Here is a 144,179-nt window from a genome sequence, read left to right on the forward strand (position 1 = left end):
CGTCTGTTTGGATAGAAGATCAAACAAAGAACAAGTTTGCTTACGATAGAAGCAAAAGCATTAGTAATATTTTATTACGATTATTTATTGTGTTTGGTAATGTTTTGGTTACAAATGTGTGTTCAATCTTAGGTGGTCTGCACCTAACCCTATTTTTCCCATAGGGCCTGTTATCATGATTTTGCATTGCACGAGGGTTTCTAGGAACACAACTATTGTGCTATACGAGGAATGAATGTAATGTGAATCATGTGCTTGATGCAATTTACACAGTTCATTATATTTGGGCATATTTTAGACACACATACTTGCATCTCATTTTCAACAGACTTCAGTCTTTCCCTCTTTTTAGTTTTGATATTAAGGAACGTAGAAAACCCGAGTTGCACAAGTACAAGGTAGAAAATTTACCAGAACTTGTGCTCTGGCTCCTATGTTGGGATATTTTCTTCTTAATTAAAATCCAAAAGGATTTGATTGAAATATCAGAGCATTTTAATCGCAACGTATGGTCATTGCAAATTTGTATTAATTCCTCTTCTTCTTTAAGGCTCAACTCCATTTTATTAATCAATTCAACAAATGGATTTCGTATCCAGTCAAAACTGTTGATAGATATATCAGGAAATAATGACATCTGTTCTTCTAGTGATGTTAAGTGTTCAGAAATTAACTTTATATTTTTATTGCAGCTGTCTTTGAAAACATTTCCATGTTGGCTTCGTTTACTTTAAATTTTCCAGTCTTTAAATGTGGCAATTTTATCAGATTTTAATAAATTATCATCTCTTCCTTGCATACTGGAATTTACATTATTCAATTATATCTGTTATATAAGTGAATTTTATACACTAAAAATAATTTTTCAACAATTGACAAAATTCATGCTTGTTTTCTTGTTCAAAAAAAAGTGAATAGTTCTACTCTTAATCCGTAACCACGAATCAATACTCGTCCTTTGGACAGCCACCCGACATCAGTAGGAAGAAGGTTCTAATGCACAGATCCAAGTTCTTCACAGTTTTGCAAACAACCGTGATTTGAGAGGCCTGCTCTTAATATAATTAACCATCTTAATTTATTTCATTCAGGACAGTCAGTAATTCTTCTCCTAGTGTTTTTGCGATTAAAGCTTGTCGATGTAAAAAAAAACAATGAGTAGACATATTCTTATTTTGTTTTTTGGCTAGTGATAGAAAACCCTTTAATGACCCAACCATGGACAGTGCCCCATCTGTGCATATTCCCACGATACATCTATATATTTTAAATATTCATTCAAAACATCTTTACCTGTCATGGTTTATTCTAATTCCCTGCAACATAAAAATTGTTCTATTATTTTATCATTTTCAATAATACAAATGCCAGTAGTTGGGCTTTATCTCCAATATCTGTAGATTCGTCTACTTGTAAACCCTGCTATTTGCGGTATCTGTATTCGCGGTTGTTGATTTAATATAAAACGAACCTTAAAAAAAAAAAAAAAAACACGTGAATTTTAAAGCACCACGAACATTTTCTGCCGTAGAAAGAAACATAGGAGTTGCCAAAATCATCTTTCCCAGTCAAAACAGCGCTCAGTGGGTGGGGGGGAGAGGGGTGACAAAATCACGAGTGTGGATGTTCCCACTAATCCTTGTTCAGTATGTGTTAATGTGCTTGTCATGGACGGTTTTGTCGTTTTCTTTTAATTGATATGCTTATAAATTGAATAAATTTATCAATTGATATGCTTACAACAGTGAAAAATCTATCGTTTTGCAATGTGTTAGCGTAAACACTTTTTCGAGTGTGTTAACAGTTAAAGAAAGTGACTTTATTGTGGACAAGTTCTTATCTAACCCCTACAAAAATTTGGCTACAAATAACAAGGGAATTGTGAAAAGATCAAAGGTGGTGATGACATTAGCGGGTAAAAATTGAGTTATTAGACAAAATTTCTAATGGTGAAAGTTTCTCGTCAGTGGCAAAACAAAATCGAGTCAAGAGTACGATTGATCAAGAAATCGTAAGAAAAAATCCGCTGTAGTGTCCGTGAAAATGCACTAATTGCTTCAAAAATTTGCTCCATAACTCGTGATGTTAATTTAAAAAAATTGGAAAAGCTTTAAATCTGTAGATAGAAGACCAAACTCTAAATAAAATTCCGTTAATTTCACTCATCATTCATGAAAAGGCAAAGCACCTTTATCAATACTTTAGCGAAACTGGTGATAGCACTGGCGGGAAAGTTTTTTTTTTAGCTAGCAAAGGTGCTGATTTGAAAGATTTGTTTGAAATTTCTAATAAATATTACATTTAATATTAAATTGTTTATTTTTATTTCGATGCCTTATGCTTATTTCATACTTTGGAACGGAACCCTTTTATTACTATGGGAGCCATAACTCAGTATTCGCGGCATTTCTCAGGAACGTAATCCCTGCGAATAGTGGGGGTTTACTGTACGGCAGTTCCCACTTGAGTTTTTTTTCCAAGTATCAACAAAATCAAAAATATGAACATTAATTGCAAAAAATGAATATTAAACGTTCATAAATACTGCATTCCAAACCACGTGCATAGCTATACAACAGTGTACCCTGCTTTATGATATTAATCAGTTCCAGAGACATCATAGTATCGTTAAAATATCGTAATGTGAACCCAATAATACGTTTTTTGGTAATTCATTTCAAGATCTCAGAAGTTGAAATTTTCGCTGTATAACTAAGCTATTTATCTCTCTAAAATGTCATTTTTAAGGTCATGAGCGTGACCTTAAGGCCATATAAAAGGCCGTGAGCATGGTTTGTAAATTGTATTAGTTACCAATTCAAATCATTAAAATGCACTACACGTTCATCGTTATCATATGTTCCGTTATAAGAATCAATTTTAAACGCCTTTGTGATATTTTTCTTAAGCACATTTCTGGAGGTCACGACCATAAAAAAATTTGCACTTTCTGGTTTATTGAGCTTTTCTGCTACTACAAGCAATTATAAACGGATAGCAAACTATCTTCTTGCATTTGCGAAAATACTGATAGCTGAATTGTGTGGTTTTTTTTACATTATGGTGAAATGTGTTTCCCTTTTGTTGAAATCTGCAATCGTATAAAAAACAAATTTTCAGCATATTCTCTTTATTCATTTTTTTTAAAGCTTCGTAAACTTGTTAACTCCATGCAAATCGTATTAGCTGCAATTTGTGTGTGCCGTTAAAAAATGCTTATGCACGCAATCGTGAAACATAATTAAAAGAGAAGATTATCTTGGAAACAAACGCCTCTTGAAAAATTTCTGAAGACAACTTGTGCAACAAACCAACGAGTGCTGAGCCAATAATGAGTGATCAACGAGTGTGCATTTAGTCGATGATGAAGAATAAACATTCTTTAACATCTGCAAGTCGTAAATAATTTCTCTATTATTATAATTTGCTCGATTTTACAGGCTACATTTTCATATTCTATAAATCAATCATTGTTCAAACAAACTAATTAGATAACTAATTTCATTGTTGAGAACATAACTCCTATTTTTAACCTTATGTGGGAAATTCCTGCTTTACGAGCACATGCTATTATCTGACACATCGCAAATATGTCTGCGAATCTTATCATCAGACAAAGGAATTTTCTTTAATTCTTCTTCTATCCCAAACATTGTTTTACAAATTACTGCACAGGCAGGGAGAATTTGTTTCTCTGCAATAGTATGTGGTTTCATTTCTTTGGCTGTTGTTTCTGCCACTAAATAACTGGCTTCTTGTGCTCGCTCAGCAACTTTAAATTTTTTTTATAAAACTAGCACTTTGTTTTTCTTGTGATGTTTTGTAGTGAAATGTGGTAATTTGCTTAGATTCATAGCATCATCGACTAATATTACTCCACAAATAATACACATACGATTAGGTGCAAAACTATCACGCCATGTAAACACTATTTCTAAGTAACTGTCTTGATACAAGTTTTTTTTCTTTTTTATAGTTGAACTTGTGCTTGCTTCAGTTTTTCTGCTGCTCTGTGAAGTATCTTCGTTGTATGCCACTATTTCTTGATTCAAATGTTCATTACTATCTTCATTTTTTCTCTTTTTAATAATAAAGTTTTCCATGGCAACTGTTTTAAAGTATTTGAAATAGCAATATTAACTAAAAAACTTTAACGTGCTCGACTATATGCACAACTAGGCACACTGATACGGCAAAGGAGGAATGCAAGCTAAGGGATAAAATTCCGCTAAGCGAGTAAGTTCACAGCGGCGCTGTGCTGTTTCAAATAGTGTATGCGATGAATAGCCCAGCTGTTCAGTATATGCAGATGTATGTGCATAAACACTGCAATGTGGTCAGCAATTATTTCATCATGACTTCTAATTTACAGTTGCATGAAAATCGACCTTTTGTAGCAACGGCCACGATGTAAGCTGATGCTAAATTTGACGTTGTAGCACCCCTATAAAGAGTAAGCGGCACATACTTTGAGAACCACTGCCCTAGGCATATCAACCTAGGACAATGGGTGGGAAAAGTAGTGGCATCTGCTTTGTTCCTGTCCGTTTGTCGAAATATCAGAGTCACAACTTGTCAATTGTTGGTTTCCCATTGTTTTGCTTGCTGCCATGTTGGAGGGTGTACACCATTCTGGAGTTTTACCTTGATATATATTCGACCTTGAGAATGCCATGCACTATAAATGCACAGGTTGTTTCCCAATTAGATATCGGCCAGTGCGTTGCGGCAGGTGTGTCTTTTATGTAGAAAAGATTTGACTCACTCCGTATACCTCTACATTTTACGTAGAAAAGCATGGGCGAGCAGGGGGGCAAAAATATTCAATTTCCAAATATTCCTCTCTTCTGGCTTGAATAAAGCAATTTGCTTGTTTCTTTTATATGTTAATGCTGTTTGGAAATTTCAATATAGCTTCATCATAACAGAGCTATGATGCTCAATACATTCTATGTTGATTTCAACATTTGTAGAATTCTATGTATCATACCGAGGTAAATTTTCTCTTATTCTTCTACAAATAATATAGCTTTTCAAACCAGTGAAACTGAAGAGTCACTACTCTTCGATATGTTTAAGAATGTGATGTGTAAATTTCTTACAGCAACAATTTTTAAATCCTGCTTCCATTTTGGAAGTAGATTACCAAAATAGACAAATCAGAACGATGATTCTCATTTAGCCATTAGCATCTCCACTGCCAAAGGTTTGGAGAGTCTAAAAACAAGAGAAGAGAAATAATTTATCTTTGTATAATTTATCTTAGCTCTTATAAATGCTAAGGAAGCACCAATTTCATCAATCAGTAGAGCATCATTTTAAAATTTGAATTTTTCTGTGGACAAGTTTTAGTACTTCTTGGTATTATTAAAAATAAAGAAATACATGTTTTGCAGTGCCAGTTCTGTCAATTTCAGGGTAAGAACCTACCAGAAGCTATTATGAAAGAAGTAATGTATAGTGGTCCTTGGTTGGAGAACTGAATGAACAAGTTTGAAATAAATTATTTCAAACTTACTTATGCATTCAGTTTCAAATTATTTATAGTCCTATTTGAAATTATTTCAAATGGGACTATTTTATAAAGCACAAATAGAAAAACTTTTTGGAAGTTGGGATGTAATCATCAAAAATCAGTATTTTCTAAAATAAAAAAAAAGACCAGGGTCAATCTTCACAGAGAAAAATATGGGGAAAATAAAAACACCTCAGGACTGAAGTAAATTAAACATCTATCCAAACAGTTTTAATTTATAAAAACTACCTGATAAACAAATTTGAATTACTCAGAGTTGTAATCATGGCTGGCAGAATGACTACAGCCCATGCCAAGCTTTAGAATTAAATACATACTGGAAATTTCACTAAAACAGGAAACTTTTTTTTTATTATTAACACCTTTCATGAGGTGCAGAATTATACTTTATTTCAGGACAAAATATAGACATCCACAACCCTGACTCGATAAAGCTTAAATTAATGTACAATGTGTAGGGTCTTTTTTTTTTTTAAATTATACACTGATATGTACAAGATGCAAATTAAAAGTTTCCGAATAAATTGCATTAAAAAAACCTATTTCACACACACAAGAGGTTCTGTAGTATATTACATTAACGGAAGCAACTTTTGGATATTAGTGCTAATTTTACAAAGCACTGGAGAGGAAATGAAAAGTTTGCATCAAATTACAAGTAATCAATTCATGTATAGTATATGCAAGTTATCTACTTACAAAAATATTTATTTAATGAATAGATAAAAATATATCCTCTTAAACTGCTTAGTATTTCAGAATGTATACATTTCTAATAAACGTATATAAAAAAACAACAGTGCAAACAAAATCTTATCACAGCCACATTACGTTCATTAGATATCAGAGTACAATTATGTTCCCTTGTACATCAAAATTATTAGTAAGTGCAACTTTTATTTTGCACATAGCAGATCAGTTTCTCTCTAAGAAATATTTTGTCACTGGGCTCTAAAAAGCCTATTACAAAGGATACTCAAATTTCAGCACGGAAATTCTGAGATTTCCAGCCTTTTCTAAAAGATGAAATTACACATCAGAACTTCACTTTAGTAATTTTATTAAACATGGCTAAATTCTGCACAACACACAAATGACAAGTGTATGCTTGAGAAACTATGTTACTTATACTGAAATAATGAATTATGACGAAAGCTATCAATTTAATAGACAACAAGTGTAAAAAAATATATATTTACTGCCAGTTTCTTTTAACTCAGTATCAACATGAACAAAGCAAGCAATGGCGATTGTCTCAGCACACTAGCTTTAAAACAGTGCATAAATGTATACAGGGTGTCTCAAAAATATTGGCACAAACGTTTAGGGGACGTAGGTAACATCTAAAGGAATGTGAATCGCTTAGGAAGCCATAACCGGAAACGTCACCATAAGTCTGTACATGGCGCTGTTCATCAGTTTGCGAGAGGGAAAATTTCTGGTTTACTCATTCAAGCAGTAGTCGCCGCACGAAGAGCATGCATCGATATATGAACTGTGAGCTGGCAGACATGCACCTAGTGTATGGATTAGCAGAGGGCCCACACGGTGTGCACCCCCATGCGGCACAACATCGCCTCGCAATAAATGTGTGGGCAGGTATGGTTGGTGACTGCTTAGTCGGCCCATACCTGTTATCATCCCACATGAACTCCGCTAAATATCGGATCTTTTGTGAACAAGTTCTACCAGGGTAACTTGACGATGTTCCAGCAAATGTGAGACGCAACATTTGGTTTCAACATGATGGGGCACCTGCCCATTATGGAAGGCGTGTTCGTGACCATTCGAACAAGCGTTTTGGGCGTCGATGGATTGGCAGTGGTGGACCCGTTGCCTGGTCCCCACGCTCACCTGATTTATCGAGCCTTGATTTCTTTCTGTGGGGGGGCCTCAAATCTATTGTGTATGAATCGCATGTGGAGACGGAAATGGATCTCGTGGCAAGATTTGTCTGCGCTGCTGCTACTGTCAAACTCCAGGTGTGTTCAACCATGTCCGCCAATCCATGCTGCGCCGGTGTCACACATGCATCGCGTCTCATTATGGAACCTTCGAGCATCTGTTGTAACATCACGAAATGCATCCATCTCTTACTCCATTGTTAATATTATGTCAAATAAATGTTTGCCACTAATTACTGTCTTGTGTCATTTCTGCTTCTTGTGCCTCTGCTACTACTTTCCCGTGACGTTTCCGGTTATGGGTTCCTATGCAATTCACATTCTTTTAGATGTTAGCTACCTCCCCTAAACGTTTGTACCAATATTTTTGAGACACCCTGTATATGAAATTTATAATCTGTGGACTTCTGTACCTAAAACTAAGCAATAACAACCTAAAGGTTAAAAACAAGACTTCCTCAAGCATCCCTTCATTTTATGCCTATTGGTATTCCCAATGGTGACAGTTATATAATGAGTTATATTTTACTGTTGATACCAACAAACACAATAAACCCAATGAAGCATGCATCATTTCTGAAAAGGTACTGTATCCAAGCTAGAGTGTCCAAATTTTAGTCTCAAAATTTAAATGCAAAGTGCATTTAAGATTTATCAGCTGTCAAAACATTTAGATTTATAAAATAAATATAAATCCATTAACTATGGCACAGAATTATTATATATACATAACATTAAAATTTTATTTACAGCAGCAACTGGGCCATATATTTTTTAACTTGCTAAGTAAAACTTTTAATTACTAAGCAAAATCTCAGTAATATATGGAAGCTATACAGGTAGGCAAACAAACATGATTCAAGCATTGACTTGTGCTACAGGAGATAATGCATCTGCAACTTGTTTCTGAAACTGGACTGGCGTCAGGTGCTGAGTTCTGTACTGAAGAGGGAAAAAAATTTGCTTAAATTAAAAAAAAAAAAAGCTGCACTGCCATCATCTTATGAGGTAATGTCAGAGAGATAGAGACAAATTAATCGGCAAATGGAAATTTATAGATTAACAAATTTTACAATTACTTTGGAGGGAAAAAAAAAAAATTATAAACTGTAATTTGTATATTAAAATAATTGAATATTAAAGGTTAAGCACAAAACAATCAAAACTCATTGAACAATCTGACCAATTTTCTTGAAATTAAAATTCCAAGCCATCAAATTTAACAGCTGTTTTATGATTTTAAAATCAAATGCATCCTTATATTTTATAATTACTGAAGGGGGAAGGAGATCCAATAAGCAAAGACCATATTTTTGTATTTTTACCTTTTCATTATCTTTTTTGCAAAAATGCACAATATAAAATTAGTCCAATTTGTGTTATCATTCACGATGCTGTGTATCAGTTGTTACTGGCAACTTTATTATCACAAATAACATTAATCATATAACCATTACATTAAATGTCTCCCTTTCACTCTGCACTTCCCAAATGGCTATCTTATTTATCACCCATTAACATTTTATTAGCTAAAGCAGCTTACATAGAAAGTAATTTTTAATTTTGCCTTCATATACAAAATAACGAAAATCCTCAATTTAACAGATATACGAAGTAAGGCCTATCCACTAAATCTTAACTGCCTGCTAAACTCTAAAGAAATGCACACAGTTGTTGAACTCGCCAAGATGTTATGAAGTGCTGTACTATTTAAAAAAAAAAAAAAAAAAAATTTTTTACTGGACTTATTGTGTGGAGCAGAAGAGCTTGGAAATTTTGATGTGTTGTAGGCAGTAAAAATTTTGCCTAAAGCTTATTTTTTCAAATACCCTCATTGCAGGTTCAGATGGTTCCCAACTGATTGGTTGGTTGCCGTTGGATTTTAGGCACATCAGTGACTTAGACCATATTTTGCCATTGCGTATGATGTCTGTACTTAGTGTTACTTCACAGGATGATTTGCATGTTGTGCAGGCTAAAAGTCCTGAGTAACTTGCAGGGTAAGCCCTATTCCCTCTGTCTGAGATCAGACAACTACAGCCGATTGGAAAGATGTCAGAAATTCTTCCAGTCAATGGGAATTGAAGCCAGACCTCTCCAAACAAGTGGCAAATCCACTATATTGTCATGAAGGACCTACCAACTAACGTTTCACATACTTGGCAGGCAGATGGTAAGGAAAATCCTGGCTCTGTGCTTTATTTTAAAAATATTTTAACTGATAGCAAATGTCATCAGACTGGGGTACTTACATCACTGGGTACTATAGAGATAAAGCACCTGGTTCGGTGAGGGTTAATTCATGCAACTTCAACATGTATCTCAAGCAATATATGCATCTCCCACTCAAGAAATTTCTGTATTTTTATATACAACTTGCTATTCTCACAATTATTCCTTTGACAATGACCACCCTCAACTCTTTCCTGTCAAAATTTATGGGCTGTTTTTCACATAATCCACCTTTCTCGTTCTAATAATTAGTTTCTTTAGAATCATAAAAATTGTTTTTTTTTTAAAGATTTATATACAGTCCTTCCCCTTTCAATGTTTAAAAAGCTGAAGTAAATGTAAAGCAGAACCTTCAGGAGGATTTCTACAATATTCTAACCTTCCATTTCCCTAACCACTATAAAAAAAAAAAAAAAACACACGTACTTCCCCCCTTCCGTCTTCATTCCCTTCTGACCAACTTCCCACCACCTTTAATTAATATTACTCTTCCTTTCTTTAAGAGTATGGAATCAAACAATGGGGATAATCGTGCAGTCAGATATGAAGTTCTGAGCGGTGCAGACAGGCTGCCAGGATAGCTCATAAGGTTTTGTCAATGATTTACAGCAGCAGTTCTCAAACTTTTTCATCAGAAAGCCAATGCTGATGAAAATACAACGATAGAAATTGTGGGTGGGCCTATATCAAGGTTAATGCTGTGATATTACTACTATCATTGCATGAAAGAATGGTTTAAAAGAGAAGGGTCTGCATGTGCATCTAGTTATAGTGACTGTAATAGTTGGGATTTGCACAGTATCTACTGATCGACTAATTTTCTGTGAACCTATGTTATTGTGAAAGTATTCAGCTCCTCCACTCCTTTTAAAAATATTTCCCCTAGGGGACATTTATCAGAACCTCCTAATTATAGTTGTTTATGCATTAAAATAAAAATTTCTTTTGAGAAAAATTTATTTTTGAAAACTTAAATGGCATTCATAAAGAATATAAACCATATTAAAATACAATCACATGGTATGAGCCAGTAGATAAAAACCGGATCTTAATGATTATAAATGATAATAGCTATAACCATGCACAACATTTCGGCTGACACTTATTTTCCTCTTCTGTAGTACAAACACTGTCAGAATTGGATAACAATGCATCTTGTTTTACATTTATCATTATTATTCCATCAGCATCTTCATTCTATTTGACTTCCACTTTCCCAATGCAATAAAACCTGGTTAATTCAAAGTATCATACAATTTCAGAACATTGTCAGTATTATTCAAGAAAAATTTTTATTCAGTAAACACTGCAAATTTTTGTAATTCTTACTTAAAATATTATTAATTTATTATAATTATATTGTTATAAAAATATTATATATATATATATATTGCTTCAAGTAATAATAGAGGGAAAGAGGAGTAGAAACTTTCATGGCTGAAAAAAAATCTCCAACTGGACCAGCAGATCAGCTGAGGATCTTTCATCTTGCCCAAGACAAAGAAGTAGTGTGGTGATTGCCAACCTCCAATAGGAGATGGCATTAAAAGAAGAAATTATTATTAATAATTATTAATAAAACAATCTATTCAATATGAGAAGGATAACAAGATTGCCAAGTTTATTTTTTGCTGCCATAATACTCATGCAGTTCATCAATATATACAAGCTGAACATTAAAACAAGTTGGGTTTTTTTTTTTTTTTTAAAGGAGCATTAGCAACTAAGGCCATATTGCTCCGGGATATGCTGAATTCAAATCTGCAAAATATAGTGCAGTCTCTAACCAGTATGCTCACAAACCTTAAAAATTTGTTAATTTTATATGATGGCATTTTATACACCATTCTGACCAATTCCAGGAGTTTGATTTTCTCAGTCCACCCCGACATATGATGCTGTTCTCCTGCAACAACTGCCGTATCTCTCTCTCTTTTCAAAAAGACTGCACTTGGTTTTTTTTTTTTGTTGGAAATATGAGCTAGCATTATCCAGTATAAAGTTTAGCATTATCTATGAAAAAGTGTATTCTAATACGCTTTTTCCCTAGCAGGATAACATGACAGAATGATAATATGGTCTAACTATCACCAGTGGTTGAGTTTAATACCGACAATCCTAAGAAAAACTGCTAATCTAGTTCATGTGTGATTGTAGATCTGCACAGGCAACTCTAAGTTATCCAGTTATACCTTCATCATACTCTCATGAACCAAAATATTGTGACTACCAGTCTCCACAAGTGGTGCATCCTACAACTAGGAATGACATCACCGAGTAACACAGCATATATGGTGATCGCATTTGTAACACCAGGCAGTTCATCAGTATGAAAGCTGTGCAATGGGGAAAAGAACCTGACAGAGTTTGAACAGGGAATGATCTGCAGCAGTAGGAAGGCAGGGGCCAGCATCTCAGCAACTGCAGACATTGTCAGCTGTTCAAGGGCTACTGTAGTGAAGGTGTGGTGAGAATTGTCCGAAGAGGGATACAAAACCACCCAACATGCCAAGATAAGGAGACCACCATGTCGACAGTCTAAGTGAATGGTGGTTAGCACATGCTGTCCAGGACAACGGTGGTTGTCATGGACAACGGTGGTTTACAATCCTCCAATTAATGGTAGAATACAACTAGAGTGCACAGGAAACATTTCTGAACACTCCATGTGGATGGGTGCATTTCTGGTGGCAAGCAGATGAACAGCTACTAGACTGCACATTTGGATAAAAACAGGTCGGTGGTGGTATTATTATCATAGGTCATTGATTTGGGGGATTTTTTCATGGACATCATCAGGCCTCATCACTGCCAGATCATATCTCAGCATTGTTTTGGGCCAAGTTTTGCCCTACGTGGTGACTGTGCATCCAGATGGCATGGGACTCCTTCAACAAGGCAATACCCAATGTTACAAGGCTCACACTGTGCAGGAATGGTTTGAGGATCATGTCCAAGCATTTTGTATGCTCCCCTGGCCCTTCCCTCCTGATATCAACCCCATTGAACATTTGTGGGATGTGGTGTAACACAGCATTTGCCAACACACACACACACACCAGTGCCCTAGTCCATTATTGAACTTTGGAATGTGCTTCTGTCCAGCTGGTCCAGGATACCTCAGGACACCTTCCACGGTTTTGTGCAGTCTGTCATACTGGTTTCAAGTTGTTATCATGACGAAAGGTGAACCAACACAATATTAGGTAGGCAGTCATAATGTTTTGGCATATGAGTGTATATTCAGCCCCTGTTAACTAACCCAGTGGGTGCAGATTTCAAGTGGAACCCCTCTTCTTGCCTTAACAAGGCTCATTAAGAGCAATTTTTGATCTGTTTAAAAATTGCTTATTGCTGTTTAAAAATTGCTCAGGTCATATTCACAAGATTTTCTCAAGAACCGAGTTTGGCTTAGAAAGGGCAAAAGATTAACTGAAATTTTAATGAATAAAAGTTAAAATAAAATGCTAAAGATATGTTAAATAACTTACTGGAATCCGTTTTGATTTTGGACTACATTCAGGAGAAGAACCATCCCAAGGTGAATCATTATCATAATTGTCTTGGGGATCATATAATGATACACGCCTTTTTAACACAGCTGTAATAACAGCTAGAGGATCACTGTTAGCGTCAGTGGATGGAAGTGGTGGTCTTTTCAGAGGAGTTCCGCCAGGAGATCTGAGATAAAATGAAATACAGTAAGTAAAGAGTAACAAAATAATAAACCATAATGTTATAACAGTTTTTCTTAATATTGAAAAGTTATATACAGTTAGCAAAGTCAAAAGATATTTAAGAAAAACTAGTAAAATAATTAAAAATACAGGTATTTATGTCATATATAAATAGGATCAAAAATTTCAGGACTGAATTTTTATTAAAAAATTTTTTTTACATCAGTTACATTAAAAAAACAAAACAACCACCTTCCTCAAGTACATGCCATAGCTGCCATAACTTGTCGAGGTTCACTATAGCCACACAGCACCAGTATAGTATACTATGCAACTATAGTGCACTATGCCAATTTACAGAAATTTACTAGCACAGTGATCACATTGCTCAGAAAATTCAAAACTAACCTAATTCAGCTAATCTTGCTTCACAAACATATTCTCTTAAGAAAAGAACTTTCAACTAACCTTTTAACAACAAAAAACTATAATACACAACAAACAGCTAGTCAGTAAATGCAATAGTAGCTAAACTTCACTCAAGTCATTCCTACCATCAATCACCACCTTGAAATATTTGGCTGTGTTCTGTGCAAGTGGAAATGTTCTATAACCATGAATTTTTCAGTGAAAGAACAGAGAGTAGTTAAAATTTCTGTTCACAAAAGACGAGAACGCCTATACATCCATTGGGAGCTATTCACAGTGCTGGGTGCATTTTTTCATGACATGATTTGCAAGTGGGTTTGTGAATTTAAACATCATTCAAGATAAACCACAGCCTAGCAGATCTTACTCATCAGTAACACCTGGAAGCATCATCTGTGCCAAAAAAGATATTTTCTATAGGACAGCTGACTACTGAAACCAGAAGCAAAGAGCTAAATATAAAATTTCATGAAAATTAAATTAAATTAAAAAAATAATGAATAACTTAAAATCTTTTTAAAAGGCACAATTATGAAATGTATATAAATCTCTCCACTGGAAGTCAAGTTATTACATGTGGGCAGACAGATGGACAGACAAAACAAAGACAATAGACTCATTATGTACATATGCTAATGCACCTAATAAAAAGGTCATTTCTGAATTGCACCTCATATTAAGGATTCTGCACATTCAAAACTAGAAAAGGATAAATAAAAAGATCACTTCCAATTACACAGTAGTACAGTATTAAACATAGCAAAATGATGCAAATTAAAGTAGACTAAATTAAATGGATAAACAAAGAAAAAAAAAAAATTTATTGACCCTTAATGCTGAGAAACCTAAATACAGAATGTTCAACACTCTACACTAAACTACTGAATGTTACTATAAAGACAAACACAATGGACTACTGTAGGAAACTGTAGGAACATTAATTACCATGAAAATAATGCAGCAAATTAATGCTACAAATACAGTTACACTATACATCCCCAGCAGTGTAAACTACACTACTCCCCCACTCAAGGAGGTACACGTGCTGACACCCAACAAAGGAAGACTGCCGCTTCCACAGTAAATGAAATTAAAAAATAGAGACAGGGAACTCACACGCATCACCTCTCAGGAAATGATGCAAATTAAAGTAGACTAAATTAAATGGATAAACAAAGAAAAAAAAAAAATTTATTGACCCTTAATGCTGAGAAACCTAAATACAGAATGTTCAACACTCTACACTAAACTACTGAATGTTACTATAAAGACAAACACAATGGACTACTGTAGGAAACTGTAGGAACATTAATTACCATGAAAATAATGCAGCAAATTAATGCTACAAATACAGTTACACTATACATCCCCAGCAGTGTAAACTACACTACTCCCCCACTCAAGGAGGTACACGTGCTGACACCCAACAAAGGAAGACTGCCGCTTCCACAGTAAATGAAATTAAAAAATAGAGACAGGGAACTCACACGCATCACCTCTCAGGAAACCAACACTTATGGTTATTTGATATGTCTGCTGTCCAGCCAAAGGCCAATCTGTATTTGGATCATGTGTACATAATCCAAATTCTCATCTGTATTTTTAAACTTTATTTATTGTAGAAGTGGCACTCTCTCCCTGGCAGGTAACTACCTATCACCACCTTGGGTAGGTAGTCATTCATTTGCATAATGAAAAATAAACTAAAGTCAACAATGTAACCATGACATGACTACCCACCCTCTATGGTTGAAATAAATGAACATAACAAATAGAATGCAAATATAGACAACAAACCAGTCAAATAAGAGGTCTAAATTAGATGCAAATTGCAAGTTAACATTAAACTAAATTATAATATATAGAATTAACAGAAATAAAGTGTGATAAAGTCAAAGAAAATCAAAAGAGAATAAATTAAAATGGAGGGGAAAAAAAAAAAGTTGGTCAAGAGCATTCAAGCTAAAGAGGAAAGAGTGGGACAGTTGTTGAGAAAAGGAGACAACCAAATTTGTCTTTATAGGTTATTTCGATACAGGCACAACACTGTCTGCTGCTTTATCTGTAGTCCACCTTGATTTTCTGTCCAACCCTTCCCTCTTTAGTATGAATGCTCGTGACTTGCTTTCTTCATCATGTTTTAATTTATTTTCATTTAATTTTCCTTAATGACTTTATCACAATTAATTTATTTATTCTAATATTACGAGGGGCATTCAATATTTCAATGATTCATCATGTTCCTACATATTTCAACTTGAATCATACTAATTTTGATCCCGCTATGCTTTTAGATTGTGCTGCTCTAACAGAAAGAGGGAAGACACCTGTATCAAATTATGGATTTGCTGAAATTGGAGCATCGTTCAGTCCAAGTTTCTCACCAAAGAAGGAAATGAGGAAAAGGCCATTCATGAAAGGATGGTGGCTGTGTATGGTAACAGTGCAGCTCAGAGTACCAGGTGAAATTCTGGTCAAAACAATTCAAGTTGGGTAGAGAGTCCACCGAAGAGAAACCAATGTGAAGGAAGGCCTGTGACAGTGACCACTTCAGAAATGTGCAAAGCTGTGGAAATCTTGTGCTGAATGACATATTTAAAGGTGTTCCAAATCTCTAGGGAATATGACATGTCTGAAGGAATAGTTATAACCATCTTCCATGAAGATTTGGGGATGGTTAATGTCAGTGCAATGTGGGCCCTGCCAGAAATGTGGGGATTTCAAGTATGGTGTTTTGAGGAGAATTTAGAGCTTTATGGAAGAGATCCTGATATTGTCATTTCCAGAATTGTTACAGGTGATGAAGCATGGGTTCTTCAAGTGCAAAGTGTGTTAGTTGTCCAACAGCACCAGGGGTTTCCCCCAACTCGGCCTTGTATACTCTGTGTAGCACAGAACTCTACGAAGGCTAGAGATTTAAAAAGTGTGTGGGGAAGTAGATGTGTAGTGTTGTTTTTCTGACCATTCAGCTGTTGGGACCCACTGTTACCGCACTTGGCACCGGGGAGGCAGGTCAAGTACCCAATAGATTTTTTGTACAGTCAGTCCTTGTATAGCATGATAGTTGTATTCCTAGAAACCCTCGTGCAATATAAATAACAGGCCCAATGGGAAAAATAAGGTTAGGTGCCACCCAAGATTGAACAAACATTTGTAACCAAAACATTATCAAACACAATAAATAATCGTAATAAAATACTTACATATTTTATTATGACTATTACACAATAAAATATTGCTAATGCTTTTGCTTCTATCATAAGCAAACTTGTTCTTTGTTTGATTTTCTATCCAAACAGATGACAGCTGTTCCATCTCTTCCAATTCTTTGTTTCTTGATCTAATGGATTTTATTACACTTTGAGCTGTTCTTGCTATAAAAGTTGTTTTTATTTTCTCTGCATTGTTTCTAATTCTCAGCGTTGCCTCATTTAGGCCTGTAGCACGTGCAATATCACATGGTCTTTCATATCGCTCAAAGTGTTTCACAATTTCATATTTTTTCTCTATCGACAGAGGCGGACTGGCCATAAGCCTTAGCGGGGAAACCCTGGTGGGCCGGAGCCCAGTGTGATTGGCGCCTCTATAGCCAGGTGGGAAGGAGCAGCAGTGCGTAGCACACGCTTCTCGATTAGACCAGGGTTCGAGCCCGTCACCACAAAATGCAGAAGATGTGGAAAGGTCAGGGAATGACCACTGCATATTCCCGGGGCAATATGGCCTCAGTTGCTAATGCTCCTAAAAACCAAATAACAACAACAGCCAGTGTGATTCTGGCTATAAACGCTAGTATGAGGCCACTACAAATTTTCCCGAGTAAGAATTTGACTCAGTCCACCTGTCTATCATATCGATATTGCTTTCCTTTTCCTCTCTGAATCTGTAGTGTCTTCACCAGGATGCTTACTTTTCACACCTTTTAAATATTTTACTCATTTTTAGAGAATAAAGCACAATTACAAAATGAGGAGGCATGCTTTACACATAAACAAAAGCCGTGCACATGTAGCAACTAAATAAACAACGCTGTAAAGGCAGACACACACACTATTGACATCTCACTAGCTCACATTTTACTAAAGCACATTTCTGGGGATTACTACCATAAAACAGTAAAAACAATTTCCAGTTGCATTCCTGCTAGTGGAATCTGTTATAAACGGGTAGTAAACTCTAATTGCATTTGCAATAATACCGATACTGGAATTGTGGGTTTTTACGTTATTATGGTGAAATGTTTCCCCTTCACTGATATAAAAAATATAAATACATTTTCAGAATATTCTCTTCATTCCTATTGCGTTGCGTTCAGTTGGGGCGATTCGCACTCTACTGCTATTCTTGTAAATCATCGTGAATTCACTTGTGCACGAATCATCGAATTGTGCATAAGTGAATTTGGTTCGTGTTATACACGATATCTTTCCGCTATTTATAAATTGTATATGATCGAATCCGCGTAGCGTAAACACGTGTTATACGAGGACTGACTGTACTCTGGCAGGCCCTGTCACCTAGTTTCCGAAAATTCCAGTGGCAAGAGCCTATGTGGGAGGGGGGGGGGAAAGAAAGGAGGTTAACGCTAGAATATAAAAGGTCGAGAGAGATTTAAGCAAGCGCAGTTTAAATTTGGATGTTATTAATTCATAAATTGTGTGGGGTGTACACTGCGAGTTAGACAGAGTAGGGGGCAAACTGAAGGCTGGGAGGGAAGACAGAGGTATGGGGACGATAGAGAAGGCTACCCCAGAAAGTCAGTGAGGCAGGCCTATGCCTCACCAGGTGGAAGAAGATGGTTTGATTGCCAATGTGGCTTGTGGCAGAGAAGCTGCCGGTGTCTCCAATGTCTGGGTTTGGAGTCAGGTCCTGGTTGATCTTGCCTACCTATTCAGTTGCAGATATCAGTCCGATGGAACTTGGATGAGGTTGGCAGTTGAGCTACTGGAGAGGGTTCATCACTGGAATCCTGAGACCAAGCAAGAATCAATGCAATGGAAACATAAGGGTTCTCCCCTATCCAAAAAATTTTGGACACAACCTTCAGCTGGCAAGAATATGGCCACCATTTTTTGTACATTCACTACCTGGAACACAAGCAGACAGTTACTGGGGAGTCAACCATACTGGACAATCTCAGGGATCTCATAGAGGAAAAACACTGTGGAAAACTTTCCAGATGTGTGCTGCTGCTTCAGGACAACACACCAGTGCACACGTCACATGCTATTGCTGCTGCTTTGAGAGACTGACTTTACAGAGCTTACTTATCCACCTTACAGCCTGGATCTGGGGCCCCAGTGACTATTTCCTGTTTCGACACCTCAAGAAAAATGTAAGTGGACATTGCTTTGCTGATGATAATGAACTGCAGTCTGCTGTTTCTGCATTCATTGATGGACAGGACAAAGAATTTTATTTGTCTGGTATTTTCTCATTGCCAACAAAATTAAGTTTGGGGGGGGGGGGGGGGGGTTTACATCGAAAAATAAAAACAGATTTTTGTCTCTATCTCATAGGTCTCTACCTACCTATGTTATTCATAGGTAGGTAGATAATTTATTGAATGGCCCTCGTATTACAATTTAGTTTAAGGTTAATTTTCATTTGGTGTAAACCTGTTGATTGGCTTGGTAGATGTTCAAATTTAAAGTCTGTTACATTCAGTTTTGTTTGTTATTTTTCATTTTGTACTGAGATCATATAGACACACTCACTGACCTTTGGCTGAAGAATAGTGAATGACTGAAATATGATCCTTTTCAGAGTTCACAAGTGCTGTGCTCTGTCTGGTGGTGGTTGTAGGCTCCTGTCTATTTTTTTTAATTTCATTTATTATGGAAATGGAACTCTTCCTTTGGTAGGTGGTGAGTGTGTGCACTTCCTTGGGCAGCTAGTGGTGCATTTGCACTCCTGGGGGTAAGTGTTGCTTTCTCATTTTTAAAATTTTATTTTGAATATTAAGGCACTTGGTACTCAGAGACTTCAACCTCGCCAAGTATGACCTTAATTCTAGCATTAATTTAATGTGTGGTAATTAGTGTTTTTTTCTTTCCCAAACAACAAACTACTGCATGTTTTGGATGTAGGTTTCTCGGCTAAATGAAAAAACAAAACAATGCTGCTTTCAAAGTGTGGAGTTAAGTGTTATTCATTATTTTCACTCACCATATGAAAATGATGCAAAGCTTATGTAGCATCTGCCACAAAAATAAACATCAACTTCAAACCATTTCTTAAAGCCAGAAATTCAACACACACACACACACACACACACACACACACACACACACACACACACACACACACACACACACACACACACACACACTCTTGCAATTGAACTAAAAAGATACTCCACCATAAATAGAATTATGTATTTTCACCCAGATAATCATTTCAGTATATAGTGACAACTCAACAGTGAGTAACCAGACAGTGAAAGACCTGACAACCCATTACTGAAATAATTGCATAATATGAGGAATGCTAAACAGTGCCCATAGTTTAAAACTGAGCTAAATTTATAATTTACCAAGGCAACTTACAGTGACTTGTTTTGCAATATAGATCAGTGTAGCTTGGTAGCAAAATTGGTTTGCTCTTTGTTATGTATACAACATAGGATTTTGCTTAAATTTACTCAAGTTTTAAGCTGCTGATACCACTTAATTATCTCTCGTATATTGCAGAAATATTTCATTACTATGTTGTGATCTTTCATGGACTATACTGGATTGCCCACTGACGAGGTGAAAATATGCACCAAAATGGTCATCTGGGTAAATTGATACTTCTCTTCAGGGAGCAACAGAGTTTTTATCTGAGGTGCAAGTGCAATGCCAAGGAAACCTTTTGCAAACTTTGTTTGCAATATGAGATCAATGCATTTTGTAGCAAGCTTGATCTGGTTTTGCTATGTACCCAACTAGGGCATCTTCCAAATCATGTACAGTAACCTTCAAAATCTGAACAGCTTGGTCTTGAGGCTGTAACAGGCATTCTCTCAGATATGACAAGCTGGGCTTGCTATCTAGGAGTCGCAAACACTATTTAACTGTTATTCACGTAAAATTTGTGTCAAGTGGACTGAATTTTGGGAAAATCCAGTCGTTCCGCAACAACCAAATCCTCTCCTTGCACTTTCACAATGGTGGAACTTTTAGTAACCCTGGGTTACTAAAAGTACATACAGGTCCTGAAATATAGCACCTAATATACTGGAGGTGACCAGCCAGGTCAAAGTGTGGCATCCACAACACAGAGGAATGCCACCCCTCTGTGTTACTAGGCAATACTAGGTGGTAGATGACTCATTAATTGGTGCAATATGACCACTATGCTTATTGGAGGCTTGACATGGTGAAGCCCACATTTGTTCCCCTAGAGCAAAGCTCTGGCAATTCTTTCATCATGCAGTATGACTGATATCGTTTGGGGTTATGATGGGCATCACGGCGAGATACAATCTTCCTTACATTATGAGGGTACAGTTCTAAAATGGTGTGTGTGTGTGTGTGTGTGTGCAGGCTGGCTGGCAGCTAGATAGTCCACAGAACCAAACCTACTGGTAACTCTCTAGGAGGCTTCCAGATGAGCTAGTGTATAATCTTGCTAAGTCTCTTCTTCCAGATAATGACTGGAGGAAGCCAGAGTACTGTGTATGTCAGGACACGTTATATCAAGAAGCTTTGCAGATAAGGTGTTTAAAAGATGTAAAAGACTTTTGGGTAGAAATCACTAGTTTATTAGTTTAGTGTGGTTTTGGTTTTCACCTTGTTCTGGAATGGGTACGAGTTTTCTTTTTCTAACCGATCTTTTGAATCTCTGTTCCTTGTTGAACAGGCTGGAATTAGGTTATTTTACTTAGGATTAAAGATAGACATAACGAACTGATAGTTTTGTTAATGGTTTCGACTTGGTTTGAAGACAAAGTATGAGTGAACATATTTGGGTTGCCTTGATATAGGTCAACCGATAGAACTGATTAGGACTGGGAAATATTGAAATGATTGCCTTAATTTCACACACAATTTGTGGTTACTCGAAGTTCTTGAAAGACTGACTATATAACACAGCTGTTGGGTTGTCTATAGGAGGTTACCATGTAAGCGAAGAGGTAATTTTGTATGGTAATTTGCAAATGAAGTTAGTACAGTTATGATGCTGTTGTGTCAAGGAGTTTAATGGTAAATAAATTGTGTTGGTATTCTGGTGGATCTGTGTTAAGTTGGCAGTAGATGTTGGATATAGACCAAGGTTGCATAATGGTTCTACATCCAAATGCATGTAATTTTGTATATAGTTATTCTTTAATTAAAGCTAAGATGTAAAGGAGTGCAAATTTTAATTAATTAGTATTTAGCTATACAAAAGAAGAATTTTTGGATAAGCTTCCTAATTCAGATGAGCTATTTAACTTTGATGTATAATTTGTATGTTACTGTTGTGTCAAGGAGTTTAATGGTAAGGGAATTAGATCGTAGGTATAGCTTAGCTTAATTTTTCAGCACTCACCTCATAGTAATCCGCTTAGTTGGTGGAAAGTTTTACCACATACATAGTGGTTATGAGATTCTAATAACTTATGGGGATTATAAATTTAAAAACTAAGTTATGGGCTTTAAAAATTTTCCTAAGAAAGGAAAGTGCACCTTCCATTCTATGGTTGTCTAATTAAAATAAATTAAATGAAGAGAGATAAAAGCTAATAGTCGTGCACGAGCAACTTTCGAAATCGTCTTCAGTTAGCTATAGTGGGGAGGAAAGAGCGTGCTAGTGTTATATACGGGTTGAGTTCCCAAAATGCATTTCAGTGCACGTGGAAACTTAATACGTGCTAAATTCCAAATAGGGGAGAAGTTGGTGGGAATCTTTTTGTTTAATACGTTGAGTGATGTGTGGTGCTTAAACCACTCAATGACGAGGGCTTCGTTTTGAAGGATTTTATAGCTGGAATTTAATTTAACTACTGTAATGGCTGAATCGATGAGTGGGTTATGATTACAAGATTGAACATGTTGTGTTAGTTCTGTACTTGCTAAATTAGATTTGAAGCTATTAAAGTGGTAGTATGCACGCGTGTTAGAAATTTTTGATGTCCCAAATTTTGCTGTTGTACTGCCTATGTAACATGCTTGGCAATCTGATTGGCATCTAATCAAATATATAATGTTGTTATAATCTTGTGTCCCATACTCGTGTGTTGTCTTGTATGGATTGAATTTGGAACTTAATTTGTTATAAGATTTGAATATTAATTTGATATCTGTATTCTAAAAAATCTGTTGAAGTCTTCTAGCATATTGTTGATGGTATGGGAAGGCGATAAGGGATTTATGTATCTTATTCATGTGGTTATTGATTTTGCTTGGGTTATTAGTGTTATTATGGACTTTGGTGATGGTTTATTTTATTAGTTGTAATGGGTATTTTCTGTCGATGAATTTTTTGAGGAGGTATTGCAATTCTACAGATAGGTCTGTTTGTGTGCGACTATATTGGATAGCATTGTATATCTGATTGCATAGAACTGTTTTTTTGATGTATAGAGGATGGTGTGAGTGGTAATGTAAGAATTTACCTGTATGTGTGTTCTTTCTGTATATTTTGGTGCCTAAAGATGTACCTATTTTGTATATAGTGAGGTTTAGAAAATTAATTTTATTATCAGTTTTTACTTCGAAGGTAAGTTTAAGTCTTTCATGTGTTGTATTAAATGTATTCAGTAAAGTATCGATGGTGGTTCTCTTGCCTATTAAGAGGACATCATCTGCGTATCTCATATATAGTTTAATCCCTGGGGGAAAGGATTGGAGTATTTTTTCTTCAGTAGAAGTGAGATAGATTTCGGATAAAGGGGCAGAGATGCTGAGGCCCATGGGAAGGCCGAAAATTTGTTCGTAGATGTTATTTTGGAATTTAAATTGTTTGGCATCAAGTAACACTGACGAGAGTTCTAAAATGTCATTAATGTTTAAGCTGGCATGTTTTGTCAAAGTGTCGTCTTTAATTAATAGTTCTTTAAGAGCCAGTAACATGGTTTCGATGTGTACGTTTGCATATAGGGATATTCTCGCGTCCTTCAACGTCGTCTCCCTATATACAAATGTACACATCGAAAAGCTCATGCGCAGCTATTAGCTTTTATCTCTCTCTTCATTTAATTTATTTTAATTAGACAACCATAGAATGGAAGGTGCACTTTCCTTTCTTAGGAAAATTTTTAAAGCCCATAACTTAGTTTTTAAATTTATAATCCCCTTAAGTTATTAAAATCTCATAACCACTATGTATGTGGTAAAACTTTCCACCAACTAAGTCGATTACTATGAGGTGAGTGCTGAAAAATTAAGCTAAGCTATACCTACGATCTAGTCATTACATCACAGCACATAAGGACTCCTTAAAATATCAATGGTAAGGGAATTGTGTTGGTATTATGGTGGTCTGCATTAAGATGGATCTAGACCAAGGTTACATGATGGTTCTACATCCAAACGCAAAAGTGTAATTTTATTGTTGTATATAGTTATTCTTGAATTGAAGTTAAGATGTGAATGACTGCAAAATTTAAAAGATTTGGTATATAGTCATACAAAAGAAGGTTTTTTTTTTTTTTTTTTTTTTTTTTTTTTGGTTAAGCTCCCCGATTCAGATGAGCTATTTAACTTTTATGTTTAAGTATGTGTCGAAATTGCTGTTTTAGCTCCATATAGTGCTGGCCATTCCAGTGTGGTTCATATCTGGTTGGAAGGAGGATATTTGGATTTGCTCTGGTCTGGCCTCTGTATATAAGATATATAATGTATAAGATAAATTTTTGGGTAATTTCCAGAGTGGTGATCATGCCCAAATTGTGATGTAAATAGTGTTTAGGTTGTGGAGACAGGACTGTTATTTGCTAGTCACTCTGCTGCTGCTGCTTTTTTTTTTTTTTCATGGGAAATCTCCTTCCCCCACTGTCTGTCCTCTTTCCTCCCACTCCCTTTCTCACACTTCTTCTAGTTCCCTTTCTCCATTCATTCAATCTTGGTTGCCTGGCTACCAAGATTGAATGATTGGGATGGCCAGGTTCCATGTGGCCACCCCAAGCCACATGGAACCTGGCTGCCTCCTTGTGGCTTGGGATGGGAGTCAGGGGGCAGGGGACCAGGTGTTCCATGCCCCCTGGCTGCGAAATGCCAGGTGCCGGCACTCAACACCTTTACAACGTTGGGTCCCATTAGGGGCCCAACGGCTAAATGACCAGGAGAACAACGATACACGACACTCCAGTCATTCTCCAGTCCAACTTTCCTAACAGTGAGGAAATTTTCCTTGGTGATTTTAATGTTCACAACACTAACTGGCTTCTGTTTTCCAGTCACATGGACCCAGCTGGTCAAGATGCTTTTGTATTTACTAATGATTCCACTGAGACTGTTCATTTTCCTGCTAAAATAACAGGCAATCAAAACCACACAGCCAACAGTCTTGATCTTCTCTAGGCACCTCAGATCACAACTTGGCAAAGATCTTTTCTTCTCTAATGGAGCCTTTCTCTTGTAACCATCCTTGACCTTGTGTTGTTTGGCATTACAAGAATATAAAAATGGGATGATCAGCAATATTTGTATTCTTCTTTTCCTTGGTTGGATTATTGTTTTAAGTCTTCTGATGTCAATATTTGCTCAAATTGTGTCAGTGAAATTATTCTTGTAGGGATGAAATCCTTTATTACACATTTCACCCCTAAAAATCTTATCCTCTATCTAAACCTTGGTTTTCCAATAAATATGCTAAGGCTGTTCAAGATAAGAATGCTGCATATTGCAATTGGCTTGCATTTAAATCTCCAGGTTCATTTTCTGCCTAAACCAAAGCTTGTATCAATTGTAAAGCAGTTATTAATAAGTCCAAAGTAGATTTTGAACAGATAAGAGTAGAAAACTTATTTCTTGTCCAAATGGTAGTCAAGCATTCTGGTCTCTTGATAAACTATTGGTTGCTACTTTTGTCCATCTCTACGCCAATCTGTCTAAACCTGATGGTTCTATTGCCACCTAAGCTAAAAAAGAAGCCAACATGCTGCTAGCATCCTACTTTTCTTCTAACTCTTGTATTGACAATTTTGGTAAACCACCTCCCACTATTCCCAGTACAATCCATTCAATACCTCCTGTGGTGTTCTGCCAAAAGGACATCAGGATTTTGATCAATCTTGGTGCTAAGAAAGCTCCAGGTCCTGATAGCATTTTACCACTTGTTCTCAAAACCTGTGCTCTTGAACTTACTCCTATTCTGAGTTGCCTTTTTTTCTCTTTCTTATTCCAAAGGCATTTTCCCTTCTGCTTCAAAATTTGCTCATATCCAGTCAGTTCCAAGAAAGGGTGACAAATCCCTCCCATCCAATTATCATCCCATTGCACTTCACATTCTAAAGTAATGAGGAAATCCTGTGGCAATTAACTGCCAACTCTTAAACTATCTAGAAACCTTCCATCTAATCAATGATCACCAGTATGGATTCTGTCACTGTTGATCCACTGGCTTATATTACCCATCTATGGACAAATTCAATGGAAAAGCTTAGTGAAACTCAAGCAGTTGCTCTTGACATTTCAAAAGCTTTCGATCGTGTCAGGTATAAGGGTCTTCTAAATAAGCTTCCACCTTACGGTTTGCCAAATTTTTGCAATTGGGTATCCAGTTTTTTCTCTGACCACTCAATGAAGGTGATAGTAGATGGCTCTCTAGCTTCTAACTTCACTTATGCTGGTGTTTTCCAAGATTCAGTTCCTTATTCCACTCTTTTCATCTTGTACATTAATCATCTTCTTTCATTGACTGAAAATCCTATCCATAGTTCTGCTGAGAGCACACTGCAGTTTGAGAAACCTTGCCCAGCACAAACAGCTTCAACTTCTCAAATATCCTCTACCAATTCCTTAAATGCTGATCTCTCAGTAATTCTCCAGTGGGGGTAAAGATAACTTAGTTAATTTCAATCCTTCTAAAACTCAATCCGGTCTGATATCTTGCAAAAAAGTATTCTTCTGCTCCTATGCCTATCTTCGATGATGCTCAGATGTTTAGACGAGGTCATATTTCTATTAGGGATTACCCTGACTTCTGATCTCTCTAGTGGCATAAGCACATCACATATATTGCTTCCTCTGCATCTAAAAAACTAGGTTTTTCTCTTTTGCTCTTGGCATTACTTTTCTTCTAAACTCACTACTTACTCTGTACAAATCTCAAATCTGCCCTACCATGGAATACTGTTTCCACATCTTGAGTGGTGCCACCAAAACCTCTTTCTCTGGCTTCCAGACTCCATTCAAAAGAGGCAGTTATTAATTACTTTTTTTCCTAACAAAGTCTCTCCTCTCTTTTCTCCATTTACTCCATTCTTTACACTTTTTTTTTTTCTGTTTTTGCTGCATGCCTTTTCTATCCATGGACACTGTTCTTCTGAATTGGCTTCTATAATTTCCACCAGTAAGCATCCATTTACTGTCCAACTTCAAACTCACAGAACCAACTTTTTGGTTCTGTGAGTTTGAAGATTACCTTGAAAATTACAATCTATAGAAATTCAAGTCTAATGTCAACAAGTGTAGTAGTAGTGGCATGTGATGCAAGAAAGCAAGTGTATGAGCTTATGCAGCATTAGCCCAAAAAAAAAAACACACCATTACCTCCAAATGCCTGTCCAGTTCCTCCTTAAATTGATTTAACCTATCAACTTCCACAACGACAGATGGAAGTTTGTTCTAGCAATTAACCACCCGCTGGTCAGCCGATCCAAGGATACAGATGCTGGAACTAGTAGCAGCAGCACATGGGGAGTAGTAAGGCAATTGGATGTCCCATATTCCACTGTGTGGAAAATTCTTTGGAAACTAAATCCACTATTATCCATACAAGATCAGTCGCCAGCAGCAGGATGCAAACAGGTGATCCTGAAAAATGAATGGTATTTGCTCTAACGTTTTTGGCCTGAATGGAATTGGATGATGCCTGGCCATGGAACATTCTTTGGGGAGATGAGGCCCATTTTATCTTGATGGGACTGTCAAGACTTAAAACTGCCGAATATGGGATTCAGAAGCACCACATGCTATTTAGCAAATTCCATTGCACTTGCTGAAAATCACGTCTGGTATGGTGCAACTTCAAATTTCTAGGGCCATACTTTTTCGAGGAATTGCACCCAGCAGGAGCAGCCACCTGTTCCGTTACAGCACAAAGATATCATCACGTGCTGAGCAGTTTCATTATTCCTCAAATGCAGCAAAGAGGATGCCTGGATGAGACAATTTTTATGCAAGATGGGGCACCTCGTCATATCGCATGACCAGTACAGCAGCTTCTCTGGCTCACTTTACTGCAGGAAGAGTCAGTCATTTGTTTCCCATTGCATGACCACCACGTTCATCTGACCTTACACCATGTGATTTTTGGCTGTGGGGTCACTTCAAGGCCAACGTAACGTAGCAGATGCGAAACATTACTCCACAGATGTTTCATTCTGCAGTCACATTGTGCATCAAATGCAATTTCTGGTCCAGAACAATGGTAATCACATTGAAAACCAACTCCACAATCAGCGACATCATCGACCATCAGGAGTAAACTGAGTGAGTTTCGAGCTGCGAAACCATTTTTCTCTGGTAGTTTAGTTCAGTTTCTTTCTGTTTTTTTGCAAAGAGCGCAAATAAAAATTTGCAATTTCATTAAGGTTGGTCTTATTTATTTGTTGGCACTTTGTCATGTCTTTCCTCTTGTACAGCACCATATTATTCCCTATTAGCAGATTTTGGAACTCTTTTTTTCACAGGATCCTTCTCCACATGCCTTGAATAGTTTACTTACTAATTTTGGTGGCATCCACTTATTATTTAGAGCTCTGAACAGGGATACTTTAATTAATTATGGCCACCTTGTACTATAGGTTCTAATAACTTGGGTGTGTAAGGTTTTTGTTAAAAAAAAAAAAAAAAAAAAAACCAACTTGCTGTCAGATCCCATGTAAATAAATGGAATTCAGACTTATCAGCAGAGCTAGTCTCCCACTGTAAGGCTATCCCTCTACTCATATCTACTATTTTTGCCATCTTTGTACCCTTTTAAGTAGGTATCTTTTCCACCACAATGAAGTTTGACCACTGATTTTGTGCAGCTGGATAATTTTTTTCTCTACTGGCAAAATTCCTATATATTAAAAGAACTCCTTGTTCTGTGCTAGCATCCTTACTGCTGAGAGAGAACATATGTCTCTACTGTTATCTTGAGACTTTTTCTTCAACTATGTTGAGTGCTCTTTCCCCAGATGACAATTTAACTTGAAATTATTGTTGTCCAGATAGAGAACCTTGCATTTACAATATTTAAAATTTAAATGCCATATTTTTTGAGAGTGATATAATTTATCTAAACATCGTAGCAATAAATTCTTGTTATTGCTGTTAATGGCCCTGTTCACCTTAGTAGCTACAACAATTGATCTCAAAATTTGCAGTGTCATCATCACCAATAGCACTAATGAAAGTAAAGGGTACAGAGCTTCAGGGAACTCCACTCACAATAAAGGTACATTTAAATCTTTGCCCACTTATAACCAGCTTGTCTCCTAAACTTATCCCCGATGTCACTTCTCCAACTTGTGCATAAGATGTTCACGTGGGATTATGTCAAAATTCTTTGAATCTAGTTTTGTTACGATTATCTCAAAATACCTTACAAGAATGACAGACAAGATCTTCCAATGTTGTGACTCCCTTCTAATGTTATTCCTATTGTGGTGACCTTACAGTGTCCCCTTACCTACTATAAAAGTCAGACTGCAGGTCTAGTTACCTAGCTATCACTAATATAACCATCTTTGGTGGAAGACCTCACATACGGAACTTCACTTGACCCCAAGGATATCCTGGTTATTATAGCTTGGTGTTTCTGATGTCCTTAGCTACTTCTTTCAAATGAAAGAAATTTATTTTAAAACTTGACAATTTCTCCTCCAGAGTTTTTTTTCCCCCACTATGAATTCATTCAATTCCAAATAACTGTTAGCTACACTATAAACAGTATTGACACACACCAGGTAAAAAGGTAAAGTGCAGCCTTTAACAACCCATTGCAGGATAGAAGCCTCCTCAACAATTCATGCTGAGGGAAATGGACCATAATCTGCCATGCTGGTCCAGTGCGGGTTGGCAGATTGACCATATTCACCAGTCAGGGGCTTAAACCCCGGTCTACTCAAAGAGCATGTGCTACTGCACTCCCGCTTCTGACCACTCCGCTACGGAGGCAGGGAATAATTTAATTTTCTAAATAGTAAAATAAAGTCCACCTATAAAGAAACAATAAGAAAAGAAGGAATTTTATTATTAGATGCCAAGTGCAAAGAACCTGTTAAAATTGCCAGACATCTGCTTAGGGCTACCAGTATTGATTCTGCTACTCCCCCTCAGAACAAAGATCCTTGTGACTAGTAGTGGTTACAATTACTATCATTCCATACCACATGGAAAAGCCTTCTCAGTGGAAGGAACTTGTGGACTTTTACAAACCATGGTTGAGTTAGGCTTCATCTTGGATGAAGTTTGCATGGCATCACTCTCCTAGTTTTTCATCCCACAAAACACATATTTTAAGTTATAATATACTGATGTCTCATGACCATAGTTGCCTTGGCACAAATTCAAAACAAAGACCAACCCTGGGTTACTGATTTGTGTTCCTCTCCCTTTGTGTTCATACACACAATAAATTCTTTACTTATTTTGTTTATTATTGCTAGGTAGGGCCTATTGTATACCTTGTGATGATGCTTATTTTACCACAGTGCAACAAAGTTTCTTAATTACTCAGCTGCTTGATTAAACTTGTTTCTTTAATTATTTTGTACTGTTTCTTTTGCCTCTGTCAATTTAGTTCATGGTAGATGTCCATTTTTACAAGTTTATTCGGGTTAGGTTTGGAAAATTAAGGTGACCACAGCTTTGTTTTCATGGTGAAACTTAATGCGCTGTTGCAAGGGTGTAGTTTCATTAGCAATCTCTCACTCTCTCTCACCCCCCCCAAAGTATCAACACAAATTATCATACATGTAGAGATTTTCTTGAAACTATACAAGGATATGCTGCCACCTATTATTTATGTTTGGAAATAACAGTAGCACTTTTATATTCACAATAGCTTCAAAAATTTGCATAGGTGGGAACAATCTTTTAAGAAGATTTCAGATGACACAGAGTTACATGTTGACACAGAGTTATTTGTTTGTTACACGTTGATTACACAAGCTGAAATTTAAGAAATTCTCTGGAATTTCCAGAAGGTGATAAAACTAAATTAAGTAATACATATGTGAATGTATAAGATATTATTGCATTAGAGAAAAAAATAAAATAAAATAATGATAAGTTTTTATCATTTGGTTTTTAAATGAAATGTATTTTATTTTTGATAATCACACTCTACTCTTCAACTATAAAGTAAAAATTAAAAAAAATTATATTAAAATTATGAAGTTTAATTTTCGCAAACTTCTTAATTCCTTGAAAAAACTTGGTTCAGGTGACTTGCATACCATCTCAAAAACATTTGTGAAAATGTTTAAATGTGCAAGCTACTAAGTAGTATTGATCTTCTGATAGGTAATCTAAGTTGCCGTAGTGGGTATGCCTCAGTGAGATGTCAAGAACTCTCAGAATGCTGATATCTCTGTAAATGTCTATCCCATGTGATTTGTTATGCTCCACTATTAATAAAATGTGTTTGACGATAACTCCAATTTCAGGATCTGGTTAAAACATTTCCACATACTTTCAATTATATAAATTTCATTGCAAAAATAAAATACAGCCATTGTTTTTACCTTTGAACTCTCTTTAATTTCACGTTTTTCATTCCTTTCAAGATTTCTGTTAAGTCAGGCATTGAATGAGGCAAATTAGATCTATTATTAGATTTTTTTTCCACGTCTTTATCAGTTTTATTCTGAAACGGAAAAGTAACATTATATTAAAAAGCACAAAAGTAGGTTATCAATGAGTAGGCTACTGGCCCACTTACTATAACTGATAATAATGTTATCGGATTTATAAAAAAAAAAAAAAAAAAAAACACACTTAAGTCTACATCATAAGTAATGCTAGTTAACACTTAAGTACTTAATAGAAAAAAACCAAAAAAAACAACAAAATAATAATAAAAAAAGGATGACTATAACATCACTATTTGATAAATAGCTTTTTCCAATAATCAAAGTTACAAAAAATTGTTTAACTAGCATTCTACCAAACAAAGATGAATTTCTATCACAAAAATCCTAGCTCAAATATAGTTGAGAAGTGATCAAAAAAGATGAGGCCAATTAAATTAAAGATATTTTATTGGGCATCTGACAGTTATTTTGACATAATCCCATCTAGTTCAACAGACCTGTCCCATCTTTCCACCAATTTTCTAAATACTTCAGAGAAAGTTGTTGTTTGTGAGACTATTGAAGATACTTTTTAAATAGTCTCGCAAATTAGTGTGTCCAATAAAAAAAAATGGAAACCTTTTAGTTCATCCTTTAGTAATCATGGATATAACCTCAATGCACAAGCACACTGTGGGTGCATGTTGGTTCACACAGGTGTGAACCTACGTAAGTGGAGGTCGAGGTGTGACGCCCGCACAACATGGAGGAATGCCACCCCTCTGTGTTACCAGGCAATACTAGGTGGTAGATGACTCTCATCAACCGGTGCAATACCACCACTTTGCTTAATGGAGTGGTGGAACCCATGTTTAGTCTCCAGAGCTAAGTTCCGGTCAACCCTTCCCCATCTCTTCCATCATGCAGTATGACTGATGACTTTTGAGGTTATGATGAACATCATGGCGAGATCCAATCTTCCATACATTTCAAGGGTACAGCTCTAAAACAGAAACAGTGGACCGAACCTATTAGTAACTCTTAGGAGGCTTCCGGATCAGCTAGTGTATAATCTTGCTACCTCTACTCTGCCAGATAGTGACTGGAGGGAGTCAGAGTAGTGTGTATGGGGGGGGGAGCATTGTTGAGGCCACATTATGTCGAGGTTCTGGGTATATTCTTACCATGTGTACGCCATATCCAAAAATCCCATTACTTCATATAGTATGTCCCCCCCCACACCTTTTCTGATTATTGAATACACTACAAATTATCAAACTAATAGAGTAAGCTTATCTGCGAAAAGATCTAAACCTCCCAAACACTTCCTAGTTCATTTCACAAATATACGTGGTCTCAATTCTAATCTCAACGATGTCCATTTCCATTTGCAGTCTGCCAAACCCCATGTACTTTTTCTGACAGAATCTCAGTTATCGGTTGATTCAACTACTGCTCATCTCAGTTGCCGAAATTATTCACTGTACGACTCCTTTTGCCTCAAAGGTGGTACTTGTGCATATGTCCGTTCCAATATTCCCTGTCAAAGACTTGGTAATTTGGAATCTCCTCTTTTCGATCTTCTCTGGCTTAAAATCTCTCTACCTCATTGTGTCAAATTCATCTGTTGTTTCTACCATTCTTCCAACTCCACTAATCACTTGGAGCTCTTTGACTTCCTCTCTTTGCAACTTGACTTTCTCCAGTCCAACTTTCCTAACAGTGAGGTAATTTTCCTCGTAATTTTAATGTTTACAACTCCAGCTGGCTTCCGTTTTCTAGTCAACCGACCCAGCTAGTCGAGATGCTGAGGCTTTTGCAATTACAAATGACCTTGCACAGATTGTTCACTTACCTACAAGAATACCAGACAATCCTAACCATACAGCCAACACACTTGATCTTTTTCTCAAAAAAACCCCCTTCTAAGTACACGGTCGAAGTGAGTGGCCCTTTAGGCACCTCAGATCACAACTTGGTGATTGTCTCTTCTCCAATGGAGCCTTTATCTCATGGCTATACCCAACCTCTTATTGTTTGGCATTACAAGAATGAAAAATAGGATGACCTGCGAGATTTATTTTATTTTTTTCCTTGGTCGGAATTCTGTTTCAAAACTTCTGATGTCAACATTTGCTCAGATCGTGTCATCACTGAAATTATTCTTGTAGGAATGGAATCCTTTATTCCGCACTCCACTTTAAAATCTCGTCCTTTATTTAAACCTTGGTTTTCCAATAAATGTGCTAAGGCTGTTCAAGAGAAGAACGTTGCATATCGTAATTGACTTGTTTCCAATTCTTCAGTTTCATTTTCTGCTACACCAAAGCTCGCAACAATTGTAAAGCAGTTATTAACCAGTCCAAACTAGAGTTTGAACAGGCTAAGAGTAGAAAACTTGCTTCTTGCCCTAATGGTAGTCCAGCATTCTGATCTCTTGCCAAAGCTATTGGCCGCAACTTTTGCCCACCTCTGCTCCAACCTGTCAAAACCAGATGGTTCTATTGTCACTTCAGCCAAGGATAAAGTTTACCCCCCATTTTTCTTTTAACTCGTGTATTGATGATCTTGGTAAAACACCTCCCACCATTCCTAACACGCTCCATTCAATGCCTCCTGTGGTCTTCCATCAAAAGGATGTCAGAAGGATTCTGACGAATCTTGATGCTAAGAAAGCTCCAGGTCCTGATGGTATTTCTCCACTTGTTCTCAAAACCTGTGCTCCTGAACTTACTCCTGTTCTTTGCCGCCTTTTTTCACTTTCTTATTCCAAAGGTGTTTTTTCTTCTGCTTGGAAATTTGCTCATATCCAGCCAGTTCCTAAAAAGGGTGACAAATTCTTCCCATCCAATTATCATCCCATTGCAATTACTTCTACTCTTTCTAAAGTAATGGAGAAATCAATTAACTGCCAACTCTTAAACTACCTAGAAACTTTCTGTCTGATCAACAATCTCCAGTATGGATTCTGCCAGTGTCGATCCACTGGTGATATTCTGGCTTATGTTACCCATTTATGGACAAATTCAATGGAAAAGTTCGGTGAAACACAAGCAGTTGCTCTTGACACCTCAAAGGCTTTCAATCGTGTTTGAATCCAGTTTTATCTCTGATCGCTCACTGAGGGTGATGGTAGATGGCTCTCTGTCTTCTAACTTCTCCACCAATACTGGTCCCCCAAGGTTCAGTTCTTTCCCCCATTCTTTTCCTCTTATATATTAAGGACCTTCCATTGACTGGAAATCCTGTTCATAGTTTTGCTGATGATAGCACATTGCATTCCACTTTCCATTTTGAGAAACCTTGCCCTGCTCAATCAGCTTCAACTTCTCGAAAATCTGCTACCAATTCCTTAAATGCCGATCTTCAGGTAATTCTCCAGTGGAGCTAAGACAACTTAGTTGATTTCAATCCTTCTAAAACTCAGTCTTGTTTTATATCTCACAAAAAGGATTCTTCTGCTCCTGTGCTTACCTTTGGTGAAACTCAGATTTCTAGGCAAAATGATATATCTCTTTTGGGATTACCCTGACTTCTAATCTCTCTTGGCACAAGCACATTACAAATACTGCTTCCTCTGCATCTAAAAAACTTGGTTTTCTCTTTCGCTCTTGGCATTACTTTTCTTCCAAACAGCTGTTCACTCTGTACAAATCGCAAATCTGCCCTACCATGGAATATTGTTCCCACATTTAGGGGCAGTGCCCCCAAAACCTCTCTCAGGCTTCTACATTCCATTCAGAAGAGAGCAGCTAGGTTAATCTATGACTCCTCTCTAACAGAGTCTCTCCACTAGCTGTCTTATAGACATTCTGTTCCTGCTGCATGCCTTTTCTACAGATACTTCCATGGGCAATGTTCTTCTGAATTGGCTTCTATAATTCCTGCTCTCTCTCTCTTTCAAAACAGTCCGAACAAGTGCCGCCACCAGCCAACATCCATTTACTGTCCAACTTCAAACTCACAGAACCAACTTTTCATCTTCCTCGTTTATTCATTCAACTGCCGTTTTCTGGAACAACCTTCCTTCATATATATTTCCTGAAAATTACAGTCTACAGAAGTTATAAAGTCTAATGTCAACAAATATCTTTCATCTTCTCAATCTCCAACCCAAGCATGGTATTAAGTACTATAGGTTCTAATACCTCTCGTGTTTGGGGTTTTCATTAAAAAAAAAAAAAAAAAAAAAAAAGCTTAGAATGTATTAAGTCAAAAGGGACAAGATCTGAACTATAGGGCGGATGGGTTCTCCTTGACAGTAACAATGGTTTCACCACTTGTCGCTCATTTGGAGAGGTCTGGGTTTGAGTTCTGTTGACGACTGGAGGAATTTCTAAAGTTCTCTTCAATCGAGGGTTGTAGTTAGCCAATCTAAGACACAGGGAGTAGAGTTCCCCCTTGAGTTACTTCAGGTTTATTAGCATGCATCACAAACAGATTGGCCCATGAACATTCACTTCTATAGGCACAATACACAGATACATATGGGTTACTCCCAATGACCATTAAATATTAATAAAATATAGGGAGGATGGATGAGAATCTTTGTGCACAATGTTTTTTTTAAAAAAACAGATGTTAATCTGTTTATTATCTATATATATAATTCTTGTATCACATTACCGACTGCATTAATCAGAATAGTGAGCTGTAGTTTGAAAGAATTGTAGGTGTATAACTACCCATTATAATTTTCTGTGATATTTACCCAAATGGAGGAGGGGGGCTGCTCTTCCTCTTCTGTTTCCTATTCTTTTCCATTTATTATTACTTAGTATTTCTATAACACCATTCCACATTATTACTTTTCACAATTTCTTAATTTTTTAAGCTCAATTTTAATTTCTGGCAGAGCTTACACCATCTTCAATTCACCTCATGGTATTTGTAGCTTTTTTATTTTCATATTGTAAAATAATTTAATTAATACATTGAAAGTTGAGGGCCAATGCATACTGCATTATACATAATACAGTGTGTTAAGTGTAACCATCGTGTGCTATAATCATTTCATAAATAACTAAATAATGCAAGGAAAAATATAATTGCTTGAACAAAAAAAGATGAACTTTAGAAATAAAAAGGCATTACTTACCTAAATTTCAATTCACCAACTTTATTAACATAACTTTGCCCATTAACTTTAACAATGCTTGGTCAGCTCATCAGAGTAGTGTGTGTGTGTGTGTGTGTGCGCGCGCTGGGGGAAGAGAAACTGAATGTGGCATTGAAGAAGGAAGCACGCAGTTAATCACAGTTGAGAAACTGTCTAATCTCTTATTGGAAGTGCATAGATAAGTGATTAAAGGGCACAGCAGCTAGTATTACTGGTGCAATTTTTCTAAATTATAATTGGAACAGTAAGTGGCAACCTTGTTTGATCTGTGGAAATTAAATGGGCTTTGTCAGTTTATTCTATCAGTGGTGGGAGAATGACTTGGCCTCAAGCTGCAGGTACAGAAGGCCAAATTGCACAGTTAAAAAAAAAAAAAAATGCATTCAGAAATAAAATTCCAGCAGAAATTTAAGGTGAGAGTTTAATAATTCTTATGTGCTATATATAAGCAATATCTCACTTATTTGTCAATCATTTTTCATCTCTAAAACTGAAGGGGGAAACTAATGTGAGCACACACACAAGAAATGTCACATTACCATAAAACATGGCTACAATTAATGGGGGGAGATTAAATTAATCAACCATTAATCTCTTGTAAAAGAGAAAAATTCTGAAGCTTTAATAAAAACAAGGATTTACTTAGACTTGATTTTAAGGAAGAATACATTTGTTTGGCTAGCTCAAATGTCTTGTGGATGGAATTTGTCAAATAATTTTCTTTGCAGTCCACATTATATAGAAAGATGGAACTCACCACAGTCCAGATCATATTCATCACAAAAATTAATGAAAGTAGTAAGTATTATAAATAATATTTTTATTTTCTTTTATTACAGAACACGAAGAAAGGTGCATTCAGTATTCAAGGATCATCTATTGTAATTTCAATTGGTGACCCCCTGTCTTAATCTTCAGGCCTGATGATAAAATTCAAAGTCTAATCCAAAAACATTACCAGTTGTTAGGTGACTCTATTGAATGGAAGTTTAACTTGCTAGCACTTAGACCAAAAATTAAACCAAGTTAGTTTACACATGGAATATGCAGAGTAGCAACTAGTTTCATTAGTAGCATTAATGTTCTGTGTCATGATTTTGCAATGGTGTAATGATTGATTATCAAATTTTGCTTTAAACTGGGAAAATCTGCAAAAGAAATGTACGAAATATTAAAAATTGTTTATGGTGATGAAATGTTAAGTCTCACCAGTGTGTTTGAATGGTATAAGTGGTTTAAAGATGGATGTTAGGATTTCATGATGACCCAAGAAGTGGGCATCTGTCAACCTCTCAAAACAAGGACAGTTTCAAAAGTTTTGCAAATTGTAGCAAAAGATCACACTTGACCCCCCCCCCCTCAGAATGATGGCTGATGAGCTGGATATGAATAAGGAGACTATCTGTAAAATTCTGCATGAAGATTTTGTGAAAAGAAAAAGGTCTATGCAAAATTAGTGCTACACAGATGAGCAGAAGCAATGAAGAGAGTCATCATCATCATGCAAAGACTTCAACAAGTGTTGTCAAGACAATTCGAATTTCCTTGATTTAATTGTCACTGGAGATGTGTTGGGTGTTTCGGTACGTCCCAATATGATGTGACAGAGCATGAAGTGGACTTAAAAATCATCACCAAGGCCCAAAAAGTTTTGTTTCCAGAAGACCAGGGTCAAGACATGCCGATCACGATTCACAAGGAATTTGTATCTGGAGGGGAGGGAGTCAATGCTGTGTTCTATGTACAAGTGCTCCAATCTAGCACCGGTGGATTTCCTCTTTCCCAAGGTGAAAAAAGAAAGATTTAAGGATGTTGAAGGCAATGAAAAATAACTGCCAAACTGAATTTCTTTGAATGCCTGTGCTGATTCTTTCCAGAAACTTTTAGAATGGTGTAACAAGTGCATTCAATCAGGTGGTTGAATAAAATAAAACTAAGTGAAGTAATAAAATAAAATTAAGTGAAATAAAACTAAGTAAAAATAAGTGAAGGAATCCAAAAATAAACCATTTTTGGACTCCTTCACTTTGTATTCTTTTTTATTGTGCCATTCTGGAAACTTTATTGCCACACAATAAAGGGAGAAAAGAAGTTTACACATCAGAGATTAATATGGTGTAGACTTCCTTCAGCCTGCACATGGTCTTTATAGACATATATACAATTTATTAAACCAAACACTAACCTGCCAAATTTTGTGACAAGGAACACTGTTCTGTTGAACAATGCAGGATCCAGAATTGCATCAGTGTTGGAAGAGGTTATCAGAGAAGTCAAAATAGCACTTTTTTTTTTTTTGCATTCAGGCCAACTGCACATGACACCACTACATCCATTATCCTTCATGATGAAAGATTTTGTGCATAGTAACCTGTTTGGCAAGATCCTTGTCAATACAACACTATATATCATTATGCATACTGACTACTGCTCCCATACCTCTTGGAAGATTTTAAGCAAATCCATGTGCAATATTTGTGACATAGTCAGAAATACTGCACTGTTCAAATATGTTGTCAAAGTATGGTGACCTCCCTGATTGACATTTTAAGCATGGTGTAGCCAACTACCTCCCATTTGTGCATGTGGTGTACCAGGTGGAGTCTTCTCTGAAAAGATAAAAAGCTCAAATTTCAGTTTTATACTGAGTACTACCACATGGTTTTCACTAACTGTTTACATTCAAATTTGCTGACAGTCTACATACAACACAAATTTGTGTTGTATGTAGACTGTCAGCATGTAGACTGTAAATGACATCTCTACCTTTTGCAACTTCATACATACCATACTGCCCTGAACAAAATTAGCATGACTAACAATTTGACAACACATTCTTATTTTCTAGTAATTCAACAGTTTTGGAAATATGGTATGTGTGAAAACTTTGTCAGAACGAGCTATCCGAAATTTAATTCTGGTTATGTTGTTAATGATTATATTAATTAATTTATTTAAAATGGTGATTAAGAGTTTCGAATGAGCTTACATTTTTTACCACTTGTAACTGACATGTGAATGAGTATGTTTATTATACTGTTTTAATTGTCTTTATTGGTTTACTTATTGATTTATAAATTAATGTTTTTGTCTTTCACATGTTTATTTACTCTTATTCATAAATAATTTTAAAACTAATTTGTGTAGAGTCAAGTTCTTATAGTGAACAGGATTTTAATAACAGTTTCTTCCACTATATTACAAATTCTGGATAATATACTGCTTGCACTTTGTGTGAACTACATTCAGTGATCACTGAATTGTGACCACCTACCTAATACTGTGCTGGGCCACTGCTTTGCATGGATAATAGCTGCTATTTGCCTAAGCACTGACTCCACTAGATGTCTGAAGATGTCCATACAATCTGCAGCTATACTGCCTCCAAGGTTTTCTAGTGTCAGAATACATGATGATTGCATGTCCATACAACAGGCTTCCATAGCCGAGTAGTCAGGAGTGGGAGTGTAGTAGCACACGCTCTTTGAGTAGACCGGGGTTCAAGCCCCTGACTACTGAATACGATCGATCTGCCAACCAGCACTGGACCAGCGTGGCAGATTATGGTCCATTTCCCGCAGCATGAATTGTTGAGGAGGCTTCCATCCTGCAATGGGTTGATAATGGCTGCAATTTACCTTTTTTTTTTTTTTAACACCTTACTTCCTGTTCCAAAACATTCATTTTTTTTTTTTTTTTTTTATGAAAACCCCAAACACGAAAGGTATCAAAACCTATAGTACTTAGTACCGTGCATGGGTTGAAGCAGAAGTATGGGAGTGGGGGGGGGGATGCCGGAAACTTTGCTATAGAGACTAAACATGAGTTTCACCACTTCAAGCCTCCAATAAGCGCAAAGTGGTGGTATTTCACCAGTTGATGAAAGTCATCTACCACCTACTATTGATTGAGATCAGGTGAATTTGGAGGCCAATTGATATGGGTGATATCTTTACTGTGTTCCTCAAACCACTCATGGATGGTGTGGGCCCAATGACACAGTGCATTATCGTCTTGGTTGGTTTTTTTTTTTTTTTAATGGCACAAAGCATTATAGTCTTGGAAGATTGTGTTTCTGCCTTGGAAAAAAAATGTAACAAGACTGGGTACACATGGTTTCCAAAGAGCTGCTGGTAGACTTTGCCAGTAAAACAGTGGTCCATACACCAGATGTCCTAGTTCTTCTTAGCAAAAGATGCATCCACATTAAGCAATCACTGCCACTTACCTGGATAAAGGGCACAATGCATGATGGGGGCACAGATTCATGTTGCTTGTGCCATACACAAAGGTGCATGTCAGCGAGTTGAACCAGGTATTTGGACTCATCAGACCAGCACACTTATTTCCAGTCATTCAGTGTCCAAACAGCATACTGTTGACACCACAGCATTTGCTGTTGATGATCAGCAGTGAGGAGGGTGTCTCTTGGATAGTCTGCTGCGGAACCCCATACATCTGAGTATGTGGCACATTGTCATTTGGGACATTGTCCTTGCATTCCCCATATTGCATTGCTGTGTTAACTGTTGCTCAGTGACCTGTAATTGAGCCCATTCAATGTGCTGCACCCTTTGCTCACCACAAACATACACCTTATGTAATCCTTTACAGTTCTGTTGGCAAGAGGTGGATTGACCCATTCGACACCATTCTTTGTACACCTTAACCACAACATGGAAGCACTTGATGCAAGAGCTCCCACAATCATGTCCTTTTTGAAACTCCATGATATTTTTATCATGTCCCACAACTACTACTTTATCACTTTGACTTGCATGGCCAGATGCAAATTACCTGCGCTGGCATACAAAAATAAATAAAAAAATAAGAAAAAAACTGGTATTCAATAAGTTCCAGTTTCCCCCACCTTGCATTTTTAGCTATCAATGCCTTTACCAATTTATCAAATTTTATCACAATTCTGATACAATTAAGCAATTTGTTCCTTTTGCCTTCTCACCTAACACAGTCAATTTTAAATTTTCAGTTTTAATGATGCAATCTTAATATGCTATTACTATAATGTAGTAACAACAGTCATCATGAAAGAGGTAATGGTCCCTCTGGTGAGTTGACGTGCATGTGGTGGCCCCTGTGTGATGGATGTGGTGGAAATGGATGGCTGATTGATTAAAGTTGGGTTGGTGCAAGGAGAGAAATGCGGATGGTGGGATGAGTGGGGGGGCTGATGGAGTGGGAGTAGTGGAGCCCGAGTTCTATGAGGGCAAGGGTGTGGTGGTGCAGGTGGGAAGTGGATTCTCCTGCATTCTCGGATTGCCCTGGTAATTTCGGAGAGGAGGGAGCAGAGGACAGCGCAAGATATGAGTTGTGGTTCGGGTGGGCCCGGGATCGCGGGACCATGGGCTGAGTTTGCATGTCACCTTGGCATGGACTTGGGTACATGAAGTGTTGTTGTGGAATGGGATGAAATAACAAAATGGAATGAGGTGGATGATACACTGTGGTTTGCAGGCCGGTGGGTGCAGGTTTTCTGGGCCGCGGGTCACCGGGGGGGGGGGGAAACGTGTCCTGTGTGCATGCCTCCGTATCTGTGATTATGTTGAAACGGTGGGTTCAGGAAATAAATTTTTGAAATTAATTATATTTATCGCCTTCCTGAAGTGATATTTCAGGTAAGCTATAGGGAAATTATTATTTATCAACTTATTGTACAATGCTATTATGTTTGCTGCACAGGTTGTATTTTCATTGCAAATAGAAGCAATCCTCAGGCATGGCATAAAATGATATTAGCATGCACTGATATCAATACCAGTTTGTAAGGCTGACTACATTGAAATTAAATGCATCTCTTTTATTATATACGTTTACAATAGATGTGCAAAAATTTGCCTTTAGCCAGCAGGTGATTAATTACTGGAACAAACTTCCATCTGTCATTGTGGAAGTTGATAGCTTAAATAAATTTAAGGAGGAACTGGACAAGCATTTAGAGGGAATTGTTTTGTAATTTTTTTTTTTTGGCTGATGCTGCATAAGCTCATACACTTGCTTTCTTGCATCACATGCCACTACTACTACTAATCTGCATAAACCCCATTAACATTTGAAAAATGTTAAACTCCCAGTGCTAGTGAAGCTCCAAATACCTTCAATAAACAGGGATCACCATACTATAGCTAATGTTAATCACCAGCAGTTCTGCACAACACATTGCAACCTTTATATTACCTACAAGGACAACAAACCAATTTTTCAAGCGGGTATAATGTACAAATTGCAAAACACTCAAAAACAAGCATATCCCTGTTTATGAAAATGCAGGCACATACACAGAGCCAATAATAACAATAAAAGAATATGATTTCTCAGATGGTCCTATCCTCTCCCTTCCAGCTGACTAAGATGTTTTTGAATAGACATCTGAACCAAAGCTAACAAAGAGATCCCAGATCAAAGATGACACTCTGAATTCCAGTATAGCTTAGATCTTAAGGTTCCTTGATTTTATTTTACCTTCATTGCTGTGCAAAAGAGGAGTGGGAGCAGGGAGTGTGGAACCACAAAAATCAGAATCAAAACAGTTAAAATTAAGGAAATTGCTTTCCTAGTAAGTGAACAGTGTTACTTTTAATTTGATATCTTACTTTCTTAATCTGTCCTTTAATTGATTCCCACGATGGCTGAAATATTGTTGCAGGTGGAGGTGGTGGGGGTGGTGGTGGTATTGATGATCCAGGAGGAAGAGGAGGAGGAGGAGGAGGAATATTTGATACTAATGCAGGAACAAAGTAATTATTGCTGTTGCTAATACCTACAGAGAGAGAGAGCAATGTTAATATCTTTTATAAAGAAACAAAAAACAGAAGTAATAATATTCAAACATAGAAGCATTAATTCCTTTATCTTAAGTCTATCAAAGAAAGAATATTTTAAATAAAGCACTAAAATTGCATATCATAAAATTCAAAACTAGATTCATTAACAAAATAGCAGCACTAGAATATTCTAGTACTGCTATTTTAAATTAGCTTTTTGATTATGTCCTTAAAACTGCTCAAAGCAAAATATAGTTCATAAAGGTTTTGATCTCATTGCAAATGAATTTGAAGCTGATGTTCTAAAACATCAACAGAATATAGCTGTGGACCAAGAAGTGAAGGGCTAGAACACTAAAGGTAGGGATATCAGAATGGTCAAATGTACAGTGTGATAATTTTGCATTTTAAAAGGCACCAGACCAGAGGAAATTTCATCAACTTTTGAATGTACAGGCCAAATGTCATGTCACAGAAACAGATTTGGTGCAATGCTTTTGCTAATGTTAGATTTTACACCAAGTGATGTGCAGCACATTGTTGTTTTCTGTCTATAGGTACTTGCTATCAATTTCTTCTGTGTTGGAATGGATTCCTTAGTGTCATAATGAAAGAAATGCTGAAACATGTGATAACTGGGAAAACTGATGCATACTGAAGTCATTCATACAGGAGCACTCACTTGTAACCTCCCTCTCTCTTTGAAACATCCTTATACTTGAAACAAACGTAAATAAAGTTGGAGATATAACCACCCCTCCCCTTTGACTGATGCAACATAAAGCATGTTTTGTTCCATATTTTATTTGCTGATGCTTTCAAGGCAATGTTAGGTATGTCGAGGAGAACACTGACTAATATATTAACAGCAGCTGCTGGCAGCGATGAAAGTAATCCTTGCAGTGTTTCTATTGGAATGAGCAGCAGCCTGGAAAACAAGATGTGTGGGATTTCAGAGACTGCTAGGAGTCATCATGGAACAAGTACACACATGGGCTGTGTTAGGGTAGCTAAGAGGAAGAAGGTGAATGTATACTTATGCATACACCAATGCTAGGAGTTTGGTAAATAAATTTGATGGATTTGAGGTGCTGATCAAGGCATCAAAAGCAGATTTAAGGAATGCAGAATTGGAATTTGGGGAGTACAATGTGTACAGGAAGGATAGACAGAATAGTAAGGGAGGAGGGATTATGCTCTTAGTTAAGAAACAAAATCTAAGGAAGTGCACCCAAACATGGGTGGACAGTGTAGTGTTGATTCAGTTTGGTGTAACGTAAGCACTGGGAAAGCAAAATTGAGAGGAGTGTGTTATAGGCCTAGTGACTGATGAGTATAATGACCACCTATACAGAGAAATAGTGGGTCAGTAAACCAGATTGTCTTTTAATGGGGGATTTTAATTTCCCAGATACTGACTGTAACTTGTGGGTTGCAGTCAAGGTTTGATTTGATTTGATTTGAGTTTTATTGGCGCATAAGCAGCTGAGGCTATAATGCGCCAAATACCGGTCATATGTAAAAAAGCAGTCAAGGATTTTGTGGATGTAATGGATGATTGTTTTCTACAGCAGCATATTCTGGAGGCAACTAGACAGTAATACTCTTGATCTAATTATCAGTAGTGACTCTTCATGCATTAAGAATCTGCAGATAAAGAAACCACGAGGTAGCAGTGATCACATCATGGTGATGTGGGATTTACTCAAAGAGGTAATTGCCAATTCTTCAAATAGGCCTCTGGGGTTGGGAATGTTCATGTTCACAATGACTGCACGATCCTACACCAACCGTTATGAACTTTTATTAAATAAAATGAAATAAATTGGAGTTGTTAAGATAATAATAATAAAGTGTAATAAAATAAATAAAATGAGTAGTACAATTACACTGGATAAAACTGATAAAATAAGATAACTGTCTGTACAATAAAAATGAAATAAAACAATGTAGATAAAATACCGAAGCTTTCCAAGGCGTCTGCCTCCTTTTTCAACAGTTAGACAGGAGAACTGTTTAAAAGGGAGGCAGATGCCTCAGAAAGCTTCGGTATTTTATCTACATTGTTTTATTTCATTTTTATTGTACAGACAGTTATCTTATTTTATCAGTTTTATCCAGTGTAATTGTACTATTCATTTTACTTATTTTATTATTATTATCTTAACAATTCCAATTTATTTGCTTTTTTTTAAACTACCTGATAAAAATATGAAAATGATAGTTTATTTTACTGAGTCCATAGAGTACTGTTTATAAAAAAGAAAGAAAATAAATGAGAGATATTCAATAAGGACTATGCTAAAAGAACTTAAAATGTTTGCGATTTGAAGGCACCTCACGTGACTACTTAAGGTTAAAGTAATGCAATCTATTTGTTAATTGACAAGTCTTAGACACTTTGTTCCAGTATTCTGATTTTGTCATAGATGCATTAACCTGCTAGTCTTTAACATGAATAGACAAAAGACATTTATTTAGTTTCATCATCATCATCATCATCATCAGCCATTTTCAATCCACTGCAGGATGAAGGCCTCTCCAGCAACTTTCCAGTTCCGTCTGTTTTGAGCACTGGCCATCCATTTACTACTCAAAAACTCATGAATTTCATCTATCCACCTCCGCCTTTGTCTTCCAGGTTTTCTTCTAGCTCCTCTTGGGTACCATTCTGTTATTTTCTTAGTCCATCTGTCATCATGTCTTCGAGCTATGTGTCCTGCCCAAGACCATTTTAGTTCTTTAGTTTTGATAAGAATGTCCTTTACTTGAGTTTGCTGCCTAATCCATGTGTTTCTCTTCTTATCTAACAGTCTGATTCCCAATATAATTCGTTCCATTCTTCGCTGTGTAGTTCTTAGCTTCTCTTCCATTCTTTTGGTGAGTGCCCAAGTTTCACTTCCATAAGTCATGGTGGGGAGTATACATTGATTCATTATTTTAAGTTTCAGACAAACTGGGATATTGCTCTTCAGTATGTGACTATATTTCCTGAATGCTATCAATCCAAAATTTATTCTTCTCTTGACTTCCAGCCATTTATCATTTATATGACTCCTCCACCTTTTCAATTACTGCTCCTTCAATCATTATTTCCCTTTCAGTGGCATACTTGTTCATCATTACTTTTGTTTTAGCCATATTCATCTTTAGTCCAAAATCCTTACTAACTGTGCATAACTGATTAAGATTTTCCTCTAATTCTTTGGGATCGTGGCTTATGACCACAATGTCATCTGCAAATCGTAAATGGTTTAGGTACTCTCCGTTCACATTGACTCCTTTCTGCGACCAGTCTAATCTTCTGAAAGCTTCCTCAAGGGCAGCAGTAAACAGCTTCGGAGATATTGTGTCTCCTTGTCGAACTCCTTTCTCGATTTTAAATTTGCTACTGTCTTTGTCTAGTCTAATAAAGGATGTAGCACTCTCATATATTTTCTTCAAAATCATAATATATGGAGTATCTATGCCTTGTCTTTCCAGTGCCCGAAACATTGCCTTATGCTGTATGGAGTCAAATGCCTTTTCATAATCCACAAATGCCAGGCATAATGGTGTTTTATATTCATTTGCTTTCTCCATTAGCTGTGATATTACGTGAAGGTGATCCATAGTTGAGAATCCTGTCCTAAAGCCAGCTTGCTCTTTCGGTTGATTCTCATCAAGTATTCTTTCTAATCTGTTAGTAATGACCCTTGTGAACAACTTGTAGATATGGGATAACAAGCTAATTGGTCTATAATTTCCAATTTCTGATTTATCTCCTTTCTTATGCAGCAAAACTATGATTGCATTATTCCACTGCTTAGGCATCACACCTTTTCTAATGCACTTTGTGAAGAGCCTTGCCAATTTTTGTGTTATGTCTCTTCCTCCCAATTTTAACAACTCTACAGTAACTTCATCTTCCCCCGGGGCTTTCCGATTCTTCATTTTCTTCAATGCATGTTCTACCTCATCAGGAAGAATATCGGGTATGTCGTATGTGTTGCTACTTTGCAATCCATCTTCCCCACTGCTGGTATCATTCCCTCGCTGCTTGTATAATTCCCTATAGTAGTCTTCTGCTATTTGAATTATGCCTTCTCTGCTGTTTATAATTACACCATCGCTATTCTTCAGTTTCAGTATCATTTGTCTTTCTGTATTACTGCTCATGGCTGCTGATTTAAATCCTTTGTTTTCCCTTAATGCTTGTTCTACTTTTCTTGTATTTAGTTTAAGGCATTATTATTGTTAATTTTTTTTAGTAAACTTAACTTCTTGAAATGAGTATTGTTAAATAATATTGTGGGTGCTTTATTAATTTAACTGTCAGGATAAAAGTTCTATTCCAGTGTGATTATCATTATAAATGATTACTTTTGTGTCCAGATTTATATTTCCAAGAATATCTTAAAACACATTGAAAAACTGTTAGGCCTTTATTATCTATTCCTATTTTAGGAATAGATAGATTTCTGTAGAGATTTCTCTCCAAAAATTCCAAAAGGAAAACCTAGTACCAGAAGCATTAAAAATTAACAACAGATTTACTCACCCTCTTTGGCAGATACAATTGATGCTATTTGTTGTCTCAGTTTCACTAACTCTTGCTCTAGCTGAAGAATTCTTTTCTGAGTTTCTGTATCTGGTATTGGCTCAATGATCTGCTTACTCCAGTTTGTGTGTGCAGAGACAGTTCTTGGTCCATGTAAGTTCTGAACCGGTGAAAAATTAAATTCTTCTTTGGGATTCAAACCCAATTTCTCTGTCCAGTACACTTTGTGACATTCTTTGCGTTTCCTCAGATGCCCTCCATCAACAGCCCTATAATTTTCAAAAAAAAAATTATTAATTTCCATTTAAAATAAAACAAATATTCCAAAAACTCAGTTTAGTTTTTTTTTTTTTTTTTTTCCAGGATCAATCACCAAAAGTAAATAAACTCTTAAATATACCATACAGCGATTTTCTTTTGTAAAGTACCCTTTACTTCCTGCATTTACAGTATCCCACTAACCACCTTTCAGAGCTTTGTTCACAGAACAAAAAGATCCAGGCTGTAATCCTTGTTTGAGGAAGTACATCACCATACAGTAACACAATGCTGGCTTTCAATTTGCCTGGACCATTGGCATTTGTCTCCTGCAAATGTATTGTTTCTTGTTTGTGCTGTTACGTGGCAGAAATCTGAATAATCATCTGGGAGTTCATTCATCACACAATTGACACATTAATGGCACATTGTGCTTGTCCAGTTAATGGCAGGTTGCTTGTTTCACTGTTCCTCCATAAACACGAGAAAAAAAAAAAATATATATATATATTTTGCCTTAAGTCATTCCTATAGTTAGAAACCAAATTACTGATTTGAACAGCTGACAACAAAGATAGAGTGGGGCTTGTGGGTGGATCACTATCACAGGCAGTATAATTTATTTATCAGTTAGATGACTGCTTCTTATATCAAGATACTAGATTCCACATGAAAACAATATTCTTAATCACATTTTTAATAAGGAACCATTAACAGGTAGGGATCATTACATATTAATGCTAGAACTTATCTAAAGAGAATGATTCTCAAAGGTAAAAATTTAAGATATGTGATGTAACCCAATGTAATGTAATCAGGAAAATGATGCTGAAAGGGTGGTGCACTTCTAATAACATAATCATTGTTAGAATAATTATTTTCACAATGGTTGAGTACAGAGCTTATTTCATTTATCCATTAGTCATTAAGCAAGCAATTTCTGTTACACTTAATAACTAATGATTAAATGAAGTAAGCTCTACATTGGTGTTCAAAGAAAGCACCACCCCTTAAAATTGTAATTATTGTCCAAATAATGTAAGTAGAGCTGGAAAAGGAATTAGAAAATGTGAATTGGAATATCATCGGTTTGGCTGAAAAAAGAAGAAATGGATCACTTATAAGTTTATCATGTGGATATCTGCTGTACACCAATGGAAACAGTGAAAGGAGTGAAGGTGGAGGGAGTTTGCTTTCTGGTCCATAAAGATATAAAAACATTTTGGAATTCAAAAGTACATCAAGGGTGTCAAGACTACTACTCAGGATTTCTAAGAGGTAGGTATAAGCTAAAGGTTATAATGATTTATGCACCAATATCAAGACATGATGATGAAGAGGTTGAAGAAACGTACACTGAAATAGTCTTCTAGGGGCTTTTTTTTTTTTTTTTTTTTTTTTTTTTTAAGGAGTATTAGCAACTAGGGCCATATTGCTCCGGAGATATGCGGTGGTCATTCCCTGACCTTTCCGCATCCTCTGTATTTGGTGGTCACTGGCTAAAACCCCAGTCTAATCAAGAAGCATGTGTTACACACACTGCTGCTCCTGCCCACCTGGCTATAGAGGCACCAAGAGTCTTCTAGATGAGAAGAAAACCCACTACACTATCATTATGGGGGACCTTCGATGCTAAGTTTGGAAAGAGACAAAACAGCACAGAAACGGGAGCTATAGGAAATTTTGGAATCAGAAAAAGAAATGAACGACTTATTGAATTTGCAGAATCTCAAGGATTGTCACAATGAACACTTTTTCAAGAAAAGGGTGAACAGAAAGTGGACACGAAAGAGCCCAAACATTAACAACTAATGAAATAGACTTCATGATGTTACCATCCTGAACAAGGTAAATGTTGGAAGTGATCACAGAATGGTAAGATGCACACTTTATATAGATGTAAGAAAAGAAAAGAAAAAACTGACTAGTAAATAATGCGAAGGTCTTTGAGATAACAGAAGAGGAGAAAATGGTTCTGCTGATAGGAAAAAAGGAACTGGAAGCAAACTAGTCTCCACACCAAAACAGGACTGTGTTTTGAAGCGCTTATGCCTTAAAAACCATAAAGCTTCGTCTGAAATGAAAAGAGAATGGGAAGAACGTACAGGAGTGGTATCAAGTACAGTAACAGTCAGAAGACACCTCTTCAAAAATGGACTTGTAGCCAGTTATCCTAAGAAGAAGTGCCTCCATGCACAAAAAATGAAAAAGGCCAGATTAATTTGGTGTAAGGAGCATGTCAAATGAACTTCCGAGCAGTGGAAGTCAATTATTTTCTCGATTGAGAAGAGATTCAACCTCCATAGCTCTGATGGGAGACAAACGATTCACCATAGACGTGGTGAAGAATACCATCCAGACTGTATTGTCTACAGTGAAATTTCTGTGGCATTATTACAGATCAATTTGCAGCTGTTATAGACTTCAGTACTTTTTATTGCTCTATAACTTTTCCATATAATATTTTTCCTGCTCAAGTAATCTGGCAACTTCATTATTCGTCCAACTTGGAATCCTCCTTGTGGAGTATTTCTTTAATAGTATATACGCAATCATGGCTTCAGTGATTAATTTTTTAAAGATATATACACCATAATTCAATTGTATTCACTCTGTGAGATATCTATTTAATAGAGGCCACATAGCACCTCAAGCAGTCGTAATTTCCTTACTCCTTTACCTTCTCTCTCTCTCTCTCTCTCGTCCACCTCTATGATCACTTCTTGCTACTGGTTCCTGTACTGTGAGCCCTATTATGTCATCTGTTTTCATGAGTGATGAACAGGTCTAGAATATTCTTTTCCCTAGTACTTTCCCTAACATATTGATACAAATAACAAATCTTTTCTAGGCTTGAACTCCAAACATTGTTATTGTTAAAGTAAGACTGTCAGAGTGTTCGAGTACAGAGCATTAAATGCAATAGAAATTGCTTAGTATCCAAAATAAATCATTAAAATTTAACCTCAGGAAAACACCAGATTTTAAAAGAAGAAAAGAAGTATTATTTATCTCAGTCTTGCTTGTGATATGCTACCTATTATACAGTCAAAGTCTTCAGGCACCCCACATTAACAGTTCTCTTTTCTTCTTCATCTACAACAGAGGAAGAGAACATTGAAGCCATTCTGGATTTTTTAATACATTTGCTCAAACCATATTTAATTATGTGAGCAAAATTGAATGATCTTGTTACAGTTGTTTGTTTGGTTTTTTTTTTTTTTTTTTTTTAGGAGCATTAGCAACTAAGGCCATATTGCTCCGGGATATGCGGTGGTCATTCCTTGACCTTTCCGCATCCTCCGTATTTGGTGGTGATGGGCTTGAACTCCGGTCTAATCAAGAAGCGTGTGCTGCGCACTGCTGCTCCTTCCCACCTGGCTACGGAGGCGCCTTCTTGTTACAGAGCTGGGTTTTTGTTAAAGTTAAATTCCTTTGTTATTGCAATTATGTTATGAAAATCACTGTTGGGATAGCAGAGACATCGTGTCACACAGATATAAGGAATGCAGAACTGGAATTTGGCGAGTACAATGTATACAGAAAGGATAGACAGGCTAGGAAGGGAGGTGTTATGCTGTTAATTAAGAAAAACAAAATCAAAAGAAGTGCATCCAGTTGATATAGATGAACAGTGCACTGTTGAGTCAGTTTAGTGTGACATAAGCACTGTGAAAGCAAAAATAAAAGTAGGAGTGTGTTATATCCCCCCCCCCAGGGGCTCACATCTGGTGAGTATGGGCTTGGCACACCCGGGGTCCTGAGCTGGATATCATCATTCTTCTCTTTCTTGGTGATTTCCTTCTCTCTCTCTCTCTCTCTCTCTGGGTCCTAGGGTAAATTAATTTTTTTTGGCTGGTGCAGTATAAGCCTCAGGCTTCCTTGCACCATATGGCTATTAATAATAATAATAGGCATAATGACTCGAATGAGTACAATGAACAATTGTACAGAGAAATAGAGTGGGCTAGTAAATCAGAATGTCTTATAATGGAGGATTTTAACTTCCCAGATATTGACTGGAACTTGTGGGTTGGTCACTCACACACTAGTAAGACTTTTGTGGATTTATTGGATGATTGTTTTCTGCAGCAGCATGTTCGAGAGACAACCAGAGGGTAATACTCTTGATCTGGTTATCAGCAGTGATCATTCGTGTATTAAAAATTTGCATATAGGTGGCAGTGATCAAGTGTACTGATGTGGGATTTACTTAAAGATATAATTACTATCAGGGGTAAATAAAAGGGTTTTTGCTTCCGTAAAGTGGTCTCAGACAGTTTTTAAATTCTGTACAGTGGGATCAACTGACGATGTTACCAACAGTAAATTCTAAGTGGGAAGCATTCAAGGAATTAATCGTGGATGCTACTAAAAGTTTCATACCTATTAAGAAATATTGTTCAAGGTTCAGGCCTAAATGGTTATCAAATGAACTAATGAGACTCGTGACAGAGAAGAAAAATGCATCGGATGCATATAAATTATCAAGCGACTCAGAAGCCTATGGCAGATATAAGCTAGTCTGCAATTGGGTCACAAAGGAGGTTAGACAGGCGAAGGCAGATTACAAGAAATCTTTGGCAAAAGATGCTAAGAAAAACAGCAAGGATTTCTTTAGTTATATAAACTCTAAAAGGAAGGGGATGAATCTGATTGGTCCATTTGATATCGATGGTTCCACTGTTGATGATCCTGCTCAGATAACAAACAAACTGAATGAGTATTTTGCATCTATATTCACACATGAGGAGTTAAGGTTTGAAAATGACAGAAGGTTATCAAATTGTAGCAGGGTGCTTAATGATTTTGTAATAACTGAGAGCAAAGTGGAGGAGAAATTGTTGAAGTTAAACATAAGAAAGGCACCTGGGGTGGATGGGATCTATCCAGTTTAATTCAGACACAGCATGGGTTTGTTAAGGGAAAGTCTTGTCTGAGAAATTTGATAGGATATTATATTGTGGTTACAAAGGAACTGGATGCAAAAAATAATTTTGATATCATATATTTGGATTTCAGGAAAGCTTTTGACACTGTTGAGCATGGAAAACTATTGTACAAATTAGAGCAGAATGGTATTAAGGGTAAGTTGCTACAATGGATAAAAGGATGGTGAGTGGGAGAAGACAGAGGGTGGTAATTAAAGGGTGCTGCTCTTCATGGACTAATGTTATTGGTGGAGTCCCACAGAGTTCGGCATTGGGTCCTCTGTTGTTTTGTATATTTATCAATGATATTGATGAAGGTATATCAGGCTTAGTGTCGAAGTTTGCAGATGACACAAAGGTTGGCAGGGTTATTAATGACAGTAAAGGCAGTGTGCTACTGCAACAGGATCTAGATAATTTCGGCAGATGGGCTAAGAAGTGGCAACTGAAGTTTAACCTTGACAAATGCAAAGTACTACATACGGGTAGAAGTAACTCCAGAAAAACGTACCAACTGTCCAGTACTACACTTAAGGTGGCAGAAAATGAAAAAGACCTGGGAGTAATTGTGCAGTCAGATATGAAGTTTTCTGAGCAATGCAGACAGGCTGCAAGAGCATGTCATGGGTTTTGTCAATGATATATAGGAATTTTGCTAGCAGGGAAAAGGAGGTGATTGTCCCTCTGTATAAGGCAATGGTCAGGCCACGCCTTGAGTACTGCGTACAGGTCTGGAGGCCTCATTTTAGGATGGATGTAGATTTACTTGAGTGTGTACAGAAAAGGGCAACAAGACTGGTGAGGGGAATGAAGGGATCCTCTTACCAAGAGAGGCTTAAGTTCTGCAAATTGCAGTGTCTGGAGACTAGGCACCTGTGCGGTGATCTGATTGAGGTGTATAAGGCCTTGAATGGGTTGAGCACGCTGAATTCTGATGGGATCCTTCCACTTGTTCAGATTACGAACCTAATGGAGCATAAATTCAAATTAAGAAAGGACAGATGTAGAACAGATGTGCAGAAATTTGCCTTTAGCCAGAAGGTGGTTAATTGCTGGAACAAACTTCCATCTGTCGTTGTGGAAGTTGATAGGTTGAATAAATTTAAGGAGGAACTGGACAGGCATTTGGAAGGAATGGCGAGTTTTTTTTTTTTTTTTTTTTTTGGCTGATGCTGCATAAGCTCATACACTTGCTTTCTTGCATCACATGCCACTATTACTACTACTACTATTTGTTATGAACACAGAACAGGGGAAGGGAGACTGTTAACATGTCTAAATTAAGGTCTGAAGGCAATCCTAATTCACAGTGGAAAATACTGCAATCCATCTATGTTGCTCATGGAAGTTAAAGAATAGTTAACATTAGTTAAAGAATCACATAGGACACTTCAGTACTTTTGAAGTGCATAAAATGTGAATAATATCAAGAGTATTTGTTCTGAGTTGAAAATTATATGCATGATGGCCATGCAGCCAGGTTGCATAAAATTTTGCTACTTTCTTTGTGAATAGTTGTGACAGGGAATGCCACAGAGGGTGAAAGGAACTCCTGTACATCAAAACTTTGTGAACCCAAAAAACATGTTTCTAGCAATACCCATAAACTAGGTCTCATCAAAAATTTTGTGAAAGAAATGGACTGTACTGGATATGGTTTCCATTATGCTAAATCAAAGTTTATATATCAGCAATGTCAAAATAAAAGAGAGAATATTTATAGAATCTCAAATAAGAGCCCATGAATAATATCATTTGATATCAACTCCAAATGGAGGGGACCCTGCATAGAATGCCTTTAAAAAGGTGCTGTGCATGATTTTCTTGGAAACAGAACAGAGCACATAATTACAAAGAAGACACATAATTACATAATCACCTAACCACAACGTCAACAGCCGATAAGAGATTGGAACTGCAATTTGTCATTAAAAAAAAAAAAAAAAAAAATCTTGGATTTCTTCTTTGTAAATAACTCTTTGGTATGCTCAGAAGTCATTAAGATTTCTTTTCTGTTTCCTTTGTGCAAATTAGACTCTTGCTGGGGTTCCTACAGAATTAATCAATCACACACAAACAAACAGTTTATATAAAACTTTCACACAATCGAGTTTTGAATCAAACATATCACTTTTTGTGCTATTTAAAGTGCAGGAAAGTTTTTTTTTTTTTTTTTATTTTGTGTACCATAATCCAATTCTTCTAATAGTAGCAATAATTCTGGCACTGGCAATTGCCAAATTAGTAGCATTTGCATACTAACCATTTCATCATGTATACTGGTTTTTAAATTTTTGGATAAAATTTTTAAAACAGATTACACAGGATAACTTCCATAACATGCCTTCAAACCAGCTGTGTCTATTTTAATGACATTTTAGTGCCCATTAACACGTTTACTACAGACTCATAAGCATTCAATGGTACCTCGAGTGCTGTGCTGCAATGCATACAGGTGGTAATCCTTCAGCGGTCAATACGAGTGGTGTAAAAGTAAAGGCACTTGAAATTAACTGCTTAATTCTGTCAGCATGCTGACTGAACTCTGGAATATTAACATCAATGGTTTGTTTTTGTTTATAGCTTTATATAGGGTTAGGGTAGGGTTAGTTAATGTATACCGAATAAACTCTCAATAAAATTGAGCGTTGTTTTGATTTACAGCTCAGTTTAAAAGTAAGTGTTCACTTTTAGCTATGAATTTTCAGAATGTCATTTCACAACATTTTGAAAGTTATGGCACACTGAACAGGCTCTCAAATATAGGCAACAGCAAACATGTTAATAGTTAAAGAAATTAATTTTTAATATATTTTTATATATGAAGCCTACTCTACTGAATGATTAATCACATATTATGTCCAACTTATTTATAAATGCCAAATGTATGATATTTCATATCAGGCTTAAACAATATGTGATGCTTATAACGAATATAAATCCTTCCAAAACATCAAACTTCTCTAGACAAATGTTATGAAGTACTCCTGCATAGAACACTACTTTATGTTCTGGTTTTTTTTATATATATGGGGAGATACAGTGGTGCTTATAATTGAAATTAATAGCAACTTATTGCAATAGATTACAGCTATTTATTTTGTATCAAAAAAAAAAAAAAACCACCTATCTATAGGAATTGCCTAGTTTCATACTGAGGGGGGGGGGAAGTTAAATTTTGTTGCACGATATTATCAAGAGACTCAATTACGAAAGTATAAATTAAATCTGTAATTGATTTACTCAGAATACGACATGTTAATGGCAGATTTTGGAAGCGTCTACTGACAAAGAGGGCGAGGAACAATAGATTTTTTTGATATTTGAACACTAGAATAGACTGAGCTGTAATACATGTTGGCAACCACAGGATAACTTTTATAATAGTAATGACCCAAAATATACAGCTGATGAACTATATAAATTTTTTCATCAATCTTTATATGTGAGCATTCTATAGGGCTGCTAAGGTTACTTCGTACTGGAAACTAGATGATTGTGTGACAACTGAAAATGGATCCATTTGAGCAAATTGCTATGTTTAAATGTTTAAAATAAAATGAGAAGCTCATAGGATTTATCCAATGACACAAATATAAAATACTTCTATCATACCTATGATATAATATGAAGATGAAGCATTGTAGCCATTATTAATTAAAATGAAAGGTTTTTAAGTTCTCACCTCAACAAAACAGAAGGATTTTTAGTGTCTTCAACAAGTGATGCAACATCTGCTAAACCATTAAGTGGCTTACAGTAGTCATTTCTACATTCCAATGTAGTTAGCTTTTCAGAATTAACTGAATTTATCTATTAAAAATAAATAAAAAAAAATTATTTATATATATATTTATATATATATAGCTGTACAATACTAAGAATAAATATTTAATAAATATAAACAAGTACCCATAATCAAAATAAGTGATGATAGGTATATCAGTGTGTTTACAACAAATTAAATCCATTATATTAAGGATTTTGAGTCACTGTATTCTTTGAGGGGAAAGCATGTCTTTAAAGAATGTGAATTCTAAAGTTGTACTGGATTTTGAGAAGGTATTGAAAAATAGAAGTGTATTTGATGTTTGATTCTGGTTTATTTCAATATAATTATGCTTTTATTTCAAGTACAGCAGTTTCCTGTTTGTTTATTTGTTATTTGGTTTCAGGAGCATTAGAGCAGTTTCCTCTGGACAATTAAGGAATATTTTTAATTCACTGAAGGATAATAATGTGATTGGGCCAGATATGATTTCCTTGTTTTCAGTGAAAATTACAGAGGGGGGGGGGGGAGAAATCACTGAATTATGACTACCCCTATGAAAACTGAATGCAACCCATTGACTAAGTGAGGTACGAGAGTGCGGAGTTAGTTGACCTGTGTAGCATAGATAAGGGGTCAGTGGTTCAATAGGTAGTAAAATTTCGAACGTGATGGGTAAAAGGAAGGATTTGTCAGATTTTTATGATAAAGAACAGATTGTGGATGCTTGACGAGCTGGTGCCTCAATTTCCCAAAGAGCTGAACTGATGGGGTGTTCAAGAGCCACCATAGTTAGTGTACTAGGACTGGCATCAAAATGGTCAAACAACAACCTGACGGCAAAACTGCAAATGTCAGTAAAGTGTTGATGTTAGAGGTGAGTGCCAGGTCCGATGAGGGCCAACCAGGAACAATATCTGGAATGACCATGTCACATGCTCTCATGTATGGGCTATACCAGCAGACAACCCTACGACATCCTCTCCTAACCAAGGTTCATCGGTGTAAAAGACCCTCCTGGTGCAAAGAGCATGCAAGTTGGACATTAGAAGACTGGAAGAAGGCGTGCTGGTCGGATAAGTCACGTTATTTACTCTACACTGTCGATGGTCATGTACAGATTTGGTGTCAACAACATGAGGCTCTTCATCCATCATGCATGGTATCCAAAGTGCAGGCTGGCGGAGGCAGTTGTATGGTGTGAGGCATGTTTCACTGGCAGGAACCTGGACCCCTGGTGCATGTGGAACAACGTATCAGTGGTCTCTGCTATCATCAACTGCTTACTGACTGTGTACACCCCGCTATGTTACACTTTTTCCCGAATGGCGACAGTGTCTTCCAAGATGAAAATGCACTGAGCCATTGGGCACTTGTGCAGGAATGGTCTGAGGAACACAGTTCCAACTTCCAGCATATCTACTGGCCTCCAAACTCCCCCGATATCAATCCCATAGAGCACTTGTGGGACACTATGGAAAAGCATATCAGGTGTCTGGATACACCAATCACCTCCATACCTGCATTACACACAGCTTGGTTGGCCAACCTCCCGAACGCTTCCAACATCTTGTTGAATTAACGCCATGTCGGATAGCTGCTGTACTGAGGGCAAAAGGAAGACCTACGAAGTTTTAGGTAGGTGGTCATAATTCAGTGATAACTCAGTGTGTGTGTGTGTGTGTGTGTGTGTGTGTGTGTGTGTGTGTGTGTATATATAGTGCCAATAAGTTAAAAACAGTGAAAATAAAAATAGACTAAATATGTCAAATGTACCAAAGCAGCAGCAAAGGATGCAGATGTATATAAACCGATGAGCCAAAACATTATGACCGCCTACCTAATATGATGTTGGTCCTCCACGTGCAGCCAAAACAGCTCGTGCCCAGCGAGGCATGGATGTTACAGGATTTCTAAATGTGTCTTGTGGTATCTGGTACCAACACATAACCAGCAGATCCTTTAACTCCAGTCTCGAACAATCCGGACGGTGTAGCGTGGCGTATTATCCTGCTGAAAGACTGCACCACCAAAGGGGAAGACCGTTGCCATGAAACAGTGTACCTGGTCAGTAATGATGTTTAGGTAGGTGGTAGACAGAGTGCATGGCACATGGATGACTAGACCCAGGGTATACCAGCAGAATACTGCCAGCACTGACTTGCTTTCGTCCCACAGTGCATCCAGGTGCCTTCACTTCCCCAGGTAAACGACGCACACATATAGGGCCATCCACATGGTGCAACAGGAAACGTGATTAATCAGACCAGACGACCTTCCAATCACTCAAGGTCCAGTTTCGATGCTTGCATGCCAATTATAGGTGCCATCGCTGGTGAACCATGGTTGGCACGGGCACTCTGAGCAGCCTGTGGCTACGCAGCCCTATTTTCAGCAGGGTTCAATGTACTGTGTGTTGTGACACATTACTCCCGTCACCAGCTAGTTGCGCCACAGTCATCCTTCTGTTGCCATGTACCATTCGGGAGAGACTTCGCTCACCTCGAGCGTCGCTGAGCCGTGGTTGTCCAACACCTTGCCAGCGGTTTGTGGGTGTTCTCTCCTCAGACCACTTTCGGTAGGTACTAACCACGGCTGACTGTGAGCATCCCACCAGCCGTGCCATTTCGGATATGCTCTGACCCAGTCATCTGGCCATTACAATCTGGCCTTTGTCAAACTCGCTTAAGTCCATTGCCTTTGCCATTTGAAGAACAAGAGTAACACTGATTAACGAAGCTCAGTATCAGGTGTTTTTATACAGTGTCCAAACCCGTGCCATAGTTCACCTGCAGTTGCTTCGTTATTTGCATAACGACTCGCTGGTCATAATGTTTTGGTTCATCTGTGTATATGCATATTATAATAATATAAAGTGTAAGTATGAGTTACACTGAAAGTGAAAGCCAAAAAGAATAATAGCCAAAACGTAAAAGAAATATTTTAAAAGGAAGTGACCTATAAAATAAAGAAATTAATTAAATTGACATGTGTAAAAAAAAATAACGGTAACTGGCATCAGATAATGGGGGATAAATTTAGCGATAGTTCATAAAAGGGGAAATAGAACAAAAATACAATTAAATCCGATGTCAGCGAAAATAACAGTTGATACATGATGAGGTTTTTCATCATGGGACTACACCTGGACCATGTATCAACGGACTGCATTTCCATACTTGCCCAAAGCTGTGTAAGAGTAGAAATTTGAAAAAATAATCGAAAAAGAAAAAGCAAAATAACTCCTACAGTGTATGGACAGGGTAGTCAATACGCAGTGTTTATAATGAAAGCTATGGTAAATTTAATAAAAAAAAAGGTGAAAACCACTGCTTTAGGCACTCAAACTTTCATGCTAAGGTTTAAATAATTAACTAATTTAGAACATAAAATAAAATTTCAGAGCACTCACCATAATAAACACTCTTGGTGCAGGTGTGATAGGCAAAAATGAACCCAGACGTCTCACTATACTTTTTCTTTGTCCTTTTACTGACATCTAAAAGCAATTTAATTGATATCAATTTCGGGTATTAATTATAAGACAAACTAATATAAGAGTAATAATAGCATGAATGATGTAACATATACCAAACATGGAATCTACCAAATGTAGAAGATGAGCAGGGCATGATGAACACTGCTAACAAAAATCAGATTTATTTTTGGATTAACCATGAAAATTTAAACCGAAAACATAATCATGTGATTAAATTAAAGAAACCTAACACCAATCGACGTCAGATGGATTAATGAGGCTTGTGGCAGAGAAGAAAAATGCATTGGATGCATATAAATTATCAGGCGACACAGAAGCCTACGGCATATATAAGCTAATCAAGTCACAAAGGAGGTTAGGTAGGCAAAGGCAGATGAGAAATCTTTGGCAAAGGATGCAAAGAAAAACAGCAAAGATTTCTTTACTCATGTAAACTCTAGAAGGAAGGGGATGAATCAGATTGGTCTACTTAACATAAACAGTTCGACTAGTGATGATCCTGCTCAAGTAGCTGATAAACTGAATGAGTATTTTGCATCTACATTCACACATGAGGAGTTATTCAAGGAGAGGAATGCCAGAAGTTTATCAAACTCTAACAGAGAGTTATATGATTTTGTAATAACTGAGAGCAAAGTGGAGGAGAAATTGTTGAAGTTAAACATAAAAAGGCACCTGGGGTGGATGGAATCTATCCATTTATATTTAAGGAGGCAGCGAGGGAAGTTAGCAAACCCTTAGCCATAATTATGAGAGCATCTTTATATTCAGAGGAGGTTCCCATGGACTGGAGATGTGAAAATGTATCCCCAATTCACAAAGAGGGTTCAAAGGTGACACAAATAATTATAGACATGTTAGTTAAACTTCTGTTCAGTGGAAAAAAAAAAAAGTCACTGATTAAAGAGATGATATAGGATCACCTAGACAAGACTGCAGTAATATTTCAGACACAGCATGGGTTTGTTAAGGGGAAGTCTTCTCTGACCAATTTGATTGGATACTATGATGTGGTCACAAAGGAACTGGATGCAAAAAAATTTTAATATTTGGATTTCAGGAAAGCTTTTGATACTGTTGCACATGGAAGACTGCCGTACAAATTGGAGAGGTATGGCATTGAGGGCAAGCTGCTGCAATGGATAAAGGGATGGTTGAATGGGAGACTGCAGAGAGTGGTAATAAATGGACACTGCTCTATGTGGACTAATGTTATTAGTGGAGTCCCACAGGGTTTGGTGCTGGGCCCATTGTTGTTTTGTGTATTTATCAATGATATCGATGAAGGTATATCAGGCTTAATGTCCATGTCTGCAGATGATACAAAGGTTGGTTGGGTTGTTAATGACTCTAAAGACAGTATGCTACTGCAACAGGACCTAGAAGAGTTAGGCAGATGGGCTGAGAAGTGGCAACTGAAGTTTAACATTGACAAATGCAGTGCTGCATATGGGTAGCAGTAACCCAAGAGAAACATACATTTACACAATTTGTGAGTAAAAAAAGAAATTCATATATTAAATGTTTTAATGCAATATTGCTAGCTTTAGAGAGTCTGTGCATGCTTTGCATGTATTTTTATGCAAGACTCACGAACGTGGTTTTGCTTGTGAAGAGGTGCAGGAGGTGCAGCTAAAAAAAAGAGGTAAATTTTTTTAAAATCATTTATTATTTTAAATACCACAATTTTAATATTCATCCCTTTCAAAGTACTCTCCAGCCGTACCAATATAGCACTCCATCCACAATTTCCAGGATCTAAAACAGTAGCAGAAGTCTTCGGAAGATACCACCTTTAATTGCTACACAGTTTTCTTCTGAATGTCTGCTAACTTCTCAAATTGTTTCCCTTTTAATTTTTGGGAACCGAAAAAAAATCTCACAGCACCAGATCTGGCAAATAAGGCAGGTGCTTCAACGCTGTGATCTTGTTTTTCATTAAAAACAATCTCACTGCGAACCATTCATGCACACGCCTGTCTCATGTCCAACTGCTCTCAAAATTATTCTTACTGTTTCTTTGTCAATGTGTAACAATTCTGATTGAGAGTTGCTTCCATTATGTAACTCTAAGATTATAATTCAACATTATGTAACTTGCCATGATACTGGCAAGTTACAGAATGTTGAATCATCCAATGATCAGATTTATTTCATAACAGGATGAGAAGGGTAAGGACTTAGATTGTAGGGCAGTTACTGCAGTTGGAAAGTCTGTGAAGATTATAATCTGGGATGTAGGAAAACTGTTCATATGATCAAAGAGTAATTTAATTGCACATAATTCAACTGTATGCACTGCATTCAACTGGGAGTGATGTAGACATGGTAAATGCAGGAAAGATGGCTGCTGCTGCACCTACAGCAATAACAGTTTTAGATCTATCACTATATATCTGGATATGGTGGGAATTTGCTCATGTGCTGTATGATATTCGTATTTGCTATAGAATGCTTTTCCCATTTAGAAAAGATTATTACAAGAGGGTGAATACAGTGACAGCAAAGGATCTGATTCAGGAGTCTCGTGGAGACCACTGTTTAAGTGTACATTCCAATGTTGAGTTAGTTCCTGCAGCCTTATTCCAGCAGGTTTATTTTCTTTTGGCTTGCTGTTATAAATCATTTCCCACTGCTGGTTGAAGAGACATGACTATACATGATCAGTTGGTAAGTTCTATATTTTTGACGGCATAATGTAGGAGTAGTATTTTTCTCCTTTGAGGAAGCAGCATTCATCTGCTTCCATACACAAACTTTGAATGGGGGATGTTTGGAAGGCACTAATGGCTATCTGTAAGGCACAACGATGGATTCGGTTGAGCCACTCCTTCTAGCAGAGTAGAATACAAGGACACCTTAGTCCAGGTGAGAGCTGATGAGAGTGCAATAAAAGTGAAGTAGGGTGTAATGGCCAAGATTACTTTACACATATTCATCTTTTTTTCTTTGACACACAAAAAAAAGTTTGGATATTTATTCTGTTTTAGAAAATTGAACTATTTATCAAGTATTAGGCCGAGTCCTCTATTGTCCAAGGTGCATTTTATTACAAAAAAATTGTACAGCAATAGTTTTCAGAGGGACACAAGGTAGTAAGCACACAGATATGTTTTCAACAATACTGGGAATGTTTTATGTCATTTATTCTGATGGCAAAGCGCATGGTACTGAAAAGCTGGGAGTGGATATTTTGATAACAGACCAGACAAGTATGGCATTGCAGGAAACTTGTATTAGAAATAAATGTCCTCATAGGACATTTACTTCCTCTAAAACAAAGTTGTGTGCATGCATATGTGCAGATCTTGAGACAAAGCACCATGGCTAAAGGCATTTCAGATATCAAGACACACCAACAATGAGAATTTTTATTATTTTTTTTATTGAAAGTTCCAAAACTTTGACCACGAGGTCCAAGGAGAATCTGTTTTCCTTTCTGAATTTTGATATGGTCATTCCATACTGATTTTTGCTCATGAAAGTGCAATTCCAGATATCATTTAAGGCATTTGAAATGCACCTGTTGTGGTGCATTTTCTTCAAGGTTTTTTGCCAAGATAGCTGGTAAGAGAAATGGGTCAGTATGCAGGCATGTTTTGTTCTTTCACGGTTTGGACAAAGCCATCACAACTGTTGTAAATGGCTGGTTATAAGGTATCAAGTGATTTGTGTTAAAGTTAATTTTATGTCTCTCTTCTATTTCTTTGGAAGATGATATCCTGTCCATTCCAAATGAGGATTGAAATACAGCTTACAGAATTAAAGTTTTATCTTTTGTTCTTTATGAATTGCTTCAATTTAAATAAAGATATAAAAGAAGTGCCACCTGAAAGAAATTCTGCACCTATGACATTTGCAATGTCACATAGGTAGAAACAGCAGGTTCTAAACACTAAAACAATTCAAGCTTTGGTCATTCCTAATATTTAAGCGAATTTCATTTTATTATAAGTTTTTAGAATCCTGGTTTGAGTTATTTTCTCAATCACCAAGATTATTTACATTTTATGTATAGATGTTTACCAATCTTTTCTTATAACAATAATCTCATTTTAACATAGTACATAGGTAGCAAAAAGTAGTTGCAAAGTGTGTGTGTGTGTGTGTGTGTGTGTATATATATATATATATATATATATATATATATATAAAGCCATACCTTTGTAACAAGATACTGAAAAAATGTCTGTGCATTCATCATTTGAATTACTATGAACCAGAAGATTTGCACACCAAAAACAGTTTCGCAGATGATCTCAATCAATTGCTCTGGCATACTGATCTTTACTAGAGGAAAGGGAGAAAGAGAAAGAAATCATTCAAGTTGTTTAAATTTAAACTATTTTGATTAGTTTATTCATTTTGATCACTGATTATGGTATTTTAGTAAATAGTAAACAGATACAATGATCTATTAAAAACCATTAGATCAAGCTGAATAGTATATTTAAGCATTTTTCATACAACAAAACATTTTTGTTAAATTATATCTTCCATGACCTTTGACACAGAATATTTCTTACTGTGTGGAAGAGGACATATTATTCATTTATGGCTATTAGTTTGTGTATTGATTTCTTAATATTGCTTTCACCTGTTCTTCAACTTTTGTCAAACTTTAAAATCAAAGTGAAATATTTTAGAACTTTATCTTAGATCATTCCAGTATGAGGGTATATCAGAGCACATTCTATAGTTACCAGGAGAATAACCCAGTTGACGTAATCCCAAAATCACAGCAAATAATATCATTACTTAATTTGCTATCCTCTTGAGAAACCCAAAACCTATAATTAATACCCCTTTTGTATACAGACAGAATGCGCAGTGACATATGGAATTGTTCAACTTGGTATTAATATTACCGCTTGTCACTGCACCTGAACATGATACAGGAGGTCCCCGTTATCCAAGTCCCCACAATTCCAAGGATTTGAAAATTGAAGAATTAAAGCTTTTTCCCTCGAGAAAATTGATCAAGCACTTGAATATTTTTTTTGCGAGAACAATCTTCTTCATGATCGTGCAACAAATGTTAAACGTGAAGACATAACTAAATGCTATGACACAATTTTATCTGGAAAAAAAAAAAAAAAAACACGAGCAACTCTGGATTCATTCTTTATTCATACAACCAAAAAAATAGTGTAACTTCAATGAACTTTACTTAACCTTAACTACATTGTGTAACATATAATAAAAATGTCTAATAAAATAATTCTCATTTTTCAATTCCTTCATCCATTTTTTACTATGTAAAAGTATATAATAAACATTATTATATAATATCGGTGTAGATACACCATATCTACTCATCTTTTACAATGAGTTGCCCATGTATTGCACTACCTTGAATAAGTAACGCTTCACTTGCAATACCAGGGTACCTGCCCACCCACCGATGAAAAGCCAACTAGCTTTGAAACAGTGCTGCCTGTGTGGTGGTGCCCACCGAGAATAAGTAACAATAGTCTTCTCTATTAGCGAAGCATTACTTATTCGAGGTAGTGAAATTCATGGGCAACTTGTTGTGAAGGATGAGCATAATATGAGATACAGATGAAATGATGCTTTTCACACTACTATCATAGTTTTTCTTTAATAGTTGGCTATGACGTGTGTACACCCATATTATATAGATATAGAATCTTAAACTCTTAAAATATTATGCCTAATTGCATTAGTTTTATTTAAATAATAAACATTACGAAAATTAGTTTTTTCTGACCATCCCTGAAGTCTATCTAGTAGGCCACTCTGAAGAAGCTCTGCTATATACAGTGTGTCTCAAAAATATTGGTACAAACGTTTAGGGGAGGTAAGTAACATCTAAAGGAATGTGAATCGCATAGGAACCCATAATCGGAATCACGGAAAAATAGTAGCAGAGGCACAAGAAGCAGAAATGACACAAGTCAGTAATTAGTGGCAAACATTGATTTGACATAATATTAACAATGGAGTACGAGATGGATGCATTTCATGATGTTACAACAGATGCTCGAAGGTTCCACCATGAGACATGATGCATGCGTGACACCGACGCAGAATGGATTGGCGGACATGGTCGAACACACCTGGAGTTTGACAGTAGCAGCAGCGCAGACAAATCTCACCACGAGATCCATTTCCGTCTCCACAGGCAATTCATACACAATAGATTTGAGGCCCCCCCCCACAGAAAGAAATCAAGGCTCGATAAATCAGGTGAGCGTGGGGGCCAGGCAATGGGTCCACCACGGCCAATCCATCGACGCCCAAAACGCCTGTTCAAATGGTCACGAACACACCTTCCATAATGGGCAGGTGCCCCATCATGTTGAAACCAAATGTTGCGTCTCACATTTGCTAGAACATTGTCAAGTAACCCTGGTAGAACTTGTTCAAGAAAGATCCGATATTTAGTGGAGTCCATGAGGGATGGTAACAGGTATGGGCCGACTAAGCAGTCACCAACCATACCTGCCCACACATTTATTGCGAAGCAATGTTGTGCCGCATGGGGGGGGGCGCACCGTGCGGGTTGTCGTGAGCACACACATGAGCATTGTGCTGATTGAATAATCAGCACAATGCTCATGTGTGTGAGCATTGTGCTGATTATGAATTTTCCAGATTGAATTTTCCAGCCAAAACATAGGCTGGAAAATTCAAGTCTTGAAAACTTTCTTGGAGAAACCACTACGCAAAAGCCACACGTGCAGGATGATCTTGAGGGAGCAGTAACTGAACCCTTTGGAGATGAAAGGGGTGTAAGGAATCATCAGGCCAGACACGCTGTACACTGCAACAAGACACTCCTAAGGCAGAGGCAACGGCATGTGTGCTGGTAGTAGGATTATTTTGGACTGTATTCAACACACTTTCTTCCATGGCGGGAGTTTGCCGAACGTGGTCTGCCCGCACTACAAACGGTGATCTGGTACATGTCTGTCTGGGAAGCATTCTCCATAAATTCGTTGAGTGGCTCGTCCATTGCCCTCTGCTAATCCAATGATCCTGCCTACAAATGCAGGGGGAGGGGAATTATCGGACCTGAGTTGTCACTGGAAATGAGGTATGCTAGCTGTTTATATTAAATCTTTGCCTCACCTTATTTAGGGATATATAAAGGCTCGTATATACTTCAATGTCATGCTCCAAGGCTAACAGGAATCATAAAAAATGTTAAATGAAATCAAATTACTTAAAGGTAAAGTAGATCACTTTGGTACTCAGGAGTGGTCTGTGGCAGAGGGGGGGGGGGGAGGGGATGTCAAACAAATCAGCTGCTCACAATCAGGAATCCAAGTCCCCACAGAAAAGGCGCCTCCGTAGCCAAGTGGGAAGGAGCAGCAGCAGTGCGTAGCACATGCTTCTTGATTAGACTGGGGTTCGAGCCCATCACCACCAAATACGAGGATGCGGAAAGGTCAGGGAATGACCACCGCATATCCCAGAGCAATATGGCCTTAGTTGCTAATGCTCCTAAAAAAAAAAAAAACCCACAGAAAAAATGGTAACGAGCCTATTGACGCTGTTCACCCCGGGGACTCGTGCTTGCTCTTGGCACCCCTGTAATGTTAGACAACACAAGTTAGTTAATGTGTATAGTGCATCTGATTTTCTGTGATTAATGGAAGTAAATTGGTTCTCCTTATCAATTAATTACTGATATAACTAAAGAATACTTAAAAAACTCTATAGTTATATTCTTAAACGTAGCTTTTCAGGTAATGCCACAACAAATATTTTAAACCAAATATAAAATTTCATGAAAATCTGTCCACTGGAAGGTGAATTGTTACTTGTGGATGGACAGACATGGCAAAGACAATAGGTATTTATGCAAATGCACCCAACAAGACTAGAAACTGTCGAGAGAGAGAGAGAGACTCCACAGGAGGGATCAAATTGTAGTTGTGTGGTTAGGACTGTCTGACAGAAAAAAAAAAAAAAAAAAAGGAGCCATTTGTTAATATTAATTTAGCACAATTAAATTACTCTTCTGAAAACAATAAAAACCAAAAAATTGGGGGCTTGGAGAGTTAGTCTCCAGCCATTCTCCTCCATACTTTCTGGATCCTGCATTGTTCACATATAACCAAATCCCTCCGGCTGCCAAGAATATTATTATATATTATTATAATACATAATATTATTATTATATAATAATATACTCAAATATTATTATATATTATAATAATAATGTTATAGTATCTGCCATGCAATTTGTTCAGAGAGAAATTACATGTCAGAGACCTGTTGCAATAGCAGGTCATGGGGATTTCAATGATATACAGGAATTTTGCTAGCAGGGAAAAGGAAGCGATTATCCTTTTGTATAAGGCAAGGTCAGGCCATTGCCTTGAATATGTACAGGTCTGGAGGCCTCATTTTAGGAAGGATGTAGATTTGCTTGAGCATGTATAGAGAAGGGCAACAAGATTGGTGAGGGGAATGAAGAGATCCTCTTGCCAAGAGAAGCTTAAGTTCTGCAAATTGCAGCAGCTGGAGACTAGGCATCTGCGAGGTGATCTGATTGAGGTGTATAAGGCCTAGAATGGATTGAGCACGCTGAATTCTGATGTGATTCTTCTACTTGCTCAGATTATGAATCTAAGGGGGCATAAACTCAAACTGAGGAAATTTGCTTTTAGTCAGCAGGTGGTTAATTGCTGGAACAAATTTCCATCTGTCGTTGTGGAAGTTGATACCTTAAATAAATTCAAGGAGGAACTGGACAAACTTTTAGAGGGAATGGTTGTGCGAATTTTTTTTTTATATATATACAGGGTGTTTCAAAAGTGATGGTCAATAATATAATTTTTAGCATTAGCATTAGTAGAGGCATATGATGCAAGAAAGCAAGCTTATGCAGCATCAGCCAGAAAAAAAAAAAAAAAAAAAAAACCTTCCACTTCACCCCCCGTTCGTTCGAAATACCTGTCCAGCCGAGTCTTAAATTTATTTAGACTATCAACTTCCACAACAAGGGATGGAAGTCTGTTCCACCAACCAACTACCCACAAGCTAAAGGCAAATTTCCACACATCTATTCTACAACTGTCTTTCCTCAATTTGAATTTATGCCCTCTCAGGTGATTATTCTGAGCAAGAGGCAGAATCCCATCAGCATTGAGCATGCTCAAACCATTCAAGGCTTTATACACCTCTATCAGATCACCTCGCCGGTGCCTAGTATCCAGACACTGTAATTTGCAAAACTTAAGCCTTTCTTCATAAGAGCAACCATTTGTTCCATTCACTAATCTTGTTGCCCTTCTCTGTACTCGTTCCAGCAGCTCTACATCCTTCTTGAAATGAGGCCTCCAGACCTGTATACAGTACTCAAGGTGTGGCCTGATCATTGCCTTATATAAGGGAATAATCACCTCAATTTAAAGGTGAACTGTACAGACTACAATATGCAAAAAAAGCTTAGTAAACACCGGTCCTTAAGTGAATCGTTTGAGACATTGCACATTTCTAGTTGGGATCCACCACTGACTTGTTTGTTTAGGTTATGCTTATTCTCTCCCTTTTCCCTCTCTCAATGCTCTGAGATGTAGTGGGCATACAAGTACTTGTCAAAGGACAGTCAACATGAAAAGCAGTTACATCATGAAGATGTATGTGTACATGCACTACATGTATGGTAAAGCCAATGGCAGTGCACTTGACGCTGCACATTTGTAGCAAGAAGCATTTCCCTACGAAGGCAGAACAACAGGCACACATCCATCGGGGTACGTCAACGTTTTAAAGAACATGGGTGCTTCGCACATAGAGTATGAGCAGGTAGGCTCGGAAGCATAACACCTGACGCTGAGGAAAGGGTGTTAGAACAAAATCCAGGAATTTTGACAAGGAGGGTTGCTCTGCAAGAGAGTGTACTGAGTCATAGCAGTGTGTGGCAAATTTTACATTGCCAATTACTGTAACCCTACCATATCCAGAGTGAACTTCTGCCAGTGGATGCAACAACAGTGTGTCCTGAACCAACAATTTTTAAACATTTTGTTCACTGACAAAGCTGGGTTTACTCGTGATGGTATTTTTAATTTTGATAACTGTCATGTTTGGTCCGACGAAAATCCAAATGCAATTCACGAGTCGCGATATCAGCAACATTTCTCGTTGAATATCTGGGCAGGATTATTAGGAGACCGTCAAATTGGACCACACTTTCTGCCAATTAAGCTAACAGAAGAGCGGTACCCTCAGTTCCTGCAGAATGTTCTTCCAGACCTTGATAATGATAACGTTCCACTTCAGCAATGCAAGAACATGGTTTCTGAATGATGGTGCACCGGCACATTTTGCTCAGTTGTGACTTAGTATCTAACTAGAAGGTATGGTTAAAGGTGGATAGGTAGAGGTGGGCCTGTAATGTGGCCTCCAAAATCACAAGACTTAAATCATATGGATTTTTGTATCTGGGGTCATGTAAAAAGCTCTGTGTACACTTCTGACACAGTTGAGGAATTGCAGCGTTGGGTTTAAGGAGCCTTTCAGCAAATCAGAAATGAATAAGAAATGCATTAGCATTAGTTGAGGCATATGATGCAAGAAAGCAAGCTTATACAGCATCAGCCAAAAAAAAAAAAAAAAAAAACCCTTCCCATTTCACCCATCCGGTCATTCCAATCCAATTGGATGTCTAGTTCAGCCTTAAATTTATTTAAGCTATCAACTTCCACAACAACAGATGGAAATCTGTTCCAGTAATCAACTACCCGCTGGCTAAAGGCAAACTTCTGCACACCTTTTCTACAACTGTCTTTCCTCAGTTTGAATCTATGTCCCCCCCCCCTCAGGTTCTTAATCTGAGCAAGCGGAAGTATCCCATCAGCATTGAGTCTACTCAAACCATTCAAGGCCTTGTGCACCTCAATCAGTTCACCTCGCAGATGCCTAGTCTCCAGATGCTGCAACTTGCAGAAGTTAAGCCTTTCTTAGTAAGCACACCCCTTTGTTCCTCTCACCAATCTCATTGCCCTTTGTATTCATTCTAGCAACTCTACATCTTTCCAAAATTAAGGCCTCCAGACCTATACACTAATCAAGTTGTGGACTGACCACTGCCTGATACAAAAGGTATAATCACCTCCTTGTCTCTGCTAGCAAAATTCCTATATATTATCGACAAAAATACTCCATGACCTGCTCTGACAGCCCATCTGCACTGCTGAGAGAACTTCATATCTGACTGCACAATTACCCCCAGGTCTTTTTCATTCTCCACATCCCTGAGTGTAGTACTACAGATAGTATGTTTCTCTTGGGTTACTGCAGTACTTTGCATTTGTGAATATTCACCTTCAATTGCCACTTCTCAGCCCATCTGCCTAACTTTTCTAGATCCTGTTGCAGTAGCATGCTGTCTTTACTGTCATTACCAACCCTGCCAACCTTTGTTATCCTCTGCAAACTTTGACATTAAGCCTGATATATCTTCACCTAATAACATTAGTTATTAGTGATGGACACCGAGCCCCCCCCCAGGTTCAGTCTCCATCAATTACCACTGTCTTCTCCAACTCAACCATCCTTTATTCATTACAGCAACTTGCCCTTAATGCCATACCTCTCTAATTTATACAGCATTCTTCCATGTGCAACAGTATCAAAAGCTTTTCTCAAATCCAAGTATATGATATCAAATTTATTTTTTACATCCAGTTCCTTTGTTACCACATCGTAGTATCCAATCAACTTGGTCAGACAAGACTTCCCCTTAACAAACCCATGCTATGTCTGAACTATTACTGCAGTCTTGTCTAGTGATCCTAAATCACTTCTTTAACCAGTGACTTTAACCATGGAACAGAAGTTAAACTAACAGGTCTATAATTATTTGCATCATCCTTTGAACCCCCTTTGCGAATTGGGGATACATTTGCGCATCTGCAGTCCATGGGGACCTCCCCTGAATCTAAGAATGATCTCATAATTATGTCTAAGGGTTTGCTTACTTCCTTCAATATAACTGGATAGATTCCATCTGCTCCAGGTGCCTTTTTTATGTTTAACTTCAACAATTTAAGAAATCTTTATTGCAATAATGCTCTAAATTGCAATAAATTTCTCCTCCACTTTGTTCTCAGCTATTACAAAATCATTTAGCTCCCTGTTAGAGTTTAGTAAACTTCTGTCTTACAGAATTCCTCATGTGTGAATGTAGATGCAAAACACTCATTCAGTTTGTCAGCTATCTGAGCAGAATCATCAACAGGACATCTTCCAACAGTCGAACCACCATCAAGCAGACCAATCTGATTCATCCCCTTCCTTCTAGAGTTTACATAAGTAAAGAAGTCTTTGTTGTTTTTCTTTTCATCCTATGCCAAGGATTTCTCGTAATCAGCCTTTGCTTGCCTAACTTCCTTTGTGACTTGATTACAGACTAGCTTATATCTGCCATAGGCTTCTGTGTCACCTGATAATTTATATGTATCCCACACATTTTTCTTCTCTGCCACAAGTCTCATTAGTTCATCTGACATCCATATAGGGCTAAATCTTGAACAGTATTTCTTAGTTGGTGTGAAAAGCCTAGTAGCTTCCAAGATTAATTCCTTGAAGGCTTCCCATGCCCAAGAGGATTTGCAACTCAATGCAGAGAATACTACAAAGCTGTGGAATGAATGCAAGGACAGCATTTGGAACACCTTTTGTAACATCCTGTGGTATTGAAACCAAAAATTAAAAATGTATTATCTTATGTTTAATAAAACTACCCTTAGCAAAGAATTCACGGCTTTTTGCTAAGCTAGTGCTCCCATAGTCAGTGGCAGATCTTAACAGAAAATTTGCATTATCTCGAAAACAGTTCATTTGCAGTCTGATATTCACTGGGACTTTGCTTATTTTAGTTTGTACTTTTCACCAATAGTTAACGATGCCGTAGTGATGTGAATTAGCTTGTTTAGTTAGCTCCTGGATTATCATTTCAATATTGTGGTTTTTGGTAACCCCCTTTTAGTAAACTATACCCAGAAGACTATGAATGTTTGGTAAGTCAAATGGCATAGTTTTCATGACTAACATTTGGGATTTTGGCCCATTCTGAGTCCTTCAAAAACTGCTCTTTTAAGCTGTTTACCAGTATTTACTCAACATTGGTGCTAAAAATCTTAGATTCTAAATGTCAATTTGATCTCTTCTAGTTAGTAGACCCTGTTCTTTCCAAATTTTGGGCAGACCAATTAGATTCAAATATTTTTTGGACTGCAGGGAGGCTGTTGGTGGACACTTTTGGCTTTACCACCTTCACTAGCATGGATTTTGCTATAAGAAACGGCTCTTGCACTACAGGTATTTGATATTGTCTGCCATCTTGTCTTCCTCTAGTGCAGTGATGGCGAACCTTTTTGAAGAGTGGGTCAATTATTTTTTATTTCTTTTTTAAAATACTAGCCCGTGAGTCATAAGTTAGTGGTCTCAATTTGAAAGGGGGGGGGGTAAAAAGGATGCCAATTATTTGGAAACATCAAACAATTTGTTAAGAGATCAAGTTGATAGTTGAATCTTTTTGGTTCTCACTTTTGAAATAATCCAAAAAAGGTTTTAGTTTCCTTTTTGATTTATAACTTTAACTTTTGCAAGTGAAGAGCTAAAAAAAAAAAAAGTAAATATCGAAGCTTGATTTGATACCTTGTACTGCACCAGGTGACATCATGACCAGTATTGCCTCTGCACAAAGTATTTGAATGAGCAAGGAATAAAAGAAAACGCCTTTATTTTGAAATATTCTTCATTAATAATTAACATAATTACAGATACAGTATGTGTAATAAAGTTGATAAAAGTATATTTAATGCGAAATTTGTTGTTGCTTACTTTCAGACAGTTTCTTAATATTAGGTACATACTTCGTGTTCATTACTTTAATACATTTTGCAGTCAATTCATTTCCAAGTTTATTCCTGTTGGAAGATTTAACAAAATTCATTGAGGAAAACAATTTTTCACATGAAAATGTGGACCCGAACGTTGTGAGAAGAGTGTTAGCCAGTTTCCTCATACATGAAAAATTGTTCGGTAAAGAATACCATGCGTTTAATATAATATTTTCAACTTTTAGTGTGGGATCTTCATTAGGCCTAGCTGCATTACTTTCTGAAATTTTTCCTTCTACTTTGAAAATCAAGTTTTCAAATTTATTTTTCCACACTATGCTGCTTTAGAATTCAATTAATTCCATTTCTAAGTTAGTGATACCTAGCCACATAAAATCGTTTAGCTGCATTGTATCGTACTCTGCTTTATGTGGACATAAAATAAAGCGAAATGTATTTTCCAAACTTTTAAATTGATTATATCTCTCATGGAAAGCTTGTTTTATTTTTTGCAAAATGGTTAAATATTTTTTAATTGCATTTTCTTGAATGTCAAGAATATTTTCAAAATCTTTAGTGTTTTGAAAATGTTTTTGTAATTGAGGAAAATATTTCATGGTGCTCATTTCCAAATCTTTAATAAAGATGTCAAGTTTTTTCATAAATATTTTGATATTTTCAAACATCATTAATGCAATTTGTCCATGTCCCTGAAGTTTTTTTATTCAGTTCATTGAAATGCTGAGTGATATCACATAAGAACATTAAATCATTTAGCCAATTTATATTTGAAAATTCGTCATAACTATTCTTTTTTTCATTCAAAAAGAGCTTTATTTCGTCTAATAAAATGACAAACCGATTAAGAACTTGGCTGCAACTGAGCCATCGAACATTGTTTTACGTCAAAATCCCAGAATATTGGCACTCAATTTCCTCTAATAATTGTGCAAATTCTCGCTTATTAAGACCATTTATAAAGTTAACTTTAATTACAACTGGCATTACATTAGAAAATGTTTTTAAACCTTGCTTCGCACATACAACTTGCTGGTGTATTATACAACGAAATTCTATCAGAGAATGTCTCTAATATTTTGCTTAAGCTGCTGAATAAAACCAATGTTTTTTTCCCACCATATTGTGAGCACCGTGTGTTGTTCCAAAAACAATTTTTTGTAGGTCAATTTCCATTTTTTTAAAAATGCATTATCAAATTCTTTAAAAATATCAATTTACTTTTTAAAAATAAAAAGTTTTATTAACTCTTCTTTCATTATATTGCCTGCATTATATCGAGCAAAAACTGCTGTTGCGCATAACCATTTACATCAGTACTCTCATCTAAAGCAATCGAATACATTTCTACAGACTTTAAGTCGTTATGTATTTGAGAAGAAATATTTCTTTCTAATTCTATTACTCGATCTTTAATAGTATTGCAACTTATTGGTAACTCATTTATACGCTTTATAATCGAGTCTTTTTCTTTAAAATCTGAAAACAGTAGAACTACATTCTAAAAATGCTTGTTTTGCAAACTCCTTCTGAAAGAGGTTTCCCATGGCGAGCAATGCAATGGGTTACTTGAAAATTAGCAGCTGTAATGTTATTTTTCGGAGTCAAAAAAGTTTTTAAAACACTTGTTTGTGAATCATTCTGTTTATTTTTATTTATTTTTTTTATAAATCTGACATTACATATTTATATTTTATAATTGTTTAATATTTTCGATTATCTTTTCTCTCTGTTCTAATTAAAAAAAGTAGGCCAATATTACAATAAACGCGTGCGCGTGGGTCACTTACAAAGCCTTCGTGGGTCAGTATCTGACCCACGTGTCATAGGTTCGTCACCACTGCTCTAGTGTTTCCTTCCTGAACAGCGATGTGGTGGGAAAAATTGAAGGGAAAGTGCAGTTTGGGTGATGCCTTTTTCAAATTGTGAAATTGGAAATAAAATGTATTATATGTGTTTATATATTGTTGAAGGCCTTGGTAAGGGCCCCTAGGAACACTTTCATAAATAATAATTATTAATTTTTAACTGAAAAAGAAACTCTTGGTTGTCATATACTAGTCCCATTCAAGTGTCAATTGGGCTTGTTTGGACTGCCATTTAGTCACCATATTAAAAGCCATATTTCTGTTCCTATTGGACAGAAATATTGAAACTATATTTGGTGTGCAGAAACATCACAGATTTACTTCATTTTGGGAATTTTTGAGCACTCCTGATGATAAAGAACAAAGTTATGGAATTTTGAAAATTTACTTGTTTTCAGTTGGTATCTTGGCTATTGGCAATATATACTTAATTAAACCTTACAGAACTGTTTTGGAAAGCTGTTACTGCCTTGGTTGGAAATGATTTATCAGGAAGGAACTGTTTGCAGAGTTGAACTAGTAAATCTTTTAAGACTTGGATTTCTTTCCAGGATTGATGGTTTATTCTATTGTTGCTCAGTTTGATTTGCTTTGTTTTAAATCGTAATTAAGTATACTAGTTGAAAATATATTTTGTTTGTTTGGACATTGGTAAATATGTCTAATGTGTATTCTTCTCCATTTATGCCAGATGATTTGACCATTGCCCCAGACGTAGGTTTGGAATGTTTGACAGACTTTCAAGAACCTTTGCAAAATATGTCAGAAATTTTAGAACAGCAGTTTCCATCTCTGCATTCAACTCGAGTTGAGTTGAATGACTCTTCCAACTAATTGGGGTGTTCTGGACAGGTAAGGGCGGCACCTCTGCATTGGACTTTGTTTTCCCATTAAAGAATAATTTATTTGAAGTTTTAAAAGATGGGGATAGAGTGACTTCCAAAATGGTTATAAAAGTTAATAAAATCTGGAACTCCATGGAGAGGTTTCTCCTTGACCTGTCTATGGAAAATGAGAAATTAAAGAGTAGGATTCAGGAAAGAAATTTGCTGTTCCTACAGTGCCAAGCTATGTAGACATGGCTGCCTTAAATGTGGGCACAAAATGTTCAGAATTTAGATGCGAAAGGGCCTCAGCCTAAACAAGTTATTATTGTTCGTGCAGACAAAGACAATGTGTACAAAACTAGTGAAAAAGTGAAATCTGAGATGTCTAAGAGGCTTAAAGATGAATTTTAAAAAAGGTAAAAATTAAATCACTAAGAAAGGTAAGAGAAAAAGGAATTTTGATAGAGATGGCTACGAACTCAGATTTAGAAAAACTTAAATTGTGAAAATTTAAAGAGCTAAAGCTCTCGGTTGATCTTCCTAAAAAGCTGTCTCCGACTTTGATTGTTTACCATGTTGGCAAGGATGTAACTAAGGAGGATTTTCTTCAGGACTTCTTTGGTAAAAACCTTCTTGAGTTGGGAATCTCAGAGGAAGAATTTAAACAAAATACTAAAATTACATTCAAAATTAAATCTAGGATTAGAAACAATAGTCATTGAAACTTCAGGTGGGATTAGAAGGGCAATTATGGATTCTGGTGGTAGGATCTATATTACTTGGTCTGTCCGTGGTTTGAAGGACTTTAATAGCGTCTAGATGTTTCCGTTGTTTAAAATTATAGCCATTCGGCCAGGAATTGTCACCAGGTTGATAGTACTTGTGGACATTGTGGTAACATTGGTCACCATATAACTGAATGTCTGAATGAGGAGGCTCCCGTTGTTTGCCACAACCATAAGGCAGATCATTCATACAGAGAGAGTAAGTGTCCCAGGTGTTCCCCCCTCCATTTCGGGAGGGGTTCAAACTCCCATAGGATTCAAGTAAAAGTAACCTGACCTCTTTTCACCATTAGGGCGTATTATTGAAAAAGAAAATAAAAATAGTCATTAAAAAAATTTATTTTTTTAAGAATGTATTTCTAAATATGACTGTGATTCTAAAGAAAAAAGGTTAGGTTACTCCCACCACTTCGGGAGGGGTTCAAACTCTCATGGGATTCAAGTGGAGTTAACCTGCCTTTTTTTTTTCACCAATACAGAAAGCGTTCATTAGGGCAAGTTACCATTAGTGCTTCTTAGTACTACTAAAGTGATACTAAACCGATGTTATCATGTGTTGTGTTTGCACACCAATCAGCACATAATTTGTCACGCCTACCTGTCAATCAATATATCGTTTTTGACTTTGCTCCAGACCGATAACACCTACCGTCTGTTTATCAAGCGAGCAGTGCTAGAGTGCGTATCGGGAAACTAATTTTCCGTATAAGTTATCCAATGTTTCTCGTCGTTCTCGTGTTGGCTTTCTTTACCTTTGCCATTTTTGCTTGTTCGGTCGGCTCTCATGTTATCCAAGTTTTGTCTTAATTGTTAAATTTCCTCTAGGATTTGTGTAGTTTGCATCTTGAGGCACATTTCTTTGATTAAGGAATCTTGGTTGTCTAGGAGAATGCAAAGTAGACTGTGCTAAGGTATCACCTATACTTCACATCTGTTTTACTCAAATAAAATAAGATTAAGATATCACAATGTGTACTCTGAAAACAAGTGCCTGTGGAGCATCAGGCATTAAATTTTCTTTAGTTTATTCTGGGGCATCAGCTTTAAAATTTCTAGAATCAGACTCAGCCCTGTCCTTTGTGCCTAAGTGGACCACTGATGAGCTCGCAGGTTCATCATTTTGAACATTAACAGGTCCCGACTTAGCATTAGTAGAGGCATTTGATGCAAGAAAGCAAGCTTATGCAGCATCAGCCAAAAAAAAAAAATAAAGAAAAATAAATAAATAAAAAATAACCACTTCCACTTCACCCCTCTTTCGTTCGAAATACCTGTCCAGCTGAGCCCTAAACTTATTTAGGCTATCAACTTCCACGACAAGGGATGGAAGTCTGTTCCACCTACCAACCACCCGCTGGCTAAAGGCAAATTTCCGCCCATCTATCCTACATCTGTCTTTCCTCAATTTGAATTTATGCCCGCTCAGGTGATTATTCTGAGCAAGAGGAAGAATCCCATCAGCATTCAGCATGCTCAAACCTTTGTACACCTCTATCAGATCACCTCGCTGGTGCCTAGTCTCCAGACACTGTAATTCGCAAAACTTAAGCCTTTCTTCGTAAGAGCACCCCCTTTGTTCCATTCACTAATCTTGTTGCCCTTCTCTGTACTCGTTCCAGCAGCTCTACATCCTTCTTGAAATTAGGCCTCCAGGCCTGTATACAGTACTCTAGGTGTGGCCTGACCATTGCCTTATACAAGGGAATAATCACCTCCTTATCCCTGCTAGAAAAATTCCTATATATAATTGACAATACACATTGAGCTACTCTTGCAGCCCGTCTGCACTGCTCAGAGAACTTCATATCTGCCTGCACAACCACCCCAAGGTCCCTTTCATTCTCTACCACTGTCAGTGTAGTACCACAGAGTTGATACGTTGCTCTGGGGTTGCTGTTTCCCATATGTAGTAATTTATATTTGTCAACGTTAAACTTCATTTGCCACCTCTCAGCCCATCTGCTCAACCTTTCCAGATCCTGTTGCAGCAGCATAGTGTCAGTAGTGTCCTTGACAACCCTGCCAACCTTTGTATCGTCTGCAACTTGGACATTAAGCTTGATATACCATCATCAATATCATTTATAAATACAGAAAACAATAAAGGACCCAATACTGAACCATGAGGGACTCCACTAATAACATTAGTCCACGATGAGCAGTGTCCATTGATTACCACTCTGTCTTCTCCCCCTCAACCACCCCTTTATCCATAGCAGCAATTTGCCTCTAATGCCACACTGCTCCAATTTGTGCAGCAGTCTTTCATGTGCAACAGTATCAAAAGCCTTTCTAAGATCCAAGTATATAATATAGAACTCTTTATTGCTTACAATCAAAGTTATCCCCTGCATCCAGTTCTTTTGTGACTGCATTATAGTATCCAATCAAATTGGTCAGGCAAGACTTCCCCTTAACAAAACCATGCTGTGTCCGAGCTATAACTGAAGTCTTGTCTAGATGATTCTGCAGTGCTTCTTTAACCAGTGCCCCCATTAATTTTCCGGGAACAGAAGTTAAACTCACAGGTATATAATTACCTGTGTCAGCCTTTGATCCTCCTTTCTGAATTGGGGTCACATTTGCACATCTCCAGTCCATGGGTACCTCCCCTGAGTCCAAGGAAGCTCTCATAATTATGGCTAAGGGTTTGCTTACTTCCTTTGCTGCCTCCTTTAATATAACTGGATAGATCCCATCCACCCCAGGTGCCTTTCTTGTGTTTATCTTCAACAATTTCTCCTCCACTTTACTCTCAGTTATTACAAGATTCTCTGGCTTACTGCCAGAGTTGAATACACCTCTGGCATTCCCCTCTCTGAATAACTCCTCATGTGTGAATGTCGATGCAAAATATTCATTTAGTTTGTTAGCTACCTGAGCAGGATCATCAACAGTTGACCCATCGATATCAAGTGGACCAATCTGATACAGCCCCTTCCTTCTAGAGTTTACATAAGTAAAGAACTCTTTGCTGTTTTTCTTCGCATCCCTTGCCAAGAATTTCTCGTAATCTGCCTTCGCCTGCCTAACCTCCTTTGTAACTTGGTTACAGATCAAGTTGTATCTATCATAGGCTTCTGTGTCACGTGTTAATTTGTATGTATCCCATGCATTTTTCTTCTCTGCCATATGACTCATTAGTTCATCTGACATCCATTTAGGCCTAAACCTTGAACAATATTTCTTAGTTGGTATGTAAAGCCTAGTAGCTTCCAAGATAAATTCTTTGAATGCTTCCCATTTTGAATTTGCTGTTCGTAACATCATCAGTTGATCCCACTGTATAGAATTTAAATACTGTCTCAGTCCATCGTAGTTGCCTTTACAAAAGCAATACCCCTTCCCTTTACCCCTAATGGTAGTTACCTCTTTGAGTAAATCCCACTTCAGCACACTGTGATCACTGCCACCTAGTGGTTCATTTATCTGCAGATTCTTAATGCATGAAGAATCACTACTGATAATCAAATCAAGAGTATTACTCCCTCTAGTTGCCTCCCGAACATGCTGATGTAGAAAACAATCATCCAATAAATCCACAAAAGCCTTGCTAGTGTGTGAGTGACCAGCCCCCAAATTCCAGTCAATATCTGGGAAATTAAAATCCCCCATTATAAGACTCTCTGATTTACTGGCCCACTCTATTTCTCTGTACAGTTTCTTATTATACTCATCAGAGTCATTAGGCATATAGCACACTCCTACTCTCAATTTTGATCTCCCAATGCTTATGTTACACCAAACTGACTCGACACTGCATTATCCAGCGATGTCGACTTGCTTGACTTCCTTGGATTTTATGTGTTTCTTAACTAATAGCATAACCCCTCCTCCCTTCCTATCCTTTCTGTAGACATTGTACTCCCCAAATTCCAGTTCTGCATTCCTTATATCTGTGTGACACCACGTCTCTGAAATCCGAACAATATCTGCCTTTGATGTTTTGAGCAATACCTCTAATTCATCAAATTTATTTATTAAACTCCTAGCATTGGTGTACACGCAAGTATACATGCACGTGCTCTTCCTCTTAGCCACCCTAACACAACCCATGTGTTTACTTGTACCCCCATGATTCCCAGCAGTCTCTGAAATATCCTGCATCTTATTTTCCATGCTGCTGCTCATTCCAATAGAAACAGTGCAAGAATCACTTTCTCTTCTGCCAGTGGCTACTGTTAATCTATTAGTCCTTGTATCCCCCCAATCTAGCAGTTTTCTGACCCACCTAACACTGCCTCGATAGCATCAGCAAACATTCTTGCACCCTTTCTATTTAAGTGTATCCCATCCCTGTAGAAGCAGTCTCTCCTGTTAACAAGTACAGACCAGGCTGAAAAAAAATTCTACCCCTCAGTCTCCTGAGGACTTCAGTCTCCAGAACTGGAGACTTCAGTCTCCAGTTCTTCTAGATGTTTTATGTTGCTTTCAGTTGCACAAGGCTCAAATTTACTATCTTCTAACTCTATTTCTACTTTGATTAATTACACTACTGCATTACATTTTCTGCATTTTGAAAATAATTCACTGATGTTTTCAGAGAAAAAGATATTCCTGAAGCAGCTAAATGGCAGGAGGAATAACATTCCAATGCTACACTATGCAGCTTACACCAACGCACACCCACACTACTCCAGCCTTCGCAGAGTTTGTATTGCAACAGTATACTATGTGGAGTTGGGGAGGGTCCCCAGTGCCCACTTGACAAGAGTAACATGCCTATCACTTTAAAGTCAGCACAGACCAACCATGTTCTTCATACTTAAAATTTGTCAAAAATTTCCTTCAAAAGTTCTCATGTGTTTCTTTCAAATACACAGAGTGAGCTACTGGAATTGACCCATATTTATTTCCATTGTTATAACTAATTCCTAAATAGTCCATTAAGCCATTTATATTACTGCAAAAAATCATAGAATCTTCCTCAGAAAAGTAGGAAATAGTTCTCATTCTCTGTGTTTGTACCATTAGAAAAATGTCCCATGTACTAGAAGGTTTTTTTGACTTAAATCTAGAACCAAGGAGTCAGTATATTCCCTTCGTAAATTTAAATCTCTTACCAGATCATTGAGTTCATGCTGCAAAAACGATTGAGGGCTGGACTCAATGTCCCCAGGCACGTAGACTTCAGAAGCTTCACTTTCAGCACTATCTGCTGCTACAGTCTCCAAAAAAAAAAAAAAAAAAATGGAAAGCATGGAATCAGCAAGTTATCTCCATGTGGGACTGGTCTAATGGCAGATGGAATATTAGGATACAAAATGCCCTTCTTAATTTTTTACATTGTATCCCTCTACATTAACTAAGCAAAAGTAACAGTCATCACATAGGTTGTAGGCTCCCACCAAATCATGGGAATTCCAAATGGCATAGTCTTCTTTTTACCATTTCGCCCACAACCTCAATGTTTCGATAAAGGTTTGGCAAACTTTATGTAGAGGTAGGTTAGGCAGGCGAAGGCAGATTACAAGAAATCTTTAACAAAGGATGCAAAGAAAAACAGCAAAGACTTCTTTACTTATATAAACTCTAAAAGGAAGGGGATGAATCAGATTGGTCCATTGATATCAATGGTTTGAATGTGGATGATCATTTTCAGATAGCTGCCAAACTAAATAAGTATTGTGCATCTACATTCACACATGAATTATTCAAGGAGGAGAGGGCCAGATATTTATCAAACTATCAGGGAGCTAAGTGATTTTGTAATAACTGAGAGCAAAAGGGAGGAAAAATTGTTGAAGTTAAACATAAGGAAGGCACCTGGGGTGGATGGGATCTATCCAGTTATATTAGAGGCAGCAAAGGAAGTAAGCAAACCCAGAGCCATAATTATGAAAGCTTCCTTGGACTCAGGGGAGGTCCTCATGAACTGGAGATAGGCAAATGTGTCCCCAATTCACAAAGTGGGATTGATCAAAGGATGACATCGGTAATTACAGACCTGTTAGTCTAACTTCCGATTGATTTTTGGTTTTTTTAGGAGCATTAGCAACTAAGGCCATATTGCTCCGGGATATGCGGTGGTCATTCCCTGACCTTTCCGCATCCTCCATATTTGGTGGTGACGGGCTCAAACCCCGGTCTAATCAAGAAGCATGTGCTACGCACTGCTGCTCCTTCCCACCTGGCTACGGAGACGCTGATATCTCACTTCTGTTAATGGAGTTGCTGGTTAAGGAAGCGATGCAGGATAATCTAGACAAGACTGCAGTTTATAGTTCAGACACAGTATGGATTTGTTAAAGAGAAGTCTTGTCTGACAAATTTGATTGAATACTATGATGTGGTCACAAAGGAATTGGATGAAAAGAATAATTTTGATATCACATACTTGGATTTTAGGAAAGCTTTTGATACTGTTTCACACGGAAGACTACTGTACAAATTGGAGCAGCATGGCATTAATGGCAAGTTGCTATAATGGATAAAAGGATGGTTGAGTGGGAGAAGACAGAGTGGTTATCAATGGACACTGCTCTTCATGGACTAATGTTATTAGTGGAGTCCTCCAGGATTTGGTGTTGGGCCCATTGTTGTTTTCAGTATTTATCAATGATACTGATAAAAGTATATCAGGGTTAATGTCTAAGTTTGCAGATGATACAAAGGTTGGCAAGGATGTCAATGACAGTAATGATATTATGCTAATGCAACAGGATCTGGAAAAGTTGAGTAGATGGGCTGAGAGGTGGCAACTGAAGTTTAACATTGACAAATGTAAAGTACTGCATATGGGTAGCAGTAAACTCAGAGTGACATATCAACTGGGTGGTACTACACTCAGGATAGTGGAGAAACGAAGAGGACCCTGAGGGATAATTGTGCAGTCAGATATGAAGTTTTCTGAGCAGTGCAGATGGGCTGCAAAAGTAACTCATTGTGTCTTGTCAATGATATATAGGAATTTTGCTAGCAAGGATAAGGAGGTGACTGTCCCCTTGTATAAGGCAACGGACAGGCCACACCTTGAGTACTTCATACAGGTTTGGAGGCCTCATTTTAAGAAGGATGTAGAGCTGCTGGAACAAGTACAGAGAAGCGCAACGAGTTTGGCGAGTGGAACAAGACTGCAGTTAGGACCAAGAAAGGCTAAGCTCTGAAAATTACAGCTTCTGGAGACTAAGCACCTGTGATGTGATCTAATTGAGGTGAATATGGCCTTGAATGGATGAGCAAGCTCAATGCTAATGGGATTCTTCCTCTTTCTCAATTTACTCACCTGAGGGGGCATAAATTCAAACTGAGGAAAGACAATGGTAGAATACATGTGTGGAAATTCACCTTTAGCCAGTGGGTGGTCGACAGTTGGAACAAACTTCCATCTGTTGTAGTGGAGGTCAGCAACTTAAATAAGTTCAAGGCAGAACTAGACAAATATTTGGAGTGAATGGATGGGTGAAATGGGAAGGGTGGTTTTTTTTTTTTTGCTGATGCTATATAAACTTGCTCTCTTGCATCATAAAGCCCATTGTTTATCTCAGTCACCAAGTTCTGCTCCAAAATAAGCATAACATACATTTTTTACAAATTCTAAAATATCTTGTCTTTGCTTGAGAACTACATAACTTCCATAAATATAACAAAATAAGTTTGGATTGTTCAAATACTTGTGTGAAGATATTTTACTTAGGTTTCAGCACAAGTTTGACACAATAACCTCCAAAATAAATCGAGCTCACAATTATAAACAGCTGCATGGAGCTCTGAAGGTCAAGAAACAAATTACTGAAGGCAGTGTTGCCAGCATGTGAAGATTTAGTTTACGAATTCTCAGCATTTACTCCTAACCTAATACATTCAATAAAACAACTCATGACATCAACTCAAGTGATTTGTGAAAAAACGGTACGTAATAGAAAAAACAAATAAATTTCTGAAATCAGCACAAAAAACTGAGTTAAAAACAGCTACTAGTTTAGAAATCTCGAAAACCATGCAGAGTGGCATTCTTTAATTGTTTCTTTCTGAAAAGTCACAATTCTATATTTTCTTTCTTTTTTTTTTTTATTTGCAAGACTTTTCCAATGATGGCAAGTATCCGTAGTACAGGCAAGTAATACAGATACTCCTTTGATATGAAATGCAAGTCAGACTTTAGTTTGTGTTAATACTGAAGGTTGGGTATTTGCTAGGATCTGCAGCTGTCACTTTGCATATTAGTGACTTTGTTTTCCTTATCTGCTTTAAGATCTGAGTTTCTGATGACCACAAAAAGTCACTTTGCATTTAAAATATCTGAGGATAACTGCAGGGTTTTGGTAATGCATATTATGATTAGCTCCTCAGTTGAGTGAGTGCACAGCAGCCCCCAATAAGGTCCTTTACTATTTACTGAGGAAGTTTATGTAGGTGTCTTATTATTGCACAATGGCTATAGACTATGTAAGCCATAGGACACTAACAAATACCAAAATAAGTAATGCCAAATAAAAATTCACCCATTTGTTTGCTATTCTTTGTTTCATTCCCGATGTTGAGTGGATTTCCCTTTCTTCTATGCAAAACACTGAGATGCTACAATAATTAGATCTTAAACAATTTTCACTTTAACTGAGGAGCAACACACTACCTGCACTAAGCTGCCAAGTTCATGCATATCAATTATGCATTTCATATCATTCATGTCTTTATTGATAACTGTTTCTTTGCCCAATCACAACTATAAATGGTTTGTTACCTTCATGGGCTATTTCCATTAAGAGATAACTGCAATTTAAACCACTATTACACTGTGATAATTGTCTCTATAGAGAGCTTTGCATTCCGGAAACTATACTAAATACTAAGCCTTTGCTCACATGCACACCTCTTGGTGTGCATGTGAGCAAAGGTGTGCCAGGATGTGCAGGCAAGTGGGGGAGAGGGTTTGATGTCATATCTCGTACATTGTGTGTATAAAAGATTTTTATCTCTCTGTTCCCAACAAATCTCAGTGCCCTTTTCCACACCAGTTCCAACAGATCTTTATCATCCTAAAATGAGGTTCTCAAACTTATATTCAGTATTCAAGATATGGACTAACCATTGCTTTTATAATATGATATAGCACCTCTTTGTCCCTACTGGACAAGTTTCTGTATATTATTGACAGTGCCCCACATCTTAGCATCCTGTCTGCACTGCTCGGAGAATTTCACGTTGGCCTGTACAACTATCCCTAGGTTTTATTCCATTCTCCACCATGCTGAGTGTGATAATACCCAAGTGGTATGTTATTCTGGGATTATTGCTGTCCAAATGCAGTTCCTTGCATTTATGCATGGTAAATCTCAATTGCCATTTTTCAATCCATCTGCCTAGTTTATTTAGATTTTGAGGCAGCATACCCTGATTATCTACCATGCCAATTTTGTACCATTAGCAACCTTAGACGTTAAACTTGAAATATCCACATCGATACATTAATAAATATTAAAAACAATAAGGGACCCAACCAAAACAGTCCATGAAGAGAAGTGGCTTTATATATTTGCTCTATCCCCTACCACTCAACTATCGCCTAAACCAGTGGTGTCAAAGAAAGTGAACTAAAACAGCATTTTAAATTTTGTTAATTTTTTCAAGAACCATGTACATTTGATGTAAAATAAGTAGAACAAATGAATTTAAAAGACTGTGCCACTCGTTGCAGCAAATATGTGAGAGCATTGAAGTTATATGTTGGTGTTGTGAATTCTGTTTCTTTTATCTATGTTTTGTATTAAATATGCACATGCCCGGCCAGAAGCATGTGTATATATAAGGTGCTATCAAAATGTTCCCAGATTCCAATTATGGCAAGTCTTCTGCTTGACCCTGGTGGCCACTCAGTACACTTCATTGAAAATTTTTCTCGAATCAGGAAAGGTTGGACACCACTGGCTAAACCATTCCTTTATCTATAGCAGTAACTTGACCATAATGCTACATAGCTCCAATTTGTACACCAGTATCATGCAGGATGCTATCAAAAGCTTTATTTAAATGCAAGTGCATGATGTCAAAATTATTCCTTGCATCAAGGTCCTTTGTGATGACCTCACGGTAACTAAAACTGGTAGGCATGACCATCCCTTAACAAATTTGAACCGTTATTGCCACATAACTGCACCAACATGCCCCTACATTACTTCTTTAACACTGACATGTTCTCTGGACAGAAGTCAAATACAGGTCTCTAGTTACCACTTTACCCCTTGAAGGTACACATCTCCAATCTGTATGGATTTCTCCCGAATCCAAGGAATACATGAAGAAAATTATTCTTCATATTTTCTTTATAGACAGAGGAGAAGAAACAAAAAATATATTACTGTCATGGTTAATTAGAAATTTTATAAGATGCCTAAAACACAAGAGTTCACACAAAAATAAGAACATATAATTAGATGTATACCCTTTGTATAGTTAAAATGACAGTTTAATTGTAATAATAGTTTGATAATGATAATAGCAGTGTAATACATAATAAATAATAATATTTTAATGGACACTGCTTTTAATGTCATTAGTCCATAACAATGGGTCCAGCACTGAACCCTGGTGTTCCCCAGGGTTCAGTGCTGGGCTATTGTTACTTTCTATATTTATTAATGTTATGTTGATGAAGGTATATCAGGCTTAATGTTTAAGTTTGCAGTAATCAGGGTAAACTACTGTAACAAGATCTAAAAAAATTAGGTAGATGGGCTGAGAAATGTCTGTTGAAGTTCAGCCTTGACAAATGCAAGGTACTGTATATAGGTAGCAGTAAGCCCAGATTAACATACCACATGGAACTACACTCAGGATAAGGAACGTAGAGAATAATCCCCCCATATCCATTAAAAACTTTTTAGACCCCTAAATTTAATTCTAATGTCAAGCTACAGGACCAAAGAAAATAATCGGTCCATATTTATTAAGCAGTTTAGATCTTCAAAATTTAATTTTATATCAATCCATGTAATGGTTTCCTTGCTGCCAGAGGTATGGTGTTTGAAGACAGAAGTCTTGAGCACTCAATGTTGAGACGGAGGGGGTCTGAACACTACGGTTCTGACAGTGGGGAAGATGTCCCCCATGTTTTGTAAAATTGATATCACCTTGCCAAAGAATTATTAGCGTGTTTGACTAGGAGAGTTGGTTGGAAGAGAAGCTTCCTATATCTAAAATAAAGACAATCCTTATTGTTTCATAATATAATACAATATAGGAATTATCGAGCACTTAATAGCTCTATTATCAAATCTATTAAATACCACAGATTGTCGACTTTACACTTCGCTTCTCCCTCTCCGCTCAAAATTCAAAAATTGATTGCCACCTTTTAGAACTATACTTCACACATATGTGTATACTGATTTAATTGACCACTCAAGTTATACATTAATATACAACACTATGGCTGAATGGTTAAAACAAGACTATACTAGAATTACATTGAAATGTGTGGCCCAAAAATATCACATCCAGTTTTTAAAACAATGTCTTTCTGAAAATTTAATACCGAAATTTGCTAAATTTCGGCTAGGTCTGAAAATCCAAGGAATACAAAAATTAGTTCTTACTACGTCAAGCAACATAGTAAAACTATCTTTAAGATCTCAATTTAATCTAAAAAAAGATATATTTTAAACAGATTCAACGATATCGCAATATTTTTAGAAAACACCTAAACAGTATTGATTGGAATAATCTAAAGCAAGCCATTCAATTAAAAATTGACACCCAATCCACCACATTAGAGAATAGACAACCTAAAATTACAAGCCCTTAGGGGTTTTCCTCATAACAGAGGTCATTATTCGTCACACAATCGTTTTGAGAATCAGAGTGCATACTGAAACACCAAAAATGCAGATAAAAATTCCCACACCTTTCCCAATAGAAATCTACCACATATTAATGACTTCCGGGTGAAAAAACAAACAGACAATGTCTATTTACACAGTGGTTCCCATAACGACCCTAATCCATCAGATAATATAAAGAATTTATCTGTTACGCTAACTTCTCAGCAAACAATCCTATTAAATAAAGGTTTAAATTATAATTTACTGCCGAGATCCTCCCAAGAAAAATGATTATTGATCTTGAGTTCGATCTTAGAGACTTGCCTCAAAAAAACGTATTAATCCAACAGACTAATCAAATCATAAACCAAACTATCCCCTCAATATCAAAACGACATAGAGAAGAAGCTAAAGCTTTACATACACTTAGACAAAACCGCGATATCATTTTCAAAAGGCCAACAAAGGCGATACAGTAGTTATTCTCAATAAAGGAGACTATATAAATAAATTATACACCATTTCAGACACAGCGACATACGAAGAGGTTGCATCAGGGTTCAACAGCCTAGTTAACAAATATAACAAAATGCTCACCACCTGTAGGTGGTGAGAATTTTGACTACATCACTATGGCCCAACTTAAACAAATTAAAGCCTGCACATACAATATCCCAACCTTATTCAGCCAAGTAAAATTACACAGAACAGGATACCCAATATGTCCAATCGTGTCATATAAGAATTCAGTTTTTGCTTCCTTAGCCATGTTCATCTACCCAATTCTAAAACCACTTCAAGAACTCCTAACATATAACATAAAAAACTACGATGCTTTATTCATGAACCTTAAAGATCTCCACATCAAGGAGGATATGAAGTTTATTCACTGGATGTGACTTCACTATACACTAACGTAAATGTACCTTATGCCTTAAACATAGTCTAAGCCTACTTAAATGATGATAACATAAAAATTAATAACACTAGACTACCCAAAGACAGAATCTTCAAACTAACAAAACTATTAGTAAATGCTAATTACATTCTCTTTCAAGAAAAAATATACAGACAGATTTTCGGCCTCCCAATGGGCCTAAACATCAGTGGACTCATTGCTGAACTATACTTAGACAAATTAGAAAAGATCCATCTTGATCCATTTATACCTCAGATCACATATTACGGAAGATATCTGGATGACATCCTAATTATCACAGATCATTTGACCATAAACAATAATCTACAGGTTTTTAATAGCATCCATCAAAGATTAAAATTTGAATTAGAAATTGAAGCAGAAACCCACTCCATAAATTTCCTTAATTTTACCATACATAGATTAGACCAAAAACTAAATTTCAGCATATATATAGAAAACACACTAATAAGGGGATTCTTTTGCATTTCCACAGTTATCATCCCCAACCATACAAAAAATCAGTCATGCTGAATCAATTTCTTAATGCCTTTAAATATTCTTCCACCCAGATTTCTCTAACGACAGAAATAAATGAATTAACTAGAAGATTCTCAAATAGGGATTACCCGCTAACCTATATAAACAAAGTTAAAACAATAGCCCGTGAAAAAAATAACAACAACCTCGCACAAAAATCCGACAAGACCAAAATACATTTCATCACCATTCCATATGTCGAGTATTGGTACAATAAACTTAACCAAATATGCAAGGGAACTGACATGAAAATCATAGCAAAACCCACGAACAAATTATACACATTCTTCAGAAATCTACCTTCAAACACCACATTCCAATCACAGCATGACCTGGTATACAGCATCCCATGCAAAAATTACAACGCTGTTTATGTAGGATCTACCATGGGAGTGGCACAGCTTTGAGCAAAACAACACGAAGCTTCTGTGCGGGCGGGGCATTCAAATGCATCGGAACTTTCGTTCCACGCAATAAATGAACGACATTCATTTGGCTTTAATGAAACAAAAATTATAAATATTTAACACAACTACCACAAACTACTTATTGCGGAAACCTTAGAGATAAAACTACATGAAACGTCAATCAATATCCATAGACCATTCCTATTGTCTGAAGATTAGTCACTTCCATGCATGCGTGAAGAACAAACACTACAACATAAGACAAAAGTTTCTGATTAATTGTGAGTTGCTCTATTCCTGTGAACATGACGCCCCGAAAAGTTCTAGTCCGACTTAAGGAATGTAGAGAATAATCTCCCCATATCCATTAAACTTTTTAGATCCCTAAATTTAACTCTAATGTCAAGAGTTAAATTTAGCATTTCCACAGTTTATGCCCCCTACAGGACCGAAGAAAATAATCGGTCCATATTTATTAAGTGGTTTAGATCTTCAAAATTTAATTTTATGTCAATCCACGTAATGGTTTCCTTGCTGCCAGAGGCATGGTGTTTGAAGACAGAAGTCTTGAGCGCTCAATGTTGAGACCGAGGGGTCTGAACACTACGGTTCTGACAGTGGGAAAGATGTCCCACATGTTTTGTAAAATTGATATCGCCTTCCCAAAGAATTATTAGCGCGTTGTACTAGGAGAGTTGGTTGGAAAAGAAGCTTCCTATATCTAAAATAAAGGTAATACCTGTTGTTTCATAATATAATAGAATATAGGAATTATCGAGCACTTAATAGCTCTTTCTTTGAACAAAGAAAGTGATCAAACTCAGGATAGTGGAAAATTAAAAATACCTGGAGATAATTGTGCAGTTCTCTGAGCAATGCCAACAGGCTGCTAGGACAGTTCATGGGGTTTTGTCAATGATATACATGAATTTTTCTAGAAGTGATTATCCCATTATAAAAGGCAATGGTTAGGCTGCACCTTGAGTACTGCATACAGGTCTGGAGGCCTAATCTACATCCTTCCTAGGATGTAGATCTGCTGAATTGGGTGCAGAGTAGGGCAACGAGATTGGTGAAGGGAACAAAATGGTGCAAAAGCAACATCTGGAAATTAGGTACCCATGAAGTGATCGGATTGAGGTGTTCAAGGCTTTCAATGGATTAAGCAAAATGCTGATGGCATTTTTCCTCTTGCTCAGACTACACATGAGGGGGTATAAACTCAAATTGAGGAAAGATGGTTGCAGGATAGAGGTTTGCCTTCAGTCAGTGGGTGGTTGATTGTTGGAACAAAGTTCCATGTGTTGTGAAGTGGGTAGTTTGAATAAGTTCAAGGAAGAACTAGACAAATTATTTGGAGGGGATGGCTACAGGTAATGTTGGAATTTTTATTTTGGTTGATGCTTTTTAAGCTTGCTTTCTTGCATCATATGCCACTACTGCTACTAATAATAATACTAATTCGTCTCTTTAGACGAATGTTTGGGATGAGATAAAATATATGCAAAATTTCAGTAGTGATGAGGAGGGGAGGGATTAGTTCTATTACTTAGAGGAAAAGCCAAGGGCCACTGAGAATGAAAACTCAGGAGATGTTATTCAGAAATAGTCTCCAGTTAGGGGCTAAAGAGGTTATAGCTCCACCCTCAATTGTGATCACAATACTGTGGATTTTTTTTTTTTTTTTTTTAACTGCTACATGATGATTAAAGCTTAATGAACCCCCCCCATCCCAGTACCTAACAGTAATTACAAATATGACTGGTGAATTTTATACATGTTTTATTGCTTAAAGTTCAGTGATCTGGTATACTCTCTTTTAGCTTTAAATTTTTTTTGTGTCCACCAAGCTTAACAGAATTGGCTCTATTATATAAATATTTGAATTAAATATTTATAAGAAATTTCGGATATTATTTGTAGATCCCCTCCCCCCCATTTCCCCGGTGGGGTAGTTTTGTGGAGGGGAGGTCAATGTTTGAGAATATCTGCGTTATCAGGGATAGCCTTATGGTCTGATTTCAATGTTCTCATATTTGATGTTAACTAGTTAAAACTAATTCCTTTTGTTCAACATAATATTCAACTCATTCTTTGAGTGATTTTGTAAATTAGCCTAAACTTCTTAGTAAATATCTTTATTAACTGAACTAATCTACGGTCACCAGCGCATTTGAAAAGTTTGGAATAAAATCCGAATGTTTTATTTACGGCTGTTTCTTTATTAAATATTTATTACAGCCTATACACAAATACTTCTGATTTCACATAAACTATGTATATATCATCTGGGAGCATACACAATGCAAATATCTGGATGATTGGTAATCTACACATATATATATATATATATATATCCTTTGAGTGATTTTGTAAATTATATATATATATATAATGTTCTATAGGTTGAAAATTAAAATTAGAATAACGCTCATCTATTTTTGACTCCCAAACCGCAGAATTGCCGATATTTTGACATCACCGCACTTAATTAAAAATTCACATACTGTAGACAAAAACCAATTCAATCAGCCATAGATGGCATTTGACCTTTATTAAAAGTGCAATCAATATGCGCAATTATCGTAAAATATAAAGGAAAGCTTACCTACATTTTTGTTAATACGAATTCAAAAAACGAGAAATGATTCCATTATCCAAGGCTGTTTGTATTTGCTACTAATCGAAATAATAACAACAAACTCACCTTCTGCTATTACGCAGATATCCACGGAAGCAGTCTTCGTTTGTACTGTATTCGTTTTAAACTTCCCGTGCTTAGAAGCTGTATGGAAAATGTGATAAAGAAATACGGAAAATAAAATTATTTCAGAATCAATTATACGTTGATCATATACATACTTTAGGACACAGTTGTTTAAAGTTTTGTTAATAAAAATTATGTTTCATTAATTACAGCACACAGCATAACATTTTATTATTATTATTATTTTTTAAAATATATCAGTGGTTGAACAAAGGTTACTCATAAATCCAATTCCCTTTTCCACATTTATTTATATAGTAATAATGTAAAAATTCTTAGATAAAATACATAAATAAGGCACGATAAATAAATTAATGATAAATAGATAAATTACATCATTTATCTTTTTTTTCCCACCTTCTTATTCAGTGGAGTGGGAACGTTTCGCATTTTCTTACTAGCTAAAGCGCAGAGTTTGAATCATACGTGAGTGATGGTGACTGTGGTTTTTAATAAAAGAAATGTTATTGAACATAACAGTAAATATTGCAATCAGCTTTTTGAAATCGGTTGTGTGAAGTCCTCCGTGGCTGTATAAATTTGTTGTTCATTAATTTTGTTTACGGTATATTATTTTTCTTTCGCATTTATTTTATTATAATTGTACAGTGTGTTGTACTTATAGAAAGACTATTTTAATCACATTGTACTCAAGATATGAAAAGCCAAATTGTAAAATGTTTTCCTTCTGCAAATGCAATAGAATGTGATCAAGACTGATGAAGGAAGCCAAAAGTACAAGCTATAAATATTGTCAGTCTTACTTCACATTAATATTTACTTTTATTTTATTCTAATACAGCCAATTGTAGAATAGTTATGGAGGTTTGAATAATATCACAACATGAGATCCTTTTAAGATAAGGGTTGCCAGAATTTTTGAAGGACCAACTGGGACAAACATTTTTATTTTGGTATTAATATAGTGGCGCTTTAATGTTCATATAAAATTTGTACTGTACTCATTTAGGAAATTGAAAATTTCCACATAGTAAATTGATACAAAATTATTCCAGTTTACAGAACCAATAATCTAACATTAAAATGTTTAATAGTTCATTCTGTTATATTTATTGTACATAATAACTTTTGTTAATTCACTGGTTGATCAAATGCACTAACAAGTGAAGTAAGCCCTCCAAACTTAGGTACAAAAATTGTTGGGAAAAAAACATAAATCACTTGCAGAAATAGTCCAGCAATCTGGAAATTGTTGGTCCTGTAAGATCATTTTGGGATACTGGGACATCTGGCAACCTCACCTGAATTTATACCATGCATTTATTTATTTTTATATCCATCTACTAAACAGGATGATCTGAAAAATATATTTATAAGAAGTGTATAATAAATTATTTAAATTATTTTGGATTAAGTGAAAATGTGGTAAGGAGGCATTCATTTAAACTGCTTAATTTTAATATTTTCAAATGTATATAGTTATTACAGTAAAAAAATTAACTTTCAAATTTCACAATTTGGGCATTTCAGGAATCAATCTACTGGTGAAATTCAGCACATGGCTTCTGAATACCTAGATAATACTATCCTTCTCACTGTTAGATCATACAAAAATATTGCTGCTGACCCCAAGATACGTATAATTCTTTATAAGGTTTGTTGATTTTTGTATAAATTTTAGGAACTATAATTTTTTAATATTTATAATCAGTGTGTAGATAATGGTAAACTGCATTGGTGATTATTGTATTTGCAAGGATTACTTTGGCACAGTCAGGTAGCTCAGTTTGCATTTACAATTCTTGAAACAGTGACAAACTGCAAATATAGTTCTCTATGGGATGCTTACCCCCCCATTGTGTTAGCATTAGTAGAGGTATGATGAAAAAAAGCAAGCTTATACAACTTCAGCCAAAAAAACCCCCTTCCCATTTCACCCATCCATTTGCTCCAAATGTTTGTCTAGTTCTGTCTTGAATTTATTCAAGCTGTCAACTTCTACAACAACAGATGAAAGTTTGTTCTGGCAATCAACTGCAAGCTGGCTAAAGGCAAACTTCTGCACATCTTTTCTACAACTGTCTTTCCTCAATTTCAATTTATGTCCTCTCAGGTGATTAATCTGGACAAGAGCCAGAATCAGTATTGAGCTTTCTCAAACCATTCAAGGATTTATACACCTCAATAAGATCACCTCGCAAGTGCCTAGTCACTAGACACTAATTTTCAAATCTTAAGCCTTTCTTCATAAGAGCAACCATTTGTTCCATTCACTAAACTTGTGGCCCTTCTCTGTGCTTGTTCCAGCAGCTCTACATCCTTCTTAAAATGAGGGCTCCAGACTTGTATACAGTACTCAAGGTGTTGCCCGACCATTGCCTTATACAAGGGGATAATCACCTTATCCCTACTAGAAAAATTCCTGTATATCATTGACAAGACACCATGAGCTACCCTTGCAGACTGTCTGCACTCTCAGAAAACTTCATATCTGACTGAAAAATTACCCCAAAGTCCTTTTCATTCTCTATTACTTTGAGTGATATGTTACACTGGAGGTTACTGCTACCCCAAATGCAGTACCTTATATTTGTCAATGTTAAACTTCATTTGCCACCTCTCAGCCCATCTGCTCAACGTATCTAGATCCTCTTGCAGTAGTGTACTGTCATTAGTGTCATTAACAACCCTGCCAACCTTCATATCGTCTGCAAATGTTATTATAATTAAGCCTGATATACCTTCATCAATATCATTAATGAATACAAAAGATAACAATGGACCCAACACTGAACCCTGTGGGACTCCACTAATAACATTAGTCCACGAAGAGCAGTTTCCATTGATTACCACTCTGTCTTCTCCCACTCAACCATCCCTTTATCCATAGCAGTAATTTGCCTGTAATGCCATACTGTTCCAATCTGTATAGTAGTCTTCCATGTGCAACAGCATCAAAAGCTTTCCTAAGATCCAAGAATATGATATCAAAATTATTTTTTGCATTCAGTTCCTTTGTGACCACATCATAATATCCAATCAAATTTGTCAAACAAGACTTCCCTTTGATAAACTGTGTCTGAATTATTACTGTTGTCTTGTCAAGGTGATCCTGCAATGTTTCTTTAACCAGTGATTCCATTATTTTTCCTGGAAACAGAAGTCAAACTAACAGATCTGTAATTACTTGATCCACCCTTTGATCCCCCTTTGTGAATTGGAGATACATTTGCACATCTCCAGTCCCTGGGGACTTCCCCTGAGCCCAAGGATGCTCACTGGATGCAAAAAACAATTTTGATATCATATATTTGGATTTCAGGAAAGCTTTTGACACTGCGCATGGAAGACTATTGTACAAATTGGAGCAGAATGGTATTAAGAGTAAGTTGCTACAATGGATAAAAGGATGGTTCAGTGCGAGAAGACAGAGGGTGGTAATCAATGGGTGCTGCTCTTCTTGGACTAATGTTATTAGCGGAGTCCCACAGGGTTCGGTGTTAGGTCCACTGTTTTGTATATTTATCAATGATATTGATGAAGGTATATCAGGCTTAATGTCGAAGTTTGCAGATGATACAAAGGTTGGCAGGGTTGTTAATGACAGTAATGGCAGTCTGCTACTGCAACAGGATCTAGATAATTTCGGCAGATGGGCTAAGAAGTGGCAACTGAAGTTTAACCTTGACAAATGCAAAGTACTGCATTTGGGTAGAAATAACCCCAGAGAAACGTACCAACTGTGTGGTACTACACTTAAGTTGGTAGAAAATGAAAAAGACCTGGGAGTAATTGTGCAGTCAGATATGAAGTTCTCTGAGCAATGCAGACAGGCTGCCAGGGCAGGTCATGGGGTTTTGTCAATGATATAGGAATTTTGCTAGCAGGGAAAAGGAGGTGATTATCCCTCTGTATAAGGCAATGGTCAGGCCACGCCTTGAGTACTGCATACAGGTCTGGAGACCTCATTTTAGGATGTAGATTTACTTGAGCGGGTACAGAGAAGGGCAACAAGATTGGTGAGGGGAATGAAGGGATCCTCTTACCAAGAGAGGCTTAAGTTCTGCAAATTGCAGTGGCTGGAGACTAGGCACCTGCGCGGTGATCTGATTGAGCTATATAAGGCCTTGAATGGATTGAGCACGCTGAATTCTGATGGGATCCTTCCACTTGTTCAGATTACGAACCTAAGGGGGCATAAATTGAAATTAAGAAAAGACAGATGGAGAATAGATGTGCGGAAATTTGCCTTTAGCCAGCGGGTGGTTAATTGCTGGAACAAACTTCCATCTGTCGTTGTGGAAGTTGATAGCTTGAATAAATTTAAGGAGGAACTGGACAGGCATTTGGAGGGAATGGTGTGATTTTTTTTTTTTTTTGGCTGATGCTGCATAAGCTCATACATTTGCTTTCTTGCATCACATGCCACTACTACTACTACTACATAATTATGGCTAAGCATTTTCTTACTTCCTTTGCTGCCTCCTTTAATATAACTGGATAGATCCCATCTACCCCAGGTGCCTTTCTTATGTTTAACTTCAACAATTTCTCCTCCACTTTGCTCTCAGTTATTACAAAATCATTTAACTCCCTGTTAGAGCTTGATAAACATCTGGCTCCCTCCTCCTTGAATAACTCCTCATGTGTGAATGTAGATGCAAAATACTCATTGTTTGTTAGCTACCTGAGCAGGATCATCAACAGTTGAACCATCAATGTCAAGTGGACCAATATAGTCCATTCCCTTCCTTCTAGAGTTTACATAAGTAAAGAACTCTTTGCTGTTTTTCTTTGTATCCTTTGCCTAAGATTTCTTGTAATCTGCCTTTGCCTACCTAACCTCCTTTGTGGCTTGATTACAGACCAGCTTATATCTTCCATAGGTTTCTTTTTTTTTTTTATGAAAACCCCAAACACGAAAGGTATCAAAACCTATAGTACCTAGTACCATGCATGAGTTGTAGGAGAAGTGTTGGGGGGGGGGGGGATGCTGGAAACTTTGCTCTAGAGACTAAACATGAGTTTCACCACTTACAGCCTCCAATAAACAAATTGGTGGTATTGCACCGGTTGATGTGAGTCATCTGCCACCTAATGAAATATTAGTACTAGCAAGTATTATATTATAGTATTGTATTATTAGTGTTATTTTATATTGGTAATAGTCATTGCAAATATATAAAATTTTCTAAACATGTTGTCCGCGGAGTTGATGATAAAACATCAACTGTTCCTCGCAGGAAAACTGGTAAAACTTACTGAAGTTTTATCTGGAAATTATAAATATTTCATTTAATATTAATTATATCTTACCAAAATGAGAGAAATTTAATAGTAAAAACATAATGCATAAACTTAATAGGCAGTTGGAGAGGGTGCACCAAAAATTCTTGCACAGGGCACTGATAGATCTGGGGCTGCTTCCGACTCCAAACATCATTTTCCACAGACCAATTGCAATGGGTTGTGCACTACCAAGTCCATGTTGCATGCGAGAATGTTTGGTTTTTATGTTGAGGCTTTTCATAATATATTATGCTATACAGCTTCTTACAGGCGCCTCCGTAGCCAGGTGGGAAGGAGCAGCCAGTGCGTAGCACACGCTTCTTGATTAGACCGGGGTTCGAACCCGTCACCACCAAATACGGAGGATGTGGAAAGGTCAGGGAATGATCACCGCATATCCCGGAGCAATATGGCCTTAGTTGCTAATGCTCCTAAAAACCAAATAACAAACAAACAAATAACTTCTTACTATCATTCTTGTACCAATGTTAGTTCCTGTAGCCTCCCTGAACTGCTGATTGACAGTATTCATTGAGAAATTGATGGAATCCATTCTTCTGAGCACCCACTAGTCTCTTCTGTCAAATTCTATGATCTACCTGACATTTCTAGCTCTTGTCGGGGGAGGATGGGGGGGTACTGGGACAAACTCTTTCAGCGGGTGACCAACCTTTCCACACAGAGGATCTGAGGTCCAATTCCGGGTCCTCCACATTGTCCATGCCCAGGGAAGCTAAGCCATCCCCCCCCTGGCCCCAGGTGCCAAGCGATTTTGTGATCAAGTGTCTTTGCCAGTGAATTGCGCTCTCTTGAATAAGTAAAATCGTCTTCTTTATTTACAGCGTTACTCTAACAATCAATTAAATAAGCTTCGGTAAAGAAATCACTTTACTTGAACAGGAGGAAAAGTAACCTTCTTTCTTTTTTTTCCCCTTTTTTCTTTGCATATTACTACTAACCCACTACCGCTTGGTCACAAAGGTGGCACTGCTCCTGCCTCCACGTGGCGGGGCTGGTAACCTGGAGGGGAAAAGGTCTCCCTTCCAGGGCGAAATGGAGCAAGAAGTCCATAAAACCCAGAAAAACACTGGGTACACAGAAGAAACTCTGACAAGGCAAGAAAAAGAGGAGTCTGGTTCTGTCGCAGCAAAACGTCAAAAGACTGACGTAGGCAGAATCCGAACCCCAACCTTTTTGATTATACATTCAACTCAAGAACAACCAGTTGGAAAACTCTCCCCTTTCCTAGTGCAAAAATGCCTAGAAAGCTTAATAGGTACTCCCAAGACAGTTCGTTGATTAAGATCTGGAGACCTACTGGTTGAAGTTGTCACTGCCAGACAATCTGAACAACTACAAAAATTACAATCCTTTGGTGGAATTTCGGTCAGCGTTTCACCGCATGTTTCCTTGAACACGTCAAGAGGTGTCATCACTGAGTGGGACCTCATCAATTTGTCAGATGAAGAACTCAAACAAGAATTACGAGAAGAAGGAGTCATCAATGTAAGGCGAATTCTCACGAAGAAGGATAATGTACTAATTCCTACCCGGAATATAATCCTTACTTTTGATAACCCTAAACCACCAACATTGATCAAAGCCGGTTACCTTAACTGCCGAGTTAAACCATACATACCAAATCCATTACGCTGCTACAAGTGCCAGAAATTTGGGCACTCACAGACGGTCTGCAGAGGAGCAGCTGCCTGTGCCACATGTGGATCCACTGAACATTCTACAAATGACTGCACTAACACAACTCCAAACTGCATTAACTGTAAAGAAGCCCATCCGGCGTATTCGAAGGAGTGTCCCCTTTGGAAACGCGAAAAACAGATACAGAGATACAAAACTGAACATAATGTAACCTACCAAGAAGCTAAAAAATCTTTACCAGTTCCAAATACTAACAAGCCAAGTTATGCCAAAATAACCAAAAATCACGTATCAATTGCTACCCAAACAGAGGTAACTATACCACCAACAAAGTCACTAGCTGAATGGGCAAAGTCAATATTGTCCCCAGTGCCAACACCCCAAACAAAAAGCAAGCAAAGCAAAGGAATAAATACGCCGATCACAATACAACCAGATGCCACTCAACAGCAAAATACTACAGTGTCTACCACTCCCGACACAAACCAAACAGACTACATGGATTCAGAAGATAAATCAAACAAAGATGGACAGATTTTAGAACTGTTTACTGAAGAGGAGATGGATACAGCGAAACCTTATTTCCCAAGGAAGGGAAAAGGTAAATTTGAGCGATCTAAACCTTCTGCACCTCGAAAACAAATCGAGGGCCCCACTAAACCAAAATAATGCTTACTTTCTTACAATGGAACTGTAGAGGCTATCGCAGTAATTTGGCTGACATCCGAGATCTCCTTTCGCAGTATGATCCTGTTGCCTTCTGTCTACAGGAAACCAATCTAACACCAAATACAATTGTTTCCCTTCAGAAATACATAATGCATCGGCAGGATCGTGTTGCCCACAATCTGAACAACGTTGCACATGGAGGAGTAGCATTGATCATCAACTCCCAGATACCCTCAAAAGCAATCCCACTAAAGACAAATCTTGAAGCAGTTGCTGCACGAATCAATGTCAACTTTGATTTAACCATAGTCTCATTATACTTACCACCTAACCAAAACATAAGCTACGCTGAATTAGAAGAACTAGTGATCCAGCTTCCCAAACCCTACTGTATCCTAGGAGACCTGAACAGTCACCATCCGCTATGGGGAAACCATAACCTGGACAAGCGTGGAAAAACTATCGAAAAATTACTTGATCAACACAATATGATAACTCTCAATAATGGAGCGCACACTTATACGCATCTTCCTACAGGATCTACCTCAGCTATTGATGTCTCTTTATGCTCAGCAACCATATACCCTCTGTTCAGATGGACTATCCACAGCAACCCACTGGGCAGTGATCATTACCCTGTGATATGCCGCATTGATACAACCGTTCCCCATACTTTTTACCGAATTCCAAAATGGATATTCTCCAAAGCTGAATGGGATACGTACAAGCAGCTGGCTACACTAGAAGAAAAACAAGTCCAACAAACACCCATAAACTTGGCAGTAGAACATATATCTAACAAAATACTGCAAGCAGCGGACAAAGCAATTCCGAAACGATCCACTAAAATATCGGCCCGCTCTAAAGTGTGGTGGAATAATGAATGTAGTGCCGCAAAAAAAGAGAAGAACAGAGCATGGAACATCTTCAGAAAGTTTCCAACAACAGAAAACCTCATCTGCTTTAAGAAGGCAAGGGCAAAAGCAAAACGAGTTAGACAGACCAGCAAAAGGGAAGCATGGAGGCGTTTCGCTTCCACAATTACAAAAACGACAAAAACCCAAACAATTTGGGCCAAAATACACCGTATGTATGCAAAACATCCAAGTGTCAACTGTCCCATTCTGACTGTAAATGGCTTTGATATTACAAAGCCAGAGGAAATTGCAAACGCTCTAGGTAGATCTTTCATGGAAATATCAGCTGTGACATCATACTCGCCACAATTCCAGACACTCAAAGCACAAGCTGAAAAACACTCAATTAATTTTGAATCCACATCCAGTGCTGCATATAATCTCCCTTTTACAATGTCAGAATTACATCATGCTCTAGCCTCCACTAAACTCAGTGCAGCAGGGCCAGATGGAATACATTACATAATGATAGCAAAACTTACTGAACCCACACTCAAAACACTTTTATTGCTCTACAACAGAATATTCAAAGAAAACACTTTTCCTGACAAATGGCGGCATGCTTATGTTTTGGCATTTCCAAAACCTGGAAAAGATTCTTCAAATCCGCAGCATTATCGACCTATTGCACTCACCAGCTGCATATGCAAGGTAATGGAAAAAATGATCAACGCTCGGTTATCCTGGTTTCTAGCTCGAAATAACCTTATGAATCCAGTGCAATGTGGCTTTCGTGAAGGTAGATCCACTCTTGACCTTTTGATTAAGACAGAAATAAACATCCGTGACGCCTTCGTACGCAAAGAGCATCTTGCGATGGTCCTATTTGATATTGAAAAAGCGTTTGACACTGCCTGGAGATATGGTATAATGCGAAATCTATACGATCTGGGACTACGCGGACACCTACCACAGTTTATAAGAAACTTCCTGCAACACCGCTCATTCCAAGTTCGATTTCACAATCACTTATCTTCAAAGTTCATACAGGAAGAAGGAGTGCCACAAGGATCAGTGCTAAGTGCTACCCTCTTTAATATAAAAATGAATTCAATAACACAGGACCTGCCACAAACAATATCCACTACCCTGTATGCCGATGACTTTAGTATCGCCTGCCATTCGCCTAATATGCGAATGGTAGAGAGACAGCTGCAATGTACAATCAACAGAATAGCAAAATGGGCCCAAAACAATGGGTTTCGCCTCTCAACCCAAAAGACTGTCGGTATACACTTTTGCAGGAAGCGTAATCTACATCCACACCCAGAACTTCGACTAGAAAATCAAATCATACCAGTTGTCCCTAGTGTCCGCTTTCTTGGTGTGATACTTGACCAAAAACTCACCTTCCTGGAACATATAAAAACACTCAGGATTACCTGTCTAAAAAAGCTAAATATCTTAAGAGTTCTATCAGGCACAACATGGGGAGCTGACCGATACACACTATTACAGTTGTACCATGCGCTAATACGTTCTCGTCTAGACTATGGTTCTATAGTTTATAGCTCTGCTAGAAAAAGCGCTTTACGCTGGCTTGATCCTGTGCACCACAGTGCTCTTCGTCTTGCACTTGGAGCATACCGCACATCACCTGTCCACAGCCTATATGCTGAAGCACATGAAACCTCCCTTCAGCTACGTAGACAAATGCTTTTACTAAAATATGCAGCAAAACTCAAAGGGCATCCAGACCATCCCACTTGGAACGGACTTTTCTCTCCTAAATGGGTAAACCTATACCAAGCGTATCCATCAATAAATCCACCAACCGGGATACGTCTTTCCGCATTGCAGGCCGATTGGCAAATTGACTTTAGTAAAATACAGCCCACTGCCTCTCATACAGTCCCACCTTGGCATGTTATATACCACCGTGTGACTTTTCATTGACAGCCTGGGGAAAACACACCCTATCTCAACAGAACATACTGCAAATGTTTGCCGCATTGAGAACCCAGCACGGCCAGTACACACCAATTTACACAGACGGGTCTAAAACAGACAATCATGTTGGTGCAGCAGCAGTATTTCCTAACATCACTTTGTCCAAAAAACTTCCCATTGAATGTAACAGCTATACTGCAGAACTCTGTGCACTCCACATGGCCTTACACTACACACTCTCAAGAACTAAACTGCACAGCGTTATTTATACCGACTCCATTAGTGCTATCCAAGCCATACAACGCAATACAAAAAATGATAACCCCTTACTTAGACAGATCTGGAACACTCTGACTAAATTAAACCAGAATAAACAACAAGTTCTGTTATGTTGGATTCCTGGTCATGCTGGAATCCCTGGAAATGAACAGGTCGACCTAGCTGCCAAAACTGCTACCGATCCTATAGACCAATCCTTCACTACACCTGCATCTGACTATAAGTACATTATAAATAAACGATGCCTTGAAAAATGGCAACATATCTGGCAGAATCAGGTCAACAATAAGCTACTTGGCATAAAAAAAGGTCTTCAACAATGGAGATCTAGTATACGCGAAAACCGACATGAAGAAGTTGTACTAGCCCGATTAAGGATAGGCCACACGCACCTAACACATCTTTATTTGCTTGCAGCCACTGATCCGCCAACGTGTACAAACTGTAACACCCAGCTCACTGTCCATCATCTACTTATTGACTGTCCCAAGTACAGTACTGAGCGACAAGCTATGTTTATCTCATTTCCCACGACGAACACCTCTCTCAGCATTTCTGACCTACTAGCAGACACACCACATGTGACCAAAATATTTGATTTCCTCAAACAGATAAAACTATACAACATGATATAATTTTGAATATCATCTATACAGATAGAACTATGTATCTCAATATCACCATAGCTAGGCGCATTATGGCCTTTGCTGTCCTTGCGTCGTAAAGCCCTAAAACAAACAAACAAACCCCCCCCCCCAACACGCCTGAGAGGAGAGATGCCATCCATATTTAATTTGGTGATTACATCAACCACTGCTCAGTGGTATAATTTAAAGATAAACTGAGTTGATGATAATAAGCTCAGTTTATCTTTAAATTATAATCAGTACTGATGAACTGTATTTCATGGTACTGTTTCCTATGACAGTAACAAAGATATGGATGCAAAAATTTTTTACATCATATTCTTCAATTACAATAAAGCTTCTGACACTGTTCCACATGAAAGACCAATATACAAATTGGAGAAGGATGGCATCAGGGGCAAGTTACTGCTATGGATAAAGAGATGGTTGAGTAGCAGAAGACAGATTGTTCATTAACTGTTTTCAATAAATAGAGGAGAAAAAAACCAGTTAATAAATCAAGCTTAATATCTAAGTTTGCAACAAAAGTTGACAGGGTGGCAAATGACAGGAATCATGGCATATTATTGGAAAGATCTATGTGTACACTCTGAGGAAGTTCTCTGAGCAGTGCTGGCAGGTTACTAGGGCAGCTCATGGAGTTCTGTCGATAATATATAAGAATTTTTCCAGCAGGAATAAAGTGATTATCCCATTGTAAAAGGGGAATTGTTAGGCCGTACTTTGTGGATAGTGCATGCAGATGTAGAAGTTCTCATTTTAGCATGTATGTATGTGTTAGAACAGTTGTACAGAAGAGCAATGTTAGTGAGGGGACACAAAGGGGTACTCTTACCAAGAAAGATTTCAGTTTGGCAAATTGCAGTGCCTGGAAACTATACACTTCTGAGGAAACTGATCGTTTTAAAAAAAAAAAAAAATTCATTACTGCACAGCTATTCTTTTGTTAAATTATTGGTTATGGTAGATATGATGGGGGAAACAATATTACAGATACTACCTGATAAGTTATCATGCATCAGAATGTTTGTAGATGCATTTAACCCATTTCAGTGTATTTAATATTATTGAGTTTATTTTATTCTCAAATAATTAAATATATTACAGGCTAAACTTTTTAAATACCTAGTATACAACTACTTGTCTGTTTCAACAAATCTTGCACAAAGGCCTTTCATGTAGCCAATCTTAATAATGAAATATTTATTCAAGTTATATTAGTGCAGAACATAAGACTTTATTATTTAGCCGGGTTTTTTTGGGGTTTTTTTTTGTTGTTAAAACTACATTAGTAAGTGTTTATCACAGCACAAAAGAAATAATCTTTACAATTAAAAGATGGCAACTCATAATATTACAGACAATATACACAGAGCAATATGGTCTTAGTCATTAATGTCCTAAAACCCTACAAAATTGTCCCTCTAGCAAAATTCTTGTATATCATTGACAGAGTCCCATGGGTCACCATAGCAACCTACCTGCACTGCTCAGACTGTACAATTCCCCTTGTCTTTTTCATATTCCACCACCTTGAGCATGGTATCACCAGGTCAGTATGTTATTCTGGGATTACTGCTGCCCATTACTGAACTAATCTCAAAACACATGATGCACAGTTGTACATCAAACCCCAGCAGGGATGCAGTCATACTGGAGTGTTAGAAGTGAGCTTTAAGCTCTTTAAGTTTTGTCTTACCCATTCCTGCACTGAATGGTATACATAGAGCTTCTATATTTTCCTCACTTGCTATGTCACATGCAACGAATACAGGACACTGTTAGTGAAGGAGAGTTTGATTTTATGAAGGGATAAGTCTATCTAATGAAGTGGCTACTCTGTTTTTTTTACCAGTTTCGTTGTGAAAAATATTTTAATTGTGTAACTGAGACTTCAAAAGAATTATTATCATTATTCTTATTATTATCATTAGCCATATTAGTAACAGCTTTAAAAATACCACTGAATTTAAAATAGAAAACTAGACAAAACAAAACACAAAAACCAACATTTCAATTACGAATGGCAAGCAATAATAAACAAATAGCTAATGAACATCGTTTGTTTGTATGGTTTAAGTGCATCAGCGACCTAAGCCATATTATGGCACATGTATTATATCTATAAATTGCTTGTGTTCTGTGACTGACTTGCCTGTTTGCTGGACGAAAACCCCAAGTCTCAGGGAGAAAAAAATATGCTACACTCACCCAATACAAACTAACTCAGCCTTCTTGTGAAAAAGGCCGATAAAAATTCCTGAAAGACATCAATTTGATGACATACAGACAATAAAAAATAATAGTGGCTCAGCTTTCATTGATTTTGAATTTGCTTTTCCTGACATGCTGTCAAGAGTGGGAAAATTGTTGGACTAAGTGCATTGCCTCAGAAGGATTCTACTTCAAAGAGGATTAAGTCGGCCATCCATAAATATGCTTATTGTTCCTATATCGTAGCAGTCCAGATACATTTTGAACAGACCTCATAGAAATGAACGTATAAGTAACATCCTTACTTGTGATGGCTCTATCTGTTAAAGTCGTAATTAAACCATAGTTTTTTGATATACGTCTGTTAATCGATGTTGTTTTTGGAGTTTATATAGTATGCCATTTCATATGTATTGCTAGTTTGTAGGGCCTTTTATTATGTTATGATTGTACAAGTACTGTATGCATTCATGGGTTGATTTGGTATGTTCTGGAGTAAAAAAAACTCAAAATAATATATTTGGAAAAGCTTCACCTGAGATGTGTGAATTTGAAAAGGCCTTTAGGAATTCTCCAGTCTTCAATGGAATCAAACCCAGACCTCTCAAAACAAGTGATAAGCATTCTACACTGTCTGAGTATACCTGTTTTGTAAAATCTTCTGGCAGTGTTCTCAAATAAAAGCAGATGTAGAAATAACTTGTTCATTTAATTTTGCTTTTCTTGGCAAGAACTTCCTATTTCACTATATAAACAGATAATGCACTGCAATTTCTCTTTAATCCTGAGTTAGGCATGCAAAAATTTGAAATTCTTCCATGAATGCAAAAATTTGAAAAATCAGCAAAAAATAATTCAAAATTTTTCATTTTTTATGCCATTTTTATTTTCAATCTTTTCTGAGCATGACTATGAAAAATCCTTTTATAAACATTTTAAATTAATTTTTGAAATTAAAATGCTCTTTAGACCTATGAGTGAGCAAATGCAAATTTAAAAACTACATTTTTTTCAAAGAACGCTGCAATTGTATGTTAGCCTGTCAGTAATAGGAGCACTCGCTGAACGAAATGTAGAATGCACATGTCAACAATTTTATTCCAGAAGATGTACCAATACCACAAAGTCAGAGAGTATTATTAATTGGACAAAAGCAAGTTTGCTATCATAACATGACAAATGGTAATCAACGCTTTTTTTTTTTTTTTGGCTGATGCTGCTTTTAGCTTGCTTTTTTTGCATCATTTGCTAATGCTAACACATGCATATAATTAAGTTTAACTTAATCATGTATTTTTCCTAATTGTCTAATAATTAAGACATTTCTGAAATTTTCAATGAGAATTCAAAGAAAACATTTTCTTAAAATAATGAAAGTAAAAAAATAAATAGTGAAAGGAGTAGATGAAGCACAAATTCCAAAATGCTGTTGGTGTAAAATCAACTCCACATGCTTAACTCAGGGCTCCATTTATGTATAACTCTAGAATTATTTACTTTTCGGTTTTTAGTTTAAATTTTTTCTTATATAATAGGGATATTGCTTAACTTTGTTGCGTGAATAATCCAAATCTAATGCTGGAAAAAAAAAAAAAAACTTTCTTTTAACTTTTCATGAATTAGACTCATGTATACACACGTTTTTTAATGTATTTTAAAGGAGTATATATATATATATATATATATGCTTTTTTTTTTTTTTTTTTTGAAGATTGTTTCAACACAGTATCAACAAAATGTTTATGTACAGATTCTCCTGAAATTTTACAGGGATGTGCTGCCATCTGTTATGTTTACATAATTAATAATAATAAGCAATAGTAGCTATTTTCACATTCATATTCTTCGGAATTTGGATCTGAAGTTGATAATACTTAATCAAATAATACAATAATAGAGAATATTACTGCATCAAAAAAAGTAATGATAAGCTTTTTTTTTTATAATTATTTTTAAGAATTTTTTGATGTAAATTTTTTTTTTTTTTTTATTATTTCTTTTTAATAATCTTTTCAACTGTTTGGATATAAAGTCAAAATAGGAAAAAATAATATTTAAAATCATTTATGTTGATAGTTTTGCAATCTTTTACGAAATTCCAAATTCCTTAAAAACTCACTCTGGGTAGTGCATATATTTTATTTACATCACCCAGTATGAATTTTTCAAGGAATTAATTATGTGAAACTTGCTTGCAAAAGGATTAAACTTTAAGTTTCTGTATGGGTAAGAGGAATATTAACTTCATTGTTTTGGCAGCCATGCATGGCCATCAGCTCACAAAATCTTCACAAAATTTTTTTTATTTATTTATTTTTTTTTTTTGTGGTGTTTTATGGATTTGAACTTGCAATATACAGTAGATAATTTCAAACATGCTTACCACCTAGCCAGTTACAAAATCCTTTTCTTAACAATTTCAAATTTTGCACTTACATAAAGTAAGAAATTTTATATTTAACCAATGTTACATTGAAATAAAGAATATGTCACAGAATTTAACAATCTTTTTTTTTATTTTTATGCTGCAAATTTTTTTATATGAAGAATCAGCTTGCCACATTTTAATGGATTTCTACTATACTTTTATCAATTACAAAATTATTATATTTAAAATACATATTTCCATATTTTAGGATAAAGCATGTCTCCAATTCTTGGTATACGTTTTGCAGGATCAGCACTGGAAGATAATATTAGAATCGTTACAGGTAAGAATGTTTTATTACTTTATTAATGTAATTTAATCAACTAATATAATTGGATTAAATTATATATTAATTAATGTGGGTTCCTTACCAGCAACTGTATAAGTTTGTTTCCAAGAAATATTTTTATTTGTGCATTATAATCTTTATTCTTTCAGATGTGACATTTTTTAACATTTGTTGCTTTCATAATAATAATACTTTTCTCTTGTTTAAAAATTATCACTGGCTTTTACCTTATATTTATTTAGGTTGGACTTAATACAGAAGTTAACCCCGACTGCTTTGAGCCTAAAATTAGTTTTTGCTTTAGGACTGGCCTACAAATCCAAAAAAAAATTTAAATGGTTTATTCTATTTCTGTAATTTTGCAATGCTGATTTAAAAAATATCACATGAAGGTCACTCAAAATAACAAATTTATTTAGCTTAGCATTAATCATTGGTTCAAGGTTAATAGCTGAAACTTTCTGTACCTTTCTAAATATAGACACAGTTTTATTTGAGCAGTTTTGGAGAGGAACATTTATTATTTGAACAGTCCAATGTCATTTTGTTTGCAGTTGCAAACAAAACAATATAGACTGTGTTGTCCCATCTAGTACATAGTCGAGATCTTGTTCCCGTGGACTGCTATCTTTTTTCATCCATTGAAAAGAACCATTTGTTGACAGAAATTTGATATGATGACAAAAAAGGAAGTGCAGATATGGCTCTGAGAGACTGAAGGGAATTTTGATCAACAAGGATTACTAGCTTTTGTGTTCGTGTGGTGTAAAACTATAGAAAAATAGTATTGTATACACAAGATATATTAAAATATTTATATATTAATTGCCAGTTTTTCAAAATAAATTCTTGCCAACGAAAAAAAAAAGGTAAACTATTTGAGATATCTTGATACATTTATTTCCATACATTAGGATTTTTTTTTTTTTAAATGAAAAAAAAAAATAAAATGCACTTTCCTGTACTTAAGCTTATATTTATGAATCTAATATTAAAAATTAGATTCATAATTTCATAAACTGCAAAACAGTTTCCTTTTATGTAACTTGCTTTATTTGAGTTAAAATATCATAAAAAGTATAGATGAAAGAATTTTAAAACTTGAGCTGTAAAAACTTACATATTATAAGATCAGTTTTTCAAAAACTGACCTTATTCATCCTGAAAAAGTCCAGTCAAAGCATGCTTGATTTTTAAACCTAAATGAAGCCATTTATAAACTGAACTTAATTTACTTAATCATGAAATCTGAAAGGAGTTACTTCTTTGAAGATAATTCATCTTGTAGCAATAAGGAAAAATTACTTTTTTTTGAGCTTTAACTTATTTTCAATTGATATTAATGAGAGAACAATAAAATAGTAGTTTATGCTACAGAATTGTAATGTGTTTTTGGATGACACTATTCAGTTAAGTGAAAGAATGGAAAAAAAGGGTATGGGCAGGGAACTTGATCTTAAGTTCCATATCATTGAAACTTCCAATCCCCCCCACTCCTTCACTTAACTTATTCTTGAAAGAACAAATGCATTAAACAACATAAACTGCTTTTGTGAGATATAAAAGGGACAAAATAAGGGATAGCTATGGGAAAAAATATGTAGTAGTAAAATAGTTAATTAGCAAGCAGTGGGCTCAAAGTTGACACACCTGATATATTATCATGTGTTAGTCAAACTAGTAAATATAATTAGCACAATTTAAATAAATTCAAATATAATTAGCACAATTTAAATAAATGCAAAAATTATATAGATTAAAGTTAATTCTGCATGCAGATAAATAATAATTAACCTTATTTTCATTTCAGGCCACATTTACCACTTTTGCTATGCCTTATTAATATATTATACCTGCCAGATTTTATGCACAGCATACATTGTCATTCCTTCATGCTGTAGCATGGTGCACATCTCTTAATCTGTTTTTCTTTTTTTTTGTTATTATTATAGGTGCTTATACTTCTTTGTGACTGCCCTGAACACTGCAAGTTTCTTTCAGATATTTATGGCATATATCCATCTTTGAATCTTATACTAAAAGGGTAATGAATATATAATTATTTTATGCAGAAATATTTATTTTTAGTTTTTTGTGGACTTCGTGACTCTGAATATGTAACAACTGTTAACTACTCAAATGTCCAACCCTACTATAAAAAAGGATCTAATAGTTAAAAATGATTTTTCAATTAGAGATTATTTATCACCACTGCTAATCTTTAAATGACTTATATTTTTACAATAATTTTTCCCAGCTTTGTTGCAGTATGTTGACTTTGTCATTTTAAAAAATACATTTAAAAAGGAAAAAGCAGTTACTGTACACAGTGCATTACATTTCAGGCACATTAGCAAATAGTAGTAATTCACTATTTATAACAAAAAAGCAACAACTTTTATGTGCAAATTGAGAACATTTCACTTCTGTGCATATGTCATATTGCCCATTTATCATTTATAGTGGACAAATAATAGGAGAAAAGAATTGGAAAAACAGAGATAGGTAGACAAAAATATTAAAGAACTGAATTAGTGGGAGAAGAAAATCAAACTAGAGGAGGGCCAAGAAGAAGAAGACAAAAAGATAATCTATCTCAAACCCAACAAGCCAAGTAGAATGCTCGATGGAAGGAGAAGACAGTTTTTTTTAGTAATGTTATTTTTCTATAAATTGAATTTCAATAATTTTGTTAATAGAATAGCTCATAAGCTTTCCAGAGAAGTGTGTGTGGTAACTTAGTTTATAATAAAAAATGTTAGAGAAGCAACAAGAGAAACCAATACTCTTGATCTGATTATCACCAGTGATTCTTCATGCATTATAGAAATTGCAGGAAAAAGGCTCTCTGGGTGGCAGTGATCACATTGTGCTGATGTGTAAGTTATTTAAAGATATAATTACTGTCAAGGGTAAAGGAAAGGGCTTTTGCTTTTGTAACTACAGTGGTCTCAGGCAGTTTTTAAATTCTGTATAGTGGGGCCATCTCATGATGTTACCAACAGAAAATTCTAAATAGGAAGCATTCCGGGAAGTAATCGTAGAAGCTACTACTGGGTATTTCTTTTCGTATGAAGAAATACCGCTCCAGGCTTAGACCTAAATGGATGTTAGATGAACTGATGAGACTTGTGGCAAAGAAGAGAAATGAATGGTATACATATAAATTATTAGGCGATACAGAAAACTACTCTGTAATCAAGTCACAAAGGAGATTAGGCAAGTTAAGGCAGATTATGAGAAGTCTCTAGCAAAGAATACCAAGAAAAGCAGCAAAGACTTCTTTACTTGAATTAACAGTAAAATGAAGGGGATTGATTCTCATTGGTCCACTTGATGTTGATGGTTTAGTTCTTGATGAACCTAGTCAGGTTGCCGACAAACTGAATAGGTATTTTGCATCATCAACATATGAGGATACTATGAAGCAGTAAAAATGGAATTGGATGATGCAAAAAATATTTCATATCACTTACATAATATTCGACTTTAAGTAAGTTTTTGCCAGCCAGTACAAACTTAAAAAAATTGTGGAAATATATTTTGCATCCCATAGGAATAAATGGATGTATCATGAAAATATCGTAATGAGAACACTTTTTTTTTTTTTTTTTTGTAATTCGTTCCAAGACCTTGGAAGTTGAAATTTTCGCTATATAACTAAGCTCTCTAAAAGGTCAATGGAAATTGCACTACACTTTCATCATTATCATATGTTCCATTATAAGAATCAATTTTGAACACCTTTGTGATATTTTTCTAAAACACATTTCTGGAAGTCACTACCATAAGACAATAAAAACAATTTGCACTTTCTGGTTTATTGTGCTTTTCTGTTAGCACAATCTATTATAAACAGGTAGTAAACTCGATCTTATTGCATTTGCAATAATACCGATAACTGGAATTCTGTGGATTTTTACATTATGGTATTATAGTGAAATGGGTTCACCCTTCACTGAAATCTTCAATCATAAAAAACAAATTTTCAGAATCTTCTCTTCATTCCTATTTACTTATTACAATGGTGAAGGAAAGGGACCAACGGAAAATGCAAGTGGTGGCAGTGCTAGGAAACGAAACAAAATTTATTTAGAAATGAAGGTGATTAATTAAGAAGTATGAAGCAGAACAAAATTTGTCATCTATTGCACAGAATTAGATCTCACTGCTTCAATAGTGTATACTATTTTAAGGGACAGTGCACGTATAAAAGAACATGTTAAAGGATCAATGCATTTAAGATCAACAGTGATCACAAAACAGGGTTCAGGTGCTATATCGAAGATGGAAAAGCTATTAATAATATGGATGGAAAATCAGATTCAGAAACAAGTGCCTCTGAGTCCAATGGCCATTCAGGCAAAAGCAAGAAGTATTTATGAAGATATTAAGGATAGGTATGGCAAACCCCAAGCCAAGTTCGTGGCAAGCAATGGGTGGTTTAATAGGTTCAAGCATCGCGCTGGTTTTCAAAACATTAAAGTTGAAGTCACCAGTACCGATTCTGCAGCTGCAGAGAAATTTTGTGATGTGTTGGAAAAAAAACGCCTTCTAAATCTCCATAGCCCTCAATTTTCGCAGCAGTGTGCTTATCAGCTGGAGAGTTAATTCTGGCAACGATGCTCAAAAGGTAAACTTGCTGACATTATGCCTGTCTCCTCTCTCTTTTTGTAATTTTGTACACTTTTGTAATTTTTAAAAAAAATTGAATAAATAATTCTATTTACATGTTTGTTGAACATTTCTTTTTGCTTCAATCAAATTTGTGAGTGCTGCATAAGCATTTAGGGAAATTCTGACTTACATAGAGTTTCACGGAATGCAACCCTTATGTAAGTCGGGGAGTTGCTGTACTTGGATTAAGGAAAGCTTTTGATATTGTTGCACATAAAAGACTGCTTTTTAATGTATTTAAAGATGAAATACACAAGGCATAATTTCATATGGGTTTAGGTTTACTATATACAGGGTGTCTCAAAAATATTGGTACAAACATTTAGGGGAGGTAGGTAACATCTAAAGGAATGTGAATCGCATAGGAACCTATAACCAGAAACGTCACGGGGAAGTAGTAGCAGAGGCACAAGAAGCAGAAATGACACAAGACAGTAATTAGTGGCAAACATTTATTTGGCATAATATTAACAATGGAGTACGAGATGGATGCATTTCATGATGTTACAACAGATGCTCGAAGGTTCCACCATGAGACGCGATGCATGTGTGACACCGATGCAGCATGGATTGGCAGACATGGTCGAACACACCTGGAGCTTCTTCGACACGCAGACGAGTCTCGCCATGAGATCCATTTCCGTCTCCACAGGTGATTCATACACGATAGATTTGAGGGCCCCCCAACAGAAAGAAATCAAGGCTCGATAAATCAGGTGAGCGTGGGGGCCAGGCAACGGATCCACCATGGCCAATCCATCGATGCCCAAAATGCCTGTTCAAATGGTCACGAACACACCTTCCATAATGGGAAGGTGCCCCGTCATGTTGAAACCAAATGTTGCATCTCACATTTGCTGGAACATCGTCAAGTAACCCTGGTAGAACTTGTTCAAGAACGATCCGATATTTAGCGGAGTTCATGCGGGATGGTAACAGGTATGGGCCGACTAAGCAGTCACTGGCCATACCTGCCCAACATTTATTGCGAAGCGATGTTGTGCCGCATGGGGGCGCACACCGTGCAGGCCCTCTGTTAATCCAATCACTAGGTGCATGTCTGCCAGCTCACAGTTTGTATATCGATACATGCTATTCGTGCGGCGACTACTGCTTGAATGAGTAAACCAGAAATTTTCCCTCTCGCGAACTGATGAACAGCGCCGTGTACCAACTTAAGGTGACGTTTCTGATTATGGGTTCCTATGCGATTCACATTCCTTTAGATGTTCCCTAAACGTTTGTACCAATATTTTTGAGACACCCTGTATAATATCGGTGTAGATACACCATACTTAACCCATAAAATTAAACTACATATGTAGTGTAAAGGTCGTTTTAATTTTATCTCATATTGTGGCTACCTTCATAACGAGATACCAGGTATTGCACTACTTCAAATAAGTAACTCTTCTCTAGTAGAGAAGACTACTGTTACTTATTCTCAGATGGCACCACTACCCAGACGGTACCATTTCAAAGCTTGTTGGCTTACTCATCAGTGGATGGGCAGGTACCCTGGTAATGCAAACATGCCATCACAGTTGCGAAGTCAATTCCACAATATGAGAGATACCAAATGGTGAACAAAGTAATAATATATTTAAAGACAAAATGCACAAGGCATAATTTAATATGGGTTTAGGTTTACTATATATAATATCGGTGTAGATACGCCATACTTAACACATAAAATTAAACTATATACATAGTGTAAAGGCATCATTTTAATTTTATCTCATATTGTGGCTACCTTCACAACAAGATACCAGGTATTGTGCTACTTCGAATAAGTACTGCTTCTCTAGTACGGTCAGGCTCAGCTTGTTCCCACTGCAGATATGCCAATTCCAGATGCTGGAGGTGCATTACCGCAAAACCATTGCATCACAAGTAGATGCTTTCAAGAGGATCCATACAATGCAAGGAGATGCCTTGAATAGACAACACATCACAAGAAGATAGCCATGTCAGTGGTAGACATTCTGAAAAGTTTCAATGTATCTCAAGAAGATGGCCACAGTAGCCATAGTCACTCTGAAGAACCTCCAGCTCATTAGCCCTTGAAGGATTACCACTGAACTAAGAAGAGCAAGCTCCCACCATTTATCAGAATGATACCACACATCCTGAGCTTGCCCTGCAATATAAATCAAATCTGTTTTCATTGTACACAATACCAATTACAACCTAACTTCCAAAATATTGTTTTAACTGCAGTAGCACACATATTCTACTAGTGGAAAATAAAAAAGATGACCTGGGGGATGATTGTGCAGTCAGATGAGAAGTTTCTCTGAGCAGTGCAGACAGGCTGGCAGGACAGCTCATTTGGTTTTGTCTATGATATACAGGAACTTCCTCCTTATCCCTGGTCATGGATAAGGAGGTGATTATCCCACTGTATAAGGCAATGGTTAGGCTGCATCTTGAGTACTGCATACAGGTCTGGAGGCCTCATTTTAGGAAGTATGTAGATCTGCTGGAACAGCTGCAGAGAAGGGCAACGAGATTGGTAAAGGGAATGAAAGGGTGATCTTATCAAGACAGGCTTCAGTTCTGCAAATTGCAGTGTTTGGAGACTAGGCACCTGATAATCTGACTGAAATGTTTAAGTCTTTGAATAGATTGAGCAAGCTCAGTGCTCATGGCATTCTTCCTCTTTCTGAGACTACACACATGAGGGGGCATAAATTCAAATTGAGGAAGGATGGTTGCAGGATAGATATGCAGAGGATTGCCTTCAGCCAGTGGGTGGTTGATTCTTAGAAGAACTTCCATCTGTTGTGGAAGTTGGCAGTTTCAATAAATTCGAGGAAGAACTAGACAAATTATTGTAGAGAATGAACAGGTGATGTGGTTTTTTTTTGCTGATGTTTTATAAGCTTGTTTTCTTGCATCATATGCCCAATACTACTACTAATAATAATAATTACAATAAAAACAAATTTATTATTAAATGGAAGCAAAAAAAAATTGTATTAATTAATACATAATTATTAAGATTAGTAATATGATTAAACAAGTCACAGAAAATTGTTGTAAACTGAGGTGGTAGACTTTATCAGATAAAAATATTTATATATATATATATATATTTTTTTTTTTTTTAAAGATTTCACTTTTTGTTTGGAGTTTTCAAAAAAAAAATGCTTAAAATTAACCATTGCACACATTTTCTCTTAGGGATTTGTCTGAAGATGTAAAAGACCTTGCAAAACTGCTTCTAAAGAAATTGGTTCATTCTAGTGAAGAAATAAGGGAATCATCAAGTAGAAACAAGGAAGCTTTGTCATCCCATAATTTTCAAAAAAGCTGGTAAATTTACAAAGGACTTGATTATATCAATTAAACTTTATTGTTTAGCAAATACAATTTAAGTTACAATTGTAATTCATGTCATTTGGCAATAAATAATCTTATTGTTTAATACAGTGTATAAAATGACATGATGCTGGTCTTTAGGTGATAACTCAAATATTTAGTTTTAATTCTTATCACTTAACCATGAGATTTTAGCATGTCATGCGGGAGAGCACAATTAACCTGATGGTGGTGGTAACCTGATAAGTGGCCCCTGAAAATAATGTTCATGCATTAATTGTTAATAAACGATTAAAAATCTGAAACTTTTACTGCAATAGTTTTTGCAATGATTTTCTAAAGAGATTACACATGAGAACCTGTTTAGTGCCTAACACTGTCTCTGCAACTATTTGCCTTTTTTGCGTAAGGAGTGGAATGTTACCAGACAAATGTTTGTTTATAGTTTCAGATTACTTGTTTTTCTTCTTTCAGTAGTTTGATAAATACCTACAGTCCTACCTTAGTTGTTTTTGAAGGGCAATGTTTTCATAAAGTAAAGACAAGAACACAACTTAATATTCTCTCAAAATGGACACTACTCTGTGGGAAGCAATACACAATTTAAAATTTTGAATGATGATATGTGCCAAATTTGAAATAAATTTTGAAATAATCCTGAAAAATGGAAGTAACTAATAGCACTAGGAATGTATATACATATAAAATATAATACCAGAGAGTTAAAACCAGGAGAAAAAATGGAAAAATAAAAATAAGTTGAATATAACAAATGCACCAGAGCATGCAAAGCAGCAACAAAGGATGCAGATGTATATACACAGTGTCTCAAAAATATTGGTACAAACGTTTAGGGGTGGTAGGTAACTTCTAAAGGAATGTGAAACGCTTAGGAACCCATAACCAGAAATGTCATGGGAAAGAAGTAGCAGAGGCACAAGAAGCAGAAATGACACAAGACAGTAATTAGTGGCAAACATTTATTTGGCATAATATTAACAATGGAGTACGAGATGGATGCATTTCACGATATTACAACAGATGCTCGAAGATTCTACCACGAGACGCGATGCACACGTGACACTGACGCAGCATGGATTGGCAGACACGGTCAAACACCTGGAGTTTTTTGACAGTAGCAGCAGCGCAGACAAGTCTCGCCACGAGATCCATTTCCGTCTCCACAGGCTATTCATACACGATAGATTCGAGGGCCCCCACAGATAGAAATCAAGGCTCGATAAATCAGGTGAGCGTGGGGACCAGGCAACAGGTCCACCATGGCCAATCCATTGATGCCTAAAACACCTGTTCAAATGGTCACAAACATACCTTCCATAATGGGCTTTGTTTGGTTTTTAGGAGCATTAGCAACTAAGACCATATTGCTCCAGGATATGCGGTGGTCATTCCCTGACCTTTCCGCATCCTCCGTATTTGGTGGTGATGGGCTCGAACCCAGGTCTAATCAAGAAGCGTGTGCTACACACTGCTGCTGCTTCCCACCTGGCTACGGAGGTGCCTTCAATAATGGGTAGGCGCCCCGTCATGTTGAAACCAAATTTGCATCTCACATTTTCTGGAACATCGTCAAGTAACCCTGGTAGAACTTGTTCAAGAAAGATCCGATATTTATCGGAGTTCATGCGGGATGGTAACAGGTATGGGCCGACTAAGCAGTCACCGACCATACCTGCCCACACATTTATTGCGAAGCGTTGTTGTGCCACATGGGGGCGCACACCGTGTGGGCCCTCTGCTAATCCATACACTAGGTGCATGTCTGCCAGCTCACAGTTCGTATATCGATGCATGCTCTTTGTGCGGCAACTACTGCTTGAATGAGTAAACTAGAAATTTTCCCTCTCGCAAACTGATGAATAGCGCCGTGTACTGACTTACGGTGACATTTCCGATTATGGGTTCCTATGCGATTCACATTCCTGTAGATGTTACCTACCTCCCCTAAACGTTTGTACCAATATTTTTGAGACACCCTGTATATGTATAAATGTGAAGCTGGAAGTGTAAGTTACACAAATGCTAAAAGCCAAATACAGAAATATGAGTAGTTGTTGTTTGATTTTTTTGGAGCATTAGCAACTAAGGCCATATTGCTCCTGGGATATGCGGTGGTCATTCCCTGACCTTTCCACATCCTCCATATTTGGTGGCTCACGGGCTCGAACCCCGGTCTAATCAAGAAGCGTGTGCTACGCACTGCTCCTCCTGCCCACCTGGATACGGAGGCGCCCAGAAATATGAGAAAATGCATGCTAAATTTAAGACTAAAAAGTAGGTAGAGGATGGCAGGATGTGTAATGAACAAGACTATCTAAAGATATAAAACAGAATTGGCTGTAAAGTTTAAGACTACAAAAATAATTAATGATATGATTGACTTTTTTTTTTTTTAAGAAATAGATATCACCATTTTGCACACATACAAAAGATGTATTTATAAAATCTTGTTTTGTATTCATGATAGCAACAAAAGAAAAAGTACAGAATCATCTAATCCATTTTTCTTGGGGTCTGCAAATGCTATGGCAAGGACAATTGTTCTTTTTATTTATGGATTATGCACACAGGTATTTATATACTTTAAAAATTGATTTGTAACTAACTTATTATTTATATTATTTTCTAAAGGACTCAAATAAATAGTTCTATAGATGGTAGACGAATGGAATGGAGGTTATGTCCAGAGCTTTGCTGTGGAAACCATGTATGTGTTCTCTAATGCAAAACTCTAACTCCTTATCTGTTCTGTTGTTCATTATTCAATGTGACCCATATCTTTTAGGGTTATGATTTGCATCATGATAAGATCCAGATTTCCTTATATTTCAAGGGCAGCTTTAAAAATAGCTTTAACAGGCTGGTGCCGACCGGGCTAGCCAGGTGGGTAAAGTGCCTGCCTGGCAACCCAAAGGTCGCGGGTTCGAATCCCGCCTCGGGCTTGGATCAAAGTACTGAAAAAACCTTGGGAGGTGCACTATAGCCACAGAAGCCGATGCGCCAACAACTACCAAAAAAAAAAAAAAAAACAGGCTGGCTGCTAGTTAGTCCACTGGACCAAACCTATTGGTAACACTAGAAAGAATTTGGATCAGAGTCCAATTAGTGTGCATGCAGGGGCACAGCCAAGGGTATGTTAAGAAGCTGGGTAAGTCTTGCTGTGTGTACCATATCTAAAAATTTCAATTCATTAAACATGCTCTCCCCCCCCAAATGTTTACCCCATTTATATCAGTACATAATAATAATAATGGATGCTTTTAAGCTATTGTGTCGTTTGAACTCACTAATTTATTCTACACTAGTTCCGAATCTTTCTGACAAGAGGTTTTTTTGTCAGAAAGTTGAAGAGGAATGCTAGCAAATTTATGAAACTCCACGTATCAGATAGTATATGGCAAGACATGTTCAGAGATACACTGAAGCTCACAGAGTCATTTTGAGCAAGAACACCACATGTCTGTGAGGTGCCTTTATGCAAAGTCTTATTGGCCCCTCCTCTAAAAAAAAAGAATAATAAATAATTGTAGACAATCAGTTTAATATATTTTGTAATGATCAGTGAACACATAACAAAATAAATTTTGGAATTAAAAAAACTAATATGTTCTACAATAACAAAAAAAAAATTATCAGAATGTTTGAAAACAAATTTTAGATAATGTAATGCTGGAACATTTTTAGTAAAGTACAGACAAAAACAAGAATATTTATTCTCATTTTGAATTTTTATTTTAATTTATAATTTGTAAGCTGTTAAACTGCAGATCCCCCCCCCCCCCAATTAGGTGCCTTTGCCTGCCACATACCTGCACATGGGACACAGCAACCTTGATTTTGAGCACTTGCTTTAAAGATAATGGGTGCATATTTACATTTTATTTTGAAATAAATAATAATTTTCTTTGATTAATTATCCATGGCAGCCATAGAAAATTATCCATGACATCCATTCCCCCCCCATCCCCCACCTTAAAATTTCAGAAATACAGAATGTAACTTGGAGCTTCAGCAGATGTCTGTTTATATAGACAAATGAAAATTAAAAATATCTTTTCTAATGTTCAGTTATCCTTTCATTTTTCTATATCAGAATGAGATCAAAAACAAAATGTGGCCACTCCTTAAATTTTACCTGTTCACCTAGCCCATCCAGATAAGCAACTTATTCTGGTGGTGAATAAGTTGCTTATCTGGGCATCTTTAAAAATAGCTTTAGCAGGCTGGCTGCTAGTTAGTCCACTGGACCAAACCTATTGGTAACACTAGAAAGAATTTGGATCTGAGTCCAATTAGTGTGTATGCAGGGGCACAGCCAAGGTATACATTTGACCAAACATAAACTTCCTGAAGCTCAGTCTAATAGATAATCACAGTAGTTTGTATTTATTTATGTTCTCTGGTTTTGTGTCCCATTTTAGTGTGAAAATTTCACTGTTGCTCATTTTGCTATCATCTTTCAGAACCTATACAGCCCAATCTGATTTTTCTACCCATATTTTCCTATTCTCTTCCCTGATGAACATCTCTTTACAGTTTTTTTTGGATCAGTTTAGTTTATTATTGGATTCTTTCAAGAAACTTGACATATTTCTTCATATGCAGCCTCCACACCCTAACAGCATTCCAAATTCCGTCCACCCCAGGTGGACAGGATCTGTCCAGTTATATTAAAGGAGGCAGAAAAGGAAGTAAGCAAACCATTAGCCATAATTATGATAGCTTCCTTGGACTCTGGGGAGGTCCCCATGGATTGGAGGTGTGCAAATGTATCACCAATTCACAAAGGGAGTTCAAAAGGTGACACAGGTAACTATAGAATTGTTAGTTTAACTTGTGTTCCGGGGAAAATAATGGAATTACTGGTTGAAGAAGTATTGCAGGATCATCTAGACAAGACTGCAGTAATAGTTAAGACACAGCATGGGTTTGTTAAAGGGAGGTCTTGTCTGACCAATTTGATTGGATACTATGATGTGGTCACAAAGGAACTGAATGCCAAAAATAATTTTGATATCATATACTTGGATTTCAGGAAAGCTTTTGATACTGTTGCACATGGAAAACTGCTGTACAAATTGGAGAGGTATGGCATTAAGGGCAAGTTGCTACAATGATTAAAGAGATGGTTGAGTGAGAGACTACAGAGAGTGGTAATCAATGGACACTGCTCTTCATGGACAAATGTTATTAGTGGAGTTACTCCAAGTGGATCTAGATAATTCAGGCAAATGGGCTGAAAAGTGGCAACTGAAGTTTAACATTGACAAATACAAAGTACTGCATATGGGTAGCAATAACCCAATAGAAATGTACCAACTGTGTAGTACTACACTCAAGGAAGTGGAAAATGAAAAAGACCTGGGGATAATTGTGCAGTCAAATATGAAGTGAATGGAACAAAGGGGTGCTCTTACGAAGAAAGGCTTAAGTTTTGCAAATTACAGTGTCTGGAGACTAGGCACCAGCGAGGTGATCTGATAGAGGTGTATAAAGCCTTGAATGGTTTGAGCATGCTCAATGCTGTTGGGATTCTTCCTCTTTCTCAGAATAATCACCTGAGAGGGCATAAATTCAAATTGAGCAAAGACAGATGTAGGATAGACGTGCAGAAATTTGCCTTTAGCCAGTGGGTAGTTGGTTGGTGGAACAGACTTCCATCTTTTGTTGTGGAAGTTGATAGCCTAAATAAATTTAAAGCTGAGCTGGACAGGCATTTGGAACGAATGGAGGGATGAAATGGGAGGGTTTTTTTGTTTTTTTTTGGCTGATGCTGCATAACTTTGCTTTCTTGCATTGTATGCCTATGCTAAATGCAGTCCTACCATTGACTTGTATAATGGAACTGCAACTTCCATAGGTGCAAAGATACAATAAATTGTGAATAAGACATGTGCTTTCCTAGCCATCTCTTTACTGCATGGTAACCTTCTTATATAATTGAATCATAACACCTAACTCTTTCCTTGTTTACATCCTTCAGGTCTATTCCACCTTATGTGTAAATTATTCATAGGTTGTTATTTCCCAAATGTAGAACTTTATATGTGGAAACATTAAAGTGTAATTGCCATTTCTTGAGCCATCCATGAAGCCTCTTCACATCATTCTGAAGAAGCACTTGGCTTAACTTGCATCATTAAAAACCCTCCTGCTGATCTTTATATCATCTGCTAATTTCAATATTGTATCCTTTATTCTTTTGTCAATATCTTTCAAGAAAATCAGAATCGAGAGTAATCTTAGCACCAAATCTCTGTCCTACTCTGAAGAATGATCATTTATTACAACTACCAAATCTCTGTCCTACTCTGAAGAATGATCATTTATTACAACTACCAAATCTCTGTCCTACTCTGAAGAATGATCATTTATTACAACTACCAACCTACTGTCCTTCAGTTATCCTTGTCTATCTCAGGATCTTGCTTGCAATCCCATAACCCCATATTCTGACTTGTACAACCTCCCATGTGGAACCATGCCAAATGCCTTGTTAATATCTAAGTATGTAACATGAAAATTGTTTCTTGGATCCATCTCCTGTATGACCACATCATTAAAGTACTTGAACAAATTGGTGAAACAAAATTTTTCCTTTACAAAACAGTTTTATGATTCATTTAAGATATATAACTTTTCAATATGATCCTGTAATGCATCCCTAATTGTAGACTCCACGATCAGCCTGCCAATGAGATCAAACTGACTGGTGTATAATTACCCATCTTCTTTTTAGCTTGTGCTCTCTCAAAAGCCTTTATGGAATGGTGAGACACTGGCACTTTTCTAAGTAGATTGTTCTTGAGTCCAAAAAGTGACCTCATGATTACATTTCAATTTGAACAAGTAAATACAATTAGTACTTGGGAGCCACTTTCAAGGTCAACAGGTTGTCTGTAGGCTCTCTGTAATATCAATATCACATATCCTACAGTGCTGGTATCCTGATTCAATATTCCTTGGCCTGATTATTCATCTCAATAATGATGGCATTGGCTGGGTTATATGTGATTGTGCCATTTCCATTGGGGAAAGGTCCTAACTGGTTAACTCTTTTTCTCTTCATATTAATGTATAAATAAAACTTTTTTTTATTTTATTATTTTATTTTTTTGGCAGGTGCAGAAAACACCAGTGGTTTCCTTGCACTGTGTGACTTGTTACTAAAACTTATCCTCAATCTTGGCATTCATGGCTAGTGATTTTTCTTGTCTAATCTCCCCTCCCCATCCATTTATGTTTTTGTTACAATCAACTTATAATTATTATATGAATCTGAATTTCCTCGTTATTCTATAATTATCCCATGTTGCCCCTTCTACTTTATCAAGCTCACCAAGTCCCTTTTGTCTTCTTTATGCTATACCTTTGACATAGCTTTGACATATTCATAGCTTTGACATTTCTACATAATTCAAGTGTACTTCTTCCCTTGTATATTTTATCTCCTTGGATAGAATCTAAGAAGCATCATAGGCCACGGTAATTTCTTTTTTGAAATTAAAACCCTTTCATATATATGTACCCTCGAGCACTAAATATCATTTGTCATTGCCCACTTTTGGTCACTTTGTTCAACCATTAACAGATATTCTCCTACTAATTTTGTTTTAAGGTTAAAATTCTTTGAATTAGATCTGAGTTTGATTTACTAAAAATTTTTAGAAATTTAATTCTACTAAAATTGTTAAGAATTCCATAATAATAACCCTTAGTCTTTGCAGTTACTGAAGAAGTAGTAAGAAAATACTGTGAAACATTTGAGCCCATTATGCACATATTTCCAAATCAGAAATATATACAATTAAGCCAACATAGGTTTGAGTTCTTTATTATCTTCAAATAACACAATTTAACCATATACTATGCTGCTCAAGGAATACCTTAAGGATAGTGTAAGTTTGACCTTAACCGTGCCAGTAATCATTTACATATCTATATCTTCCCTTGTCTCTTCCTACTAACAGTTTTTCTGAACCTTTAAGCCCTGTCAGCAAGAGACAACAAGAAACACTTACACTTCTTCTTTTCAAATGTGTGCCATCTTCACAAAATAAATTCCTTCTATCAATTAGGATGGCTCATAGTGTTAATAATTCTTCTCGAAAGCTCTGCAGAGCCCCTCCCCATTCCCAGAGTTAATCAGTGAGGTTCATCATAAAATACCTCCTATCATGCATAAGCAGGGTTGCAGATACAGCTATATTTTGTCCTAACTCACATTATTTTTTTCAGCATGACTACTTTTTATCTAAGTTCTTAGTTTGTATACATTTTCTATAACTAGCCCTGTGTGTTTAACCAAAATCCCATTGATTCCCTTCAGAATTGACAACTGATTATTTATATTGTTGCACAAAGCAGACATTCTAGCTCTGTTCAACCTGTCTTTATTACAATGTATTCTTAGTTTCCTTAAAAATTGATTTCCCTAATTAAACTACCTCCTGTTGAGCCAGCAATATTCTTGTGATAATTCAGTCTGTGGCCTGAATCAGGAGCGTATCCATTAGCATATCACTAGAATATCTGCTGAGTCTTCTGCTCCAAGAGCATCAACCCATTTTCTGTGATCTAGTCTGGTCTATTAATGCACCAAGTTTTAATTTCAGATCGTTACATTCCTTCCACAGAAATGAATCAGTGTTACTAGAATCACCTGCAAGCACCTTGTAATGTATAGCTCAGCCTGTGTAAATAATAAGATCCTCACTCACAAGGGAATTTTCTGTGGAATTTCTAGTCTGTGTTGATGTGCTATGATATTTTTGGATGCTTTTATGTTAAACATAGTTATAAGAAATATTTGGGATAAAATTTATGAAATATTATAGAAATTAAATATAAAAAAAAAATTGTAAATTAATTTACAAAGTATTACTTCAAAATTGACTTGGTATTCTACAAATATCCTACACTGTGAAATAAAATTTAGATTAGACTGTAGAACCAACTTTCCTATAAAACAAAGAAATAGGCATCGATTTACTGAAAACTTTTTTTTCTTAAGGTGTTTGCATAAGCACCTATTGTCTTCATATCTAGCTATCTACATGTAACAACTTGACTCTCAGTGGATTTGGATCTTTTAGAAAGATTTGTTGAGCCATTTGAAATTTCATTAAAATTGAAAAAAAAGAAATTAGTAGATTAAATGTATTTTTGATGCAGTATTGTTAGCTTTAGACAGTCTGTGTACACTTCTTTGTATTGTTATGTAAGGCTCATGAATATGGTTTCACTTGTGAAGAGAGAGAGAGAGAGAGAGAAAAGAGAGAAAAAAAAGAAGCATACTCAAGAAAGGTAACGATTATTATACAGTTATAATTAAACTGAAGGGTTAAGTTTAGAGAATATAAAACTGTAGTTTTATTAAGTGTTCTCAAAAGTTATACTCTTAGTAATTAATTGATAAGGATATTTACTTTTCACTTCTGTTAATCATAGAAAAGGAAAAGAAATTGAATGTGTTGGAAATGTAATGCAATGTATACATTAACCAACTTCTTTTTTTCTTTTTTTTTTCAGAGTGAATGCATCTTATGCGAACAACAACTCATAAGTATCGAAGGAGTTATCAGTTTCACTTTTGACTTGAAAAATCAGCACTGTATATTAAGGACAAGGGCTGGGTTGAACCCCCAGGTATGTCCCCAGTGTTTTTTTAAATGTATAAAGTAATTGTTACTTGTTTGTTCTAGATATCTTATTATTTTATTCAGTGTTCATAAAGAGCACTACTAATGAAGTTATCATTAGCATTAGTAGAGGCATATGATGCAAGACAGCAAGCTTATATAGCATCAGCCAAAAAAAAAACTTCCCGTTTCACCCATCCATTCACTACAAAAGTTTGTCTAGTTCAGCCTTGAATTTATTCAAGCTATCAACTTCAACAACGATAGATGGAAGTTTGTTCCTGCAATCAACCACCCGCTGGCTAAAGGCAAATTTCTGCACATCTATTCTACAACTGTCTTTCCTCAGTTTGAATTTATGCCCCCTCAGGTGCGGAAGCTGAGCAAGAGGAAGAATCTCATCAGCACTGAGCTTGCCCAAACCATGCAACGCCTTATACCCCTCAATCAGATCACCTTGCAGGTGCCTAGTCTCCAGATGCTGCAGCTTGCAAAACTTAAGCCTATCTTGGTAACAGCAACTCTGTTCTTCTCACTAATCTCGTTCCCTAAAGTGTATTCGTTCTAGTAGCTCAACATCTTTCCTAAAATGAGGCCTCCAGACCTGTATGCAATACTCAAGGTGTGGCCTGACCATTGCCTTATACAAAGGGATAATCACCTCCTTATCCCTGCTAGCAAAATTTCTATATATCATTGACAAGACCCCATGACTTACTCTTGCTGCCTATCTGCACTGCTTAGAAAACTTCATATCTGACTGCACAATTACCCCCAGGTCTTTTTCATTCTCCACTACCCTGAGTATATTACTGCACAGTTGGAATGTTTTGAGTTACTGCTACCCATATGCAGTACTTTGCATTTGTTAATGTTAAACTTCTTTACCCTTGATGGTAATTACCTCTTTTGAGTAAATCCCACATCAGCACACTTTGATCACTGCCACCTAGTGGTTCCTTTTATATGCAGATTCTTAATGCATGAAGAATCACTACTGATAATCAGATCAAGAGTATTACTCAATCTGGTTTCCTCTCGAACATGCTGCTGTAGAAAACAATCATCCAATAAATCCACAAAAGTCTTACTAGTGTGTGAGTGACCAACCCACAAGTTTCAGTCGATATCTGGGAAGTTAAAATCCCCCATTATAAGACATTCTGATTTACTAGCCCACTATTTCTCTGTACTTTGTACTCATTAAAGTCATTAGGCCTACTTTCTGTGATCTTATGTAGTTCGGAAGGATAAAGGTTTGGTCAAAATGGTGGATCCCTTGAACTAGACGACTGTTGTACTTCTTTTTGTGTATATCAAGTTGATATGGATCAGTATCTTCATCAATGTACAGAAAAAAGTCAGGTGGTTCAGGAATAGGTAGTACTTCACCGTGAGGCACTGGACAAATTGCAGATGGTATATTTGGGTACATTATTGTCCACTTTTTCTTCATTGTCATCCCTTTTCTAATAAGAGGCACCATACAGAAGTAACAGTCTGTGACATGATTTGTTGGCTCCCTCCATATCATGGGCATCCCTTTTGATTCACCCACGTGTTGAGTTTTGATGAATAAGTAGTGCAGCGCCCAGTTCTTGTCTTGGTCACCTACTTTACACCCAAAGTACAAGTAGGCTCTTTTTGGGTCAAGTTCAAGGATGCTTTCTTGAAGCTTGACTCCTCCACATATATAACAGAAGTCATCCAGAATATGCCGTATTTGTGTCGTGTATATCCCATAATTATGGTTATGGGATATACACGACACAAAAAGTAGGAATCTCAGACAAGAGGGGTTAACTGAGAACAAATCACCCAGTACCTAGCCGTATTCAAGGATTACTGCAACAGAGTTGAAGACACATTTGAGGTGAGGCGACAACTTATGTGATGCAGAGCGAGGTGACAGTTGCTGATCATGTGATAAGAGCGTGGTGGTACTGAAACTGCAGTGTTGCCATGTGTTTTGCCAATAGCCATAGTTGATAAAGTAGAGTAACTCGCTAATATGAGACCCTAACTATTTCAAAAACAAGAGCCAGTTGAGTTTTTTTTTAATGTGATTTTTGCGTTCAGCAGCATAAAATTAGTCAAGATTGGGTATTTTTGTTTTCGTAACATTTTGCGTATTGACCAGTGATATCAAACCCAAAATTTGAGTTTGGTTAAGTCATCAAATGCTGACATTATAATGAACATTGACAGTGATATTGGGGATAAAATTTGAATATGATGTGGAAGGATGGACATGATGAGGGGGTTTGATGATTTTGGTTAAGAAGCACAGATTCTAAAACAGTATAACCAGTAGATGTATTGTTAGTGTACTGTTTGGTAAATCTAGGTGACAAAAACTGGGAAAAACAAAAGTGAGAGGAGTTTGTTATAGGCCAAATAACCGAATGAACAATTATACAAATAGATTGGACCATTAAATTAGAATATCTTATGGTAGAGGATTTTAACTTTTTAGATATTAATGGAAACTCATGGTTACCAACATGTTAGGTAATGAGAAAACAGTATTCTTGGTGGTTATCAGCAGCAATTCATTCTATAAAGAATTTAAGCTGTTCTTTTTTTTTTTTTTTGTCCAATTAAGGATCACATTCATTAACCCTTTTATGCATACACATGTACATGTGTTTGTGTATACTTCAAGGTCATTTCATTTAACCTGTCCACTTATGTAACAATTTGTACAGAAATCATCAGTAGGTGTGATGCCTGTGCTTCCAAGTAATTATAGGTACAATATATAATAAATGGTGATAAAAAAAATACCTCTGAAAATCAGAAGAGAAACTCATACCTGTTAATTCCCAATATCAGCAAACAAAAGTGAAAACTAAATCACATGATATATAAATACACTGTAACAAACAGAACACACGGAAAACATGGTGTAACTCGTGAGGCTTGCAATGAAATGGGACAATATTTGGTATGGCGTACCTTAGAATAACAATGAAATGAGACAGCAAGAAACTTTGGACAGGTATAAGGGACATTTATATGGGTTGTATAAGAATTACCAAAAAATGTCACATTATAGAAGTCAACACAAAACGCTCGAAAATATGGTCACATGATATCAATACAGTATATGATCCCTTCAACAGTTAAACAGGCTTGACAGCTGTGAACCATGCTTGATATAAGGGTGTATAAGATTGTGTGGGAAAAATTCCCATTTTTTTCACCAGCTCAGGAGTTTGTGTGCAATCTGGTCATTGTGCTGATCATGGCAATTGCTGGATATTTTCCGTTTCAAGATATTCCTCCACCACTTGAGCTCTATGTGCATTATTGTGTATGAAAAGAAAATTTGGGCCACTTGCACCCGTAAAAAGTCGCACATAAGGTTTGAGGATCTGTTCTCGTTGCCCCTATCAAACATATGAAGAGGGTGTGGCCGTTGACCATTATTCTGCCCAAAAACAAGAACATCACCTTCACAGTAAAGCATCCTTTTCTAGGATGTTGGAGGGATGGTACTGCATTCCTCATTGACTTCAGACAATGAAATAATTCAGCATGCTCAACCCATTCAAGGCCTTATACACCTCAATCAGGTCATCTCACAGGTGCCTAGTTTCCAGCCGCTGCAATTTGCAGAACTTAAGCCTCTCTTGGTAAGAGGATCCCTTCATTTCCCTTACCAATCTTGTTGCCCTTCTCTGTACATGCTCAAGCAAATCTATATACCTTCTTAAAATGAGGCCTCCACACCTGTACGCAGTACTCAAGGCATGGCCTTTTAAAAAGGGATAATCACCTCCTTTTCCCTGCTAGCAAAATTCCTGTATATCATTGACACACGATATATAAATATGACATGCCATGACATGCTCTTGCAGCCTGTCTGCATTGCTCAGAAAACTTCATATCTGACTGCACAATTACTCCCAGGTCTTTTTCATTTTCTACCAACCTAATTTTCTACCAACCACAGAGGAATGTACCCACACAGTTGGTACATTCCTCTGTGGTTACTTCTACCCATATGCAGTACTTTGCATTTGTCAATGTTAAAACTTCGGTTGCCACTTCTCAGACCGTTTGCTCAACTTATCTAGATCCTGTTGCAGTAGTACCCTGCCATTACTGTCATTAACAAAGCCTGCTCAATCCATTTAAGGTCTTATACACCTCAACCAGACCACCTTGCAGGTGCCTAGTCTCCAAACGCTGCAATTTGCAGAACTTAAGCCTTTCTTCATAAGAGCACCCCTTTATTCCTCTCACCAATCTTGTTGCCCTTCTCTGTACTCCTTCTAGCAACTCTACATCTTTCCTAAAATGAGGCCTCCAGACCTATATGCAGTACTCAAGGTGTGGCCTGATCATTGACTTATACAAGGTGATAATCACCTCCTTATTCCTGCTAGCAGAATTCCTATATATCATTGACAAGACTCAGTGACCTGCTCTTGGAGCCTGTCTGCATTGCTCAGAGAACTTCATATCTGACTGCACAATTACCCCAATCCTTTTTCATTCTCCACTTACCTGAGTGTAGTACCACACAATTGATATGTTTCTCTTGGGTTACTACTACCCATATGTAGTACTTTTCATTTGTCAATGTTAAACTTCAGTTTCCACTTGTAATGTTTCTAGATCCTGTTGGAGTAGCATACTGTCTTTATTGTCACTAACAAACCTGCCAACCTTTGTACCATCTGCAAACTTGGACATTAAGCCTGATATACCATCATCGATATCATTGATAAAGACACAAAACAACAATGGGCTCTGCACCAAACCCTGGGGGACTCCACTAATAACATTAGTCCATGAAGAGCAGTGTCCATTGATAACCGCTCTCTGTTTCCCCCCACTCAGCCATCTCTTTATCCATTGTAGCAACTTACCCTTAATGCCATACCACTACAATTTGTACAGAAGTCTTCCGTGTTCAACAATATCAAAAACTTTCCTGAAATCCAAGTACAGTTGATTCTGGTTATTTGGGACACAACAGGACTAGTGCATTTTGGTCCGATTAAGCAGCTGCTCCAATTATGCAAAGTTTCACGTAAATAGTTAAAAATACAGTGAACCCCCGCTTTACAATTGGTTCACTGTACAATTATATCACGTTACGATGGGCTCACCATAGTAAAGTACCGTTCACTATCCAATGTGTAGTAAGTGCTGGTCATTGTGATCACGTTTGTGAATTGAATTTTAATTCTATTAAACGATTCTAATTAGCAAAAATAGGAGGAATATTATCCACAGGCTATAAAAGTAAAGATATATTCAGCACAAATTTACCCTTTATTACCTTACCAATTAAATGATACGTGAAAATCAGAAGAATATACGTGATAATCAGAATAATTAATACGTACTGTGATATGTACATACCAGCTAGTTGACATTTCTGTTCATTGACATTTGTCAGTGGGCATTAAAATTTAAAACAGTAAAAAGATAAGCAATCAGTAACAAAGAACACGGCACACAAATTGCAAGGAACACTATATGCGCAAGTGAGAATGGAGTAACAAGTTACGAAGCTTTAAAAATAGGAATGAAGAGAAGATTCTGAAAATTAATTTTTTTATATGATTGAAGATTCCATGGAAGTGTAAACAGATTTCACCATAACCCACAGAATTCCAGCTGCCGGTATTATTGCAAATTCAATAAGATCGAGTTTACTATCTGTTTATGATAGATTGCACTGACAGAAAAGCCCAGTAAACAGGTGACTGCTAATTGATTTTATGGTTGTGACCTCCAGAAATCCGACCGAACCACAAGGTACGGTTGTAGACAATTGTAGGGCAATCTCCAGTGCTGTGGTATCCTTTCCCCCAATTAAATGCCATGTTGTTCCAATGAAGCAAAATAAACCCTGGTTATTTTCTCGATTGGGTTCTGTTTAAGATTTGTCCCAAAAAACAGCTGCCCCAATTAACCAGTGGCTCAAATAACCAGAATCCACTGTATATGATATCAAAATTATTTTTTTGCATCCAGTTCTTTTGTGACCACATTGTAGTATCCAATCAAACTGATCAGACAAAACCTCCAATTAGCAAACCGATGCTGCATCTGAACTATTTACTGCAGTCTTGTCTAAGTGATTCTGCATCACTTCTTTAACCAGTGACTCCATTATTTTCCCTGGAATAGAAGTTAAACTAACAGGTCCATAATTATTTGTGTCACTCTTTGAACCCCAATTGGGGATACATTTGCACATCTTCAGACTATTGGGACTCCCCCCCCCTCTGTATCTAAGGATGCTCTCATAATGATGGCTAAGGGTTTCCTTACTTCCCTTGCTACCTCCTTCAATATAACTGGATAGATTCTGTCCATCCCAGATGCCTTTTTTTATGTTTAACTTCAACAATTTCTCCTCCACTTGCTCTCTGTTTTTACAAAATCAATAAGCTCCCTGTTAGAGTTTAGTATATACCTGTCCTCCCCTTCCTTACAGAATTCCTTATGTGTGAATGTACTTATCATTCAGATTGTCAGCAATCTGAGCAGGATCATCAACAGTCGAACCATCAATATCAAGTGGTGATTGTTGTTATTTGGTTTTTAGGAGCATTAGTAACTAAGGCCATATTGCTCCGGGGATATGCAGTGGTCACTCTCTAACCTTTCCGCATCCTCCGTATTTGGTGGTCATGGGCTCGAACTCCGGTCTAATCAAGAAGTGTGTGCTACGCACTGCTGCTCCTGCCCACCTGGCTATGGAGGCACCATATCAAATGGACCAATCTGATTCATCCCCTTCCTTCCAGAGTTTTCTTAAGTAAAGAAGTCTTTACTGTTTTTCCTAGCATCCTTTGCCAAAGATTTGTTGTAATAAGCCTTTGCTTGCCTAACCTCCTTTTTGACTTGATTACAGACTAGCTTATATCTGCCATAGGCTTCTGTGTCACCTGATAATTTATATGCATCCCATGCATTTTTCATCTGTCACGAGCCTCATTAGTTCATCTGACATCCATTTAGGTCTAAATCTTGAATAGTATTTCTTAGTTGGTATGAAAAGCCTGGTAGCTTCCAAGATTAATTCCTTGAAGGCTTTTAGAATTCGCTGTTTTTAACATCATCAGTTGATCCCACTGTATAGAATTTAAAAACTGTCTGAGACCACAGTAGTCACCTTAATGAAAGCAAAAACCCTTCTCTTTACCCTTGATGGTAGTTACATCTTCAAGTAAATCTCACATCAACACATTGTGATCACTGCCGCCTAGTGGTTCCTCTATCTGCACATTCTTAATGCATGAATAATCACTGTTCATAATCAGATCAAGAGTGTTACTCCCTCTGGTTTCCCCTCGAACATGTTGCTGTAGAAAACAATCATCCAATAAATCCACAAAAGTCTTGCTGGCATGCGGGTGACCTACCCACAAGTTCCAGTCAATATCTGGAAAGTTAAAATCCCCCATTACAAGACATTCTGATTTACTGGCCCACTCTATTTCTCTGCACAATTGTTCATTGTACTCATCAGAGTTATTAGGCCTATAACACACTCGTTCTCTCATTTTTCCTTTCCGAGTGTTTGTCACACCAAACTGGCTCAACACTCCACTGTCAGCTGGATGCACTTCCTTAGATTGTGTTTCTTAACTAACAGCATAACCCTTCCTCCCCTGTCTGTCCTTTCTGTACCCATTGTACTCCCCAAATTCCAATTCTCCATTGCTTATACCTGCCTGACACCATGTCTTTGATATCCCAACAAAATCTGCCATCTGCCTTTGATGTCTTGACATCAAATTTATTTACTATACTTCTAGGATTGGTGTATATGCAAATATACACACACCTGTTCTTACTTGTAGTTACTCTAACACAGCCCATGTATTTACTCGTTCCATGCTGACTGCCAGCAGTTCGTGAAATCCCCAGCAACTTGCTCTCTAGGTTGTTGCTCATTCCAATAGAAATTTCTTAAGGTAAGTGAGGAGGAAAATCATTTTATCAATGCATCTCAAACTGGTTTCAGCTGGGACATATACTTATTATGGTGCATTATATAGTTATGATGGTGTAGGGGAGGGGGGGTATTAGAGAGGAGTATAATGTCAACAAACTATATATAGTATATCATTAAAATCAATTTATATAATGTTTGTTTCACTTACACTAGCATCTACTGAAGTTAATTATTTCTGAAATAGCAATTTTATTAGATGCTTTCTTATGACATGCAGTTAAGAAAGTGATAATTTTAAACGCTCATTTTTCCCTTTAGGTCTTATTACATGCCATTGAGAAGACAGGCATTTTAAAGGCTGTGATTATTACTGATAAAGGTGAAAAAGTAAGTTAATTTTATTATTTTCTTATGTTATTGAAGTAGCTTTAACTATTTGTTTTAAAATCCTTTTCTATGAATTGATTATGTTATAGAAAAGATCTTAAACAACTAGTTGAAGATACAGCGGTATATGGAGGATTTGAGACTATTCAGACTTAGGGAGTTTCCTTGAATGACATAATAGTTTGCAGTATGTATAAAATTATACTTACTACTTATGTATAAAATTATACATACTGCAGACTAACCCTATTTAGATGAACAGCATCAAATATAGTTTTGGTAGCTTTTTTGCTGCTATGCTAAGGAGTGATTTACTGCTACTAGTTCATACACCTGTGTTGATCATTAGTTTTCTGGCTGATTATAGGCGTATTAATCAGCCAGCATCACTGATTGTTGCTGAAGTTCTCAATCAGCCAAAAGAAAGTAGTACAGGTCGACCATCACTAATCCGATTCCACTGCTAATTCGGACATAATTTCCGCTAATGTAATTTCAAATTTCCCGGGTCGACGCACCAACCTGCCGCTACTGTTTTGGTGGCGTTGATTGCAGCATCAGCTGTTGGCGCGAACTCGTAAACAGGGGGAATGGCAAGCCATTCCCACTTGTTTTTCTGCATTTATTATTATTATTATAACCTGCTCACATTTAGCCCCAGCTATGGTTCCAATGCATAAAGGAAGTGCCTCTCGTGGTGTAAAGCACAAACACTGTACGTTGTCCGTAACAGATAAAGTTGAACTTCTGAAAAAACTTGACAGCAGCATGTCCTGTGAGAAGTTTAACTCTGCTTAATTGTTAATTCCAGCAATTTCTCTCAATTCCTCTTATTTTAGTAATTTTCTTTTAGCCATTCCTTTTTCGATTTTTTTTTTACAACACACTTGTACAAACTTGCGGAAAAAACACAACACAATATGATGGATAGTACACCGCACTAATGAACTTGTTTTCACAAAATCTCTAACAATACTGACAAACCTTTTGCGACGTTTGAGAGTATTTTATTGCAGCGCTCGGCACGTGTGCAATAAACTAATCACAAGTGACCTTCATATGTATGCTGTAATGGTGTCACACGTATATGACCGACATGGCTTCTCAAGAAATAAAGTAACCTACTGGGCCACATATATATGCGACATAAAAAAAGTCTCTTTTTTTTATATTTTAAGCGAAAAAACAACAACACTGATATTACAATATTTATTTTAGAATTACTAATCAAATTATTTGCTAAATATTTTTTGGCCCCTGGGGAATTTTTTTTCTTAAACTGGCTTGGCAGTCAACATTGTTAAAGGTAGGAGGAGGTGGTTAGCTGTTGGGTAAACTGTATAAGCTAAAATAACCACCGATGATCTGGCAAACTCACTAATCCGTCACTCCACTGGTCCCAATGCTGCCGGATTAGAATTCCCACAATCCACATGCAAAAATGTCTCCTGTTGATGGTTTTTGATCCATTGTGTCTTTAGTACTGCACTGTAACAGTTTGGTGGGTTCCTTGCTGATATATATAGAAATTTTGATTCTTTTGAGCTTTCCAGTTTGTACCTTCTCCCAGACTGTGACCACCTATGTGGTTGCTCTTCAACCCCATGAAATTTAAAGATGGCTGAATTAGCTCTGCAAAAATTGTAGATACTGCTAATAACTAACAGTATGTATATATATATATTTTTTTTTTATCTTATTTTAATTTTGATATTTGTAAATATCTACACTGGGTTGATAAACTAACTAGTAATCATTCAAGGGTTTTTCCACTTGTAAATGCAATTTAAAAGTTATTTTAAATTTATATAAACCTTAAAATATGGACTAGTAAACCAGTTTCATTCTATCCAAAGACACAATATGTAATAATTAACCTCCGTCAAATTTTGTTATAAAATGAGAGAGAAGTGGTGGTTGGAAATTGTTTATTATGAGACATGATGGATTTTTTTTTCCCCCCTTTTATAGTTAATTTCTTTAATATGAAAGGAATCCTTTTACATCCTTTTAAAGGAATCTACTAAAAAAAAAAGAGTTTCAATGAGAGTACATAATTCATTTTAACGGTGAAAAAAATATTTAGCAAAGTATTCGTGTGTTGTTTTTTTTTCCTATTGACCTTACCTCAAAAACTGTCACTTTGATTATTATTATATTATTTTAATTTTAGGACACCTGTAACAATAATGAAAAACAGGCAGATCTCCCTCCATACCTTCCAGAAGTTAGCAGTCCTGTGAAGGAGAAAGCAGTAACTCACGGTAAATCCATGTTACAAAATGCAACATTAGGATGGTTGGGTGCAACTGCAGACTTTTTATCTCGCTCATTTTATTGGTAGAATAGGCTTTAAAAAAAAAAACGTTTTATTTGCTTCACTACTGCATCATATTTTTAACATCTGGTTGTCATCATCATCATCATTTTTTTAATGCAATACAATATTAGTTGAACTACGTATATTAATGAGTTCTTATGTTCTAACTTTCAGTAAAAGAATTTCTCAAGAAAATTAAGGTTAATGTTAAGTTTTTCCTTTTTTTTTTTTTCTTTGCTATTTAACCACAATATATATGTGTAAAGGTTCTGTAAGATTTTAAAATACATTTAAAGATTCTGAAGAACGATTGAGCAGTGAGTTTAACTGCTCAGCTGATCAATGCAATGCGTAATAGCAATTATACAACCTTTTGAAAGATAAGATTATTGAAAATGTTAAAATTTAAGGGGGAGTTAAAATGACGTTTGATAATGTTCAGAAGAAACTTAGCTGAGAAGTTTTATACATTGAAATAGGCTATATAAAGTATAGCAGTGTAATAAAATAGCAGTTTTGTATAGATTAAAAAGTTAGAAATGACAAAAATGTAAATGGCATTTAAAAAAATAAATGTTTAAGAGAAATTGCTTGAAATAGTTATAAAATAACACAGAAAACAGTTGACATGAAGATAGTTGGGACTCTATTGTCATTTTCATATTAGGTATTATTAAATTAGCAAGTACTCTGTGTGTGTATATAAACATTCATTCAAAAGAAATTGAACTGAGTAAGGTGATGTATTCCATGCACAAGATGCTAACCTTTTTTTAATATAGTTAGGGAAGGATGCTACATAGTTGTTTTCCATTAAGGTTATTATATTAATACCACGTGAAATTAATAATATAGTTTGTTCACCTACATTACTGTACATTAACGTTTTGGGTATCTTACCAATACCCATCATCAGACCATGCTGTCAGGGAAACAGAAAATAGAAAAGGTTACAAATTTTGAATATATTGGAATATTACAGTTACAATTACCAAATTTTTACAATTACAGTTCTAAAGTATTAAGTTTTGAATTGCCGTTACAATAGAGAACAGGAAAATCTAAGGTAAATACAAAAAGATTAAATTCTTACCTGCTGACAAACTCCTCTTGCCAATGCCTCCAGAAACCTGATGTACATATGGGAAAGGGGTGCTGCCAGCAGTTAATTAGCATTAGTAGTGATGCAAGAAAGCAAGCTTATTCAGCATCAGCCAAAAAAAAAAAAAAAAAACCCTCTCCCATTTCACCCCTCCGTTCGTTCGAAATACCTGTCCAGTTGAGCTTTAAATTCGTTTAGGCTATCAACTTCAACAACAAGTGATGGAAGTCAGTTCCACCAACCAACCACCCGCTGGCCAAAGGCAAATTTCCGCACATCTATCCGACATCCGTCCTTCCTCAATTTGAATTTATGCCCTCTGAGGTGATTATTCTGAGAAAGATGAAGAATCCCATTGGCATTGAGCATGCTCAAACCATTCAAAGCCTTATACACCTCTATCAGATCACCTCGCCGGTGCCTAGTCTCCAGACTCTGTAATTTGCAAAACTTAAGCCTTTCTTCGTAAGAGCAACCCTTTGTTCCATTTACTAATCTTGTTGCCCTTCTCTGTACCCGTTCCAGCAGCTCTACATCCTTCTTGAAATGAGGCCTCCAGACCTGTATACAGTACTCAAGATGTGGCCTAACCATTGCCTTATACAAGGGAATAATCACCTCCTTATCCCTGCTAGAAAAATTCCTGTATATCATTGACAAGACACCATGAGCTACTCTTGCAGCTCGTCTGCACTGCTCAGAGAACGTCATATCTGCCTGCACAATTACCCCCAGGTCCTTTTCATTCTCCACTACTGTCAGTGTAGTACCGCAGAGTTGATACATTGCTCTGGGGTTACTGTTACCCATATGTAGTACTTTACATCTGTCAATGTTAAACTTCATTTGCCACCTCTCAGCCCATCTGTTCAACCTTTCCAGATCCTGTTGCAGCAGTATAGCGTCAGTAGTGTCCTTAACGACCCTGCCAACCTTTGTATCATCTGCAAACTTAGACATTAAACTTGATATCCCATCATCAATATCATTCATAAACAACGAAAACAACAATGGACCCAACACTGAACCTTGAGGAACTCCACTAATAACATTAGTCCACGTTGAGCAGTGTCCATTGATTACCACTCTGTGTCTTCTGCCACTCAACCATCCCCTTATCCATAGCAGCAATTTGCCTCCAATGCCACACTGCTCCAATTTGTGCAGCAGTCTTCCACGTGCAACAGTATCAAAAGCCTTTCTAAGATCCAAATATATAATATCAAAGTTATTCCATGCATCCAGTTCTTTTGTGACTACATCATAGTATCCAATCAAATTGGTCAGGCAAGACCTGCCCTTAACAAAACCATGCTGCGTCTGAGCTATAACTGAATTCTTGTCCAGATGATCCTGCAGTGCTTCTTTAACCAGTGCCTCCATTAATTTACCTGGAACAGAAGTTAAACTAACAGGTCTATAATTACTTGTGTCAGCCTTTGATCCTCCTTTGTGAATTGGGGTTACATTTGCACATCTCCAGTCTATGGGTACCTCCCCTGAGTCCAAAGAAGCTCTCATAATTATGGCTAGGGGTTTGCATACTTCCTTTGCTGCCTCCTTTAATATAACTGGATAGATCCCATCCACCCCAGGTGCCTTTTTTATGTTTATCCTCAACAATCTCTCCTCCACTTTCCTCTCAGTTATTACAAAATCATCCAGCTCACTGCCAATGTTTACTTTACCTACATCATTCTCCTTCCTGAATAACTCCTCATGCGTGAATGTAGATGCAAAATACTCGTTTAGATTGTTAGCCACCTGAGCAGGATCCTCAACTGTTGAACCATCAATATCCAGTGGACCAATCTGATTCATCCCTTTCCTTCTCGAGTTCAAGTATGTAAAGAACTCCTTTCTGTTTTTCTTTGCATCCTTTGCCAAGGATTTTTCGTAGTCTGCCTTTGCCTGCCTAATCTCCTTTGTGACTTGGTTACAGACCAACTTATATCTATCATAGGCTTCCATGTCACCCATTAATTTGTATGTATCCCATGCATTTTTCTTCTCTGCCACATGTCTCATTAGTCCATCTGACAACCATTTAGGCCTAAACTTTGAACAATATTTCTTAGTTGGTATGTAAAGCCTGGTAGCCACCAAGATTAGTTCCTTGAATGCTTCCCATTTTGAGTTTGCTGTTGGTAACATCATCAGTTGGTCCCACTGTATAGAATTTAAATACTGTCTCAGACCATCATAGTCGCCTTTACGAAAACAAAAACCCTTCCCTTTACCTCTGATGGTAGTTACCTCCTTGAGTAAATCCCACTTCAACACACTGTGATCACTGCCACCTAGTGGTTCATTTATCTGCAGGTTCTTAATGCATGAAGAATCACTACTGATAATCAGATCAAGAGTATTGCTCCCTCTTGTTGCCTCACGAACATGCTGATGTAGAAAACAATCATCCAATAAATCCACAAAAGCCTTGCTAGTGTGCGAGTGACCAACCCACAAATTCCAGTCAATATCTGGGAAATTAAAATCCCCCATTATAAGACTCTCTGATTTACTGGCTCACTCTATTTCCCTGTACAATATATTATTATACTCATCAGAGTCATTAGGCCTATAGCACACTCCTACTCAATTTTGATTTCCCTATGCTTATGTCACACCAAACTGACTCGACACTGCCCTGTCCATCGATGTCAACTGGCTTCACTTCCTTTGACTTTATGTGTTTCTTAATTAATAGCATAACCCCTCCTCCCCTCCTGTCCTGTCTATCCTTTCTATATACATTGTATTCCCCAAATTCCAGTTCCGCATTACTTATATCTGTGTGACACCACGTCTCTGATATCCCAACAATATCTGCCTTTGATGTTTTGAGCAATACCTCAAATTCATCAAATTTATTTACCAAACTCCTAGCATTGGTGTACATGCAGGTATACATGCACCTGTTTCTATTCTTAGCTACCCTAACACAACCCATGTGTTTACTTGTAACGCAATGACTACCAGCAGTCTCTGAAATATCCTGCATCTTGTTTTTCAGACTTCTGCTCATTTGAATAGAAGCAGTGCAAGAATCACTTCCACCTCTGCCACTGGCTACTGTTAATCTATTAGTCCTTGTATCCCCCCAACTAGCAGTTTTCCGACCCACCTAACACTGCCTCGACAGCATCAGCAAAAATTCTTGCATCCTTTCTATTTAAGTGTATCCCATCCCTGTAGAAGCAATCTCTCCTGTTAACAAGTACAGTCCAGGCTGAAAAAAATTCTACCCCTTGAGCCTTGCACAATCCCTCCAGGGCCAAATTGATCGACAAGGCTCTCATCATATACTCCCTCCTATCGTGTCTGGGCAGAATTGCAGACACTTTCAAGTTCAACCCTAATTCACGGCTTTTTTTCAACAGTGACCTGTACTTGCTAAGTAATTCCGGTCTCCTACTCTTAATATCATTAGTGCCAACGTGTACAACTATATCACCTTTTGTGCCCTTAAAAGATGATATCCGCTCTACAACGTCATCAACCTTTGCCCCTGGCAGACATACCCTGGTCCTATTCCACCTATCCTTTTTACAAAGCATGTTCCCCGTTTCCCTGACAATAGAGTCACCAACAACTACTAGTTCCTGTGGGACCAGTGCATTCTGCCTAGGGGGCTGCCCCTGTGTTGCCTGATGACCAAGTGCAAGCTCTGGCGTTGATGTGGGCAGCTGAGAGCTTGATGAGCCCCTCAGTTTATTTCCTTCGAGGGCATCCACCCTGTCCTTCAAGGTCTCATAAAGGCCCATAACAACGCTGAGTTGTCGCCTGATTTCCTTGCACTCCTTACATCGTGCACACACAAAGACATCCCCCTTGGCAGTATCATGTCCCGTACCCGACTGCTCCACAAACATCAAGCAAACAGTGCATTTTAATAGACTGTGATTCAGAGGGCAACTGCCCCCCTCAGTTCTCCCCTGAACCACAGCACTCCCATTAGCTTGAGCCTTTTGCTTTGCTGCTCTGGTCAGAGTCATGATTCCAATTTAATTCAATAAAATTTAAAACAAAAATTAAATCCTTAAGTTATATCCCAAAACAGTTATGTTATATATATATATATATATATATATATATTTTTTTTTTTTTTTTTTCTGTATCTAGTGTTCCCTTTATACAACTTCCGTATCACGTGTACCACTATAGTTATGTATTAATTATTTGTTACGATTAAGTCGTTATATATATTTATAGAGTTAAAAATACAATTT

General features: G+C 36.8%; 1 protein-coding gene and 1 long non-coding RNA gene across 2 annotated transcripts; one reads left to right on the forward strand and one right to left on the reverse strand.

Annotated features, from left to right (window-relative positions):
- Positions 1–8,263: 8,263 nt before the first annotated feature.
- LOC150087512 (mitochondrial fission regulator 2-like) lies at positions 8,264–94,287 on the reverse strand. The gene is made up of 9 exons (XM_090372107.1): positions 94,247–94,287; positions 64,753–64,880; positions 60,504–60,590; positions 57,008–57,135; positions 48,134–48,402; positions 43,423–43,589; positions 31,645–31,766; positions 13,164–13,353; positions 8,264–8,382 (listed from the first exon to the last, which is right to left on the reverse strand). The coding sequence occupies exons 2-9, from the start codon at positions 64,867–64,869 to the stop codon at positions 8,299–8,301; spliced, it is 1,164 nt and encodes a 387-aa protein (XP_090228233.1). The 5' UTR covers positions 64,870–64,880; positions 94,247–94,287; the 3' UTR covers positions 8,264–8,298.
- Positions 94,288–128,106: 33,819 nt separating this feature from the next.
- Positions 128,107–138,828, forward strand: LOC150087513 (uncharacterized). Its single transcript, XR_016546885.1, has 3 exons — positions 128,107–128,218; positions 136,460–136,528; positions 138,702–138,828. It is a non-coding gene; the product is annotated as an uncharacterized LOC150087513 (long non-coding RNA).
- Positions 138,829–144,179: the final 5,351 nt, after the last annotated feature.

The sequence above is a fragment of the Mastigoproctus giganteus genome, chromosome 4 (assembly GCF_048544385.1).
Source record: "Mastigoproctus giganteus isolate SK-2022 chromosome 4, ASM4854438v1, whole genome shotgun sequence".
In the NCBI taxonomy this organism is placed as follows: Eukaryota; Metazoa; Arthropoda; class Arachnida; order Uropygi; family Thelyphonidae; genus Mastigoproctus; species Mastigoproctus giganteus.

Excerpts from the sequence above, each read along its gene's own strand:
- LOC150087512 (XM_090372107.1), bottom strand. The coding sequence starts at position 64,869 with ATGCCAGAGCAATTGATTGAGATCATCTGCGAAACTGTTTTTGGTGTG. Across the intron at positions 31,767-43,422 it reads TTAAAGGACAGATTAAGAAA|AATAAAACTGATAAAGACGT; the intron begins GTAAGATATCAA and ends TTTCCGTTTCAG. Across the intron at positions 8,383-13,163 it reads CAAAATCAAAACGGATTCCA|TACAGAACTCAGCACCTGAC; the intron begins GTAAGTTATTTA and ends TTCCCTCTTCAG.